At 38.3% G+C, this 144,179-nt stretch overlaps 8 protein-coding genes across 19 annotated transcripts in view; 5 read left to right on the top strand and 3 right to left on the bottom strand.

The window, feature by feature from the left end:
• The first annotated feature begins 24,265 nt into the window (after positions 1 to 24,265).
• LOC113296782 (scarecrow-like protein 9) lies at positions 24,266 to 26,862 on the top strand. The gene has a single exon (XM_026545122.1). It carries the CDS (start codon positions 24,621 to 24,623, stop codon positions 26,670 to 26,672), a length of 2,052 nt encoding a protein of 683 aa, XP_026400907.1. The 5' UTR covers positions 24,266 to 24,620; the 3' UTR covers positions 26,673 to 26,862.
• Positions 26,863 to 28,028: 1,166 nt separating this feature from the next.
• On the top strand, positions 28,029 to 28,862 carry LOC113294420 (agamous-like MADS-box protein AGL80). Its single transcript, XM_026542817.1, has one exon. It carries the CDS (start codon positions 28,029 to 28,031, stop codon positions 28,860 to 28,862), a length of 834 nt encoding a protein of 277 aa, XP_026398602.1.
• An 11,275-nt stretch (positions 28,863 to 40,137) lies between these two features.
• Positions 40,138 to 41,118, top strand: LOC113294419 (agamous-like MADS-box protein AGL86). Its single transcript, XM_026542816.1, has 3 exons — positions 40,138 to 40,525; positions 40,592 to 40,715; positions 40,884 to 41,118. Exons 1-3 carry the CDS (start codon positions 40,138 to 40,140, stop codon positions 41,116 to 41,118), a joined length of 747 nt encoding a protein of 248 aa, XP_026398601.1.
• Positions 41,119 to 49,399: 8,281 nt separating this feature from the next.
• LOC113296781 (scarecrow-like protein 14) lies at positions 49,400 to 52,181 on the top strand. Its single transcript, XM_026545121.1, has one exon. It carries the CDS (start codon positions 49,832 to 49,834, stop codon positions 51,890 to 51,892), a length of 2,061 nt encoding a protein of 686 aa, XP_026400906.1. The 5' UTR covers positions 49,400 to 49,831; the 3' UTR covers positions 51,893 to 52,181.
• Positions 52,182 to 52,738: 557 nt separating this feature from the next.
• Positions 52,739 to 64,412, bottom strand: LOC113296780 (chromosome transmission fidelity protein 18 homolog). Its single transcript, XM_026545120.1, has 23 exons — positions 63,722 to 64,412; positions 63,522 to 63,583; positions 62,498 to 62,635; positions 62,049 to 62,324; positions 61,679 to 61,765; positions 61,460 to 61,561; positions 59,987 to 60,052; positions 58,750 to 58,860; positions 58,579 to 58,640; positions 58,392 to 58,436; positions 58,165 to 58,238; positions 57,614 to 57,681; positions 57,460 to 57,525; positions 57,281 to 57,375; positions 57,107 to 57,188; positions 56,881 to 56,959; positions 56,709 to 56,796; positions 56,454 to 56,604; positions 55,248 to 55,439; positions 55,078 to 55,137; positions 53,948 to 54,276; positions 53,676 to 53,781; positions 52,739 to 53,032 (listed from the first exon to the last, which is right to left on the bottom strand). The coding sequence occupies exons 1-23, from the start codon at positions 64,305 to 64,307 to the stop codon at positions 52,982 to 52,984; spliced, it is 2,976 nt and encodes a 991-aa protein (XP_026400905.1). The 5' UTR covers positions 64,308 to 64,412; the 3' UTR covers positions 52,739 to 52,981.
• A 21,469-nt stretch (positions 64,413 to 85,881) lies between these two features.
• Positions 85,882 to 102,342, bottom strand: LOC113294418. Its single transcript, XM_026542815.1, has 6 exons — positions 102,293 to 102,342; positions 101,796 to 102,043; positions 87,376 to 87,660; positions 86,574 to 87,278; positions 86,339 to 86,460; positions 85,882 to 86,085 (listed from the first exon to the last, which is right to left on the bottom strand). Exons 1-6 carry the CDS (start codon positions 102,340 to 102,342, stop codon positions 85,882 to 85,884), a joined length of 1,614 nt encoding a protein of 537 aa, XP_026398600.1.
• Positions 102,343 to 112,226: 9,884 nt separating this feature from the next.
• LOC113296779 (selenium-binding protein 2-like) lies at positions 112,227 to 119,958 on the bottom strand. Of its 5 annotated transcripts, none has more exons than XM_026545116.1 (6): positions 119,700 to 119,958; positions 119,183 to 119,378; positions 118,644 to 118,868; positions 118,237 to 118,468; positions 117,884 to 117,991; positions 112,236 to 112,750 (listed from the first exon to the last, which is right to left on the bottom strand). In XM_026545116.1, exons 1-6 carry the CDS (start codon positions 119,842 to 119,844, stop codon positions 112,622 to 112,624), a joined length of 1,035 nt encoding a protein of 344 aa, XP_026400901.1. In that variant the 5' UTR covers positions 119,845 to 119,958; the 3' UTR covers positions 112,236 to 112,621. The 5 variants fall into 5 exon arrangements, with proteins under 5 accessions (XP_026400900.1, XP_026400901.1, XP_026400902.1 ...); XM_026545118.1 differs by lacking the exon at positions 112,236 to 112,750 and adding an exon at positions 115,526 to 116,200; XM_026545117.1 differs by lacking the exon at positions 117,884 to 117,991.
• A 20,541-nt stretch (positions 119,959 to 140,499) lies between these two features.
• The window catches only part of LOC113296778, a 6,313-nt gene continuing 2,633 nt past the window's right edge, over positions 140,500 to 144,179 (top strand). For 5 of the 8 annotated variants that reach the window (XR_003333123.1, XR_003333122.1, XM_026545111.1 and 2 more), the window contains exons 1-2: positions 140,501 to 141,452; positions 142,207 to 143,804. Coding sequence is in view for 4 of the 8 variants with exons in the window: in XM_026545111.1 (XP_026400896.1) it covers positions 140,726 to 141,452; positions 142,207 to 143,804 (2,325 nt within the window). In the remaining 4 variants the exon portion in view is untranslated. Of the gene's footprint in view, positions 141,453 to 142,206; positions 143,805 to 144,179 lie in introns of all 8 variants that reach the window. The other 3 variants (XR_003333121.1, XM_026545110.1, XR_003333124.1) reach the window with 2 other exon arrangements.

Here is a 144,179-nt window from a genome sequence, read left to right as displayed (position 1 = left end):
GAGAAAATCCAAATGTTAGAGACCCGTTTTTCGGATGAATCTGTTTGCCGAGACACTCATATGAAGCCCAAGTGGGCACCTCAGATAAATCCAGTTGTCTTGCGAGAAACTTTAGATCAGGTTGTGTTCTATCTATCTGCTCATTTTTCTGATCTTGAGCATTTGTCTTCTATTTGTGGCAGTTCTATTTGGTCTTATGGACCCACAATTATTTCGACTATTGGTATACGACTTTGGAAGGTGAAAATTCTTTTTGAGGTATTTGATGTCTAGCTAATGACTATAAATTTAGCATTTACTGGGAGGCTCCCGCGTTCATGTGATACGGTAATATCCTTCCTTATTTCTTTTCCCTCCAGTGGTAATAGTTTCTCCTTGTTCATGCTTTTATTTTCATCCTTAGAACATTGAGGACAATGTAAGATTTAAGTTTGGGGGTGGGGAAGAAACACTTTTTGTTAGCTTTTAGTTGCAATAAATAAACTCCAGAGCCTAGAAATTTATGCCTATTGAGGATTGCACTAACTAATCTAAGTGGATGGAAGCATTTTGAGTAGGAGTTTGAGGAACCAATCTGATTAGATGGAAACATCTAAGAGTCTATTCATAAAAGACAGAGCTCAGGTGTTAGAAATAACATGATAGTTTCACCATATCTCGTTGAGTCCTTTTCACTTCTATTTTTATTTTATTTGTTTTAAACTATGTTTCTCTAAGTAATAGGTGGGGCCCACGATTCAAGTTGTTACCAATGCTAGGGTGAATTAGAGTGATTGAGATACCTTCAAAACAAAAAAAAAAAAAAAGTTGAAAAAAGAAAGTTGAAAGAAGAAAGAAATTGAGACCAGACCATTTGACCAAAAGGAATAAATTCAATAAAGTCGACCACTGGTACCCTTGTATATGCCAGTTGTGTTGACCTAGAGTTAGGTTATCGACCACTGGTACCCTTGTATATGCCAATGTGTTGATATTAGTCAGACTAGTATCTCAATCCATTAGGATAGGTTCATTTTGGCGGAGGCCTTCAGACAGATATGGGAAACGTCGTTCACTTAGTAAACATCAAAACCATCTATGTTTTCTATATCCATCTTCTTGATCTATCCATGTGATTAGTTTAGACTCCGAATATGATGTCCATAGTGCAACTATCTGAGTAGAGCTCTGTCACTTTATATGAATTTTAGTATGCTTGAGTGCAAACTCGTGTACAGCAATTGGAATTTCGCATCAGGGTACTTCCTGTAGTCAATAAGTATGCCAACCAAGGAGATTCTTTAGTGCCTTCCAAGGTTCTGCGTAGATAGCTAAGGTCTGGAGTACAGGTTTTGTGGGTATACCTCTTGTAAGCCCACCCGAGACTATAACTCGACCACTAGGGCCACCTAGGGGTTTAAAGGCTTATTGCATACGCTAAATGCAATCGACGATGCCTGCGACAGTGAGTTAGGATTTTTTTGTAGTTTTGATTTGCTCGGGACTAGCAAATAATAAGTTTGGGGGCATTTGATAGACGCATTTATGTGTCTAATATAGCTCATTTGTATATATTGTTAGTACTCGATATTGTACTTATTTGATTATTTTATGTATTTGTAGGTGTTTTTTGGAAAATAATCACTTGCGGCGAATTTGGCTAAAAATGTGGCATTTGGACCTCCGTTGATAACGTACCGGAAGCGCCTCAGAAGTGTACCGGAAGTATCCCAGAAATACCCCGGAGGAACCCCGAAAAAAGTGCGGAAAATGCCCCAGAGGACACTTGCTATACGGATCCTTGATTTTGGATAAGGGGTAACCTAATTACTAAGGGGTGACCCATTTCCAGGCAGCTGCTAAAGGGACACCAGAACTGGATAGGGGGAGGTCTTCTTCAAATTTCAAATACTGGTTTTGGCGGGAAAGGCCATGCATTTCGCTGTTGATTTTTGATCCGATTGTTGGAGCTGTTTTAGGGAGATTAAACACCGGAAATTGATTGGGCTGGACGTGATATGGATATAAAATTCTAGTATGGATGATTTCATGGGCTTAATTGGGCTAGAATATCCGGGAGAAGCAATCAAAGTTAAAACAGAGAGACGTGTCCTGTTGTGCACTTTCAAAGATTTTTGAGAGATTTCTGGAGGAATTTGACGATGGATTAACATGTACATGGTCTTATTCAAGTCTAGGGAAGAGTTTGGTAGCTATTTTATAGCTAACAACACGTGAAAAAGCTCAACAGAAGGGATTATTCTCTCAACGGCGCAGAGAAGAAAAAGTCGGAATTTATACGAGTTATTGGGGATTTGAGGGCTATATAAGAGTGGTTTCAAGTCATAGAAAAGTTTAGAAACCGAGGAGAGAGAGTTTAGAGTCCAGGAGAGCCGAGGAGAAGCGATTACAGAGAGTTATTGCTGCTGCTGCTGCTGTTCGAGGAGGAAGAAGAAGACGAAGAACAGACCTGCTAAGGCAGTCGTTCTTCATCAGTCTTAAAACCAGAAACTGTGTCGTTGTTTTACAGCAACAGAAAAGTATCGTTTAATTTTCAGCACTTACCCCTTTGTAACAGTGACGCTGTAACACTTTTACAGCGTTGCTAATTCCTATTTCATATAATCATCAATAAAAACACCTATTTTAGCCATGAATTTATCTTGTGAGTGTGTTTTGGGATGAGGAGCTAAACCCATTAGCCGAGACGACGGAGGAAGCCATTGGTCCAATTTATTGGTATAATTCTAATTTTTATATTTATTTGCAATATTATTATTTGATTATTTGCACGAATTAAAATTGAATTAATAGTTTTTATTGAGTAATTGTGAATTGACTTGATGAAGCATGCTGGGTTTTAGTAACTTTTGATGTTTTATACTTTTTAATTACAATTATTACTTCAAAAACTTATTTGAGGCAAATATTAGAATTGATTTTAAAGATAAATTGCATAAGAACTATTTAGAGTTTACTATTAAAATGGTCATTGGTGGAATCCTAGTCTTGGTGTTTTTCTCAAAACTTTGAATTATTTTATTTAGTTGCCTGTTTAATTTAAATCTAAAAATTGTTTTCTTCACAAGTCTGAAAAGACCCTTTTTACCACTACTACAATCACTATTTGAAAAACCATCAAATTTTTGGCGCCGCCGACGCGGACCTGTGTTTAGTTAGCATTTTTTTTTAGATTTTTTTTTTATTATTTTGTTCTTCTTTACGTTTTTGGTTTTTTTTTGTTTCCTTGCAGATTTTTGAAGATTGGAGCGAAAGACAATTTTGCCAAAGCTTGTGGTGATTTACTTAAAGTTTGGGAGCGAAAAGCAAAGCTAAAGGAGCGAAAGAAGAAGAATTTTTTATTTATTTTGATAAAAAGAGAGAAAAAAAAAAGAGAGACATTTTTTTTTGTAATTTTTTTTTTTAGACTTTCTTTTCTTTTGTATTTTTTTTATGGACTTTGGACATTAATTTTGGGACATTTTATTTTATTTTTAAACCCTACGGAAGGGTACCCTTAAATATAAACTGTTTGCAGGGAAGGACGACGATTACGATATCGTCTCGGCCCCTCGGGTTCGCACACGGCATAGGAGTCGTGGCCCGAGTCGACTTCAGCGGTTCTTCGCCCGTCTGGTACGGGAGGTAAAATTCTAAACACCCGCGAATCTCCTGCAAGCGGGTTACTGGACTCCTTAAGGTGAATGTTGAGGACTTGAATATGGACTGTTTTTAAATTCCTAGTAAAGGGCAAGGACTGGACCATATAAGATAAGGGTTCGGATTTCATCACCGCTCCCTTCTTGCCCGCCTTAGGAAAACGAAACCTAAAGCGAACCTAAGCCTAAAATTTGGACTAGAAAGAGACCTATAGGGTATCGAGCTTAACAGGACAATCATTCGAAAAATATTGGTTACTCTTTTAAGCACACCTGAAGTTCTTGACGGTTTCTGCGAGTTGAATGCGTGACTGCGCCGCATTGGATCGGTGAGGTTTTGGGTATCAAAGCTCCACTGAGCTTCCCTCGCCTCGATTCAACTTGTTAACTCGGATTGATTCCAGAGGGGTTTGCTCAAATTGTAACGAATTCCCTTTCGAAGGATTAGAAGCTGGTCTAGAAACAATCTAAGTGGAGCCATCATGCTTGTTGTTTGCTAGAAATCTTTAGGTTTGCTGTGGTAAAGTCGAGTCAGCCTGCTGTGTGATTGCTAGAACCTTCCTGTTAGGATTTTTATTTCTTTTTGAATTCTTTTTAGTGTATGCCCGATTTTGTTAATAGGGCTTGGAAAAGAGATACTCTAGGTCGATTGATTAGCGAAAAACCTAGTAGTTCTTCTGATTTAAGCAGGGAGCTCGAAGACTCTTCTTTGGAGAGCCCTGTTTTTGGAAACTTCAGTTTTGAGAATTTATCTCTGAGTGACAAAAGTACCCCTAGTACTCAGTTGTGCCACGATGGCAACTTTGAAAGATTACATGTTCCCAACTAGGACCAACCGAGCTTCATGCATTAAATTGCCAGCCACTACGGCTAATTTGAGATAAAACCTAGTATTCTTCAATGATCCCTATATTCTTAGGAAAAGATGATGAGAACCCTTATTTTCATATTAGGGACTTTGAGGAAATCTGTGGGACAATTAGGATAAAGGACCTTACCGATGAAGTCTTGAAACTTAAGATGTTTCCCTTTTCTTTGAGAGACAAAGCCAAGACCTGGCTTAACAACCTACCGTCTGAATCCATAGAAACATGGCAGGAACTTATCGCTGCCTTCTATATGAAATTCTACCCTAAGCATAAAACTGCAGCTGTTAGGCAGAAAATTAGTGCTAGTGTGCAACAAGAGGGAGAGTCTCTTTATAGGTTTTTAGAGCGATTCAATGATCTCCTATCTCAGTGTCCTCACCATGGATTTGATAATATGAAACTTGTACAGATTATTTATGATGGTTTAGACTATTCGACCAAAGCCATGGTTGAGTCTATGTGCGCTGGTGAGTTCACTAGTAAAAATGCTGATGATGCTTTTACCTTCTTAGGAGCTATCGCTGAAAAATCCCAACAGTGGGAATCTTGTGTTGAACCCCCTAAAAGACTCTTGGTCAATAGAAGTAGCACCAATATGGTAGATACGAGTTTGGCGTCAGATGCTAAGTTTGCTGCTTTGTCCAGAAGGTTAGAAGCTTTGGAAATGGTCCAGTCTAAAAATAGGTCCCTTGTTGAACCTAATAGAGCCTCTCAAGTCTCTAGTGGAATAGAGCCCGATAATTCGTTTTGGGAAGGTCAGGTTAGTGAAGCAAGCCCATGCTGTCTATAACAACTCTAGGTTTGAGAACAGTCAGAAGTTTGACCCATACTCAGAAACCTACAACCCTGGTTGGAGAACCATCCTAATTTCTCTTGGTCTAAGGGCCAGAGTCAAGGCCAGTCTAGCAACTCTCAGCCTCCCCAGGTTTTGGTTTAAGAATTCTTCAAGTCAAACCCATTTCAGAACACTTCTGAGAAAAAGATCTCTACCTTAGAAGAAACTCTCACTATGTTAGCAAATAACCATGAAATGCTATCAAAGAACCACCTTAGCTTTCAACAAGAAACTAGGCAAGAGTTGAAGAATAATTCCCAGAGTCTTGCCAAATTAGAACTTCAAGTAGGACAAATAGCTAAGTTTTAAGTGAGAGAGAAATGGAAGGTTCCCTAGTCATACTGATCCTAACCCTAGAGGAGAGAAATCGTACAATCAGGTGAATGCTGTCACAACCCTAAGAAGTGGAAAGAAAGTTGACAACAAGGTCGCCATGCCTGATAGTGAACATGCTGTAGTTCACCCTGCTGAGCCAGAAAATGAGGAGACTGATAGAGTCTCCAAAGAGACCAATGAGGGTCCTGTTGAGCCTCACTTTGTTCCCAGAGCCCCGTTTCCCCAGCTGCTAGTTCCGACTAAGAGGGAGTCCAACTTTAATGATATATTGGAGGTTTTTAAGCAGGTTAATATCAACCTTCCATTATTAGATGCAATTAGGCAGATTCCCTCTTATGCCAAGTTCCTTAAGGACTTGTGTACGCGAAAGCGTAAGCTCAGTGTCCAGAAGAAAGCCTTCATAGCTAGTCATGTGAGTTCTATTATTCAGAATACCACTACTCCTAAGTATAAAGACCCAGGGTCCCCTACCATTCTTGTACAATAGGTAAGTACCGTGTTGAGAAAGCGTTGCTTGACTTAGGAGCCAGTGTGAACTTACTGCCATATCATGTGTACCTTAAGCTAGGACTTGGTGAGATGAAACCTACCCAGATAACACTCCAGTTAGCTGATAGGTCCGTTAAAATCCCTCGTGGTGTGATCGAGGATGTTCTTATTGAGGTCGACAAGTTTATTTATCCAGTGGATTTCGTGGTCCTAGATACCCAACCTGTCCCCGACCCAGAGAACCAAATACCTGTGATTTTAGGTCGCCCATTCTTAGCTACGTCTAATGCGATCATAAACTGTCGAAATGGTATTATGAATCTATCTTTTGGTAATATGACTATTGAGCTGAATATTTTTAATGTAAACAAGCTACATTCTGAGCTAGATAGCACATGTATTGAAGAGGTGAACATGATAGGAACCTTAGTTCAGGAGTCATTACCAAACATCGTACCGGAAAATACATTGGAGAGTTGTTTATCCCATTTTAGCCTGGATTTCGACGATTATACATTGAACAAGTAAATGCTCTGTTGGATTCTGTTCCTATGTTAGATATTGATATATGGAAAGATAGGTTCGAACCATTACTAGCTTCTGAGTCTATCTTAATACCTTATTTAAAAGAGCCTCCTGAGTTGGAGTCTAATTATACATTTTTAGGCCCACCCGAGTCTTCCCTGTGATATAGCCTCCGATTTGGATAGTGATCAGGAAAGTAGTCCAGAGACCGTGCTTCAAGAAAATAAGGAAGCCTTAGAGTGGACCATAGAAGATATGAAGCAAGCTGAGGATGAACCACCTGATTATGACTTAGAGAAAGCAATTGACCTTTTCAAGAACCCGATGGTCTAGAAATTAGGAACATTGTGACTAGTCATTGTAGAGGCACCCAAAATTATAAGTTTGGGGGTAGAGATTGTCAATTATCCCCAATAGAAGTCCCTAACTTGGGACTCAAGCCTAGTGCATCTGAGGTATCGCTTGAGTGTATTCAGACTCCACAACCTGATCCGCCTGATAATGTCCAGGAGAAAATCCAAATGTTAGAGACCCGTTTTTCGGATGAATCTGTTTGCCGAGACACTCATATGAAGCCCAAGTGGGCACCTCAGATAAATCCAGTTGTCTTGCGAGAAACTTTAGATCAGGTTGTGTTCTATCTGCTCATTTTTCTGATCTTGAGCATTTGTCTTCTATTTGTGGCAGTTCTATTTGGTCTTATGGACCCACAATTATTCGACTATTGGTATACGACTTTGGAAGGTGAAAATTCTTTTTGAGGTATTTGATGTCTAGCTAATGACTATAAATTTAGCATTTACTGGGAGGCTCCCGCGTTCATGTGATACGGTAATATCCTTCCTTATTTCTTTTCCCTCCAGTGGTAATAGTTTCTCCTTGTTCATGCTTTTATTTTCATCCTTAGAACATTGAGGACAATGTAAGATTTAAGTTGGGGGTGGGGAAGAACACTTTTGTTAGCTTTTAGTTGCAATAAATAAACTCCAGAGCCTAGAAATTTATGCCTATTGAGGATTGCACTAACTAATCTAAGTGGATGGAAGCATTTTGATTGTAGGAGTTTGAGGAACCAATCTGATTAGATGGAAACATCTAAAGAGTCTATTCATAAAAGCACAGAGCTCAGGTGTTAGAAATAACATGATAGTTTCATCACCATATCTCGTTGAGTCCTTTTCACTTCTATTTTTATTTTATTTTGTTTTAAACTATGTTTCTCTAAGTAATAGGTGGGGCCCACGATTCAAGTTGTTACCAATGCTAGGGTGAATTAGAGTGATTGAGATACCTTCAAAAACAAAAAAAAAAAAAAGTTGAAAAAAGAAAGTTGAAAGAAGAAAGAAATTGAGACCAGACCATTTGACCAAAAGGAATAAATTCAATAAAGTCGACCACTGGTACCCTTGTATATGCCAGTTGTGTTGACCTAGAGTTAGGTTATCGACCACTGGTACCCTTGTATATGCCAATGTGTTGATATTAGTCAGACTAGTATCTCAATCCATTAGGATAGGTTCATTTTGGCGGAGGCCTTCAGACAGATATGGGAAACGTCGTTCACTTAGTAAACATCAAAACCATCTATGTTTTCTATATCCATCTTCTTGATCTATCCATGTGATTAGTTTAGACTCCGAATATGATGTCCATAGTGCAACTATCTGAGTAGAGCTCTGTCACTTTATATGAATTTTAGTATGCTTGAGTGCAAACTCGTGTACAGCAATTGGAATTTCGCATCAGGGTACTTCTTCCTGTAGTCAATAAGTATGCCAACCAAGGAGATTCTTTAGTGCCTTCCAAGGTTCTGCGTAGATAGCTAAGGTCTGGAGTACAGGTTTTGTGGGTATACCTCTTGTAAGCCCACCCGAGACTATAACTCGACCACTAGGGCCACCTAGGGGTTTAAAGGCTTATTGCATACGCTAAATGCAATCGACGATGCCTGCGACAGTGAGTTAGGATTTTATTTTGTAGTTTTGATTTGCTCGGGACTAGCAAATAATAAGTTTGGGGGCATTTGATAGACGCATTTATGTGTCTAATATAGCTCATTTGTATATATTGTTAGTACTCGATATTGTACTTATTTGATTATTTTATGTATTTGTAGGTGTTTTTTGGAAAATAATCACTTGCGGCGAATTTGGCTAAAAATGTGGCATTTGGACCTCCGTTGATAACGTACCGGAAGCGCCTCAGAAGTGTACCGGAATTATCCCAGAAATACCCCGGAGGAACCCCGAAAAAAGTGCGGAAAATGCCCCAGAGGACACTTGCTATACGGATCCTTGATTTTGGATAAGGGGTAACCTAATTACTAAGGGGTGACCCATTTCCAGGCAGCTGCTAAAGGGACACCAGAACTGGATAGGGGGAGGTCTTCTTCAAATTTCAAATACTGGTTTTGGCGGGAAAGGCCATGCATTTCGCTGTTGATTTTTGATCCGATTGTTGGAGCTGTTTTAGGGAGATTAAACACCGGAAATTGATTGGGCTGGACGTGATATGGATATAAAATTCTAGTATGGATGATTTCATGGGCTTAATTGGGCTAGAATATCCGGGAGAAGCAATCAAAGTTAAAACAGAGAGACGTGTCCTGTTGTGCACTTTCAAAGATTTTTGAGAGATTTCTGGAGGAATTTGACGATGGATTAACATGTACATGGTATTATTCAAGTCTAGGGAAGAGTTTGGTAGCTATTTTATAGCTAACAACACGTGAAAAAGCTCAACAGAAGGGATTATTCTCTCAACAGCGCAGAGAAGAAAAAGTCGGAATTTATACGAGTTATTTGGGATTTGAGGGCTATATAAGAGTGGTTTCAAGTCATAGAAAAGTTTAGAAACCCTGAGGAGAGAGTTTAGAGTCCAGGAGAGCCGAGGAGAAGCGATTACAGAGAGTTATTGTTGCTGCTGCTGCTGCTGTTCGAGGAGGAAGAAGAAGACGAAGAACAGACCTGCTAAGGCAGTCGTTCCTCATCAGTCTTAAAACCAGAAACTGTGTCGTTGTTTTACAGCAACAGAAAAGTATCGTTTAATTTTCAGCACTTACCCCTTTGTAACAGTGACGCTGTAACACTTTTACAGCGTTGCTAATTCCTATTTCATCATATAATCATCAATAAAAACACCTATTTTAGCCATGAATTTATCTTGTGAGTGTGTTTTTGGGATGAGGAGCTAAACCCATTAGCCGAGACGACGGAGGAAGCCATTGGTACAAAATTTATTGGTATAATTCTAATTTTTATATTTATTTGCAATATTATTATTTGATTATTTGCACGAATTAAAATTGAATTAATAGTTTTTATTGAGTAATTGTGAATTGACTTGATGAAGCATGCTGGGTTTTAGTAACTTTTGATGTTTTATACTTTTTAATTACAATTATTACTTCAAAAACTTATTTGAGGCAAATATTAGAATTGATTTTAAAGATAAAATTGCATAAGAACTATTTAGAGTTTACTATTAAAATGGTCATTGGTGGAATCCTAGTCTTGGTGTTTTTCTCCAAAACTTTGAATTATTTTATTTAGTTGCCTGTTAATTTAAATCTAGAAATTTTGTTACCTTCACAAGTCTGAAAAGACCCCTTTTTACCACTACTACTACAATCACTATTTGAAAAACCATCATAAACACATCAAACTTTCCAGCAGCTATTCTCATCAGTTAGGATTTCATATGCGAGATTTATTCGTCTTGTGCCCATCTCCTCTCCAAGAGTATCTTTGCCTTCAAAGGAGTAACCGTTTGCCATTGCCCATTCAATGAAGTAGATAACATACATCAACGAATCAGGACTGCAAGACAAATGAATATGTAATGTCAGTTTACAGATCTAGAAAAACAATGTAATGTCGGTTCAAACTTCGTTTCAGTTTGTATGTTATAATTTCAATTCAAAGAGTTAACGACCTATTTTCGTACTGTTGTGGACAATCTGATTTCACGACGACATCAACGTTATCCGCACTATTGCTACATTCGTCCTTGCCCACTTTTCCTTATTTGATCGCCTCAATAAAGTTCCAGAATTTAGTCTTCCTTAACACAGCCTCTTGTCTTTTAGTAAATACCAGTGATTCCAGCACTTCCACTGTCGATTTCATGTTTGATCGGAACGTCTTATTTCCTTCCTTTTTCTCTGGCTTGTCTTCATCCATTTCGGCACCCACATCATCCACATTCCCTTTGCTAGACTCACCACTCACGCTCACATCATGCTTTTTCTTGGATTTTCTTTCAGCACCGGCACTCTTCTTACTCTCCTTGCTACTGCTTCCTGCAACAATTTGGATGAAACCAGTTAAGTCATATTTTAAATCTGTGGATGAAACTCAATTACATCCCATCTTTAATGCTAAATGAAAATCATTTTCTGCAGGTATCAGATGAAACCCAGTTACATCCTATATATAATAGTTAGATGAAATCAAGTTTTTGTAGGTATCAGATGAAACCCACTTACATCCTATATATTATACATGTTAACATGGTCTGAAGAAGGAAAAGAAAAGGAGTTTACGCTGTTATTAGTCCCATAATCACACCAAATTAAGACCACCAAAATATGCAAACCATCAAACACTTCCTAACACCAAATTAAGACCAACGATTAGTTCAGTTTCATCGTGTTTACCCCAGTTACATCCTAACTTAAACTGAGATGTTTAGTTTAGTTTTTCCAAAATGAATCAACTTATATTGTCTACATCCTAACTATACAGATTTAATCCATCATCCGACATTAGTCTACATCCTAAATACACCATTACAGTATGATGTTATTAGTCCCATAATCATTAAATTTAATACCACCAACAGATCAGTTACATCCTAACTTAAAGTTTAATGAAAACCATTCAAACACATGCTGATCATCACTTCGTAACCAAATGCAAACCCAATTTCATGCAATCCATCCAAAACATAACCAGATTCAATCCATAACATAGATTTTCATACAACAACCAAATTAAATCATGATATAATTTATTACCAAAATTCACAACATACAATACTATCATGCTAATAGTCTTATATTCAATATAGGATGTATCTTCAAACCTGAACTAAACTGGTTTCATCCAGTTTTAATTTGCTGAAAAAATATACACTGCAGATTAACACTGGATGAAACCAGTTCCATCCTGGTTAAACCTGCTGAAACAATTTGGATAACCAGATGACCAATTTCACTTCAACCAATTTCACAGTGGAAATACTTAAATAACCAGATGCAAACCAGTTTCATAGCCAAAAGATACTAATTGAAATGAAAATAAAACAAGCAATTCAACACATTAATCTACTGAAATGAAAATAATAACAACCAATTCAACAATTTAATCATGCAATTCTGAAATTAAGAACAAAACAGAGTTAGGGTTTGAAAACTTACGAGTTCTAGGAGACATTCTGTGGATCGATTGAAACCCTAACTCTTCCAATACACTGAAATGCTTGAAACCCTAATTCTCAGAAACCCCTCTTGTAGTGTTGATGGTGTTTAACAGACGGTGGATGAAACCAATTTCTGGTAGAGTTGATGGTGCTGAACCGGTTGATGAAATTGATTTCTGTTAGTGATGATTTGTTAGTAGACGGTGGAGGAAATAGATTTGGTATTTTCTGGTGACGATGAAGATGAACGTCGGTGGTTTGAAAACTCACAGAGTTTTGTGTTTAGAAACTCACAGAGTTTTTTGAGAAGATGAAGATGAAAGTTGGTTGTTCTGGTTTTTGTTAAAGAGTGCGATGGTTTTGATGAAGAGAAGGAGAACGTGTTGGACGAACGGTTACAAAAGGGTAGTAAGGTCCCTCCACATTAAAAGATTCTTCTGGTCATTTGATCCATGCCTAATTCCTACCTGTCCATATGGCCCAGAAAAGGTTCCCTTTTGGCTATATAGCCCATTTTATGTTTTCCCTCTGCTTTATATTTCATTTCATTTCAAAAGCTTGGTACGTTTAGTTTCAGTTCAAAAGAATTACCACATCCATTTTTTTTGAACTAACAGAATCCTACCGAAGACTCAGTGTGATATATCTTTAGCCTACTGATCATTTTTGTTGGAGCATTGCTCGGTCGAACTCGCATGCGTTGCTATCTCAAGCATGTTTATCAATGTTAGTGATCAAAACTATAAGTCTTGATTTCTAGTCTACCATAGCTAAATCTCGGATTAGGATAGAAATTGTTGTTGAGCTCAAGAACTCCATGGAAATCATCATACAAGACGAATGACTACTTAAGGAACTGGTGGAACTTCATCGATTAAAAGGTATGTGGAGACTTGAACTTATCTGTCACTCAAAATTCTATCTACTTTATCTCCTATCTTGAGACAAAAGTCGTTTTGCTATATAGACTTCCATTATACACAATTGCTACTTCGAGCCGAGTTTATCTCGCCTATCTATTTCTCGAAATATGTGTTGCTAAGCTTTCGCTTTGTCCAAGTTAATATTTACCTAGTGACGAAAGTCATGATATATTTCAATCACTTTGAAAATTACTTTGACGAAAAATGGTTTGTGAATAACAACTATATAACATCCTCTAAGAATGTTTCAATGATTTAAATGAGAGTTTATATTATATAACCAATGTTGGATATAAGCATTGTGTGGCAACACATATATGTAAAAGTCTTTTTTTTCCTTGAACCGAAGTTTGCGAACTTTTTTGATCAAGAGAACCGGAACAAGAGCCGTGAACTCGGTCTACGAACTCAGTCCGAGAACTGACGGAAGTTCTCGACCCGAGAATATCTGCTGGAGTTTGAGAACTCCTTCCGGGAACTTAAGTCCGCGAACTAAGTCTGCGAACTTAATTTGGTTATATCTAAAGACAATTGTTTGTGAACTTATTTATATTAACTAAGGAATGTTAAATGCAAACCGTGGCTATAAAGTTCATGAACCGATTCGAGTGAACCAAATCGTTTTTTCTTCGATTGTCTCTTGTGTAGTTACATAAGATTTCCTTGCAATTGAACAACTCTCTAACTAGTTCATTTGAGTCATTTGAACTAGTTATGGTGAAGAAAAATATGGTTGATATGAAAGTGCTCATATGGCTAACCATTTGGTTAACTATTGTTGAACCAACAAATGTACATGTTTGGGTACGGTTTCACAAACCTAAAATCGTGCATTTCATTTGTGTGTAACAAGCTAAGTTTTCGATCCAACGGTTGAAAGATATTAGCTTGAATCTAAATCAGGTTTTCATCTAACGGTGAATATTGAATGCTTTTTTACCAAGCTAACATTGATTGCAAACCCTGATTTGAAATACTATATAAGGGAGAACTCTAGCAACTGGGAAACCTAATCCCCACACCTCCTATGTGATACTAGGTGTATTATCTAGAGTCGATTCTCCTTTAACCTTAGGTTTCTTCTTGTAAACAAGGTTAACGACTTAAATACTTCATTGGGATTGTGAAGCAAGACCGATACTACTTTCTTGTAGTTGTGTGATCTGATCTTGCATTTTCTATCGTTTTGAGTACAATCGTAACGATTGGCTTGAGATTTATATCTCCGATAGGCATTATATAAAAGTAATGACAAACATCTTCGTCTCATCGTTTGTGATTCCACAATATCTTCTTTCGCCGCGTCGATTAAGATTATTGTGAGGTGATTGAAAATACTAGGATGTTCTTCGGGAATATAAGTCCAGTTTATCAATTGGTTCATGTTCACCTTTATTTATCAAAAGACGGAGCAAAAACTTGTAGGGATTTCTGTGGGAGACAGATTTATCTATTCTTGTAGATTTTTCTGTGTGATACAAATTTGTTTATTAAAGTCTTCGACTTTTGGTCGTAGAAACTCTTAGTTGTGGGTGAGATCATCTAAGGGAATCAAGTGCGTAGTATCCTGCTGGGATCAGAGACGTAGGAGCATAATTGTACCTTGGATCAGTGTGAGATTGATTGGGGTTCGACTACAATCCAGACCGAAGTTAGTTTGTAGTAGGCTAGTGTCTGTAGCGACTTAATACAGTGTGTGTTCAATCTGGACTAGCTCCCGGGGTTTTTCTGCATTTGCGGTTTCTTCGTTAACAAAATTCTGGTGCCTGTGTTATTTCTATTCCGCATTATTTTTTGTTACATAATTGAAATATCACAGGTTATGCGTTAGAATCAATCAATTGGAAATCCGACCTTTGGTTGTTGATTGAAATTGATTGATACTTGAACATTGGTCTTTGGTACCGTTCAAGTGATTTCTCTTGTATTCAATTAGACTCGCAGATTACCATTTGCTTGAGTAAGAATTGAATCGAGAAAGAGATATATAACTCTTTGATATACTTTATTAAGATTGAGTCTAGTTAATTCTCTTGAAAGTATATTGGAGTTTGTCCATACAGATTGTTAAGAGAAATATTGGGTGTGGTTGTTGTACCCCCACTTTTTCAATTGGTATCAGATCATCCAAACACGTTCAAGACCTTACAAGTCTGTGTCTGTAGCGATCTGACTCTATGGACAGTAAAGTCTCTAGAAACGCTTCACCAGGATTAAAACCAATCGTAGAAAAAGTTCTAATAAACTGGTTATTCTCCAGAAAAAATTGGATGAACAAATCTGAATCAACTCTGATCTCATAGCAGAAATTGCAATGCTTAAGGATTTGAAATCCATCAGAATTCCTTTGGTGGATCTGAATAACTCCAGTTGTTCCTCTCGGAAGAACATTCGTAAGTCGGATAATAAACAACGTTCAAGTGTTGTGAAAACTGATATGACTCAGAACTTCTCTGACGAATTTTAAAGTGTTGGCCCATGTTTGTTTTGTGATTCCTTCAATCAGTTACAACATACTTGTATGTCCTTCCAAAAAAAGCCTGAAAGTTACAAGTAATCTTCACATGAAAACTAAACAACTTAGTGCTTCTCTAAAAGGACGTACAAAACTATCAGGAAATCCTAAACAGGAAAGTACTAATAGTATGGGAGCTTTTACTTTAAAATCAACATCACCCTTTCAATGGTTTCTTGACAGTAGATGTAGCAGACATATGACAGGTGATCTCACTTGGTTTGTTTCTTCAAACGACTATGAAGGAGGACCAGTAACATTTGGAGATGGGAGTTGTTGCTACATAAGCAAGAAGGGGATGATCAAACTACCCGGCGTACCTGAAATCCATGATGTAATATACATAAAAGGTATGACTGCAAATCTTCTTTCTATTAGTCAAATCTGTGACAAAGGCCATCAAGTGGTCTTCAATGCAAATGGATGTGACATTGTAGACAAAACTGGGAAAGTAATTTTTCAGGGAACTCGTGGTAAAAACAACTGTTATCTTCTGGATACTCAGTTCAGCAATTGTTGCAATTTGACTAAGGTGGAATCTACACATCTTTGGCATGAGCATTTTGGTCACATCAACTATCGTCTTCTAACTAAGATCATTAACGAAGAACTTGTTATAGGCGTTCCCAAAGTCAATGCAAAGATTGAAGGTGTATGTGGTGCCTGTCAAAAGGGTAAACAAACTAAAGTTCACTATACATCATCTCGAGATATTCTCACTAAAGCTCCACTTGATTTAACTCATATGGATCTCTTCGGACCAATGCAACAACCTACTATTGCTGGTAAGAAGTATGCTTTGTTATGGTAGATGGTTACACCAGATTCACTTGGGTTGCGTTCCTATCTCATAAGAATGAAACCCTTGATGAATTCAAGATTATTGTTAAAAGAATCCAGAACGAACAAGGTCGCAAACTAAAAAAAATTAGAAGCGACCGTGGAACTGAATTCAAGGACACTAAAGTGTTTGAATTTTGTGACGAACTGGGAGTCATTCAACAATATTCTCCACCTATTACTCCTCAAGCTAATGGAGTTGCAGAAAGAAAAAACAGAAACATTCAGGAAATGGCCAGGGTAATGCTCCATAACAAAAACTTACCTTTAAGGTTTTGGGGAGAAGTTGTCTTTACAACATGTTATTTGATCAAGCTTGTCTACCTACGGTCTAAAACCCTAAACACTCCTTATGAGTTGTGGTACGGTAGAAAACCCAACTTGCACTATCTGAGAGTGTTTGCTACATCTTAAAATATCGATAACAGAGAGGGAAATTTGATACCAAAAGTGATGAATTCATCTTCCTTGGCTATGCTTCTGATAGTCGTGGTTTTCGAGTGTTTAATCTCAGAACCCAGGTCATGATGGAATCTGCAAATGTTATCATTGATGATATTTGTGATTTTCATCATGATAATCCTCCTGCTGAATTGCCTCCAGCTAAGACAATTGAGAAAGTCAAAGAAATACCAGAATCAGTTGAAGTCATCCCAACTGTCGTTGATCCTGATATTTCTAGTGACGAGGAGAAGAGCACTGATCAGGCTACTCCTGACAAACACGAACATGTCCCTCCATGACACCTCTGGGTTCAAAGGAATCATGATCACAACAGTATTATTGGGAGAAGAGATTCTACAGCTAAGACTAGAGGACAACTTCAAAATATTTGCAATTTTGGTTGTTATCTGTCACAAGTAGAACCAAGAAATATTGATGAAGCTCTTAGCGATCCCTTTTGGGTGAATGCAATGCATGAAGAGTTAAATCAATTTCAAAGACAAGACGTATGGGAACTTGTACCTTGTCCCTCCAATTTTAATATTGTTGGTACAAAATGGATATTCAAGAACAAGTTTGATGAATTTGGCACAATTGTCAGAAATAAAGACAGACTTGTCGCTCAAGGATATTCAAAAATTGAATGACTTTGACGAAATCTTTGCTCCTGTGGCACGCATTGAGTTCATTAGACTTTTATTAGCTCATGCTTGTTTTCTCAAGGTTAAGCTTTTCCAAATGGATATAAAATCTGCATTCCTAAACGGAATTTTAAAGGAGGAAGTCGATGTTGCTCAACCTAAAGGATTTGAAAACCTTGATTTCCCAGATCATGTTCTTAATCTCAAAAAGGCATTATATGGGTTAAAGCAAGCACCTAGAGCCTGGTTTGAAAAACTTACCACTTCTCTTATTAGGAAAGGTTTTTCAAGAGGCAGAGCTGATAAAACTTTGTTTACCAAGTGGAGTGGGAAAGATGTTGTCATTGCTCAAGTCTATGTAGATGATATCATATATGGTTCAACTTCTGAGAAACTTGCAAAAGATTTCAAAGTTTCACTTGCTAAAGAATTTCAAATGAGCAATGTTGGTGAATTGAAGTTCTTTTTAGGATTACAAATTCAACAACATAAGGATGGAATTTACTTATCTCAAGAAAAATATGCGAAGGATCTTGTTTCAAGATTCGGTCTGGATAAGTTAACTCTAAAACTGACACCTATGCCCACTAATGGTAAACTGCACAGAGATGAGAAAGGATTAAAAGTGGATCAAAAGTTATATCGATCTATTATTGGTATCCTTTTATATTTTACAACCACTAGACCTGATATTTCTTTTAGTGTTGGTTGTTGTGCTAGATTTCATGCTAATCCAAAGGAATCTCATCTTGCAGCTGCAAAAAGGATCATACGATATGTCAATCACACAGTCGGGTATGGTCTATCCTACACTTTTGATACTAACACTGACCTTTCTGCTTATTCAGATGCTGATTGGGTAGGATGTGTAGAAGACAGAAAAAGTACATCAGGGGGATTCTTCTATGTAGGACTGAATCTTGTGGCTTGGCATAGAAAAAACAAAATTCACAATCCCTGTCTACATGCGAAGCAGAGTATATTGTTGTTGGGTCATGTTGTATTCAACTTCTATGGATGAAACAAATGCTGGCTGATTATGGACTTGATAGTGGAATAATGAAGATCTTTTGTGATAACTTTAGCGAGATTCGAATCACTGAGAATCCTATTGAGCACTCAAGAACAAAGAACATTGATATAAGGTACCATTTTGTTCGAGATCTCTATGAAAATGGTATCATCAATATGGAATTTGTGCCTTCCGAACAACAGTTGGCTGACATTCTCACAAAACCATTAGACACTGCTACATTTCAACATTTACGACAGTCTATTGGTGTTGTTTTGGTTCATTAGTTGCTTCCATAACTCTTGCCCATGTGCTTATCTCGATCTTTTAGGCAATTGAGTTTGGAACTTCAGTGAGTGTTTACTTCAATTCTGCATTTGTTTCCGTAGGTTGATTTTCTGTCAGGTTCTATTTTAGTGTGTTATGTCCAAAGAAATCCTTCTTTTCTTTTGAAATTAAGGTCGCTCTTGTTGTTCTTTCTGGAATGACATATTATGGGGGAGATTTCTTAATTGAACTTGTTCTTAATTGCCAAATCTTTGTGGGGAGTGCGGTTGTGGAATATTATAGGGATTATCTTGTGTATTTATAAACTCCTTGATGAATGCATTTAGCTTCGGCTTTATGATTGCATCTAAACAAGTTGATATATGCTTTCTTTTGGTCATGAAATGTGTCTTTTGGAAATTTCATTAGGATCCCGTTTTCGTACCTTTGCCAATTTTATTGACAAAAAGGGGGGAAATTAATATGTAGTTCACACTACAAATATATATGGTTTTCGGATCGTTATGTAAGGGGGAGTGGTTTCCATGTGAGATGGAGTATTGACTAAGGGGGAGTGATAATATCACCATAATATTGTTGTCAAAGTTGTGATACAATTGAACTTTGATACTATGACACTGTATAACAATGACTGGGAACTCTTGTTTTCTCGTTGTTATAGCTACGGATTTTCAACAAAGATGATGCTGAACTTACAACCTTTAGGATCATTGGATTACTTGGAAGTGACGAAGATTTCGAGCAATGTTGAAGATTAGGCATGTGGAATAGGAGCTACAAAAGTCAATTCATTTATTTTTTGTATTCCATATATATTGATAGTTTTGTCACTAAAGGGGGAGATTGTTAGAGCATTGCTCGGTCGAACTCGCATGCGTTGCTATCTCAAGCATGTTTATCAATGTTAGTGATCAAAACTATAAGTCTTGATTTCTAGTCTACTATAGCTAAGTCTCGGACTATGATAAAAAGTGTAGTTGAGCTCAAGAACTCCATGGCAATCATCATACAAGACGAATGACTACTCAAGGAACTGGTGGAACTTCATCGACTAAAAGGTATGTGGATACTTGAACTTATTTGTCACTCAAAAGTCTATCTACTTTATCTCCTATCTTGAGACAAAAGTCGTTTTGCTACATAGACTTTGATTATACACATTTTCTATTTCGAGCCGAGTTTATCTCGCCTATCTATTTCTTGAAATATGTGTTGGTAAGGTTTCGCTTTAGCCAAGTTCATCTTTACCTAGTGAAGAAAGTCATGATATGTTTCAATCACTTTGAAAATTGCTTTGGCGAAAAATGGTTTGTGAATAACAACTGTATAACGTCCTCTAAGAATGTTTCAATGATTGAAATGAGAGTTTAGATTATATAACCAATGTTGGATATAAGCATTGTGTGGCAACACATATATGTATAAGTCCTTTTTTTCCTTGAACCGAAGTTTGCGAACTTTGTTGATCAAGAGAACCGGAAAAAGAGCCGTGGACTCAGTCCGCGAACCCAGTCCGCGAACTGACGGAAGTTCTCGACCCGAGAATATCTGCTGGAGTTTGAGAACTCCTTCCGGTAACTTAAGTCCGCGAACTAAGTCTGCGAACTTAAGTTGGTTATATCTAAAGACGATTGTTTGTGAATTTATTTATATTAACTAAGGAATGCTAAATGCAAACTGTGGCTATAAAGTTCATGAACCGATTCGAGTGAATCAAATCGTTTTTGCTTCGATTATGTCTTGTGTAGTTACATAAGATTTCCTTGCAATTGAACAACTCTCTAACTAGTTCATTTGAGTCATTTGAACTACTTATGGTGAAGAAAAATATGGTTGATATGAAAGTGCTCATATGGCTAACCATTTGGTTAACTATTGTTGAACCACCAAATGTACATGTTTGGGTACGGTTACACAAACCTAAAATCGTGCATTTCATTTGTGTGTAACAAGCTAAGTTTTCGATCCAACGGTTGAAAGATATTAGCTTAAATCTAAATCAGGTTTCCATCTAATGGTGAATATTGAATGCTTTGTTACCAAGCTAACATTGATTGCAAACCCTGATTTGAAAGACTATATAAGGGAGAACTCTAGCAACTGGGAAACCTGACCTCCTGTGTGATACTAGTTGTATTAGCTAGATTCGATTCTCCTTTAACCTTAGATTTCTTCTTGTAAACCAGGTTAACGACTTAAAGACTTCATTGGGATTGTGAAGCCAGACGATACTACTTTCTCGTAGTTGTGTGATCTGGTCTTGCATCTTCTATCATTTTGAGTACAATCGTAACGATTGGCTTGAGATTTATATCTCCGATAGGCAAGATACAAAAGTAATCACAAACATCTTCGTCTCATCGTTTGTGATTCCACAATATCTTCTTTCTCCACGTCGATTAAGATTATTGTGAGGTGATTGATAATACTAGGCTGTTCTTCGGGAATATAAGTCTGGTTTATCAATTGGTTCCTGTTCACCTTGATTTATCAAAAGACGGAACAAAAACTTGTAGGTATTTCTGTGGGAGACAGATTTATCTATTCCTGTATACTTTTCTGTGTGATACAGATTTGTTTATTAAAGTCTTCGATTTTGGGTTGTATCAACTCTTAGTTGTGGGTAAGATCAGCTAAAGGAATCAAGTGCGTAGTATCCTGCTGGGATCAGAGACGTAGGAGCATAATTCTACCTTGGACCAGTGTGAGATTTATTGGGGTTCAATTACAGTCCAGACCGAAATTAGTTTTGTAGTGGGCTAGTGTTTGTAGCGGTTTAATACAGTGTATGTTCAATCTGGACTAGGTCCCGGGATTTTTCTGCATTTGCGGTTTTCTCTTTAACAAAATTCTGCTGTCTGTGTTATTTCTATTCTGCATTATACTTTGTTATATAATTGAAATATCACAGGTTGTGCGTTAGAATCAATCAATTGGAAATCCGACCTTTGGTTGTTGATTGAAATTGATTTATACTTGAACATTGGTCTTTGGTACCGTTCAAGTGATTTCTCTTGTATTCAATTAGACTCGCAGATTACTATTTGCTTGAGTAAGAATTGAATCGAGAAAGAGAGATATAACTCTTTGATTCTCTTGAAAGTATATTGGAGTTTGTCCATACAGATTGCTAAGCGAAATATTGGGTGTGGTTGTTGTACCCCCACTTTTTCAATTTTGTTTGGGGTCTCATATTGGCTTGCTCACTCTTGATTTTTTAGGAATATCTTCTCCTTCGGAATTATAGAGACGTTGTAAAGACGATATTCAAGGGCCTGTTCCGTGTGTATGCCCGCATATATCATTCACATTTCCAGAAGATTAAGAGTCTTGAAGAGGAGGCTCATCTCAATACTTTCTTCAAGCATTCCATCTTGCTTACTTGTGTAAGATCTCTTTACCTACTTCCTGATACCTTCCTTTATACCAATTTAGAAATTTGATTGGCATCCAATTGAGATTCTGAGCTCTTATAGATTTGTTAAACATACCAATATTTGCTTCAGAAACTTATGTTTATATTGTATGGGTGGTTCATCTAGTTACTCTGTTGATGTATTAATCGTTCTTGATGGATTTTGATGATCAATAATTGTTCTTGATCGATTGTGATGATCAATAATTGTTCTTGATGGATTCAGGAGCAGAAATCTGCCGGAATTTGTGCCTACCGTAAAAAAAATTTACCTGAAAATTATTTTGCAACGGATATAAACGTGAGAAAATTTATCCGTTGCACACATCACCTGGAATGAACAACGGATGTAACTGCTACCAAACAAATAAAACGTCGACAGAAAATCACAATGGGATCCACAAAAATGTTATTCTATAAAAATAACCGTTGCACAAATTAAGTTGTACGTTGCACAAATAAGGAAAAAAACCGTTGCACGATCAATTGTATAACGTTTATAAACGTTGTACAAATTAATTTGTACAACGGATTATATCCGTTGCGCACCAATGCGCAACGCTGTTTTGCCAACAGTTGTTTCCGTTGCACAAATCATGCGCAACGTTTATAAACACCACAAAATGGCCGTTTTGGTGTAGTGTGTTTTAATTAGACATGTTGAAAACTCATCATCCGCAAATATCGGAATGTGAAAATTTCGTAACTACACGGCAATAAACCGACCATATTAAAAAGATACCAAGAAAACTCCTTATCCTTACACAGTACCATGATAAAATTATGTCGTAATTACTTAATAATAAACCAAATGTGAAAAGACTTGTCCTAATTACTTAATTATAAACCAACTGTGAAAAGACTTGTTGAATACGCTTTATCCTCAAGTACCAACATGGATATGTCGTAATTACCTGACATTAAACTAAATGCGTTAAAATACTGGTTTAAAACACCTTATCCGGAATTATTCACATGAGATAAAAATGATACCAGTAATACTCAAAATATTTTATTTTGTATAACCTATTTTTAGTTAGTTTTGCGAATTATGTTTAAAGTTTAGGCTTAATTAAGCCCAATACAAATAAAAATGTGAAGGGCATCTAGCTCACTCTCAATTTCTAATTCCACCACGGAATATAGTTTCATCCTTTCATGCAATGCTCGACAGAATTACCAAATTCCAAACCTTTTTGCTGCTGTGAATGTAGTTGAGCAACGCTTTTCCTTGACTGAAGTCAAAGCTGTGAATGTAATAGTAGCGCCAACCACCAAACAAATTCTCCTCATTTTCATCATCAGCATAATTCACTAGACCCTGCTAGTCGGCGGCCTAGGGCCTAGGAGTATATAGACATACATAACACCAGGAACATTGTACACACAGTTAAAATCATCGGAAAATTGGTCATTTGGCCAAATATTTTTAAAACATGGTTTTAATGGACGAGTAAAAATTAGTATGGGTGAAATGGACACCAAAAAAATAGCAAGGATGAAACTGGATTCATCCTGGCTTAAACTTAAAAAATAGCGAGGATGAAACTGGATGCATCCTGATGTGAATTAAACATAAGAAAAAGTATTTGAAAATGGGTTGGATGAAACTGTTTTCATCCTGACAATCTTACGTTCTCGTCCATTTAAACAGTATCAAACTTTATTGGGTTAATTGACCGATTTCGTGTAAAATCATGCACTGTCCGATCATTGATCCTTGAAAGCACGCCAAAATTGACTTTGACCAGAATTACCCTAAATACCTTCGAAACTGCTGCGGTGGAATAATTTTGCCTTCGCACTCAGGACGTGTATAATATAATTCTGTTTCTATTTTTTGAGCTGCCTGTGGACCCGTCGCAACCATAAAAAATACTTAATAATTTAGAGAGCACCTGGTTAGTGGTTACTGGTTCCTAGTATACAATTACAAACCATAATTTATGAGGAATCTCTGAACTTTTAATATCACTATCTACAGATATTATAGCCTGTACAAATCTAACTTTTGTGATTATTTTAACTACTCCCGTTGAGTAGTGACTCAAAACCCCACCACCACATGGTTGCTTTCCTTCCTTTCCTGAGAGAAGTTAAGCTTCTGAGTTCTGAATCACATTAAGCTTTTTAAGGTTTCTCTTTCAGTCCTTTTTAAGGTTTCTCTTCAGTCTGGAAGTACGCCTTTTCTCCTTAAATCATCTTCAAATTTCAATACTAGCTACAAGACTGCTACCACTGTTTGTAAGTTTTTTTGTTTTGACAAGCTTTGACCTGAGATTGCTTATACTTAGTTTAGTATTTTTTGTGTTGTATGCAAATACAGTATGTGTGAAATTTATTTCTTAGTATTTTGTTTGAATCTATGAGAATAAGTTTGTTCAAGGATTTGATGTGCGTTCTGATTGAGTTTTAAGGAAGTCAAGTTCATGGATCAAAATCATAATACTTTTAGTAGTAATAGTAATAGTGGTGGTAGTAGTAGTGATACATCATCATCTTCAAATGTAAGCCAAGAGGAGGAGTTTGATTTTTCCGATGTGGTTCTCAACTACATAAACCAGATACTCATGGAAGAGAACAATGAAGAGAACAATCTCATCTTCCAAAAAGACTACTTAGCTCTTCAATCTGCAGAAAAACCCTTTTATGATATCCTCGGCGAGAAGTACCCCACTGATTGCAGCCCTGAAGTTCAAATTGATGAGAACTTCACCCATAACAATAGTAGTCAGAGTGCAGTTGAAACTAGTTGGATTGATGAACTTGGTGTGTATGCAACTTTGTTAAATGCCGAAAGTGTTCCTAGTGATTATACTTTTCAGGCGGAGGCTCAGACTCCTCAATTGTCTTACAACCCTTCAAACAGTTTAAATTCTATTGTAGAAGGACAAGTGGAGTCAGGGGTGGGTAAGATTGATGTGCGTTCAGAGGCTGAACCCGTTTGGCATTCCAGAAAGGGTGTCCAGGAAGCAAATAAATTTCTTCCGGGTGATAATAACCTAAAGCGTAATGGATTTGTTTACGGAGAAAAAGAGAAAGAAGCAAGTGAAGCCGCTGATGATGTCGTTCCGTTGGACAAGGATGTGCAACAGATTTCAGCATACATGTCGAGAGGAAAGAAAAATGTGCACAGGGAAGGTATCGATTTAGAAGGGAAGAGTAATAAGCAATTGGCAGCAGTGCAGACAGCAATGTTTGATATGGTATTGATTTGTGATGGAGAAAAGGGGGAGAAGGCGGATTCAGTTCTCCGCGAATCCTTGAACATTGAAACAAGAAAGAACTTGCACCAAAATGGTGGAAGAAGGTCCCATGGTAAGAAGCAGACGGGCAAAAAGGACCTGGTGGTGGATTTGCAGACCCTACTCATTCATTCTGCACAAGCTGTTGCTGCTGGTGATAGTAGGACTGCTAGCGAACTATTGAAGCAGCTTAGGCAACATTCTTCCCCTTACGGAGATTGTTCACAAAGGGTGGCTCATTACTTTGCTGATGGTCTCGAGGCACGTTTGGCTGGATCCGGGAGCCAGATTTGCTCAACTCTCCCGCGCAAGACAGCATCAGCTGCTGATTTTCTGAAAGCTTATCAGCTCTTTATGGTCGCACTCCCGTTCCTGAAGATATCAAATTTCTTTGCTAACCAAACAATCGGTTATCTGGCTGAAAATGCTACTACTCTCCACATTATAGATTTCGGCATCCTTTATGGTTTCCAATGGCCTTGCCTTATCCAACGCCTTTCGAAAAGAAAGGGTGGTCCTCCTAAACTCAGGATTACGGGGATAGGATTACCCGAACCTGGTTTCCGTCCAGCTGAAAGAGTTGAAGAAACTGGTCGTCGCTTAAGAGATTATGCTGAAGGACTCAATGTCCCATTCGAGTACCATGGCATTGCTCAGAAATGGGAAACCATTCAACTGGAGGATCTCAAGATCAATAAAGATGAACTTCTTGTTGCCAACTGTATGTATCAAGGTAAGAACTTGCTTGATGAGAGTGTGATATTGGATAGTCCAAGGGACGCTGTTCTGAATCTGATAAGGAAGATGAATCCTAATGTTTTCGTCCACGGGATTCTGAATGGTACCTATAATTCTCCATTCTTTGTTCCACGGTTCCGGGATGCTCTCTTTCACTTTTATTCTATGTTTGATGTGCTTGACACAATTGTCCCCCGTGATAATCCTGAGAGGATATTCATTGAAAGAAATTTTTTGGCGAAGGAGGTTTTGAACATTATAGCATGCGAGGGATCTGAGAGGGTTGAGAGGCCAGAGACTTGTAAGAAATGGCAGTTAAGGAATACAAAGGCTGGGTTTATGCAACTCCCACTGAACACGCATATCATCAAGAAGGCGAAAAAACAAGCAACATCAGACTACCATAAGGATTTTGTTGTAGATGAAGATGGCCGGTGGTTGCTGCTAGGATGGAAGGGAAGAATCCTCTTTGCCGTTTCTTCTTGGAAGCCAATTTAAGACTTTTTAGTTTTGTAACTCTGTAACTACTGGTTTTAACTCCGAAACATGTGAGTTGAGCCATTTTACTTGTAAAGCCAAAACAGCTTAAAGAACAACGAGAGCAAATGAACGTGCATAAGGTTTACCTGTTATCATAGCTTGCTCATACGCCATCACATGCTAGAAATTTGTCTTGAAAAGAAATAAAGAAGACCCAATTATTCTTGGAAGCTCTCAAGGAGACATTAGGGCCTTTGGGGGACTTCTTTCGACCAGAAAATAGTGGCCTAGTAGGGGGATTTCTATATTTTGCAAGTTGATGTTAGTATTAGAATGTAATGCTTCCTACATGCCTTAGTATTGTTCGCGTTTGTACCGTTCGGAATCAAAAGCTGAAGAGCTGCTAACATCTGCCACCAACTGGTCCCTATATAATTCATCATCCCATCGTAGGTTTGAAGGAAGAGTTTTGCATCGTATTATTATACTTAGTGAGTTTGTAGACGCGACATATAAATCAAATAGTTGCAGTTTACTGGCCGGGGTTGGAGTTTAGTTATAGTCTATGCACAATTCATCTATTTTCACCCACACATTTTTCTTGGTATTTCTTTTAGGTTTTGTATCTGATAAATATATCAATTTCATTATATCAACGTGCTTTGAAGTTGCAACTGGTTGCGTACGTTTGAATTTTCCCGTAATTTATGTTGCATTTTCTATTTTTCTTTATTTGGTTACTCATAATGATAACGTTACATTTTTGATGATAGAAAGAATTTAATTAAAATTTTCTAATTATGCTCACGTTGTTAATTACAATTATAATTCATGTATTGGTCCACAAAAAACAGGTAGAACAACTAGCATTTCTTTAGGTTTAAGATCACAAAAATCTTTGTTTTAAAATAGATAATTTTCATAAATATTCATGCGTTTAAAGGAAATTTAATGAAAAATATTACCAGTGTATACCAACAAAATTTAATTTGAATTATAAGTAGGATAATCTTGGTGACTAGTATGAGAGTCAGGCTTTGCACATTTATGACTCCAATCCGAAACTAGATGCATTTTACACCACTCGGACCGATATCACGATACTAGACCCTATTTTCGGGGGAGCATTACAAGATTCTAATGATAATGATTTCATTAATTATTTTGTGAGTTGTCGAATTAAAGAAATATCCAAGAGACACGATTGTTTCAAGCCTTAGCACGCGGCTCTACCAATATTCATTCATTCTCTACAAATTCTATATAAACCCATTGTGTTTCTGACAAAATAAACATCTCTTGTTTCCAATTGTTGTGTTTTTCATCTCCTTCTCTTTAAGTTTTTTCATTCGTTTCCTTGATCAGTATATATTCATGGCAAGGATGAAGAAGGTTGCTTATATTCCTAATAGTGCTGCAAGGAGAGCAACTTTCAGAAAACGAAGAATGGACTTGTTGAAGAAAGTCAGTGAAATAAGTAATTTATGCGATGTTGATGCTTGCGCAATTGTGTATGAACCAGACAATCCCCAACCAAAAGTTTGGCCAGCAAGACCTGAAGCACATCGTGTGCTCATGAGATTCAAGAGCCTGCCAGAGGGAGATCAGTTAGAGAATGATCAAGAGAGTTCCGCAGAAAACCAGATGGGGATGACAACGGAAAATTCCATAAATCAGCAACTAGAAAATCATTATGTGGAACTCTGTCGGATGTTTAATCGTGCCTTGGATGGTGAGAGTTCTATACCTGAACCTGATATTCATCCTGTTGATTTGATTGATTTTGCCTGGTTGCTTGATGAAAAGCACAAAGAAGTTCAGCAAAAATTGTTAAATCTCCAGAAAGCTAATGCAACCAGCGCCAGTGAGGCTAATACTATTGCTATCCCTAACCCTAGTTATTCTGTTGATACTAACGTTAATGTTGGTGTGCTTGATGAAAATCATGTGTCTGGTATAAATGGTGGTACCGTGGCTGACGGTGCTATGTATGGGGGAGTCGTGAACCATCATGATCAAGGTGGTCGTGTTATGATTGATGGTATTGGTGATCAAGAAATAAGGATGGCAGCAGCAGCCATGGAAGCCTTACAAATCCAACCATTGTTCATGGATGCAAATAACCTACCTTCTGTTTCACAATCTGATGACCAAATGGTGGATTATCTTGAAGGATATCTGAACAATAACCAGATGATGCAGGGATGAGGAGTTCCATCACCAATGGTAGCACCTTCTTATAATGATGGTACCCTTGGAGATGTTCCCATCAACAATACCGATACAACCATGAATAATATGAGTTTAGATGATTAGTTCCATCCCTGGGCAGTTTTATACTGCGAGTGTTAATTTGTTTTCCTTCCGTTTATTTGTGTGGTCTTGTTCACGAAAGAGCATCTTTTCGTTGCGTGTGTCGTTAGGGTTTTCTTTTCATGTTTGTGTGGTGTGACTTTTCAAATGATAAATTTAGGTCTCATGTAATACCCTCTCTCGATCTATCAACAAATTGTATGAACGAGATATGTAGTTACAGAAAATCCCAAAACTAACACCTCTTAATGAAATCTTAATAACAACTCAAGTAATCATCTTAAAATTCATACATTCATTCATAGAATCTTCAATATGGTTACAAGATTTGAGATGAACTCTAACTTGGAGAACAAACAATCTTTCTCTCTCCTAAATTCCAAGTCTAAGCTCTCAAAAAGATCTCTCTCTTTACATGGTCGCTCGGTCCCCTTATATAGGGATTTTACATAGTGGATGACAGCTAATAAAGCCCTTTCTGGCGTGCGTCATTAACGCATGTTTACTTTGACTCTTCTCGCACGTACTCTATAACTTCGCACGATCATCACACTTTACTCGTGATTCTTCTGACGTCATCTGATGCATCATCTTAAATATACCGTACGCGATAGCCTTCGCCCATTCATCGAACCATTACTTCGCACACATAATAGACGCGCGGTATTTAGTATCTACATTCTGCCTCTTCTCATGTCGTTTCTTTATAAAGGGAGCGATATGAGAAACTCCAATTTACAATGTCGCACTCATTCACCTCTTCATATTCTTATCAGCCGACAAGTTTCCATTATTTGAGTGTAACCGTCTACACGTACGGATTTTCTCCCTTTTTACCGGCACGTTCGAATTTAACCGGTCACTTTTTTGCTCTATTTATTAACCAAATTTAAGGAGAGATAATCTTTTCTTCTCTATTTCATCATCCCTTTTTGTCTTTGTGAATTCTATGTAAATCTTTATCTTCTTCAGACATTCTTTCAAGGTTTTATCTTTAAATTTTGTTGTTGTTCCTATGGATCCTGATCAAAGGTTTGTATCTTTTGCTGGAACTGATCTGACGTTTCCTGATCTGATCTTTCTTTATGTTACCGATTTGTCGTCATATTATTCTTCATACTTGTTCTGTTTCAGCAAAAATTCTTCTTCTAGGAGTACCAAATTCACAATTCCTAACCCTAATCCTTCTTCAAGTTTGAAAGACAAAGAATCTCTCAAGAGGAAATCATCGCATAACAAAGGAGTAAGAAATATTTTCTTTTGTATAAACAATATTGTTGCCTCTATTTCTTATCTGCTTTGTTATTCGCAGGAGTCCGAATGCGAGATTGATGGTGGTAAGAAACCTAAGGCGAGAAGAATTCGCAAATCTCCTCCACTCAACAAGAGCCTCATAATTCCTGACTTCGATTTCCAGGAAGTTGATGCTACTTCTCGCGTCAATACTAACGCTCCTGCACCAGACTTGATTGCTTCTATTTCTTTGGATCCAACTACTTCTCCAAATGAGTTTATCGCTCCTAAGGAGAATGCTCCTACTGATGAAGTAGCGAAGAACATTCCCTTTTCTCCGTCCGTAACCGCACCAACCGTGGTCCACATTGTTTCTACCTTCGTCAATGTTCTTTTGTTCGCAAATATCCCCGCACCTGTGGAAAATGTCATTACTTCTGCTTCTATGGATATTCCCGCATCGATGGAGAATGTTACTGCTCCCACCTCTGCGAAGATTACTTCTCCTGAGAATGTTACTGCTCCTGCCTCTGCATTAACGAAATCTTCTTCCCTTTCTTCTATATTTACTCCCCTTTATTTAGAGTCCCTTTCTATTAATAAGGAGATTTTAGAAGGGATGAGTTCCACTTCTCAAGTTTTATCTGAGCTTATAGACTCTGCTCTCTCATCCTCTGATGAACCTTTTAAGCTTCGCATCTGTAGCGCTCTGAAGAAATTGGTGTGCGATTCTCTACCAAACAAACCAACCAGGAGCGAAATCTTCTCTGAAATCGATCCAAGCGTGCATATCGTTCTGGATGTCCTGGTAAACACTTTTTCGCACATTTTTTTATTCTCATTGTACTACTTTATACTTGCTCTTATTTTTTATTCCCCTTTTTAGGAAGCTCGTCTTCGCATGATTTTAGCTGAAGGCTATTTCGAATCTCGTAATTCCACAATGGAACTCTCTCATCAGAATACCATCCTAAGAAATGAAATTAACAAATTGAAAGGAGAGATCCATACCGCAATTCTTGAATCTGATGATCTTCGTAGGAGAAATCAAGACCTAAGTGGTTCCCTTCTTTTTACCTTTATACCTTTCTCTTAGTGTAATCTGCTTTTCCTATCTATGTTTTTTGAATTTCTTCGCATGCACGTTAAGATTTAAATCAGAAACGCGTTATGGAGTTGTATGAGTTTCAATTTGCTGCTGAAGATGCTCGCTCTGACAATGAGAAGTTACAGAATCAGATAATTCAACTAAACAATGAACACTCGTATTCGCTTGACCAGATTGAAAATATAACAAATGAGAATGTATGTTTGTCTCAACAATGCGAAACATTGGATTCCCAACTTTCTCATTTATCTTATTTGTTGGGTATTACTGACTTGAGGCATCAAACCTTATCAGATGAAAATCAGGGTCTTTCCCAAGATAAACGTTCTTTTCTGAAGAAGAAAGCGGTGTATTCGCGTCAATATCTTATTCTTCAAAAAGTTTGTGCAGACAAAGAAGAATCTCTTTGCTTATTACAGAAACAATATGATGAATCTTCAGAGAAATTAACCACTCAGAATGAAAAGATTATTCAGAGTAAGATAAATTTGACGGTGAAGATGAATCAACTTCGAGAAGAGTATACTCAATTGAAAGAATCTCATGATGCTCTTATGAAAGAGAAGACTTCCCTTTCTTTAGATGAAAAAAGAATTGGATCTCGTCTTAAAGGTCTGGTTGGTGATGATTTTGATAAGGCTATGGAGAGTGTGGAGAATATTGGTCTTGGTTTATCTCAATATCTCATTTCTCAAAGGGAAGGTAGTCACATGGAGCTGACTGCCTTAATTTACTCTTCTTCTTTTTTTAGCTATTACTTAAATTTTGTCGTTGCGAGAACTTCTCCTCTTTTATAACTCTGAATTTCTTCATGCAGATTCAGAAAAATCGCACCAGTCTACCATCTCCCAGCTAAGATCTGATCTAGCCAAGGTTCGCAAAGAGCGTGCGAAACAAACAAAAATATCCAAAGATCTTTTAGTTGTACTCAGTTCTTCTTGTGACCGAGCTGAAAGGAGGTTTTCGTTTCTTCAAGATTTCATGGAGGTTGATAAAAGAAATGCTGAGAAGGGTATCGCTCGCCAAGATCACACTAAAACTTGGACTCTTGTCAATAAGATTCTCCTGAGCAAATCACTTCCTCCGGTTATTGTTCCTCCTCTTGAGATAAGCGATGATGAAAGACTCCCTGAGCCTGATAGTGACTATGATCATGTAAGTGATGAGGAAGAAGATATTAACATTCCACATCAAGAGAATCAACTTGGGCAAGACAAATCTGGTGAAGATCTATTCAAATATCCTGAGAGTGAAGTCAACATCGAAGCTTCTGCAGGTGTTCAAGATTCGCCTTCTAATAATGCTTTGCCTTTTTATTTTCTTAGTTTCTTGTTTATTCGCAAAAGCATTTTGGGGTACTTCAAACATTCGCTTACTTTACATACTCGTTTCTTGATAAGGAAGATAATATGCCTTTTCTTTCAATCTCCATACTTGCCTCTTATTATTTTCTTGGAAATAAAGTTGAAGTAATTTTAGATATCTCTTATGCAACCTGCAAAATAATGTCAACGTGAATTTGTGTTGTCTCATGAGGTCTTATCATGCCTTTCTAAGTAAAGGTCTTATTTTGCCTAGTATATTATATTTTTTGTTATGCAACGAAATCGCAGGACGTCTTTACGCTTTCGTGCAATGATCCATTGATCTCGCCTTATCATCTTCTTGTATTATTGCCTCTTCAAGTTTTATTGTTTCCCAAATATGATAAGTCTTAATGCTCCCGTGAGTAAAAAGTCTCATCATATTTGCGTCTTTTGACACAATTCAGCTCCCTAATGGAGGGTGCCGTCCTTATATTCCCCCTGACTTCCCCTTCAAGGAGGCGTACCCCTAACGGGTTAGGGTGGGCTCCTCCCATCCAGTAATACAACAATCAGTTGTTTTCGCGGCCTCTTATCCCTCCACCGATATAGCTTATGGTTACAAGACCGCACCCTAAGTGGGGTTTCTTCGGACCGAGTGCGTCATAGTCAAGACTTGTCAAGAGCGTCCAGGTACGCTTCAGAGGCCCCAGGCACTCTTGACTCAACCGTGTACCTCGGCGCCTTGATCGAGTTTCTGCACTCCTTAGGATAGACCTTGTCACCTTAATCTTTCGATATAGGCGCCTCTCCTGGATGGACTTTTATTTCACCCCGAATCTCCATGACTCAAGCTCCAGGGTCGGTGTAGCTTTCACTTGAGCCATGCTAACTAACTTCCGAATTGTGACGCGCGTTAGGTTTTATTATTTCCTTTTGATGTATGCGAACTAGGGTGCACGCCACAATCAGATAGTTAGGCTCCTTAATTGGAGTCTTTATTTCTGATGCTTTCTATGAAGGTCTTATTATAAGGTCTTAGTTTTGCCTTTTTCTTGTATAATATCATTATAAAGAAATCTTCAAATTCATTCATTTGAATAGTACATCTTTATTGAATATTTAGAAATTCGCATCTTCATTTTCGCTCTCTTCACTTTCACATACATGTTTCTGACTCTTATATGTATACGACCATCATCGCATGATCTATGGATAATATTTCTTCAGATATAATCTATTCCATGGACGTTCCAATTTTTGACCTGTGTTCTTTCCCTCAGGATCCATCAATTCATAAGCTCCATTTACAATTATTCTCTTAATTATGTAGGGTCCATCCCATCTTTTCTCCATCTTTCCATCACTTCCTCTCTGATAAGGCGGTATTTCTCGCAGCACTAATTCTCCTGGCTGAAAGTCTCTTATTTTTACGCGCTTGTTATATTCTCGAGCTATCCTCTGATGATAATTTTCCATATGTCGCAAAGAAACTTCTCTTCTCTCTTCTAGATCATCCAGTTTTGTTAGGATTAAATCCGCACTTAAATTCTTTTCCCATGCTTCTCGCTTAGTTGTAGGAATTATAACCTCAGTTGGCAATACAGCTTCAACTCCATATGTCAGGCAAAAAGGTGATATTCCTGTAGCCTCCCTTCTAGTTGTTCTGTATTCTCATACTGCATTATGTACTTGTTCGCACCATCCTTTATTATATCCTTCCAGTTTCTTTTTCAGTATATCTGCAATTGTCTTATTGGTTGCTTCAACTTGACCATTGCTTTGTGGATACAATGGAGTGGACTTCCCGCTTTGGATTTTGAACGCATTAAGTAACATTTCTATATTATCTCCTTCAAATTGTTTTCCATTATCATAAACCAGTTGTCCTGGGATTCCAAATCTGCAAATGATATTCTCAAATATGAATGTGAAAATATCTTTATCTCGAATGTGCTGCACCGCTTTTACTTCTTCCCATTTTATAAAGTAGCTTATCGCTACTATTAAATATATTTTCTTTCCTGTTCCTGGTATGAATGGGCCCACAATGTATATCCCCCATTTTCCAAATGGTCATTCACTTGTTGATGAGTTGAGCATCGCCCCGGGTGCGTGTATTTTCTTTCCATGATGCTGACACTCTTCGCACCGTCTTGACACCTCTTTCGCGTCTTCATGCATGTATGGCCAATAATAACCTTGTATTTTCGCTCTATACGCTAATGACCTTCCTCCACTATGATTTCCCGCATTTCCATAATGTAACGCTTTCAAGATTTACATTCCTTCTTTTCTTGTTAAACATCTAAGCGATGGTCCAAGGAATGATCTTCGGTAAAGTACACCATCTCTCAACTCATAATTTGTTTCTCTTCTCTTTAACTTGTGTGCCTCCAACCTGTTTCTCAGGACTTATCCTTTTTCTAAATACGAATGGAGCTGGGTTCTCTAATATGCGGCTTTGTTCGCCTACTCTTCTTATTCATTGTATACTAGCATTACATCTACATCTTTGCATTCTTCATTATTAATAAAGGGTAAAAAAGAGTGTTTGTATCTTTATGTCCCTCGCAGTCGGATATACCATCATAGATGGAATAAAAGAAAGTGTGTATGCTAACCGATTATCTTTCCTCGAAATGTGCCTCCAATTTATTTTTGGAATTTTTGTTGATAACTCTCATACAAGCTTCTTGTATTTTTGCAAGGATGGCTCATTTGTGCTATATACCCCTTCTATTTGGCGAATAACCAACTGTGAGTCACTAGTTATTCGCGCATCTTCTATTTTCCTTTCAATGGCCAGACATAATGCATGCACAACTGCTTCATACTCAGTTTGGTGGATGCGAATTCCAATCTGAATGAATATGCCATTCTTGTTCCTGCTTGTGTGATGAAAACTATTCCAATTCCATTACCATCTCCATTTGATGATCCATCCACCAATATCTCTCATCTAGTGTTATCTACCAACAAGTCTTTAGGGTTCCCACGTTCTTCATCTATATCCATCATTTCCTCCACACTTTCATCGTCTTCTAAAGGGAATTTTGCCAAGAAATCTGCGATTACTTGCGACTTCGGGGAAGATAATCCCTATTTGTGCATTCCACCTCTCGATCCTTCCTGATCTTTTTGAATTTTTCATTACTGACTCAATTGGTATTTTTGTTAACACTTTGATTTTGTGAGCTTGAAAATATATACGAAGAGTTTGTGTTGCATATACCAGTGCGATTATTAGCTTTTCTATCTTTGAATAATTCTTCTCTGCAGCATTGTAAGTTTTGCTTATGTAATATATCGGTTTTTCCACTCTTTCATCCAGACGTAACAGTACATCACTTAATGCGTGCGGTGATGATGCTAAATATATCAGTAACTTCTCTCTTTTTTCCACCTTTTGCATGATGGACAAATTCATTAGATGGTTCTTTATATTTTGCAGTGCTTTATCGCATTCATCTGTCCACTTGAACTTAGTTCCATTTTTCAGAATATTAAAGAAATTTTTGCACATGTCTGATGATCACGAAATAAATCGCCCCCAGTGAAGCTAGCAATCCATTTAGTTTTTGGACATCTTTTACAGTCGCGGGTGATGGCATTTCTCGAATCGCTTGTACCTTCTCTGGATCAACCTCTATTCCCTTCTTTGATACAATATAGCCTAAAAACTTTCCCGATGCTACCCCGAAAATGCATTTTTTAGAATTTACCTTAATATTGAATTTTCGCATCTGCTCAAAGATTTCCCTTAAGTTGTGTACATGATCTTCATCTTTCTTACTTTTCACCAACATATCATCAACATAGACTTCTAATGTGGTATGTATCCACTGTGCGAACACCTTCTCCACCATTCTTTGATATGTCGCACCTGCGTTTTTCAAACTGAAAGGCATTTTTGTATAATAATATAATCCTCTAGGCGCGAAAAAAGCAGTATGCTCTTGGTATTCTTCAGCTAACGGAATTTGATTGTAACCTTTGTATCCATCCATCAATGATACTCGGTCATTCCCTTTTGCCGACTCAACCATTTGTGGTATGTCATGCAATGGATATCTGTCCTTCGGGCATGCTTTTTTTAAATCACTGAAGTCAATGCAAATCCTTATTCCCTTATTCTTCTTTGGCACCACCACCATGTCTGCTATCCATTCTGGATATTTCGCTGGTCTTATGATTCCTGCTTCAAGCATCTTCTGTAATTCTTCTTCTATCTGAGGATGGTACGTTGTTGCTATCTTCCTTATCCTTTGCTTGAATGGTCTTGCATTCTTGTTAATATCCAACTTATGACATGCAACGAAAGGATCTATTCCTGGCATTTCTTCCATGCTCCATGCGAAGATGTCTTTATATTCTCGTAAGAGGTTTATTGTTTTTCTTCCTCTTCTTTTTCCATCTTAGTTCCAATTTTTAATATCTTTGGTTCCTCTGTTGTTCCAACATTTATTTCTTTTATCGTCTCTACTGCGATAAAATTCGTTTTTGGTTCTCCTAGTGGTGTTGGCTCTTTTATTACATGCATTGGTTCGCCTTCTTTTTCTGGCACTTCGCTTGGTATCCCTCTTCCTTCTTGTGCTCTTATCATGTATATTCTGGACTCTTCTTCTTTCCTTAATTCTCTTGCTCTTGCCAGCGATATTTTCGCTTCTTTGGGCGACCTTCATAATTTTTTACATCTATCTGATTGAAGATCTTCGCACTCTCAATATCTCCTTTGATTTCTCCTATTTCACTTGGTATTGGGAATCGAATGCATTGGTGAAGAGTTGATGCTACGGATTTTATTGCATGTATCCATGGTCGTCCCAAGATCATATTATACGGTGATTCCACATCAACCACGCACAATGTCACTTGTGTTTCTATTTCTCCCAACATTATTCGCACTGTTATTTCTCCTTTTAGCTTTGTTGTTGCTTTAATAAAACCATGAATATTGTAACTAGAGTGATCCATATCCGTATCCTTATATTCAATTCCTTTGAACGTGCGATAAAATAAGATGTCCACCGAACTCCCTGTATCTACTAAGGTTCTATCCATCTCCCATCCATCTTGTTCTTTCGCTCTAGCATGTTTTTCTTTGTGTTCTACAGCCACTGTAACCACCAAAGGATCTATCCGCCTTAAATTCTCTTTTGGTATTTCTTCCGCCGTGAATGTTGTACTCTGTTTTTCCTAATCTTTCAGTGGAGAAAGTGTTTCTACCGTCATAATTTTCTTTCCCTCGAAATCACGCTTGTGTATTTTTCCTGTAATTCTTGCATGGAAGTCATCGATAGTAGTTATGGTTATTAAGTTGCATTGTAATTTCCTATTGCCCTCTTTTGCCTCGATGAATCTTATCATTTTTGTTTTCTTGTTTCAATTAAAAGAAGAACTTCTCTGTAAAGAACTAAAAATTTGAACAATGAAGATGAAATTTCTGAGGTTATCCTACTGAACTTTTAGGTTTGAACTTCTAAACTTTCACCACCACAGTATATCACTCCAAGTTGTTTTCTTGCGCCAAAATGTAGTTGCAGGAAATCCCACAACTAACACCCCTTAATGAAATCTTAATAACAACTCAAGTAATCATCTTAAAATTCATATATTCATTCATAGAATCTTCAATATGGTTACAAGATTTGAGATGAACTCTAACTTGGAGAACAAATAATCTTTCTCTCTCCTAAATTCTAAGTCTAAGCTCTCAAAAAGATCTCTCTCTTTACATGGTCGCTCGGTCCCCTTATATAGGGATTTTACATAGTGGATGACAGCTAATTTTGTCCATTTTCGGATCTGGCGTGCGTCATTAACGCACGCTTACTTTGACTCTTCTCGCACGTACTCTATAACTTCGCACGATCATCACACTTTACTCGTGATTCTTCTGACGTCATCTGATGAGTTATCTTAATTATACCGTACGCGATAGTCTTCGCCCGTTTATCGAACCACTGCTTCGCACACATAATAGACGTGTGGTATTTAGTATCTAAAAGATCTTATATTTATGCGCTTCATTTTCATTTAAATAATTTTTTCTTGCATATATCTACATAGATTTTATATCCGTCATTCTTTGTTGTTCTTTACTTAATTTCGTTGGAAAAATTGTAGAAATATTTATGAATCGTAGTTTTGCATAGTCACAGCCATTAAAATGGTGGCATGGAGAGTGTGAGATGAACATCGATCTTAATTTGGTGGCATTGTAAAGAGATACAAAAAGCCTAAACGTGAAAAGGAACTTGCAAGGCTTAATTGGAATGAGAAACCTAGCAATGCAAACTTAATTAGTTCGTGAGGAAAGAATCCCATCTAAGAAGAGATATTTGGTCTCTTAGTTGCTTATTGGTTTTCTTTGGCTGCCTTGTGTTGGCTTGCTTGCTTTGGCTTCTAACTTCTGAAGTCATTCTAATGCACGTGTGCGCTCTCTTCTTGTACTTCTTTTTTCATTTTTTAAATAAGATTTTAACCTTTATAGTAAAAACAAAACCATTAAAGAACCCTTGGAAGAAAGGAGAGATGTTGAGAACTAAAAATATACCAATTCACTAACATACAATGTACTTGCATCTGGTTACATACGTTTGAAAATTTCCGTATTTTATGTTGCATTCTCTATTTTTCTTTACTTGGTTACTCATAAAAACGTTATAATAATATTGATGATATAGAGAATTTAATTAAAATTTTCTATTTATGTTCATGTTGTTAATTACAATTTTAATTCATGAATTTGCCCACAAAAAACAGGTAGAACAGTATTACTAGCATTTTGTTAGCTTTAAGATCACAAAATCTTTGGTTAAAATAGATAATTTTCATAAATATTCATGCATTTTCATTTTAAAGGGAATTTAATGAAAAATATCATCAATGTATGTTGTGGTTTCTACGCATACCAACAAACTTTCGTTTGAATTATAACCTTGTTGACCTCAAGTATGGGAGTCAGGACCCTTGCAAACTGGGCTAACCCCCGTTTGTTTGAGTGTGAACCCTCATTAGTTATACATTCTTACATGCGGTGGTTGTCGTCATGTATATAATTGGGCAGAGGTAATCTTGTTGATACTTTGGTTATTTTTCTTTCAAGTATAGGTGTATATAGCATGAAATCCTAGCCACAGTGTTGCATGAAATTTGCACGTTTATGACTCCAATCCGAATTTGCACATTTATGACTCCAATCCGAAAATAGGCTCATTTAAGTCACAGTGTTCATACTAGTACTGATAATACAATACCCTATTTTTGGGAGAATAATAGTAGATTATTACAAGATTTTCATTGACTATTTTGTGAGTTGTCGAATTAAAGAAAATATCCTTGACACAATATTCATTCATTCGCACTATCTATCCTTTCTAAGAATTCTATATATACCCACCAATACCATTGTGTTTCTGACAAAAAAAAAAAAACATCTGTTGTTACCTACTCTAATTGTGTGTTATTATCTCCTTCTGTTTTTGAGTTTTTCCTTGGTTTCCTTGATCAATATATATTCATGGCAAGGAAGAAGGTGACGCTTGCTTATATTGCTAGTGCAAATGCAAGGAAAGCAACATTCAATAAACGAAGAAAGGGCTTGCTGAAGATAGTCAGAGAATTGAGCACTTTATGTGGGGTTAGTGCTTGTGCAATTGTGAATGGACCATATGATCCTCAACCAGAAGTATGGCCTGATGAACAATCGGAAGCACACCGTGTGCTGATGTGGTTCAAGAGCGTGCCCGAGATAGAATTAAGAAATGACAGGAAACAATTCAATCCAGAAAGTTTCGCTAAATACCAGATTGGGAAGATTAGCGAACAGTGTAAGAGATATCAGCAAGAAAATCATTATCTGGAAATTAATCGGATGTATAACAGTGAGTTAAGTTTGGCCTTGGATGGTAAGTGTTCCATTTCCATACATGATTTTCATTCCAGTGCTTTAACTGATTTTTCTTGGTTGCTAGAAAGAAAGGACAAAGAAGCTCAGCGTAAATTGCCAGATCTCCAGAAAGCTTCAATACCAGTAGTACAAACAATATCCGATGCTAGTGATGATGCTAATATTACTGCTATTCCTCATCTATTAAAGTCTGCGGGCATCCAACTCAAAACCAATTGGCAATAAGTGATATCAAAGTCTGCGGGCATCCAACTCAAAACCAATTGGCAATGAGTGGAAAGACCCTAATAAATTATAAACTGCGGGATCTTAAATAACCCAACCATGTGGGACTAATAATCTCAACATCATCCAAGTTATCCTACTAATGCTAATGTTAATGTTGGAGCACTTGAGAACGGACATGGACCATCTGGTATAAATGGTGGTACCGTGACTGACGGTGCTATGTATGGTGGAGTCGTGAACCATCATGATCAAGGTGGTGGTGCTATTATTGATGGTGTTGGTGATCAAGAAATAAGGATAGCAGAAGCAGCCACAGAATCAAGCCTTGCAAATCCAACCATGGTTCATGGTGGATTCTCTTGAAGGAGATCCGAACAATAACCAGATGAGGCATGAGGGATGAGGATCACCAATGGTAGCATCTTCTTATAATAATGGTATCAAGATCGATACAAAAATCCTTGCATCCGTGTCTTTGTTTACAAAAAACTTCGGATCTATCATCGAATCTATGTTTTCATGTATAAAAACCCTTGGATCTGCCTTCTTTCGTGAAGAGTTTTTATACCCATGGGTGGATTTATGTTTACGATTTTTGGATTTGCGTTCTCTTGAAAAAGTTTTTGGATCTGTGTTCGGATCCATCTTTTCCCTTGAAAATCTTTGGATTTACAACCATGCCTTTTCTGTATTGACTTCACTAATAAAACCCGTGTGGATATTTTTCTTCGACAACGTCTTGTTTTTGCAGAGAATCGAAGATGGACAAAACAAAGTATGCAGGAAAAACCAAGGCATCGTCGAAAGAAACACCGAGGACTACACCAGTTATGACACGCAGCAAACAAGAAGGTGAAAATCTTAAAACAGCCAACAAGAAGCAGGATGGAGCGGAAAACACGACGTCACTGGATGCCAGCGCAATAGCAGCAGCATCTTTGAAAAGCCGCAGCAGCCAAAGCAGGTGCCTCCAAAGTAGCAGTGATAACTCGAGCAAACGAACAACGAGAAGGGACTGAGTCAACAATGCAACAACCCCTTTATGGGATGCCGCTCACCAACGAGCATAATTAACCGCTACTAACCAATCAACCTCTTCTGATGGAAAACCAACCAGCACAACAACCTATAGAGCTTCAAGTCCCTCCCGTCGATCCACTGATCCCCTTAATACATACTGTTAAGATCATACTGTAGCCATCGGTGGACAAGCACAAGAGGTAACTCCGAATCATGGGTCGAATCGTACCATCCAACTGATAGCGGAGTTTGAAGAATTGAAAAGAAATCAAAAGATATACGCAGATGTTGTAGCATTACTTGCACAAGAAAACCGAGAACTCAAGGATAGGATCTCCCACAGTGCCGAAGTAGAGAACCAGCACGAAGAAGCCAATTCCAAGGCACCGCTGTCGAATCAAGACCGAAGGATGATAGTGGTCAACGTTCACAACCCCGAACCATTGAACCGAAGAATGACCAGAGGAAACAGGCCATCCGACCCAGATTATGTTCCTGAAGATTCAGACTATTTCGATAGTGAGAGCCGAAGATCAGGACGATCCACAATCAAAGAAGATCATTATCTCGCAATGGCCGGAGAATCTTCGTGCTGAGATGATGGATGAAATCAAGCAACTGAAGACAAGGCAAGGAGGAGGAAGATTAGAGGAAGTCATGAGAGAAGCCACTACCACACCGCTGACGGAACATCTGGCCAGAGCTCTCATCCCCCAAAAGTGCCCCATCCCAACATTCGAGTGCTACGACTAATCTAGCGACCCCACAGCCCACTTTCGGTACTACAACCGAACTTTGTCCCTATGGGATCGTCCTCTGCAGATATTTCCCTTCAAGCCTGAAAGGATCGGCGATGTCATGGTTCGACAACTTACCCCCTAACTCCATCGACTCCTACAGCCAGCTCACTGAGAAATTCTTGAGAACGTACATGTGCAACTAGACCGTCAATATAGGGATGGAAAAACTCTTCTCGCTAGCAATCGCCTATAAGGAAACGATCAGGGAGTATATTGATAAGTGGCACAAGATCTGTCAAGCAATAGGAAATGTAGATCTGGTGGTTAGCATCAGGTGCTACAAGTGGGGGTTGGACAGGATGAGCCCATTGTTCGTTGAGATTCACGGAAGTATCCCCACATCTGAAGGAGATCTACGAGTAATCATCGAAAAGAACGCCAGGTTGGTGGAGATATAGCGTGACAACCCCAGGGCACAAGTGCAAAAGTCTCATCGAGCCAATTCGGTAGAGCAAGCCAGCGGACCAATTCGACCGAACATTTCAACGAAGATAAAAGAGGACGAAGAGATGATCATCGACGTAGTGATAAGAAGTTCGAAGATCAAGTCTACACGAAGCTTAACACCATCTACGCTCGCATCCTGAGAGAAATCAAATATCGAACTAACCTCGAGTGGCCATGGTCCAAGGGAAAGCAACCACCAAGAACATAGAAATTCATGGATTACTGCGAGTACCATTGCTTCAATGGACACCAGACAGAGAAGTGTAAGAATCTCAAGATAATGATCCAGAAATCGATTGATGCGGGTGACCTCAAGCAATATATTCAGAAGGCGGAAACCGATGATAGGGCCAAACGAAGCAAGCAAGTCCAACTGCCTGAGGGAAATCGAACGCTCAATATTATTTCATGTTCGGAACCCAACGGTCCCTGACTAACTGCCTAGATAGGAAAAAGATTGAGAAAACAATTTGAGGACTACTGCGAGCTGTACAAGATCGATGGAGTCGAAGTTGATGAACGTGAACAATGGATGAACGCACCAATGACATTTGATGTTGAAGATGTCGATGGAAAAACAGAGTGAGTCACCTGTTCAGCACGCTTTCCTTAAGACATTAACGCCCGGCTACACTCAAGAGTGATTCTATATCCCTCACAGGACAGATATCTCTAGGATAAAACACCCTACTACACCTACTACTAGCATATGTAGTAGATGCTCAACTTGAGCTTGGCAACTCCAAAAAATCCTTAAGGAAAATTGTGAACGCTAATGAAAACAATATAAAATATTTTTCCCTTGGGGGTCTCTATAAATTATAGAGAAACCCCTTTCCCATTAATTTTATAAAAGTAAAGAGTTTGTTTATATAATGGAATAATACAACTTAAGAAGAGCAACTCCCCGATGTGGGACTAAAAATTTATATAGTCTCTTAAAACAGTTAAAGAGTGGAAACTCCACAATGTGGGACTAATAAGTTTTTTCATTCACAAAAGAAACTATTAATTATAAGTCTTATTAAAAACTTTTAAAAAATCAAATTAATTAATCGTTTTCCAACACTCCTTTCCACAGATCCAACTGAAATACCAAAAACAAAACTCTTGAGAATTCTTATGTTCTCATGATATTCAAGATGAATTGAAAGTAATCAAAGATGAACACAAGACAAGGAAGAAGAATTGTATTGCATGAAAACAATGTGTCCCAAAACAGACAGCATTCAGACATATTTATTACAAAACATTTAAGTTGTCTGAAAACAGAACAACTAACTTAGATAACAAGACTGACTCAACTAATCTAAGTCAAGTCAAACTTATTTGACTTGACTATCCTATTATCCCCGTCAAACTGATAGGAGCTAACTCTATACAGTTTGAACAATGAATAAGAATTCAAAAACATCTAACAGCAGCAAAGCAGTCAAATAGAAACATGTCTTGTATGATATGGAGCACAGTCCAAAGAAGGAGTAGAGTAGTAGATATAGCAGCAATAAAGTCTTCATCAGTAGCAGAAGTAGGCAGTAGTTGATGAAGCAGTTGTACCTAATTGTTGTTGCAACAGAGAACTGAAAACTGGTGCACAAAGTCCCTTAGTAAAAAGATCAGCTAACTGGTTTTCTGAAGCAATGTGTTGGACTGATAAGAAACCACTAGTGATCAATTCGCTGACAACATGGTAATGTATCTTTATATGTTTGGCCCTGGAATGAGATACAGGGTTAGCTGATAAATAAATAGTACCTGTATTGTCACAATACAAAGTAATTGGTTGAGATAATGGAATATGTAATTCAGAAAGAACTGATGAAAGCCATTCCAACTCTGCAGTAGTAACTGACAGACATTTATACTCTGCCTCAGCTATAAACCTAGAAACAGTTGGTTGCTTTTTGCTAGACCAAGAAACCAAACAAGAACCCAGAAAAATAGCATAACCACAAGTAGATCTTGTTGTTTCAGAGCAGTTACCCCAATCTGAATCTGTGTATGCTGTCAATGAACTAACATCACCTTTTCTCATTGTTATACCAACACCAGTAGAACCCTTCAGATATCTCAATATTCTTTTAACTAGTAGCATGTGAACATCTGTAGGAGCATGCATGTACTGACTCACATAATTAACCCCAAAACATATTTGAGGTCTTGTCAAACACAAATATTGAAGCATACCAACTATAGTTCTATATTCAGATGCATTAGATAATAAAACACCATCAGAAATAGAAACTCTAGGACCCTTAGAAACTGGTGTGCTACAAGGATTACATTCTAGCATTTTTTCTTTTTCCAACAATTCCAAAGTATACTTTTTTGTGTAAGTAAAATACTGTTAGAGTGTCTAGTAGCTTTTATGCCCAAGAAAAAATGTAAATCCCCTAATTCCTTCATTTCAAAAGAAGCACTAAGATGTTTAATCAAATGAGCAAGTAATGCTTCAAAAGAACCAGTAAGTATAATATCATCAACATAAAGAAGTAGAATCATCATTTCTGAACCAGCACTATAAACAAACATAGAGTAGTCAGAGACAGTTCTCACAAATCCATAATAGAGCAAGGAAGCACTAAACTTTTCAAACCAAGCCCTTGGATCTTGTTTTAATCCATAAAGACTCTTTTTCAATTTGAAAACTTTGTGTGGAAATTCAACACTCTCAAATCCAGGTGGTTGTTTCATATAAACATCCCCAACTAAATCTCCATGCAAAAAAGCATTGGGAACATCCAATTGCTTTATGATCCAACCTCTAGTAACAGTTATAGTCAAAACCACTCTAACTGTAGTTTCTTTGACAACAGGACTAAAAGTTTCTCCATAATCTATTCCATCTTGTTGATTGTATCCTAGAGCAACCAATCTTGACTTGAGTCTATCCACAGTTCAGGACTAAATGTTCGTATGCGGTTCAGGGTCAACTAAATCCATGTATCATTCCTAAGTAATGCAGTATTTTCATCTCCCATAGACATTTTCCAGTCAGGATTTTGCATAGCAGTTTTAGAAGATTTTGGCTTAGTAGGAATTGACAACAAATAAGAAAAAGCAGATGAAATAGGATGTTTAACATAGTGATGTAAAAGATGATCATGAAAAACTTTTGGTTTTGTAACACCAGTTTTTGATCTAGTGACTATAGTAGAAGAAGGAACTGAAGATTGTTCAGTAACAGAAGGAACTTCAGTGATAGTAGATAATTCGGGACAAGAAGAAGCTGAAAAATAAAATTCCTTTTCTGAGAAAATAACATGTCTTGAAATATAAGTTTTCTTTAAAATTGGACTTTAGCATTTATAGCCTTTATGTAAAGAATTATAACCTACGAAAACATATTTGACAGATTTGGGTGATAACTTGTCAGGTCTTGAATGACCCAAAAAGGGTAACAAATGCAGCCAAAAATTCTTAGTAAAGAATAATCAGGATGCTCATTGTACAGTACTTGAAAAGGATACCTATTATTAAGAACCGGAGTTGGAGTTCTGTTTATAAGAAAAGTAACTGTTAAAAAAACATCATATCAATATTCTTTTGGACAAGAAGCATTAAAAAGAAGGGTGTTACCCATTTCTGTAATATGTCTATGTTTTCTTTCAGCCATACCATTTTGCTCTGGTGTTGTAGGACAAGAAATTCTCAATTTAATACCACAAGACTCCAAAAACAGCTTAAAAGTAACCTTTAACCAACTCACTAGCACCATCAGTTTGAAAGTAAAGAATTTTGGCATTAAATAATTTTTCAGTAAGAGTTTTGAAATGCTGAAAACATTGTAAGGCTTCTGATTTAGCTTGCATTGGATAAATCGAATGAAATCTACTAAAATCAATAACAAACAAAACATAATGTCTATGTCCAGATAAAGAAGACACAAGAGCAGGATCCCATTCATCACAATGAATTAAAGCAAGTGGAGAAGTTGTATGTGAAGTAGAAGCATGAAATGGAAGTCTTTTACTTTTAGCTAGTTGACAAGAATGGCAAAGAGTATCTTTTTGAGCAGAAATTAACACAATCAGTTTATCAGTATGCAGTTGACGAACTATTTTTGATGAAGGATGGCCTAACCTACTATGACATAAATCAGAAGATGCAACTAGAGATGAAAAGGCATACTGCATTTTAAGTGTAGATATTGGATATAAATTGTTGACCATCTGTCCCTTAGCTAACAACACATGATTATACAAGCCTCTTATCTCATAGCCAAAAGGATCAAATGTGATATAACAAATATTATCCTTAGTAAACTTAGCTACTGACAGTAAGTTATGTTGCATATCAGGCACATGTAAAACTTTATCTAACACAAAACTAGTTGTTGGTGTCTGAATGTTTGAACTGCCAGTAAGTGAGATGGATAGAATCTTACCATTTCCAATAACCACATGCGCATTTCCTTTGAAGTTGGAAGTATTAGTAAGAATGGATCTATCACCAGTCATATGTGCTGAAGAAGCTCCACTATCAGTAATCCACACAGTACTTGAAGAAGGATCATCATTAACTGCAGAGCTATTAACATTCAAACTTGTAAAGGCTTGATGAGTACCAGAAGAAGATGTTAATGGTTGCTGATAATTTTGCTGAACATCTGAAGCTGCATAATGAGCTTGTGACTAAAGAAACACCTAGATGTCATATGACCATTCTTCTTACATATATGACAGAATACCTTTGAGAAATCCATGTAAGGTCTTATATCACCATTTCCATTTGAAGTAGTTCCATTTTGATATGAAGTATTTGAAGAACCTGAGCTAGACCCATGTTGATATTGGTTGTTCTTATAAGGTCCACCAGTTCTATTTTTGTTATTTCCACCATTTCTTCTATTGTTATTATTATAAGTAGATTGTCCATTTCTGGCATAAAATGCTGAATTTTGATCATCATAAACATTGGAGTTATTCTGATGTCTCTCAGCAAGAAATTGCTCATGAGAAAGTAAACTAGCCTTGACTTCTCCAAAGGAATAAGGTTTCTCTCTGTTTTGTGATGAAATAAAAAAGACATCATATTCACTTCCTAACCCATTCAACACAAACATCATAAGATCTTCATCACTAACTTTCTCACCAATAGCTGCAAAATAATCTGTTATAGACTTGATCTTTTGTAGATATTGAACAATAGACATGTTCCCCTTCTTAAGACTATTCAATTGAGATCTTAACATGCTTTTTCTAGCAATAAATTGTGTTTTAAAACTTTGTTCAAGAAAATCCCTAATTTCTTTAGCAGTAGACAATCCAAGAACATCACCACTAACTGTTGGAGTAAAGGTTGCTTTTAAACAAGTTGACACAAATCTATCCAATCTTCTCCAAGAAACCCACTCAGGATTAACTGTTTCAACACCATCTACTATAACTTTTTGTGGTGGTTCAATGATATCACCATTAACATATCCATAAAGATCACAGGAGAACAAAACTCCCACAAATTGATCTCGCCAAAGCAGAAAATTGGTCGAGTCAAGCTTCATTGAAACAAAGTTTGAAATATTTGTAAAAGGTAGAGTACAAGAATTACCAGCAGAAGCCATTGTATTAGAATTTTGACTTGATTGAAGAATTTCCAGATCTGAAGACAAGAAATTGTTTGTATTGTTGTTGTTGATGTTACTGCTTCTGTTGTTGTTGACGTTTGTGTATTTAGATCTTCGAGTTGTTACCATATAAATTTTGTAAGAACCCTAAAAAAAATGATTTGTGGAAAAAATTGTTGTACTGATGTTACCCTGAATTGATCGAATAACCCAAAAATTGTTGAGAAAAATTATTAAGGTTTGAAAGAGGATCGAAAAACTAGTCTGATACCACGAGAATTCTTATGTTCTCATGATAATCAAGATGAACTGAAAGTAATCAAAGATGAACACAAGACAAGAAAGAAGAATTTTATTGCAGAGAAAACAATGTGTCCCAAAACAGACAGTATTCAGACATATTTATTACAGAACATTTAAGTTGTCTGAAAACGGAACAACTGACTCAGATAACAAGACTGACTCAACTGATCTAAGTCAAGTCAAACTTATTTGACTTGACTTCACCATCCTATTAACTCTTTCGCTGTTTTGAATATTGGTACTTATTGTGGTGACATTATCAGAGAAGCCTGTCAACGACCTCAACATGGTTCCCAGTACGCCAAGAATGACTTTGACCAGAATTACTTACGACATGAAGACATTTTCTTCGTAGTCAACTCCAACTCCACCAAGAAAATATCATCATGGAGGAATGAAATGCCAAAAATGATTTGTGACTGCTCGGCATGTCTCATCTAGATGATCTCATGGTCCGTAAGATAAGTTTTGTGTTCTCTAAAGTTTAAAGAGAAGCAAAGTTTAGAGAATCTTTTGAGTATCATCACTAATCTCCAGATCTATAAAGGCTGTGTAGCAGGTCATTGTTACTGATTGTTTTATATTCCTTCCCTTTGGTTATTTATTTATTATAGTGGTGCGGGCTTGGTGACACTAACGTTAATTCTTAGTATATTATTATGAAACTTGAAACCCCACCGTTTGCTTGATTCTCCTTCCTTCCCAAAATATTCTGAAATAAGTCAAAACTTCTGAAGGACAATAACTTATTCAGGCTTTCTCTTTTAGTCTGGAGGTACGCTTTTCTTTCCTTAATTATCTTCATTCAAATTTCATTACCACCTACTGTAACTATTGATCGGTTAAGTAATTCTTATGTTGCGTCTTTCATGAATCTATGAGTATAAGTTTGTTTGATTTAGAATTTGATGTCTGTTTTGATTGAGTGTTAAGGAAGCTAATGGATCAAACCCATCATAGATTTAATACCAGTGGTAATAGTAGTGGTAGTAGTAGTACTGATACATCATCATCTTCAAATGTAAGCCAAGAGGAGGAATTTGATTTTTCTGATGCGGTTCTCAACTACATAAGCCAGATGCTTATGGAAGAGAACAATGAAGACAAAATTTTCATGTCCCAGAAAGACTACTTAGCTCTTCAATCTGCAGAAAAACCATTCTATGATATCCTCGGTCAGAAGTATCCCATTGATTGTAATCCTGTAGATCAAATTGAGAACTTCACTCATTACAATGGTAGTGAAAATGCAGTTGAAACTAGTTGGATAGGTGGTCTGAATGCCTATGAATCTTTGTTCAACACCGAAAATGTTCCTAGTCATTTTACTATTCGGGGAGAGGCGACTCCTCGATTGTCTTACAACAACCCACCAAACAATTTCATTTCTGTTGTAGAAGGATTAGGGGAGTCGGGGGTGGGTAAGGTTCAGGTTCCAGATGTGCATTCAGAGAGTGAACCCATTTGGCAGTTCAGAAAAGGTGTTGAAGAAGCAAATAAATTTCTTCCAGATGATAATAACCTGATTATTAACCTAGAGCGCAACAGATTCTCTTATGGTAGAAGAAATAAAGAAGCTAGTGAAGCCAGGGATTCTGTAGTTCACTTGGAGAAGGATGTGCTACAGAATTCACCATACCGGTCAAGAGAAAAGAAAAATGTGCACAGGGAAGATGTAGATTTAGAAGGGAAGAGCAATAAGCAATTGGCTGCAGTACAGAAAGCAATGTTTGATATGGTGTTGATTAGTAATGATGAAAATGCGGAGAAGGCGGATTCAATTCTCCGTGAATCATTGAAAATTCAAAGACGCAAGAACTTGCACCGAAATGATGGAAGAGTGTCCCGTGGGAAGAAACAGTCCGGCAAAAGGGACCTGGATACCTTACTTATCCAATGTGCCGAAGCTGTTGCTGCTGGTAATCATAGGACTGCCAGCGAACATTTGAATCAGCTTAGACAACATTCTTCCCCTTATGGAGATGCTTCACAGAGGTTAGCTCATTACTTTGCTGATGGTCTTGAGGCACGTTTGGCTGGATCCGGGAGCCAGATTTACTCAACTCTCCAGCACGAGATGCCATCAGTTCCTGAAATGCTGAAAGCTTATCAGCTCTTTATGGTTGCACTCCCCTTCCTGACGATATCGAATTTCTTTGCTAACCAAACAATTGGTTATCTGGCTGAAAGTGTTGCTTCTCTCCACATTATAGATTTCGGCATACTTTATGGATTCCAATGGCCTTGCCTTATCCGATGCCTTTCGAAGAGAAAGGGTGGTCCTCCTAAACTCAGGATTACAGGGATAGAATTACCCTTACCTGGTCTCCGTCCAGCTGAAAGGGTTGAAGAAACAGGTCGTCGTTTAAGAGATTATGCCAAAGAACTCAATGTCCCATTCGAGTACCATGGCATTGCTCAGAAATGGGAAACCATTCAACTGGAGGATCTCAAGATTAATAAAGGTGAGCTTCTTATTGCCAACTGTATCAATCAAGGTAAGAACTTACCTGATGAGAGTGTGATAATGGACAGTGCAAGGGATTCTGTTCTGAAGCTGATAAGGAAGATGAATCCTAATATTTTCATCCACGGGGTTGTGAATGGTACCTATAATTCCCCATTCTTTATTTCTCGGTTCCGGGATGCTCTCTTTCACTTTTCTTCCATCTTTGATGTGCTTGAAACAGTTGTCCCCCGTGAAAGTTCAGAGAGGATAAACATTGAAAGATATTTGTTTGGGAAGGAGGCTTTCAACATCATAGCATGCGAGGGATCAGAGAGGATTGAGAGGCCAGAGACTTATAAGCAGTGGCAGTCAAGGAATATAAAGGCTGGATTCATGCAACTCCCACTGAATACGCACATCATGAAGAAGGCAAAAGAGCAAGCAATAACAGACTACCATAAGGATTTTGTTATAGATGAAGATAGCCGGTGGTTGCTTCTAGGATGGAAGGGGAAAATTATGTTTGCAGTTTCTTCTTGGAGGCCAATGTAAGACTTCTTAGTTCTGTAACTAACAGCTTCTGGTATTTCTGTAACTACTGGTCAAAACCACCGTTTTAACGGTTGTTGTCCATTCAAGAGCTGCAAAGTTTAATTTGTACAAATCATACCAGCAGTGTACCACAGATAGATGTAATACAAATTGCATTATTCCAGTTAGTTACTACTCATGGATGTAATGTTGTTGTATCTAAGGGCTGCAAACAATGTCTGTCTGGTTCAGCTGCATTACCAGTGTAAAACCTCTTGGCTGCTATGAATATTGGTTGATTGTGGTGACATTATCATGGCTTGGCTAACTGACGCTGCACATTTGAGAGGAATACTAATTACTTTGGCTACAATGTGGAGATATAACCCAGAGAATCCTACCATATTGCTTGCTTTTAACGGATGGAACCACTACTAATTTTCAAAGCCACAAAACCAGACTCGAACGAAACCGCGAATTTTCCTGTTTGGATAAATATAGTTGAGCTCATACACCTCTATTCACCGGCTATCACACGGACATGGGATGTCTGGTAAGCGTGGAGAGCATGGGATGTTGTCCAATTTTTGGTCTTCTCTCATCATCTCAATAGTACTATGTTCTAGGTTTTGACGGTGATATTGAAGTTCTCAAGAAAAAATCATTGACTCGTACTTGCACCAGTATGGTGACTGCATTTATGCATATGAATGATTTTAGTTTGGCGTGAATGCGTGATACATACCAAATTCTTCTCCTTATTTTTGTTGCATTAACATCCTAATTGATTTAAACAGACAGACCACCCTATTTGAACACTCATTATTGTTGGCTGTTCTTTACCAGCTGCTTATTGTGCATGAGCTGTTGCCACCCACAAAATATTTCAGCAATTTTACTAAATCTAATGGAATCTAAGGATATTTTAGTCATTTTACTATATGAAATTTTGGTCCCCTTTTAACAGCCATCAATACAATACTTCGATTACCGGGACAAAATTACATCGAAACAGAATGAAACTTGTACATCCACAGGCGCCAGTTATGCACCGTGCATGTCCGCCAGCTAGTGACAAAGGAAACAGAAATTTACTTGTGTTTTGTAATCTCAAAGCAATTCGGAAATTCTTACAGGCCTTTTTACTGCATTTGTAAATCCCTGTCACAGCAAAAGCAACTTTATGTTAGTCTATGGAAGTATGGAAGTACACTACGAAACATTTTGATTTCCATGCAGGTTTCATAAGATCTATAGAGCTACAATGTCATTTTGGAAGCATATGTTTACAAAATATACCAAAAAGATTTGACCAAAATATCATTAAGTACAAGGTTTTGGGGCTTCATTATATTGTATTTAAGAATTTTGTGTAATTGATAAGACAATGATTCTATAATCTATACTAATTCTATTGCAGTAACGGCTTCATCTACACAAAAAAAGGAGCAGAAAAACGACTGCAATATTTTGTCCTATGTTTAAATTCCATAAACCAAGCCACTTTCAGGAACTAATTAAGCCTTCTGTCTTGATGTAGAATAAAGCATTTTGACGAAAATAACAATCTTGATAAACAGCATTCTTCAAACCTTCAACATGGCGAGAGCATTCAAAAGATTTATGTCACTATCATAGATCTTTTTCATGACCATAGTGTGTATGCAGCTCTATTAGAGGTAGTAATGCAAACAACGCAAACCATGCAGCATATTTCAGAAACAAAACAACCCAAAACAGAAGCAAGGGTGTGCTTACGTATGCGGCTCAATATATACCGGTTATCAAAAAACTAAGGGCATACCTCATTGAACTTGAATATTAAAGGGCGGGAATCCCTCTCTATGGTAGCTGACTTCTGCAAGGCATTCCCAGCATTTGCAGAATTTTTGCCACCACCTTTTCTGAACCTGATTCGTGAAAGATAGTAAAATGAGAGAGGGAGAGAGAGGATATAGATATGGAACTGGAACAATGCGGCGTAAAAATGATACCGACTCTCTGAAGGAAGAGAATAGGAAAATAGCAGACTCTGTAAGGAAAAAAAAAATGTGAGTCATAAGAACAAGATCTAACCTGTCAAAGAAGTTAGAGGCACCACAATGCTTCTTTTTCGCAACACTCTGAGAGGCCTTAACTTCAATGTTCCCAGCTGCTACGCTTGTATTGGAACCTGATGTTGATGGTGTCATGTTTCTAGCGATGTTAATATTCTCTTCATCACATTGATGCCCTGGAATCAACTGGCCTTTTGGAACTTCTGCGCTCTGCACCCCATTTGAAGTCTTGTTTTTTACTTTAGTGGAGAAGGCATTGCCATCACCTTCTATGGTGTTACTTTCCCCATCATTTGAATGATTAGATCTAGAGTTGATACTTCCAGATAGAATCTTTTGCTTTTCAACCTGCAAAAGAGTAAACTATATTTAAAAATCATTGTGTCTTTTAGCTTGTATTCAAGGAAGCAGCTTTAGAAGACATGTAGCCAACAAGCCAAAAGCACTGGCATCTTTATGATGTTTATCAGAAATATAGATAAACTAACAGCAGTGCTTCATGTTGCAATAAAGTGATAAATATATCTAGTTATATCTAACCGCAGAGAGACCAAATATGATTTAAGTTTATAGCAATAACTTCTGTTAATCAGAAGGAAGACGTGTAAACAGGCCAAAATCCATAACGTACTTAACATTCTTTATTTTATTATAAATATTTTTAACAAACAACTGAGCACCAAAAGCGGGTAAATATCAGCCACAATAATCTGACTCCAAAACATGGCAGAGTAAGCGACGAAACATTTTAAGCAGGGGGGACAAAACTGGACACCGAACATACAGCATTAAAAAGAAGCAAACATACATCAAACCTCAACTGAACATTGACTGTCACATGCTGACAAAAGCATGATGAGATTGCTGTATTTAGCGAAGGGAAAACCATTCACATAACCATTCTTACAAACACACATCAATAGATCACAGATATATATCCACTGCGGAAACTGCTTTCTTTGTCAACATACATCAGTACTGTAAACTTCGAGAGATTAATGTTGGCATGCATGCGATCATGAGGAATCCACCTGGAAGTGACCTAACTAATATCTGGCTTTGTGCTGGACCTATAACCAACTCCTGCATAAAGGATGTACGATATAGCCAATAAGAGCAAAATATATTTAAATGAGAGACATCACCCACCTCGTGCACCAAAAGCTGCTTCACAGCTAAAGAGAGTCCGAAATGGTCAGATACATAGTCCTGATTAAACATCACAAACAGATTTGTTGTTCTTAGGATATGAAACTAAACGATAAAATTCTATAATATATGGTGGCAAAATTAAGGAGAAACAAAACAGAAATCCCAACCTTGAAGTTAATAAAGTTTCCAATTGGGGGATCCAATGAAAGTGTTGGTGCATCTAAAGCTGCTCCATATCTCGACGTATTTGCTGGTGTTTGTGGATTCATATTCTTATACGATATGGAAAATGACACCATAGTATTGACTAACTGAGACATATCGTTCTTCTCTCTTTCAGATAGCAAGTGCAATGCAACCTGAGAGTACAAATACACCAGTGAACACCAAATATTTCATCAAATTTCAAGCAAATTACACTACAATCATACAAACTGAACCTGAGATATGTGTCAGCATACTAGCATGTGAAAAAACATAAAAAACTGAAAAGCTGAAAATGTTTTAAACATAACTGCAGTAAGGATAGGTTAATTTCATATAATGCAAAAGATCTCAAAAAGCTAACAGATCCAAACTCAGTGTTCCATTTTCTCCAAACCATGTGAGTTTCATCACCAATCATAGATACGCAATGTAAAAATCATTTGAAATCTTTAATCTTAGTCCCACCTACAGTTTCCTAAGATATACTACAACTAGATTTCCACCTTTCCCCAGCCAGGTTTTTCCACCACAGCGAACCACAGTGAGAGCTGGGCATGCTACACTTTTAAGAGAACCCAGGTACTCTCATTCCGGTCCAAGAAACAACTCTCAGAAATCTTTTTACCCTCTTGGAGGATAGTGGAGAGAAACAATCAACCTATTGATATTAACATTGGAAGCCTCCAGTGTATCACTTCTAGGTTTAATAGAACTGATAGGTATAGTGGCTAAGCACCAAGGGGACCAATAGTATGCCTATTAATCTTCTTATTAGGTCCTCAAGTTTGCTTAAAGGATGAAACAACTGGTTGGAGAAACACCTCCAATTTATTATTCTTTTGTCCATTCTGGAAGCTTCCGAATAAATTCTTAAAAACACGTTTTGTTTTTGTTTTTTGCAAGACACTAGTACTTGGGAAAACCCGAATCAAGTAAGACTTATTAATATAAAAAAACACTGGAAGGAACCACGATATATAAACCAGCAAAGTATAAGGTTGGATACAGGGTCATCTACTTATGTTTTCTCTCATCTCATTTGAAAATCCTAACTGTAGTATCTCGTCAGATTGATAAAGTGCAAATCCTGATAGGAAGCAAGCGAAGATAATAGCTAAGCTGAAAGCATACACAGGAGCAAAAATGCTGTGTGATCTATTACTTACAGGTCGTAAAGTAGGTGGGGATAGTATATACAATAACAGAGACACAGCATCTCCCACAAAAGATTCAGTTGACAGATGCCTTGAAATCGATGGCGGTATTTTGCTGCACCAGCACTTTAAAAGGTCTTTCTTTTCTACGAGCAAACGATATCTGACAAGTGAATTGACATCAATATTCATGTGTTTACTTAATTAACAATGGTATGATATTCAGCAATTGAGAAAAGCATTGTTCACATTAGTCAGAAAAGAGACCTTTGTGAAGACTTTGGCCATTCAATATTTGGCTTTTGTATCTGGGCTATTACACGGCCAATAGATATCGCGGAAGAAGGCTGATAAGCTGATAAGATGCAAATAAAGAGGCATCAGAAACAGCACTATTTTAACCCTTTAGCAAAAGATGGGATAGAAAGTGTGAATGTACCAAGAAGTGACATCTGTTGAGTTCGCATGATATACTGATGCAAATGATCAGAAACTCCAAGCGTGTTTATGCATTTGACCTCCAAGTAAAAATGATTTTAGCAAATCAGCACATGTTTCAATTTAACACTATCATGATAAAAATGTTGGATCAAATGTAAGCAAATAATCAAGGTAAAAACAGTAAGTCAACAGTTGTAAGAGAGAGAAATGCGATAAAGACTTACTGTTTTTTGCATCATGGGATCATGATAGTGGAGCTGCAAAATGTTCTCATGAATACCATCCATTGTCAAGTCATAGTCGCCACTGTAAAAAAAAATTGAATATGGGAGGATAAGCATAAGACATATCACCAGAAACTTTGGCACAGAACAAGTTTTGGCTTTCTCTTCTCTTACCAGTTAGTTATGAGGGAGTGTAGAAAGTCAAAATCACTAGACACAGCACTGGCCATGGGATTCAGTTCTCCTTTTGGTTTTCTCTTATGGAAGACCTTCACAAACAGAAATGTCAAGAAAGTGATTAAAATAGGTTATAGTTAATAAAGAACATCGCTATAGCATCACCATAGCATTACCTCTTTCCAAACATCAAACACGCTTTTTGACATGTCCTTGTGACCAACTTGAGAGCTGATATCTGCCTGAATAAATACCAGAAGATGCAGAGAAAAATTAATCTTTTAAGAGAGAAAAATTCTTTCAAAATAGGAAATATCTTCAGCAGCTTACCGCATTAAGGGTTTCTCTCTTCTTGTTAAGAAATTGAAGCGTATTCAGGCATGATCGTATGTCACATTCTAGATGAAAAAAGAAACAGTCAAAGAGTAAGATGCAAGACGATTGAGAAAATGGATCAGAAGCCAGAAAATCATGTCAAGATTTTAGCAACTGGAGCGCGCACATAAAATGGTTTTTGAGTGATATAATTATAACAACAGACATTTTTCTTTTTCTTCTCTTTTTGTGTTTCCACATGAGAACAGCAGGTCCTTGTCTAAGGGAGACGTTTTGAGGCAAAAGTCTATCATAGTTTCCCTGCTTCAAGCATTTAGATGTCTAGTGTTACACCTACGGGAGGATATCTTATCTGCTTCAGTTAATAAACTCTCATGCTTAGGTCTATGGTAGTTACTTATTGGTATGTGGTTCTGCTTCAAGTTTCCGTAACAATCATCTTTGCATCTCTGTAAGTGTTTTTATCATGGACTGAGTTCAGCTTTTCAAGCCTGCTTTCAATCAGTAACTGAACTAGCCACGCCAAATGTGAAATTTTCACTTACCAGTATGCGCAGCAAGTGCAGTAAGTGCGGTGGAACTTGTCCTGAATCCTTCCATATTGCAGATATACTTTAGCCTAACACATATTCATATTCGGATGAAGTAGAATCCCATTTAGCACAGCGTTGAGCATTTTAAACAGGCAGAATACATGAATAACAATAGGTTGTACACTAACAAATTGCATTCGAAACTAATAAAGAAGTTCACTATGTAGCTCATAATTTACCTGCTCACCACACGATTGACTGTTGGCTTAACAAACATATGCACCCTACAATACATAAACAAATAATTGCAGTTTTAATCACAAGATTCAGAAAACCCTCCTGTGTAATCACTTCATATAAAACAGAGAGCATGAAAGCAATTCACGGAATGGTAAAACCCCAAGTAACGTACAAACAGAGGCTTACTTTGCCACTTGTCGCAGTGGTCGCAGTGCTGGCGCAAAAAGATCGTTACATATGCAGATAACCTTCATTTGAAACAATCATACTTGTTAAATCACAACCAAATAACCTGAAACAAAATAGATAAACACTTACAAATACACAAAAAAAAGTCTGCCCAATACTAAGTCTTACAGGCCTTGATAATGTTGCAGATTTTTTTCCTCTTTTTGATGAAACCTTCCCATGTTGCTCCTTTTGAGCAACATTTTCCTTTCCAGCTTCGTACTTTTTTTCAGCTGCAATCTGCATTCACATCAAGTGATAATTGTTAGCTGGTGAGTTAAGTAAGGGCTTTCACAGTTTAGTCTGCAGTTAAACATTATAGAACATAACTACTTCACTATAATGGTCCTGATTTGACGTTAACCTCTACAGTATTATGTGCTAGTGCAGCATTCATTAAAAGCATATACACATGAACATCTCTTCATCAGGTCCATCTGAAAAGTGATTGGTTGACTTTGTCGAGCAAAAGATAAGAAATTTGATCGTGTCGCACAGCAAGCACCATTCTGGTGCAAGATTTATGAATGAGTGTACATAAGCAGGCTTCTGTTGGTTGTTATTTGCTAATTGCCTCATTCAACAGAAATTCAATTCAGGATCAGTTTATTTCTTGATTTAACGAGGAAAACAGCTAAACTGGTAAACTACAATCATATGGGCCATTTATAATACAGGTTCAAACGGCTGTTCGCAAAAACTCACAGATCCAACAGGAATAATCCAGGACTCAGTTAATCAAACGAATGTGAATACCAATGCTTCGAAAGACAAAGTTCCCCCGGGTAACTCATATGTTCAGATCACAATTCCTGGTCAGTTCAAAGCTCATTTTGGCAAATTCTGTCTGAGTTTCATCTCACCCTCTAGATCAAAATATGAAATTCAAAATACCTGCTGATTATGCAAGTTTTATTATGGATCACAATCCCTGTATAGGTTCTACAATCATGGAGCACAATCTCAGTATAAACGCTACAGATATGTACACGAAGCAGAGCTTAATTTCAAAGGCAGCAGTATTGTGGGGATTAAGTTGGGAGAAACCTATCTTGGAAATCATTGAGATGATAGCAAAAGCTGTTCTCCGGAGACAATGCTGATTTCTTTCTGTTGATACCATGGTGCTCTGGCGAAGTCTGCTCAAGATTTAGGTCTACTCAAAAGAGTTTATTTTAATTTTTTGGACTGTCTACTCAAAAGATCGATCGCATAATTGTTCTGAATATAATATCCAGTTCTATAAAGATGTAAGCATAGGTTTCTACCGTTACAAAAGTAGTAGTTCATGGAAAGTGGAACGAGTAAATGTACAAAAGGAAGGAATTTATCCTTGTATGACTTGCAAAAGATATGTGTTGCTTACCATTTTCATAATCACCTCCACAGCACCCTTTCCTTCACCAAGAGCTCCATCAATCTCGTCAATTATCTGTTAATGATGCAAACATAAGAAAAATTACAGTGGCTTACAGTAAATAAATTACATAATTATGAAACTTCTTTGTCTACATGCAAAGAATCTGCTTGTTCAATAAATTACAGTGGCTTGGGTGGAGCCACATGGAAACTCAAAGGCTGATCTCGGTGAGAATGTGTTACTCATAAAGCAGATCATCCTCATCAACAGTTACACAGGTTAATCACGGTCTGTTTTCGACTTCCATGGGGCCCTACCCATCCCAAATCAAACTTGTTATTGCGATTTCTTGATGAGATCAACCTCTTCCAACCAACCCCGGAACCATTCCAGTGTACGCCCTATTGAAGATCTTTCTTATTTCGCCACAGTTGCACCACTTTCTATAGTCTACGAAGATAAAGCTAAATTTTGGTGCAGATGTTCTCCTTGCCATGTAGATAATCATAATATCCAAACTCGGCATTTTCCAAAAAATATTAACACCCTCTACAATAAGCTTATAAAACTTTAAAAGAATGATGTATCCTTCCTTTATCATGGATGAATGAGCTATTTATGGGACTAGCAGTTATAAAAGAGCTAATTTTTTAAAAAAAATGATTAATCTCCAAGTGGCAGCACACTGCTGGAAAGATTTAGATGTAGCACTGGTACATCATCAACGACATAACATAGTCGACGACCATCTAGCAAATATGAATGTCATCTGACTAATCTAATTTTCTCAGTACTTTTTCACTGTGTTGCAACGATACGGATACTGTATCGGATACAAGATACCAATACACTACTATGATACACCAACTTGAAAAACTAAAATATGGCGATACGGCATACTCAATATTGATCAGTAGTTTAACATAAAAATATTATATATAAGATAGAAACTTAACAAAATACATACATGTGTTTGCATGATTAAAATATAATCTTTATGATTAACCTCACTGAAGAGAAAAAAAGTCTGGATAAGAAGGAAGAAAGTCTAGAGCAAGATCTGTGGACAGATTCGGAACTAATATTTTGTCACTATAGTTCAAACTTCTCATAGAATCTAGTAAAATATCTAAATTTTCTAATATTTAGTCAAAGTTTTCTAACTGAGTTGTATCTTGAAGTATTGGGAGTATTAGTACGCGTATCCGTGTAAATATGTATCGATACGGCTGATTATTATTTTTAGGTGTATCGTTGTAACACAGCTTTTTCATTTTGCATGTATTATCACAACAATGGTTGGTTGTGGCACTGCCACAATTGCGCTACATTTAAATTTTTCCCACATTGCCCCAAGGAAAAGTGGTAAAGGGGTGGGGCAATATTTCAAGTGACATTTCCTAATCGGCCCCAAAATTCACTGTGTCAGTGTGTGTGCGTGTACACATATTTTAGGTAGCATTTTCAAAGAATACAAACCAGGCACTTAGGCTTTGCATCAGCCATGACGGAATTCATTTGCACAACATCAAGAATTTTCGCTTCAATCGATGATGATGACCTATCATCACTGGCATTTATCTGCAAAGGGATATAATATCAAGCGCATTAAGTACTTTTGAGCATGCTGAGACCAGCAAAGTAGGCAAAAAAAGAAGAGAGAAAACATAATTGAAAACATAAAATGAATGCACAAACCTCCACAACGCGGTAACCACAATGCTTAGCAGCTACATGTGCAAGAGTCGTCTTTCCAAGCCCTGGTGGACCACAGAGCAACAAAACCTACGAAGTCGAATTGTTAGGGGCTTAACTACAATAAGTATACAAAATACAATCACGGGGACTTGTGAAGCTCAAGAATCACAACAGAAAGAGAACTGCTCTGAACTATCAAGATCATCACCGAAAGTATGATATTCTATGACAGTACAAGAATTTGAATGAAATATCACATGCTTTAACTTACAACTTACGAGTTAACAGATACTAGCTGTAGAGTATCGTGTTGTTACACATATAAATCTCATTAACCATAAAAAAAAGTAGAAACATAAATACAACTCACCTTATGATCTGGCGGACTGGTAACTGTTAACCTATTGTTCCATGACTCTTGGATGCTTTTTATGTTTTGTTCTTCTCCGTACGAACTGTCTGGACGTTTGTAAGATTTGTTCGTCGAATATGGTGTTCTGTTCTTTCCATTTGGATTGGTACCAGAGAGCTTTTGGTGGTGAGCAAGTGATGAATGCCGTCTCAAAGCAGTCAAAACATCATCTGTTGTACTCCTAATTTCAGATCCAAATACGCAAGAATCCCACTGTTTCAACCATAAGAGGACCTGAAACCAGCTGAAGTTAGCATCAGTTATTGAAGTTAATTAAGCCTGAAACAGAAGCAACAAGTAATAACTATAATAAATGTCCCAAGATAAGAAAGTACAGAAAAAAGAAAAGTAAATGAAAAAATCAGGAGTCTGTGCTAAACATTTGCAATATTTAATTACTTTCCTACCTCACGATTTGTATGTTCATCGCTCAAAAGATCTGTAAATGAATTTGGAGCGTATTTATTCACCCAAAGCTGTTCAGTGACCACTGAACTTGGGGTATCGATCAAATTAGTGGATGATCCAGATGAGTCCTGCAAAGCCTTCAATGCAACAAAGCCACCAACCATGGGTGATTAGTAGAAGAAAAATTCTCAGGCCTCAATATTATAAGCATCTAAGATAATAGACAGCTCTTCAGGAAGTACTAACAATTAAATCTTTTCATATAACAAGGAGCATGTTAATATAGCTTCATTTCACATGAAAGGCAACATGACTTGGTGCAAAAAAAAAAGTAAATTGGTTTCAAAGAAGCTAGCTCGAGTATAAATGAGATAAACAGACCTGAATCTACAATTGGAGTGGACTCACTAGAGACAGAATTAATGGCTTCAGAGGAAATGCATGCATCATTAGCCTCGCAGTAAGACCTAAGCTCAGCATTTATTAAAAAAAAATTCTTCTCTCATTATGAGTACACTGTCACACACAGTTACCTACTGCATTTTCCTGTCTTAACAAAACTACTCTACTAACAGCACATCTTATATGACCAAAAGTCTCAGCCTCCCAGATCCAACCTCAACAAAACTCAGCTGTTGATGCACCCATCCATATTCCAGCATTGGAAATTGAGGAGGAAGAAATAAAATCCCATGAATGACATATAACTGGAACAACAACGAGATAGAAGATAACCACTAAGTAGAAGCTCACTAAGTAGAAGCTCACTAAGAATTGTCGAACCTTCACCAATAGGACATGTTCCTATACAAATGCCTGGACAGTAACTTACCCCAAGATCATATTTACTCAGGAAATGTTTGCATACCATTTCTCAAAACCATCTCGAAAAATGCAATGTCAAGATAACTTCAGGAGTGTAAAAAAAAATAATGCCTTCTTCAATACTAAGAAGAAATTCACAAAAACCACACAAGGTTTCCAATCACGCAAACAATTTCCAGAAGTAAGGAAGATGTATACCTTTGCTAGAGCATCTTGTTCCAATCTTTCCATAAGAACAGTGACAGGGACTGAAATTAAACCTGTGGTACAAAAATTTCAAATACTGATGTCAATGAACAGTCCACAACTATAATATTGCATATCTGAAAGAGATTAGCCATCAACAGAGAATAACTATGAACAAATTCTAAATAAATGAGAAATCCCTAGAAGTTTACCTTTGGTACTAGTAGTTAATTTTTTGAGATCATTGTTGAGCATTTCATTCTGTTGGTACGAAATAATCTTAGTATAAACTCGATCCCCACTAGGTCCAGTAACTGGAATGCAATTCCCATCAATCTCTGAGGCAAATCGATAAACAAATTTCTCCTGTACTGCCGCTTTAATTGGTGATGGTGGCTGCGGAGGTGGTGAATAACGAAGCCAATCCTCCTCCTCCTCCACATGCTCATCCATATCAACATCTCCTCCAACCTTTCCCTCTTCTCTACTGGGTGGTGGAGGAGGAGGGATAACTTTATTCCGCTTCGCATCCAAAGAATCAACATTATTATCAGTATTATTAGGGTTTTCCTTCAAATTTGACCATGACCTCTTCTTATTATTCTCGTTATTGTTGCTGATCTGGTTCTGCGATGAAGATGTACTACCAGTTTCTCGAGATGAAGACGATGGATTTTGATGAGGAACCACAACTTCTAATTCTTCCTCGTATTCTTCGTATATTTCTTCTTCTTCTTCTGGGAGTAGACTGTTGGATTCGAGCCATTCGAGTTCTTCTGGAAGAGGAATATCATCCATGACTGAGATTTTACCCTTCTGCTAATTTCGGAGTTAGGGTTTTTAGGGAGGGGGGAAATGAAATAAGAGCGGGAAAATGAGAAGACCAGACAAAATAGGGTACGACTTGAGCCTCTGAAGATGACAACCTAAAGGCAGGATCATCCGACTGGCTAAAACACCAAGTGCGAACCGATGGAGGGACCAAATGCAATCTTTTTTTTTTTTTTTTTTTTTTTTTTTTTTTTTTTTTTGGAAATGGGGAATTTTATTTAGAAGACTATTATTGAGGCGTCACCATCCAATACAGGGGCTTTACTTGAATATTTAGTGACCAAAAATCTGGTTATGGGGTACTTTTGATTCAATAGCGACTGTCCAAACTACCCTTCAATTAAAATTAAAACTTAAAAACATAAACAAAACATAATTTCTATTCTTCATTCTTCACATTTCAATTGATCTTCTTCTTCCTCTCCTCTTTCTCTTCATCCTTTTCATTGTAAATCCATTTGAATTCATTTCATCGAACAAACTCATGGTGTATGTAAGGTAATAATCGAACATACCCATCCTTGTTTACTTGTTTTTGTGCTTAAAATAGGTTAGATTGAATGAAATCGAAGTAAAATTAGGGTTTTAGTTACTTTTTGCTAGTGTTACGTCTGGGTACGTTACTAGATTTTTCAACCGTAATTTAGTTTTTGAAGAACTTACGTTTAGGTTTAGTTCAATTCAACCGTAAACTTTGATTTGCATGTTGTATTATGTCTAGGTTTAGTTGAATTCCAACCGTAATTTTCAATTTTACGTCTAGTTTAGTTTACTGAATTTTCCTTTCGTCAACCTAGCCGTAAATTTCAATTTTACGTTCAGGTTCCTTTTAATTCCAACCGTAGAAATTGATTTTACGTCCAGGTTTGGGTTGATTCCAACCGTAGAAATTGGTTTTACGTCCAGGTTTGGATTGATTCCAACCGTAGAAATTAATTATTATCTAATAAAATTGAATTAAATTAAAATTAACTAAAGGGTTGTTCGGTCATTACAAAATTATTTGAGATAAGGGGTTTTTGATATTACTTCTGGGTGACCCGTTTTTGTCCTATTAGGTGACGCCCCTCTAATGAAATGTGACGCCCCAATAATAGCCTTCTTTATTTAATGGAGGACATTACATTTTACAGTTGGGACAACATTTTGGTCATTTGAAACAATTCTAGTAAGGAAAGTTGGACAAGCGTGGTCCCAGATGTGAGTTGTAGCTGTTGTCGGGTTTTTATCATTTTCCATACCGCCTCATTTGCTAATTGGTCTGCTGCTTTGTTAGCTTATTTGTATGCATGCGTAATTTTGTTATGGGGGGTTTGCTAGAGTAGTTGGTGGATTTATTGTAGCATTCCCCTTTCGTACCAAGGCGATGTTTGCCGGTGTTGTAGTAGTATAGTCAGTGCCTGCCTGAGAGTCAATCTCAAACCATACTTTTGGCCATAGTTGCGAGTCTGGCTGCCAGGAGGAGACCACATGTTTCTGCATGGATTGTTGTTGTGATTCCTATCGGAGCTGCTATAGCCTGTATGATTTGTCGCATGTGATTGCGACAAATTATTCCTGCTCCTGTCGGGCCCGGATATCCTTTTATTGTCGCATCCGTGTTGATTTTGAGCCAATCTTGTGGTGGTTGCCTATAAACCAAAATGGTGTTGTGAGATGTGGGTGTAGGGTGTTTAGGTATCAGTGGGGTGTTGGGTATCAGTGGGACTATCCCCACTGGTATTCTTTGCACATTAGGATTGTTATTTGTGTGGTTTGGTTTGGAGTTTGAGTGGTGTTTTTATAGACCTTCATGTTTGTAGCTAACTAAATGTGTCAAATAGTGAATGTGAGTAGAGATTTGGAAGTACTAATTTGGTAGTTTCATGTTTATTACCTCATTGATATCTTTAGGTGGTTGGGGGTGGAGGTGGTGTAGTTGGTTTTGTTGGGTATTGACGTTTGATGTTGTTGTGGTTGATGAGGGGGATAATGGTGTTGTTGTGGTTGTGGTTGCCTCGGTAGTAGTTGTTGTTGTAGATGTTGACGTTGTTTTACTCTGGAGTTAGGGCTCCTTGCAAGATGATAAAAGATTAGATGCCAAACATGTATTGAGTGGGTGCATTCAAACAAGGTGTGGGTCGTTGTTTCCGGATGAGTTGTGCATCTTGGGGATATTTTCGTGTTGCTGATGTTGAACATGTGGAGGAATTTGAGTGTTGATAGTCCTTTCATGGCGACTTTCCACAAGAAAAGACGGATTTTTGGGAGGGGGTATTGAGATTCCATATGTGGTTGTAGTTGATTGGATTTGGTTGTTGAGGGTTGCTTGGTGGAGTTTTCGTGAAATTTTGGGCTGAAATTAGCTTTTGGTTTCCTGTTTTTGCATTGTATTGCCCATTTTTTGTAAAAGGCCAAATGTTTGCATCTGGAATTGGATGAGTGGGTAGGTGGATGATGGTGATTTGTTTGTGCCAGTTGTCGAGGAAAGGTATTAAATATGAGTTCATGATTCCACGAGTTGGTATGGGGATGGGTTAGTGTGGATACCTTTGAATCTTGGAGGATGTTAGGTGTGATATGGTTGGGGTTGTGAGGGATCCAGTTGGATGATAAGGGTGTGTTTGGCCATCACCAATTAAGTGGCTACAATATTCCTGCAAAAAAAAGGAGAGAGGTTAGCTAAATGCTTCCAGGTTGGGCTGGCATTGTGCGGGGGTTTTGGAATGATTGGTAATGAAGTTATTGCATTATTGTGAATATACTTGTGATCGGTCACACCAATCACTAGGATCGGTTACACCAGTTACAAGGATCGGTTTCATATTCCCATGGTATTGCTTGTGATCCGTCACGTCAGTTACCAGGACCGGTTACACCATTTACCAGGACCGATTACCAATTACAAGGATCGATTACACAACACTTGTGACCGGTCACACCAATTACTAGGATCGGTCACACCAACTACAATGATAGATCATACCATCACATGGTGATTACTTATGATCGGTTACACCAATTAATAAAAACCAGTCATACTTAATCATAAGTCAAGCATTGTGATTAGTTATACCAAGATACATAACCAAGGTTAAGATTGGTTCTACCATCTCACACATATTGGTCATCCAAAGATTTGCAATGAATAGTCGGACCAATAAGCCTAATGATTTCCCTTTTGATTCACGAAACAAGTTCATGAATGTACTTCCTTTAAACGAATGTAAACCATTGTTTCCTAGGCTGAAATCTTCACCATTACACGTTCACATAATTATAATAGTATATACAAGATTATGTTGATGTCATATCTACGGAGTTCAAAAGATAAGATTTATACTTCGTAGTCTAATTCCCTAACACTATGATCATACAATTATGACCATGTCACATCACTAGAGTATTATACAATATGTACAGCATATACAGCTTTGCAGTTATGTTTTCAATATAGCACGACTTGAAAGATACGTTAGGAATGAAACGGTTCAAGTCAATACTACTAATCTCAAGTGAAATGATGATGTCGTCGTTGTAGTTCGTTACTTCTTCACATTCTTCAGGTCTTCGGAGTAATACTTGTATGTCTTAACATTCCTAGAATTTCTAGTCTAACCTAAACGAAGTTGACTCTAGTATTTAATCAAGAGACTTTAGATGAGTTTTGACACACTAAAATCTGACAACCAAACTTGACATACCAACGCTTGATGAGTTCAACCGAGCTATGCTCTAACACCGAGGTTTTTGCTGCAAGTGCAGTTTTCCTTGCTAACAAAACTTCTGTGTTTTCCTTTTGTTAGAGCACTGCTCGATTGATCCCGCTAACCTTTGGTATGTAAAGGTTTATTATCATATTTTAGTATTGAAAATCATAAGTCGCTTGATTGGGTTACTAAAGTCCACTTCGTTAAGTTAGATTAGGAAGTCTAAAAATGTTATGACATACAAGTATTACTCTGAAGACCTGAAGAATCTGCAGACGTATCAACATCAACGAAGACATCATCCTTCTACTTGAGGTTAGTAATACATGATTTGACTTGTTACTATTTATATATTGTAAGCTTTCAAGTTGTTTCTGATTGAAAACATAACTTGTGAAGTATATACATGAAACTCTAGTATTAGAGACTTGATCATCTTATTATGATTAAAGTGTCAATGAAGAATATATCAATAGTTGTGAATGCTTTATATTGGTATATTATATTACCAAGTATAATGCTTATCTTTCGATTTTCGTAATTGCGTTATCAATATAATCTTTGTAACTCGTTACTAGATTGTGTGGTAAACATAGGTCTGATTCCATGCCTAGAAAATTATATTTAATTACATGCGAGTTTAAGGAAGTGGACTTACGAACTTGTTTCGTAGTTGAAATAAATCATTAGGATTGAATGTCCACTTTTCATTGAAAATCTAAGGTTAGACCGATCCTAACCTATATAGGAAATCAAGGTAAAACCGATCCTAACTTACGTTGAGAGTCAAGGTACAACAAATCCATACATATATTTGGAGTCAAGGTAGAACCGATCCTAACCTATGTTGGGAGTTGAGGTAATATCGGTTCAAATAGACAAAACTGATTTCCTTAGTCACTTACACTTTAGGGTTTGTGAAATTTGGAAATTGGGAAAGTTAAAGATGTCGACATAATGAGTAAGTTAAACATGAGCACAAATCTTATATTTTATTTTTAAAAGATATTCCTTGATACTCAAGGTGAGATCCCAAACCGAAATGTTTGATAATCTTTTGAGATTTTTGACTATATATGTTTTTTTTACTAGAAAACAAAACATATGTCTCGAAAGATATATTAGTTAAGTGCTAGACAATGTTGAGCTGTCCAACAAGGATTTCAGTTATAGAGTTGGATATTGGTTACGATTAGACAAAACCGAATTTAGGTGCTTTATTCCATATCTAAAGAATTTTTTCGGTTATGGAAATTCCTTGGTATCCAAATTACCTTGTTTTATAAATAACGAAGTTTGTTCTTCTTACAAACTTATCCTGATGCAGGCACTTCGTTTCGTAGTCACTGCTATCGCTGACTAATAGTATTACTTGTAATACTATCTTGGAAAGGAGAGTAACCTAGTTAGGCGAAATTTCTTATGTATGCTAGTTTAAAGATTTCTTTGGGATCAACAAGTGTCTACTAGTACCGTTGGTGGGAAACTAGAATCTACATTGTTATTTAGTTTTCGATTTGTGATTTGATTGGCTAACGGTTGTTAATTCTTGATTGCACCTAGTTTGATTATTTTTGAGAGCCTTCTATTCTGACATAAGGTCACCCAAACTAGATCAAGAGATTAGAGATAGTTCATATCTTATTTTAGATCTGACATTTACTTGTGATCATCCATTGTTAATAGACTCAGTTCTGTGTGTGATCAATCATAAGTTGGAATCAAGTTTGTCATTATGCAGATACGGAAGACTATTGAAGATTTAAAGACAAAAAGATTTTCTTATTGGTTTCATATCTTTGTGATTTGTTTCGTGCACAAACCTAATCGGACAGGATCCGACTAGACCTCATTTATCTATGATAGGAAATTGATTGAATAATCGTATTTATATCGACAAGCTATCATTTTGTGGTACTCTTCAGTAGATGAATCTGGTAGTTTTGTTTGACTTGATATGGTTAACTTGTTAATCCAGATCTTGGAAAATCTAACCCAACAAAGGAGTTTAATTTATTATAAACTGAAAAGCCTTTGTTAAGCTCAACTATAATATCTCTGATTAACTTCTTGAGATAATAAGATTGGTTACCAAACAGATTAGTCCTTTACTGTTTGGAAGACGATCTAAAGGGTTGAGTGCTTAAAGTCTCCAGAGAGACTGAAGCAACTTGAGATAGTGGACTCTATCTTAAGATTCACGTGGATTGACCAGATTGGTTGTAGATGCATGGATACTGAGGAAACTAGGTAACTAGGGGTAGTTTACTGGGTCACAACTATACGAAGTTAGTAGTGGTTTTTGTATAGCGTCTTAATTATGAGAGTATCCAAAACTGGACTAGGTCCCAGTATTTTTCTGCATTTGCGGTTTCCTCTTTAGCAAAATCTTTTGTGTCTTTACTTTTAATTTTCATAATTACAATTATTGTTTTAGTTATAATTAAAAATAAATACATTGTACGTTGATCCCGAACACTTAGGTTGATCCCTATAGTTTAAGGTTCGTTTTCAGACTTATAATATATACCAAGTGTATACCTTGTGATTGCTATCTTCTTGACAGTTCCTCTCTATATTAGATCACGCAAGGTATCAGACTTATAGGTTGATATCGAAAAGGTTGTGGTGTACTTGGTAACCTTGTCATTTCACCTTTTCTGTATTATATTATTTTATATTTATAATAGAAATATCACAAGTAGTACGTAATCAATTCTAGTAGATAAGTCCATATTAATTGTGATCGATTACGAGACTCGTTCTTGTAAAATTCGTATCTTGAAAGATAGATAACAAGTTTCATACTTGGCAGAATTCAGATTCAATTATTTGGATGCGACTAGATTGATCTTGGATATTGGATTTTGAGATTGTCCATACAGGTTGTCGAACGAAAACCTTGTTGTACCCTCTTGTTTGTGGGTGAGAAACGAATCTAAACCCTAAACAATGCACTGCACGTGAGTACTTTTGATTCGAGAGATCAATCTGTACAATCCTGGCCTAAACGAAGAAATGGTTGTTCCAGGCTTGCTTCGGTCACAAAGGAAAGGAGAAGGGTTGGTCTTAGGGAGGGAAGCGAAGAGAGTGTTGAGACCAGAATCGTTGATTCTGAAGGTGTGGTTGTTTAAGACTTGTATCTGAGAGTAAAACTGGCTAGCAGAATGGAAAGCTACCAGGTGATTTCTAGATACTGTATTGTTGCCGACCAAAACTTGTTATTTGGTGAAAATAGGTGAAGCCTATTTATACAAGTCATATTGAAACGTACCCTGGTCTCGTAGGAAGTTGAAACGATTGAGTGGTGGAAGAATAGAGTAACGTGTAACCGTCTGTCATTAAGCTTCCATGATGAAGGTAATGAATTGCTTACACCGTTACTTTTCACCACCACTAATTGTCCTACTTCATGACACTTTCTTGTAACGGGCACATTGCACGCCGCACGTTGTAAACTGCCAGACCAATACCCTGATGAGTATCCCCCAGTTTGTGACATGTTTGATGTCTCGAGTGTTTTCGTGGAAAACGTGTAGCAGGTTGCTATGTGTGGCAAGTCAAAGTCAAGAGACTTTTCCATAGGAAAATAGCATGTGATGCTATTAGGCTTGCCTTGGTCGGCCGCCTAAAACTTGCCACAAGTTCGTCAGTTTGGTGGCGAACTTGAATGGATGAGATTACATCTCATGAGGAAGGGTAGTCGTTGATTATGGCCACATCTTTGTTGTGTAGCAAAGTGGCGCCATTAGCATAGTGGTGCCTGGCGTAGCAGGTTGCCTGGGGCTTGCCGCAAGTCCGTCAGTTCAGTGGCGAACTTGGATGACTGAGATTGCACCTCAAGAGGAAGAGTGGCCATTGATTATGGACGCATCTTGTTGTATGGCGAAGTGACGCTATTGGCATAGTAGCGCCTGGTGGAGCCATGGCATAGCAGCATGCTAGTGGCATGCCAGTGGGGTAGCCATAGCATAGTGGCATGCCAATGGCGTAGCCGCGACATAGCGGCATGCTAGTAGTCGTGGCATAACGACATGCTAGTAGACGTGGCATAGCGGCATACTAGTAGTCGTGGCATGGCGGCATGCCAGTGGCGTTGTGGCATGGCCACGCCTGTGGCGTTGTAACATGGCCAAAGCTAAGATTTGGCTCTGTGGCCAAAATTAAGGCTTGGCGGCGTGGCCAAGGCTAGAATTCGGCGCCGTGGTAAAATTAGGGCTTGGCGGCGTGGCCAAGGATAGGATTTGGCGTCGTGGTAAGAATTAGGGCTTGGCGGCGTGGCCAAGGCTAGGATTTGGCGTCGTGGTAAGAATTAGGGCTTGGCGGCGTGGCCAAGGCTAGGATTTGGCGCCGTGGTAAGAATTAGGGCTTGGCGGCGTGGCCAAGGCTAGGATTTGGCGCCATGGTAAGAATTAGGGTTTGGCGGCGTGGCCAAGGCTAAAGTGGCATGCTACCGCGGCAGAGTGGCATGTTGGCATGCCGATCAATATATTGTTGTGCCAAGGCACGTTTGGCTTTCCAGTATGGTGGCGCGAAAGGGTGCGTTTGGCCTTTAATGTATGGCGGCAAGTTCAGAGTGACTTGATTGGCCAAGGAAAGGGGCCGGCCAAACATAAGGTGCGGCTACACTTCTGGTGAAAGTGTGGCGGCTTTAGAGCGACCTGATTGGTCGATTAAAAGAGGTCCGTCCAAGCATGGGTGTGGCTACACTTCTGGTGAGAGTGTGGCGGCTTTAGAGAGACCTGATTGGTCGATGGGAAGTGGGGTCGGCAAGTATGGGCCCAACCACAACTTATGTGCGCGTGGCTAATTTGAGGCGACACGATTGGTCGGGAGAAATAAGGCCGGTTTAGGAAGGGGCTTGGCCAATGGAAAGTGGCACCAATTGGCCCAAGGCATGGCCACACCTCCTTTGTTGCTGCAGCTCCCTGTTTTCTGATTCTGAGCAAGGTTTTGCACCTGCTAATCCATGGCGGATTACTTACCTAGTTTGCATAGGTTTAATTTCGACGAGCAAGGTCTGATATACTGCGCGAGGCGCAAAACCCTAACTTTTGCAAGTTAGTCAGGCAATTGATTGAATTCTATGTGTTTACACAGATTTCTTTTAAGTCCATTGCTCGAGAGCAACATGCTTTTTATGATTGAATATCTTATGCAAAGACCCTATCCTTGATATTTGGAAATTCGTGCTACTCTGCTGCGAGTGAACACAAATTGTCATGTCATATAAACATTAAGGGTTCAACCGGAGAACACAGCATAGAAGGCATTCAAAGGAACTTATATTAAGTGAATATAGGAGAGGCGCCGAAATTTACAGAACATCTGGGATGGTTGCTACATTCGCCAGTCTGGATAAATTTCATGTAAGTATATTGAACGGCTCAATAAATATGCGGTGGAGAGGTTAGCACTCACGGCACCGTTTTCTTACATAGTGACGTCACATCAGATGCAAGGTTTTACGATTTCAACCCTAAGCTAAAAACCACCATCAACACCTCTCATTTTCAAAAAGTGTTAACATAATTCACAATATAACAACACTTCATTTATTGGAGCTGAAAATCAATCTTCATATACATTTTTCTTCCCTCACAAACATTAAAAAAATGCATTATGAGGAGCAGTCGAACGGGAAATGGCTATCAACTTTGACTTATCAGCTGAAGATGATGACGTGACAATATGCGAGAATTTTGAAATTTCCAAATGAACAATTATTATAGAATTAATACACATATTCCCTAGAAACCCAAAAAGAAAAATTTAAACAAAACAAAAATAAAAATAAAAACTTATAGAGAAAGAAAAAACTAGACTACAGACAACAGAAAAATTTAAATCAGTGCATTTTGCTTGCAAAGAAAAGGTTGGAAAAAAACCAAAAAATTAAACATGATCCATGAGTATAATACTGCACACAAAAACATGTTTTAAATGTTAAATTCAACTAAAAAGATCATTTAAGACAACTCTATGACACAACTCGAAATCGCTTCACAAAAAATAAAAACATGCATTTGAAATTGAAAATGAGTATATTAAAAATGAAAAGCAAAACAAAAAGATAAAAATGATTAAATTATATGTGATCAATAATGTTAGAGCATAGATCGGTCGACCTCGCATGCGTTGCTATATCAAGCATGTTTGTCAATGTTAGTGATCAAAACTATGAGTCTTGATTTCTAGTCTATTATAGCTAAGTCTCGGACTAGGATATAAAAGTGTAGTTGAGCTCAAGGATTTCATGGAGATTCATCATACAACGACGAAAATCTACTCAAGGAACCGTGGAACTTTATCAACAAAAAGGTATATGGAGACTTGAACTTATCTATCACTCAAAAGTCTATCTATTCTATCTCCTACTTCTTATGAGACAAAAAGGCGTATGCTATATAGACTGGATCATACACATTTGACATTTCGAGCTGGGTATTCACTACTTATCTTTTTCTCGAAATCGTCTGTTGGTAAAGCGTTTCGCTTTGATCAAGTTTATTTTCACCTAGTGACGAAAGTCATGAAAAGTTTCAATTACTTTGAAGAATTTATCTGACGTGAAACGGTCTGTGAATAACGGCTATATAACGTCCTATGAGAATGTCTCAATCATTGGAATGAGAGTTTAGATTACATAACCATGTATTCCTTAATCCGAAGTTTTCGAACTTTGTTGATTAAGAGAAACCGGAGGAATTGGCTTTGCCAAGTCCGCGAACTCAGTTTGCAAACTCAGTCCGCGAACTGACGGAAGATCTTGTACCGAGAATTTCTGCTGGGATTTTCCAAAGCTCGTTTGCGTGTTTAGTCCGCGAACTGGCGGAAGTCTCTTTGCCGAGATTTTCTGCTGAGTTTGGAAAACTCTGCCGGTTGCCTTAAGTCCGCGAACTTGTTAGTGAGCTTAAGTGGTTATGATCTAAAGATGTGCTCTGAACATGAAACTTAAATTACTAAGGAATGCTTTATGCAAACCGTGGCTATAAAGTTCACGAGCCGATTCAATCGAATCGAATCATCTTTGTTTCAATTGTGTCTTGTATAGTTACATAATATCTCATGGCAATTGAACAACTTTCTAACTAGTTCATTTGAGTCAATTGAACTAGTTATGGTGAAGAAGAACTAGGTTAATATGAATTGTTCATATGGTTAACCTTTTAGGTTACTATGTTGAACCAACATACACGTACACATTTGGTCATGGTTTTCACCAACCCAGTAAACGTCTACCCAAGTGTGTGTGACAAGCTAAGTTTTCGATCTAACAGTTGAGAAATATTAGCTTGAATCTAAATCAGGTTTTCATCTAACGGTGAATATGGATTGCTTTGTAACTAAGGCAAAACCCTGATTTGAAGGCTATATAAAGGAGACATTTAGCATTGTGCAAAACTAATCCCCACACGTCTGTGTGATACTAGTGCGCTCGCTAGAGTCAATTTTCCTTTAACCTTTGGTTTTCTTCTCTAAAACCAGGTTAATGACTTAAAAACTTCATTGGGATTGTGAAGCCAGACCGATACTAATTTTATCGTAGTTGTGTGATCTGATCTTGCATCTTTTATCATACGAGTACAATCTATTGATTGGCTTGAGATCGTGAGAGTTCTCCGATAGCCAAGATAAAGAAGTCACAAACATCTTCGTCTCACTGTTTGTGACTCCTCGACAAACCGCTTGTGTAGTCAAGAAGGATTGTTGAGAGGTGATTTATTAATCTAGGTTGTTCTTCGGGAATATAAGACCGGATTATCAATTGGTTCATGTTCACCTTAATTTTATATCTTAAGACGGAACAAAACCTAGGGTTTTTCTGTGAGAGACAAATTTATTCTTTGATAGACATTTCTGTGTGAGATAGATTTGTTTATTATCAAGTCTGCGATTTTGGGTTGCAGCAACTCTTAGTTGTGGGTGAGATCATCTAAGGGAATCAAGTCCGCAGTTTCCTACTGGGATCAGAGGCGTAGGAGTACAACTGTACCTTGAATAGGTGGGAGACTGATTGGGGTTCAACTATAGTCCAGTCCGAAATTAGCTTGTAGTAGGCTAGTGTCTGTACCGGCTTAATACAGTGTGTATTCAATCTGGACTAGGTCCTGGGGTTTTTATGCATTTGCGGTTTCCTCGTTAACAAAACTTCTGGTGTCTGTGTTATTTCTTTTTCACATTATATTTTATATAATTGAAATAATACATGTTGTGTGTTAAGATCATCAATTGGAAATCCAACCTTTGGTTGTTGATTGATATTGATTGATCCTTGGATATTGGTCTTTGGTACCGTCCAAGTTATTCCTTGTGTTTGATTAAAGACTCGCTATTGTTTTAGCTTGAGTAAATCAAAACAAGTGAGAGATATTGACTCCTTGAGATACTTTAATCTAGATTGAGTCTAACTATCTAGTCGATTCTCTAGCAAAGTATTTCAGAGTTTGTCCATACAGATTGCTAATCGAATTATTGGGTGGTGTTGTTAGACCCCCGCTTTTTCAAATAACAATACCAATCATGAAATATCATAAATGATTCAAAGAAAAAAACTCAGATACGAACGATAAAATTTTGGAAAAACCAAGCACAATGCTCATGAATCTAATCTATTCTTTATTGATCAAATCAAAACAAAAATTCAATAGACATATCAAAAGCAAATGGAAAATGAATCGATACCATTATAAGACAGAAGGAATAATAGAAAATGAAATCAATACATAAATGAAGAAGATAAACCACTCATTAAAACTTCACTAGTTCTTCGTTTATAGAGTTGATAATCTTCTCTCAATTTTTTGGTTTCTCACAATAAAAAAAACTGCAATTTTCTCTCCCGACCGATTAGTAATACAACAGAAACCGGAAATTATTTCTGTTGTAATGGGTATTTTGAGCATATCGCTTCTTAAAAAATGCGACGTTACAAATTATTACTAAAATAGACCTATCAAGTGGGATCAAAATTTTTAAAGCATTTTCACACCACAAGTCTTTTTTTTTAATAAGAAAAACGGAAGCTAGTCAAAACTTCAACTGTAACATGGTGTGACTTTGGTTCTCATACATGTTATATTGATGACCTTCCGTCCTAGTAGTTAATTCCCCTTCCCTTACTTCAACTTCCCCCGTGATTTGTTGTAGTAAGTTTTGGATCTCTGATCCCGCCATTGTCTATTAATTTTACAACTAGAAATTAAGTTTGCTAAATTTAAAGCTAGATAGTTTTGTGTGAAGTTTGTAGTGCTCCAAGTTGTTATCTCAAAATAATTAACTGTTTATTCCTTCAGTTGATATCTCATTTTTATCTGCTCAACATGTATTTTCCTGGTCAGCTTTATTAGATTGCAAGAGTTTGATTCAATTTATATCCTGCTCTCCAGCTCTTCTTCCCAATTGAAATATTTCTGAGCAGATCTTTGTTATGCCTCTAGAATGATCCTTTAGAGATGCCAGATGCCTCTGACCCCTATGCACTGTAAAGTCAAATAATGTTAGTCCAATTCCATAGCAATTTAGGGATATATTAAAATGAACTTCAAATCGATTTTCACAGTAAATATAGGGGGTGTCAGCCAATGCATTCTAAACTCAATTTTTTTAGTTTCAGCATCTTGTTTAGTATATCCAACATGCATGAAGTTTTTCTTGTTTTTGGCTTCAGTAGCTTGCCTAATGTTCATGAAGTGGCTAACAGATTTTGATGTGTTGTGGGCAGAGGCTTTAGCTTTGTTAAAGTTTACATTACACCTTTCTTTCCAAACATGTCAGAGAACTGTTATACATAGTTCAACCCATTCTTTGTTGTGATGTTTGTTTCTTTTTTCATCTAGCAGGTTAGATAGCCAAACATGAAAGTCTACATATCTTCCATAGACAGTTATTGGGTCAATTTTTAACTCTAACCAAACCTGAATGACAAGAGGACAATGCATAAACAAGTCGGTTAAAGACTCCCTTTGATAATTGCAGATTTTTCAGATGTCTTCAATATAATTCAGAATACCCCCTATCTTTTCTCCAGTTGGTAGGATGTTGTGTGCAGCCTTCCAGAGGAAAAGTTTAATTGAAGGACTTGTATTCAATCTCCATATAACCTTCCAATTTTTGTTTCCTCCTGGTTGAATGCTTCTGCTTGTTGTGATATCCTTGTATAAGGTTTTGAAAGAGAAGTTACCATCGTTGGGTAGTGGCCAAATGACTCTATCTTCCTGGTCCCTATGGATTTCAGTATTTTTTATTTGGTATGCAGTAAAAGTAATGAAGATCTCTGATATTAGATCTTCATTCCAATGAGTGTGATTTACTATTAGATCACAAACTCTTTGGATGTTTTCAGGGCATTGTGGAGGGTTTACTAGGGTAATGGTCTGGTTGTTTATCCAATTGTCAGACTAGATATGAATTTTATCACCATTTCCAACCTCCCATTTCCTATTTTTTGAATATTTTCAATTCCACATAGAATACCTTTCCATACCCACGAGTTAGTGGGTTTAGGTTTGGAGGATTAAAACTAATATATCATTCAGTTATAATTAAATTATAAAACACGTTCATTAACGTCCTCATTCTACAGCTTGGTGGTGGAGCATCTAGGAAGCAGAAGGGTTAAACATGTGGAGCTCTCTAATAAGGCTAAGTCCTATGGGCTAGATTGAGTTTCTAGATTGGCAGTTAAGTGTTGCAATTCGGAAAAAAGTATGGCCTAAAAGTTAACACTAGTTCTCTCTCCTAGCATGTGCTTGCAGTTCAACTAGCAGCGAGATTGAAGCGTTGAATGGTTCAGCGTTGAAACAATGACCTTATCACAAAAATCACACGGATCACAAAAATCACAAAATTTGATCTGACGTCTGAAACTTAAAGCGCTGAACCAAACAACGCTGGGCGGTGGTCCCAGCTGACGTGGACTGCTAATCTAGCTGCTATATTAGAACTCCCATAGGACTTAGGAGGTTTCCCTAGCTGACGTGGACTGCTAATCTAGCTGCTAGATTAGAAGACCATAGGACTTAGCCTAAGAATGTTAAAACAAGCTTCGTAAGCGAAAGGCTTTTCGTTAAATAGCTGTCATGTCGCTAAAGTTCCTTGTATCAGTTCAACTTCATTTTCACTGGTTGTGGTGCATTACCAATCCTAGGAACTAATTAACACCTTGGCTTAGTACTTGAAAACGAGCCGACAAGGATTAAGCATCACACCCATCGGATTGCCTGTTTCTTCTTCGTGTTGTACACCATTACACCACACACTATGAACCGACATATTTTGATAACACTTTCTCTTATTTTAACAACATAAGCTCTACAAAGAGCTAAATCCTCTTCTTAAACATACCTACGAGGACGGATTCTGGTAGGCATTGGTATTGATTAGAGTGAAATCATCCATAATGTAGAAGGTGTGATTTTAGATTTGAGAATTGTTGAATTTATAGAAGATGAGATTATATTCTTAGATGAACCTAGTATCGGTTCAATGAGGCTCGAGCGTCTCAGTTTAAGATGAGTTGCATCTCAAAACGAGCCAATACTCAGCCATACCGAGGCCAAGCGTTCAATTTGACTCGGTCGTCTCACATTAAAAGCTTGGCTCAATCTAAGACGGGATGGGCTAACTCCTAAATTGGGCTTTACCCACCTATTTTCCAATCCCACTGTGGGCAAATGAGAAGTCTTTGCCCTTATGCGCCATTTATCACTCTTACAGCAGCTACAATTTCGCGAGGATATTAATGGATATATATTTTCAAAAACCAAACTCTGACTTGTTTTTCTGTGGGTCGTATTGGTGAATAGTCGTAGGTTTTCTTTTTCTTTTTCTTTTTTAGCTATAGAGAGAGATCGGGGGTTGGGGTTCTTGTATTAGCTGCTGATTGAGAGAAAAAGAGATGGCGGCAAGAGCAATGGTGAAAAAGTTTTTTATGAATCATCTAGCATCGTCGAAGTTTTGTGTTTTTGCACCCCTTGGAATAGATACAACAACTGCTGAAACCAACACAACTAAAGATAGTGAGAAGAAACTTATGAAACTAAAACAACTAAAGATACGGTCGAAGAAGATGTTAACAAGGAACAAGTTGCAGTACTTTCTGATAATGCGTGGAAGTTACAAAAACTTGAAGAGATTAAGGAAATTGGTCTCGACCTGCTCCAAATTTTTTGCAAAAATGGTGAAAAAGAGGATAAGTTGAGTGACTCAACTGATAAATTGATCCTTTATTTAGAAATCATAAACGGGTGTTGGAATGAAAAGATCGAAGAAGAGCACCAGAGATTCCTACAAAGGGGATGGACACACTTGAGAGATATATTACGTGTTGCAGGACTGGAAACTTGTCATAAAAGATTACTATTATCTATCAAGTTACTAGAACCTCATAAAACTGCTTATGCAAGCCACCTCCACCATAGATCAGGGGAAGGAGAAGAAGGAATTTTTGAATTTTCAACTGCTTCACCTGAAAGAGGAGTATCAAGTAATGTGAAGAAGAAAAGGTCTGCTCCTGAAACCGAAGGAAATGAGTTTCTGGTAGCGGAGGTCTTCACTGTTCGGGATAAGACATGGAATGTATTGGATGCTGGTATATTTGAATGGAGAAGACTGGAGGGTGATGGAGTTCCATCAGCCTCCAAGGAGGGAGAGATGTTTTCGTTTGTAAATGGTCCTGTGTTATCTGGATGGTCAGATACATTGGCAGTTCAGTTATTCGAGAAAAAATGAATATATACTTGTGTTTCATGTTGAACGTGAAGACTTCAAATTAATTCCAATTCCTGAATTTCCCATTCAAAAAATTCATGGGTTATCCACGACCGATTCGGTCGATGCTAATTGAAGTCGATGGGGAAGTAGTTATACTGAAGAGTGCGGATGATGAGGAAACTTCTTCTTTATGGATATGTCATAGTTTATCTAAAGGTGGCAAAGATCAAATGGACGGAAGAGAAGGTCTCGATACCTTCCTCTTATGTATGCCAACTTATTATTGGGAAAATTGGCACCCCGAGCGCAACGGAATCACAAGATCACAAAGGGAAATTGGTGATTTAGACCAAATATGGGAGAAATAATAAGAGAGACAGAAGATAAAGAAGCATACACAACCACAACACAAGATATACGTGGTTCACCTTTAACAGGCTATGTCCACGGCCAACACCACCAAAAAAACTTCCATTAAAGCAAAGACCATTACATGTTCTTTCCGCAACCCAAAACAAGACCCAAAGAGTTAACAAGACATACCCGAGAACGCCATCGAAGAAACCATAGAAATCAATTCTCTAACCATTCCTCAAACCAACCTTGTGTCTTCTCTTCTACACCGTCTTCATAGCTGCTACTAACAGAGGAGAAACATGTGAAAAAACGGAGGTCTAACAACACCACCCAATATTTCGCTTAACAATTTGTATGGACTAACTCCGAAATACTTTGCTAGAGAATCAACTAGATAGTCAGACTCAATCTAGATTAAAGTATCTCAAGAAGTCAATATCTCTCACTTGTTTTGATTTACTCAAGCTAAAACAATAGCGAGTCTTTAATCAAACACAAGGAATAACTTGGACGGTACCAAAGACCAATATCCAAGGATCAATCAACAACCAAAGGTTGGATTTCCAACGCACAACCTGTATTATTTCAATTATATAAAATATAATGCGGAAAAAAAATAACATAGACACCAGAATTTTTGTTAACGAGGAAACCGCAAATGCAGAAAAACCCCGGGACCTAGTCCAGATTGAATACACACTGTATTAAGCCTCTACAGACACTAGCCTACTACAGGCTAACTTCAGACTGGACTATAGTTGAACCCCAATCAGTCTCCCATCGATCCAAGGTACAGTTGTACTCCTACGCCTCTGATCCCAGCAGGACACTGCGCACTTGATTCCCTTAGCTGATCTCACCCACAACTAAGAGTTGCTGCAACCCAAAATCGCAGACTTGATAATAGACAAATCTGTCTCACATAGAAAAGTCTATCAAAGGATAAATCTGTCTCCCACAGAAAAACCCTAGGTTTTGTTACGTCTTAAGATATAAAATCAAGGTGGACAGGAACCAATTGATAATCCGGTCTTATATTCCCGAAGAACAGCCTAGATTAATCAATCACCTCTCAACAATCCCTCTTGACTACACAAGCGGTTTTTCGAGGAATCACAAACAGTGAGACGAAGATGTTTGTGACTTCTTTATCTTTCCTATCGGAGAACTCTCACGATCTCAAGCCAATCAAAGATTGTACTCGTACGATAGAAGATGCAAGATCAGATCACACAACTACGATAAAAGTAGTATCGGTCTGGGTTCATAATCCCAATGAAGTTTTTAAGTCGTTAACCTGGTTTTAGAGAAGAAAACCAAAGGTTAAAGGAGAATCGCCTCTAGCGAGCGCACTAGTATCACACAGACGTGTGGGGATTAGTTTTGCACAATGCTAAATGTGTCCTTTATATAGCCTTCAAATCAGGGTTTTGCCTTAGTTACAAAGCAATCCATATTCACCGTTAGATGAAAACCTGATTTAGATTCAAGCTAATATTTCTCAACTGTTAGATCGAAAACTTAGCTTGTCACACACACTTGGGTAGACGTTTACTGGGTTTGTGAAAACCATGCCCAAACATGTACGTGTATGTTGGTTCAACATAGTAACCCAAAAGGTTAACCATATGAGCATTTCATATTAACCTAGTTCTTCTTCACCATAACTAGTTGAATTGACTCAAATGAACTAGTTAGAGAGTTGTTCAATTGCTATTAGATCTTATGTAACTACACAAAACACAATTGAAACAAAGATGATTCGATTCGATGAATCAGCTCATGAACTTTATAGCCACGGTTTGCATAAAGAATTCCTTAGTAATTTAAGTTTCATGTTCAGAGCACATCTTTAGATCACAACCACTTAAGCTCACAAACAAGTTCGCGGACTTAAGGCAACCGGCAGAGTTTTCCAAACTCAGCAGAAAATCTCGGCAAAGAGACTTCCGCCAGTTCGCGGACTAAACACGCAAACGAGTTTTTGGAAAATCCCAGCAGAAATTCTCGGCAAGAGAACTTCCGTCAGTTCGCGGACTGGGTTCGCGGACTTGGCAAAGGAAATTCCTCCGGTTTCTCTCAATCAACAAAGTTCGAAAACTTCGGATTAAGGAATACATGGTTATGTAATCTAAATTCTCATTCCAATAATTGAGACATTCTCAGAGGACGTTATATAGTCGTTATTCACAGACCGTTTCACGTCAGAGCAATTCTCAAAGTAATTGAAACTTTTCATAACTTTCGTCACTAGGTGAAGATAAACTTGATCAAAGTGAAACGCTTTACCAACACACGATTTCGAGAAAAAGATAAGTAGTGAATACTCAGCTCGAAATGTCAAATGTGTATGATCCAGTCTATATAGCATATGACTTTTTGTCTCATAAGAAGTAGGAGATAAAATGGATAGACTTTTGAGTGATTGATAAGTTCAAGTCTCCACATACCTTTTTGTTGATGAAGTTACACGGTTCCTTTAGTAGATCTTCGTCGATGTATGATGAATCGCCATGAAGTCCTTGAGCTCAACTACACTTTTCTATCCTAGTCCGAGAATTAGCTATGTAGATTAGAAATCAAGACTCATAGTTTTGATCACTAACATTGACAAACATGCTTGATATAGCAACGCATGCGAGGTCGACCGAGCTATGCTCTAACAACATGGAAACACTAGAAACTTGGTTTAGGGCAAAGCCCCAAACCCTAAACACTAGAACACCAAAATCCTTTCTCTACAAGTTTTTCTCTCACACCGATATTGACCTTCACGGTAGGACACGATCCTCCCAACAAAGAGACCAAAATCCTAAGTACAAGGATTTACCACTCTTCTAGGTTGGATTGTTACTACACCTCTAATTCTAATCCTTTATATAGAGAACACAAACTTGGCAACAAGTTTTCCTAATTTGGCCCCTAAGCTTCTAAACTTTAGGAAAAAGCTTTGCTTAAGACAAAGTTTGACAAAAGGTCAAACTTTAAACCGCCGAATTAATCCCACACTTATTCTATTGAAGCTCTTACAGGGACAGATCTCCTCTTCATACAATCAGATCGTTAGATTTCCTATTATAATCAGAAGTCGGAGGAATCATTATCCTAATGGATTCCAACTTACAAACAAAAAATTTCGCTCATCCTTGACCCCTTTGATTGGGGAAGGATAATACAACATCGCTCATCCATAGGGTATCAACTCGACGGCCTTGAAGCTGAAACACATGACTAGCAGGCCAAGAAAAACTTATGAAATTCAGTGCTTTGCAGCTGAGAAGTAGCTCTCTAGACTAAAATGGCATGGTGATGATGTGAATGAAAAATTAGGTAGAGGGAAAAGAACCCTGTCAGCAAATGCTGCTAATTTCTTACGTTGCTACTTTGGCTAAGTCCTATGGGCTAGATATCTAGCTGCTAGATTGTCCATCCACGTCAACATGGGCAACCTCCTAAGTCCTATGGGATGGCGAATCTAGCAGCAAAACACTGAATGAAACAGCGTTGAGCGCTGAACGGTAACGCACAAAACACAAACACTGAACCAAACAGCGTTAACGAATTTCATTATTTTCATTTCCATCTTCTCTCTCTCCCCCATATCCTATCACACCCTACCACGTCACTCTCTCTCTCCACCATACTCTCTTCCACGTGCTTTCTCTTTTCCTTTCAATTCCAAATATATAAACATTCAGCAAAAAAAGAAAAACTCTCTCCATCACATCTCTCTCTCTCCATCACATTCTCTCTCTCTCTCCATCAGAAATTCATAACTAACAGAAATGAAAACATCAAGCGCTGAATGGTTCAGCGTTGGGACAACTTTTTGAGCGCTGGATTGTTTAGCGTTTCAATCCCGCTGATAGTTGGACTGCGAGCAACTGCTAGGAGAGAGAAGTATCCAGAAGTAGTGTTAACTTTTTTCCCACACTTTTTTCTTGATTTGCAACACTTTTTGGCCAATCTAGCAGTTCAATCTAGCCCATAGGGGTTAGCCTTAGGCCTCTTTGTCTAGTGTACTTTGTTTAGCTCTTGATTTGTTGCTTGCAAGGTAGTCAATATCGTGTATCGGTATCGTACAGGTCGGGTCCTATACACCTATACAAAAGATAATATCTGTTTTTACAGGCGATACACCATTAATATATATTTTTTTAATATTTATTATTTATCAAACAAAAAAATATATTGATATAACTATAGTAGAAGATAATATAACCATCATAGAAAATAATAATTGTTGTAAACTTACTTCAATCTTACACAATAAGAGGTGATTAGAGGCTTATACTGTTAACAACAAAACCAAGCACTGGCAGAAATGTCTATTAGGCCATTAACATCACATTTATAGTAATTACATCCACCATAATCATATACCGAAGTTACCAAAATTAGTGGAGTTACTTTCTTGAATTAACAGTTCAAGAAATCATACCAAAAGACAAAAAACATTAGTGATATACCAAGTCTGACATTAGTTACATTTTTGGAAATCAGAGTCAGAGGAAAAAAACATGGGTGTCATACTACAATTAGTTAGATTTCTAAAGTAGATCATCCATAATAGCGTTTGCAGGATCAGCCAAAGGACGTCCAACACCATATAACCCCTCGCTGGCAGGTACTCGAGCTTCACAGTTAAAATCAAAATAAAATTCATCGTCCACGGCATCAATTGGAGAGTGGACCCTAGGAACTCGTCGGCTACTTCTTGTAACTGGTCATGAAATGATACCCATAACATGGTTTGCTTGAGCACCTGTAAACTCATCATCTTAATGAAGCAAATCACTCAAGTTCTCAGGGTCCAACCAGTTATCTTCTTCATCAAGTGCATCCAAAAAAATAGGGATTCCAGGGCCCCCAGAATTATGTCTTTGTATTTCTTCATATTTGCGCTGCAATTTCTTGTTGTATTGAATATAAACACAGTCATTCAACTTCTGTTGTAAGAAACGATTGCGCCTCTTTGTATGCATCTGATGGGAGAAAAACGATACATCAATGCACATAAGAAGAAGTTACAAATAGAACAGTACTACTGTCAATTGAAAAGTCTAATAGTTATCTAAGAAGAGAATAAGAATGTTTTTGTTTGTTTGACATGAAAACATATTGCTTTACTTATCTTGTTACTACTAGTCTACCACTCTTTGTCTATCGACATTCAAGTCTAATAATTTCATTGCCTAATTCTCATATATGAACAATTATAAAGGATTGAGTACTTACATTGCCGAATGTGCTCCAATTTCGCTCACACGATGAAGCACTACAAGTTTGGCTCAAGACCTTTATCGCAAATTTTTGGAGTTCTGGAACATCCATCCCGCCGTAAGTGATCCACCAATCATCTGTAATAAATACCAAGCAAATAAGGAAAAGCTTACAAGCTGTAGTATCCCTGAACTATAATACATTAATTGTAGTTTTTTATTATCTATGTTTTAAATAAGAAAAAGCTTACAAGGTGTTGTAGTATCCCTGCTTCTGACTTCAGCTCGCGTTCCTAACGCTCCATATGCATCACTGTACAATCTCAACTGCTTTATAGCCTTATCATGTTCGTTGTTGTCAGTTTTGAGATTTTCCATTGCATTTAAAAGTCCCCTCTTTAGCTTCGCATACTTTGAGATATTGTCCATTTCTTCTTGCGAAATCTTGTAAAATATAAAAGGGTTCAAGTACCAAGTTGCTGCATGGAGAGGGTGATCTAACTGGTCCTCCCATCTTTCATTAATAATAGCCATTATCTTGTCCAAAGTCCCTTTATCTTCTCTAAATTTTATCTGTAGCTTTTCCCTTGCCAATCTCATTACTTCATATATAACACCTATGGTTGGCTTCAGCTCGATATCCACCATTCTTACAACATCTACTAAAGGTTTTAACACCTTACAAGAGAAATCACAATGTGCCCAAAATGCACCGCTAGCAACAATCTTAACAATCATTTTCCCCACAACTTCTTTAGCTACACTAGACTGCGTCCACTTCTCATTGACAAACATCATTTGCAATGCATTTTTATGCTCAAGAAGGCTATCAAGTGTATAATATTGGGTTCCAAATCTAGTCTTTGCAGACCGATGCAACTCTTTCTTCCCTGTCATTTCTCTAATCAAATCTAACACTTGGAAATGAGCATAATTGTATGTAACAAATCTCTTACCTAGAGTGACATCTCTTGTTATCGGTGATCAATCACTAAAAGCTTCCCAGTAGCCTTAAAATTAGAACCATTATCACTAATAAATGTACAATATTACCAATCCCAACATCTTCAATCAACTCATTAACAAGTTCAGCTATGTAAAATTGATCATTCGTTCGTGATGATGCATCCACCGACTTCAAGAAGACTGATCCTTTTGGACAATTTACCACGAAGTTAATAAGATGACGCCCCTTTCCATTTGTCCAACCATCAGACATAATAGAACAACCAAATCTCTTCCAATGTGGTCTAAACGTCTCAACAAACTTCTTCATTTCTTCAAGTTGCATATTGAAGAGAGTTGAACGGATATGATAGTAAAATGGCGTCGGCAGAGCTAACAACAAAGATACAGAAAATGGATGCCATCAGTGTAAGACAATATACATAGCAGATGCATACAGTTAAGTATATTGAAACATACAACAGTGATAAACATAACGTAAGCACCATTTAAGATCCTAACACCTCGCTTGTAGTACTACATCTTATTAAGAATAAACATACAACAATGATGAACACTTGTAGTCTCTGACTATACTCGAAAACAAAACACATATCCTGAATGAACTTGGAAGGAGGATATAAGAGTTAAGAAATTGTTTTGAAATTCTTAACATTTAACAGTTCATGGAAATATTAGCAGAGATGAACTGAGTACTAATTGTTCGAGTATTCAGTAGTTTCATTTAGATGTTTCCCATGAAAATACAACATTTCATTACATGAATACCAGCAGAGATGTTAACATTTAACATTTCATAAAAATATTGGCATTGAGACAAAACAAAAATACAAAAACGAAATTGAAAAAGATAACATTGGCATTATATGACATACCTTTTCCATAATCTCCAATAAAATTGATCATCACTTGGAAACTAGGGGAACGTACATTATTAAAAGGTATAGCATTTTCGGTCATCCAAGCCGATATACTATCCCGGGCTATATCCTTCAGCTTCTTTTTGGTATAACTTTGTGTAGATGGTGGATTTTCGACAAGGGCTAAAATCGTAAACTCATAATTATACGAAGCTCTGATACAACAATCAGACGTGAGTATGGAGACACGGGTCTCTCATCGAATTCTCAACGAAGAGTACTTTCTCTCAGAGTACATGTAGATATGTAGTCTCACGATTGGACAACGACATATCTCATGAATACTGAACATTTTCAGTGATTATTTCTATATAGTATCACGAGATGGACGGCTCCTAGACAGCTTGCTCTGATAGTATAGAGCGATAACGTCTTCAGGAACAAACAACGAGTTTACCCTGACTATATAAAGGATATGACTTACCGACAAGCTCATATCGGGATAATTAATGCTCCTAGACAGCTTGCTCTGCTAGTATAGAGCCACAAAGTTAATTATTCCTAATTAAGATTAATTATGTCGTGACATTCACTACTGAATTCCCAGAATAATCTATTATTGCTCCTATTCCATGGTCGAATCCACGACTGGTCCTATGGAATGGCAGTAAAAATTGCTCCTATTACATGGTCAAATCCACGACTGGTCCCATGGAATGGCAATAAACAATTGTTCTGATCCTATGATCGAATCCACGGCTTGATCTCGTATAATAGCAATAACTATATTATCTCATTACTCCGATTTCATGATCGAATCCACAACTGGTCTCATAAATGGTAATAGATAAATCTTAATTACTCCGATTCTATGGTCGAATCTACGATCCCATGGAATGGTAATGCTCACTTTATTATTCTGAATTCGTAGTCGAATCCTCAGATGATCTTATGAATTAATAATAGACATCTTATTACTCAGTTTTGTGAATTATTCTCCACCGAATTCCATAATTAGTAATAAATAATCAACAACCGGGCGTCTGAGCTACCTCTAAGTAAGCCCCGATTAAAATGGTGAAGGTGTATTCAACGACGATACACTAACAGTCACTGCACGAACGAGTATTTGAAAATACAACGAAACGATGAACCTATGCAAAATAGGGAAGAAAATAATGAATAATTAAAAATATTGACCAGGGTGCTGGGAGCGCGAACACACGACCGACCGACCATGTCGTGGTCAATCCCATGCCAGTTTTATATTTTTAATGCATTTTTATTATTTTCCATGATTTGATGAAAATTCTCTCATTTTATCAAATCTCCTTCGTCTCGAGGAAACTCCTCGGTTTCATGGTATTTTCATAAATTCGTAAAAAATAATATAAAATTAAGGAAAGAAGTGTGGAGCGTGACCGTAGGCCAACCGGCCATGCCTTGGTCCCAGCCGTCCCCACACGTCACGATTCCTCATTATTTTATTATTATTATTATTTCTCTAATTTCATGAAAAAACTCCTTGATTTCATGGTATTTTGCACAAATCATCAAATAATAAATAAAATTATGAAAACTTGTGGGACCGGGCCACTATCCGGCCGGCCATTCCCTAGCCGGTCCCACACACCCCTTTTTTTATTATTTTATTTTATTTTTCCTTGAATTCATCAAATTCCTTGATTTCATGGTATTTCTCTCAAATTAGGAAAAATTCCCTCAAATCATGAAAAATACTTAAAAAATATAAAAAATTATGAAAACTCGTGGGACCGGGCCCTAGCCGGCCGGCCACGCCCCCACGGTCCCACATGCCCGTGTTTTTATTATTTTAATATTTTTTGCTTCCTTGAACTCATGAAAATTCCTTCAATTCATGGAAACTCCCTAAATTCATCAAATTTCTTAAAATTCATGAATTCTTCATAAAATCATCAAAAATATTACAAAATTAAGGAAAATGGCACCACGAGACCGTGGTCACGATCGGCCGACCATGCCTTGGCCTCGGCAGTCCCACACCTCCTTATTCCTTATTTTATAATTATTTTCCATCATCTCATGGTGTTTTCCTCAGTTTCGTCGAAACCCTAATTTTGGCATATTTTCTCGAATGGATGCTCAATTGCACGCTAGAAAATATCAAAATTCTCAGGACTGAGACGCGGACGCCTTGGGGACACAAGCACGCTATCTTGACCGACCAAGATTGGCTCTTTGGCTTACAGAAGCCGGTCCCATCAAGTTTCACAATTTTGACCTAATTTCCACAATTGCACGTATTAGGTCCAAGACTCTTCCAAACACTTTGGATTTTCATGAAGTGATCATCAGGCGGTAACGTGACTACCCAGGACCGGTTTCATGACCCCATGGTCGGTCCCTCACTCCGTCATAATTAATTAGGTTTTCTCACCTAAGGCTCAGACGAGCATTTTCGAATAAATGATTAAACCATCATTTAATCATTCTTTCACCAAAAAATCGTCAACTCTTCAGGAGTTATTTGTATTTGCTCACGTGATTATATGGACACTACATGGTTGATTCACGGTCCCATGTAGTCGCTCCCTCCTTCGTCCCATGGTTAAACTTCTGACGAACCATGAATTGATCATCAATTGATCAAATTAGGGTTTTTGAATCCAAGGATCATCATTCCAGATTCCAACCTTAATAATTTTACGACGACCTCATGGTTATTAATTTTATTAATTATGCTCGGTTCAACGATCAGTATTCTAATTAATATTTTTGGTACGCTGCCAATAATCCATCAGATGAGCAACACATGCTCAGACGATCAAATATTCAACAATTCATCACATGAGCAACACTTTCTCAGATGATAAACATTTTCTCAAACCAAGGAATATTGGTTCAACAATCAATATTCAACGATCCATCGAATGAGCAATACTTGCTCACTTTATCGTAAGAACTATACCTCTGTCTCATGACATGTTCAATTCATGAGTTTCAGAACATCATGTTCAACTCAGCAACTACATGGACTCATCGTCCCATCAAACCACGAAGTCATCAATTGACTAACATACCACGAGACGTCAATCGTGTCACTTTGGGGGGATATCACTTAGGGTTTTGGTCTGGCGGTCTACGGCACGTGTGTTCAAACACACGATGAAATGTGAGCAAGTCGTGCAATCAATTGAAGGAATTCACGAGGTAGTGGGTGGAAAATCGACCAAGTCTCCACACGTTGAGCAACTGGTTTCAAACACGATCTCCACTTCCCCACTCCTTGATTCCATCAACTGTCACACTTCATGGGGTCATTGTGTCTAAAATTCCAGCAAGATAAATAAGTCTCTGAATCATGATTGAGGGATCAGCATCAAAAGTATCATCAATCTCACGTCTCATCGACAACACGAGATCATCAACTCATCAATTGAGCAACTACTCTAAATTGAGCAATTTCAATCATTCAGAGCTTATCATATTCAGAATTCACACACCCACAATCATTGATTACCATTGATTCCACACATTTCCCAGCTTCCCTCCTACAGATCAACCCATCCTCTCTTGTGACCGAATTTACTCTGGAACGATCATTTTATTGATTTAGGCCGGAGTACTACAGATTGATCTCTCGAATCTAAAGCACCCCCTTTGCAGCGGTGCATCTGTGTGAGGTTTAACATTTCACTCGGTTCGAGGAGTCTCCTCTGTATGGTCGTCTCCTCAATTCCTTAAAAACCAGCAAATCGTTTTTCCTCATCTACATATTGGAGACCACAGTGGGAGATTAATCTCTCGGTTGCAATCTCAAGCTTTCACAAGATGGTTGATCTTAGGTCACACACGATCGAAGATCCTAACGTAAATGATGCTAACACTATCAATGACACTAATGATGATATTCCAGAAACCATTTCTGCTTCCAACAATGGCGGTGGCGTCACTCCTCATCAGACTGGAGCTCATCCCCTGTTCGGTCGTTCCCCTGAGGAAATCAGAGAAAACCCACCTACGATTGCTGATCTCATCAAATTGCAAGAGACTCTTGCAAAGAATCAAACCGCTATGGCTACATCACAAAAGAAGATATTTAATCAACTGAAGGCTCTCACTGATACAATGTCAGGGAAGACCCAAGGAAAAGGAAAAGAGAAGGAAAAATCCTCAGACGTTGATCCTGAGGTAATTTCGATTCATACAGTAGATGATGATGAAGTCCGCAAAACTGCAGACGATCCATCGGCTAAGGAGTCATCAAACTTCATCACTCGGGAGGATTTGGAACGCCTTCTGGAGAACCGTGGAAAGGACAAGACCCCACATGTCCATCGTCACCAGCCTCCATACCCTGTTGCTATGCAGAGGATTCCTCTTCCAAAAGGTTATATCTCTCCAACCTTTACTTTGTACGACGGAACCGACAATGCTTGGGAACATGTTTCTCGGTTCCTGAAAGCTTTGGGTGAACATGAGCATAACCATGTTGTTCGCCTCAAAGAATTTTCAAAATCCTTGAAAGGGAGAGCATACACCTGGTACAACAACATCGCACCAGGAACTATCAACGGTTGGGGAGAAATGGTTAATGCTTTCTATAGGAAGTATTTCTTCGTTTCAGAGCAAATTACCCTCTCTGATCTCGGAAGGATGTTTCAAAGGAACAACGAACATCCTAACGATTATGTGAAAAGGTTCAGAGTTCAAGCGTTGGATTGCCATGATCCAGACGTCATGGAGCAGCAACTGGTATACTTGTGTATCAACGGCATGATCCCAGTCTACAGAGATTTATTGGAAAATATCCGTTTCCAGTCCTTCTCAGAGCTTCATGAAGCGGCGAAGAGATCGGCAACTACTGCACCCGCTTTACTGGAAAGAACAAAAGCTACAAAGGCTGAAGAACCGCGAGACACTCGAGGTAGCAGACGTCTGATCAAGAAGCAGTAAAACCTCCAGCCTTCCATAAACACTGTTGCATAAGGGAGAAAACGGAAATCCAAACCGCCGCGCAAGCATACCTCAGCTCCTTCAAAAGCACAAAGGAAGGATAAGCAAGATGCACAAGCCTCTGACCAACGCACAAGAGTTCCTGATCAAGAAGCACCTAACTTTCCTTTTTCCATTAAAGAGGTGATCGAACTCCTGGATGTCTGGGTCCAAGATGGTGCAATCAAGTTGCGATATGTCAAGAAAGAACCATGAAGAAGACATGGAAAGTCCTCGTTACTGCCGCTTCCACAGGTTCGTCAATCATCCCACAAGCGATTGCGGAGTTTTGAAGCACATTTTCAAAGAGAAGGTTGATCCACAATAGCTTCAACTGGGGACTGAAGGAGTACACATGAATCCTCTCCCAGTCAAAACCTTACACTCTCTGAACAACCTATCAAAGAGGCAGTTCAATCCTTGGTCGAACATGAATTGCGTTATCTGTCAAATGCACAAAGGAGAGACATGTTCACAGTACTGAACCACATCGTGTCAAGAAGTCCATTCCGAAAATACTTCTTGAGCCTCCAACCACAGACCAAGATATGCACTACTGGGGACTGCTTACCACAGTCAATCTCAGAAGAAACGGATTTGGAAGAACGTTGATCGATGCTGACACCTCCATCAACAAAATTCCACTGAAAACCATCGGATCCACATGCATCACTCGACAAGAAGATACTCATGCTCCATCTCAATCAGAGACCTGGAAGGAGCGCTCGGAAATACTTATGGCTACATCATTCTCAAAGTGAACATAAGTTCAACCTGGACAGAAACCAAGTTTCACATAATCAATCAAGAAGATCCAGGATATGACATATCCTTCAGACGAGCGTGGATCCATGCTGAAAAGATGAGTACTTACAAAGCGCCTTTGGTTACACATCTCTCCAACGAAGAAAGTTCTAATCCAGAAGATTTGACGGACATTCCTTCATCAGAGTACTTTGAGTAATTTCGACGAGGTTGAAGCAAGAACCTGCAAAATATGCATAGACATTCATCAAGAGGTTCCGCGCTCAGGCAAGTCTCATTCCATGTCTATGTCATTTATTTCCCCACATGCTATCCTAGCATGGGGACTTAATTATGCTAGCAACTCTACAAGACGTTATGAATGGTAGCTTCACCGCATTAGTATTTTACCAAGTGGTTGAATCTGACGTTTCTCCGAATCAAGCACTGAAATATTCATTATTGACGTCCAAACATGGCAAAGAACACTTTGGGCGTTTCTCCTGCAAGTCCATGTGTTCCACAAAATCAGAAAGCTCTGATGTCTGCACAAGTGTCGAATCCCACTACTGCAACGAAAGGGATGCTGAATCAACAGAAGATACTCCAGGGCCGAGACGATCAAACCCCTAAGACATTCGATGCTTAAGGAATATACGTTTCAACGCTCAAGCATCTAAAAAAGCCATCAAATTGTACTCCCAATCAAAGAGTACAGCTTCAGCACAAATATCTCGACGATGACACATTGATTCAACACCAGCACGATCAAAGTGTAACTAAACGATAAGTCTTCATTATCCCATGATAAGACTTCTGAAGCATATGCAACATCATGGATGGCGCTAACTCCTTCAATATACACCGGGGGCAACCTGAGGTGATTCCGTGAAACTTCATCAACGGGTTTTCGCTATGTCACAAGCCCCTGCATGATTGAGGAACTTTCTCTCTTCACCAATCACATCCAGTATGAAAACTCTTGATGCCATCTACCGCAACAATGTCGACTCACTGACAAAGCCAGTTCGTGGTAAAGTTATGCTTTCAGGAGCATTCAGGTTGAACTCTCAGTACACCTTCATCTTACGGACGCTCAACTCATCAACTAGTTCGTGAATGTAAAAGGCTCACTGGATGAAGTAGCAAAGATTATATCTATAATCATGGTTCTAGCCTTTTCGGTCTTTGGAGAAACTTCATCCATCTTCTTCAACACGGCATCACTGGTGGTGAAAGGAGTGTCACCTTCCACTGCTTTCCTGATAGCATCAATCTTTTGACGAAGCCATTTCAGATTGAAGCCAAGTTCTTCAGCTTTCTTCAAGTTGTACTCCCAATCAAAGAGTACATCCCGGGTGACAGTATTTCCAGCTGTGATGCGGATATCATTTATAACACGCAAGATGGCTTCTACTTGCCTCGTCAAGAAATAACTATGCTCCGGATCCTTGGTAACGACGATGTGCCCATACGTCTTCCACGGTTTCTTGTACATAGCAGCATATCTAATGGGAACGCTAAATCCACCAACAAACCTGCGATATGGGAGTATCTCACCAAATGAAGGAGTAAAAGCAGTCCCTGCGGGATACTCATGCACTATTATCCGGTTCTCAGTCGCTGGAGCAGCGTCAGCAATCATAGGAACAACTTCGGTTGAAGCAGCTTCTTCCATTCTCGATTCGGGTTCCACCATCCCACGCAAAATTGGAGTTTCAGTCACCTCCACGGCATCAACAACAAGCTTTCCATGACCTTGAGGTACAGGGATGGAGGTCTCATTATCAACGGCTCCATAGTTGCTCAAGTCATCATTGTTGGATCCATTATTCCCAACTTCAGCATTTGGCACCTAATGTGAAGATTACATGGGATTAGAATGATTCAAGCGTGGAAACCCAACACAACCATAAAATTCAGAATGTAAGTGAACTAACATCATCTAAGTTCCTTATTATGCACCCAAGACATGCGCAAATAGTGTAGAAGTCATGAAACACGTTTTCAAACAAGCTCAGCTGAAGAGATTTTACATGCCATGTATTCAACGGAAACTGGGAGCAAAATTGATAAAATTTAAGGTTGGGTCATATACCATTATCTTCGTATGGATGTTGACTACAACATATCAAAATTTCATAGCAATCGGATGAACGAGCTAACAGATGTGGCCAAAACATCGGACAACATGCAATCTGGAAAAGTTCTGAAGGTCTCCTGGAAGTTCACTATTTCGCCTTTTTCAGGCCCTAAACATGCTCAAACTTCAAAGAGCTTCTTTAAAGCTTGGAAATTTCCTGGGCTTGAAGATACATATGCAAACCGAGAAAATCTGACTTCGGACGAGGATTCTACAGCGTTTCTAGTAAAATCTGAAGTCTGAAATTTTCTGGTGACGTATTTCGGCAAAGTTATCCATAAATTCACATGGATTTTCATTCATTCATTCACGAATCAGCGATATCATATCTTTGAAGAAATTACAGGAGATATACTTACTAAGGGAGTCTCTAAATCATTTGAAGCCTCGACAATGCCAGAATCTCCGTTGACAACACCACTATCTCCATTCGATTCGGGATTTCGGGAATTCTCCATATTCCCATGTCCCAAAGAAGAGTGCGCTTCATCAACATGCTTCTTATCTACAATGGTTTCTTCCTGGATTCATCAAAAAAATTATTATTATTTCATTCAAGGAGATGCCGTGATCACCTGCACGAAAGAGATATTTACATCGACTTCTTCATCAGTACTGGATTCCTGAATTGTTCGCCTGGGAACAAGTTGAAGACCGTCAATCGATGGAGAAAAGGTCTGAAAAGAAATAACAAAACCTTGGTCTCGTGATCCTAATTGCACGGGCAGGAAAAAGTCATGACACAAGGAGCGCTAACAACTCACCAAAGAAACGGCTGGGGACTGCACGTCATTTGCTAACATCCTGTAGTCCTTACTTCTGGGTGCTCCGCCCCGAAGACTTTCTTCCATTTCCGAGGAGTCAAAAACAAACAAAAAAACAAACGACAAACAAACGATCATCCTGTGGTATAGTTGATGAAATAACCAGGAGTACAACTCAGTATGAAGGATCTCTCACCATCACTCAGAGGTCCCAGAAGTACCATTTCTTGAAGTTGCACCCGCGGAGATGTCATCCCTGGAAACATCGTCTTTGAAAGTGTCATCATGGGAGTCAGTCATTCTTGCAAAGTGGCTGTGACAGATGCATAACATTCAGCGCATCATTCAAAGCGCAGATTCAACAAAACAACGAATCATGGAATAAAGATGCTCACATCAGCGTCTGCAAAAATGGTAACTTTCAACTCTTACCTGTTTACGATTCCACTAACAGTACATGAGTTAATACTTCAAATCTTGCTCGTTCCTTCAAACCTGCTAAGACGAGCAAAATTCTGACATGATTTTCATAAAACCGTGAACAACCCACGTAAATTTTACAATGTGAACATTCACTGGTTTCTCAAAATCTGGACAGACGTCCATTCTACGATTGTGAAAACTCACATATAGACATTATTTTACCATGTATAATGGTCTACATTCAACAGTTGTTCAAAATCAAAACATGATTTTACAAACTATATAAATATTTAACGTGAAACTCACGTAAATTTGGAAAATATATCTATATATTTTTGCTCCCTCGCACGAGCATCTGTCTCTGAAGCGAGAGTATATTCTCAAAGATTTCTGAAAGCTCGAGATAAAAAATTTCATGAAAGCTCATAAACAAAATTTTATTACTAACAGACGCACGTCTATTTAAAAAAAAAAACTTTTCTCTCGTACGAGCATCCACCTTTGAAACGAGAGTTTATTCCACTTTGTGAAATCTCACATATTTAAAAATAAAATTTTGTTTTTCGTGAAAGCTCATAGACAAAATTTTTATCATTAGACTCAGGTCTATTTTGTTGTTTCTTAAACTAACGAACGAACGAGCGTCCGTGCTAAAACGGATTCCTTTCTTGGGCCCGGCCCGCGAATCCTAAACGACCAAGGTTCCATCACCAAATCAGCGGTGCTACCACTTTATGCTCATCAAACGATGCTCCAATCATGACATTGAAGCCTTCATCAAGTCGTGGTTTGCTCATGCTCTCTAAATCCGGTAACGTCTCAACTTACGACTAAGTTCAATTACTGGTATTATTATTTATGGCCGGAAAATCACCATTTAATGCTGACTGAGGAACACAGCTTTCCTCAGTAAGCAGGGGACTTAATGTAGATGGTGGATTTTCGACAAGGGCTAAAATCGTAAACTCATAATTATACGAAGCTCTGATCCAGCAATCAGACGTGAGTATTGAGACACGGGTCTCTCATCGAATTCTCAACGGAGAGTACTTTCTCTCAGAGTACATGTAGATATGTAGTCTCACGACTGGACAACGGCATATCTCATGAATACTGAACACTTTCAGTGATTATTTATATAGTATCACGAGATGGACGGCTCCTAGACAGCTTGCTCTGCTAGTATAGAGCGATAACGTCTTCAGGAACAAACAACGAGTTTACCCTGACTATATAAAGGATATGACTTACCGACAAGCTCATATCGGGATAATTAATGCTCCTAGACAGCTTGCTCTGCTAGTATAGAGCCACAAAGTTAATTATTCCTAATTAAGATTAATTCTGCCGTGACATTCACTACTGAATTCCCAGAATAATCTATTATTGCTCCTATTCCATGGTCGAATCCACGACTGGTCCCATGGAATGGCAATAACAATTGCTCCTATTCCATGGTCGAATCCACGACTGGTCCCATGGAATGGCAATAAACAATTGTTCTGATTCTATGATCGAATCCACGGCTTGATCTCATAGAATAGCAATAACTATATTATCATCTCTTACTCCGATTTCATGATCGAATCCACAACTGGTCTCATAAATGGTAATAGATAAATCTTAATTACTCTGATTCTATGGTCGAATCTACGATCCCATGGAATGGTAATGCTCACTTTATTATTCTGAATTCGTAGTCGAATCCTCAGCTGATCTTATGAATTAATAATAAACATCTTATTACTCAGTTTTGTGAATTATTCTCCACCGAATTCCACAATTAGTAATAAATAATCAACAACCGGGCGTCTGAGCTACCTCTAAGTAAGCCCCGATTCAAATGGTGAAGGTGTATTCAACGACGATACACTAACAGTCACCGCACGAACGAGTATTTCAAAATACAACGAAACGATGAACCTATGCAAAATAGGGAAGAAAATAATAAATAATTAAAAATATTGACCAGGGTGCTGGGAGCACGGACACACGACCGACCGACCGTGTCGTGGTCAATCCCACGCCAGTTTTATATTTTTAATGCATTTTTATTATTTTCCATGATTTGATGAAAATTCTCTCATTTTATCAAATCTCCTTCGTCTCGAGGAAACTCCTCGGTTTCATGGTATTTTCATAAATTCGTAAAAAATAATATAAAATTAAGGAAAGAAGTGTGGGGGTGACCGTTGGCCAACCGGCCATGCCTTGGTCCCAGCCGGCCCCACACCTCACGGTTCCTCATTATTTATTATTATTATTTCTCTAATTTCATGAAAAAACTCCTTGATTTCATGGTATTTTGCACAAATCATCAAATAATAAATAAAATTATGAAAACTTGTGGGACCGGGCCACTAGCCGGCCGGCCATGCCCTAGCCGTCCCACACGCCCCTTGTTTTATTATTTTATTTTATTTTTCCTTGAATTCATCAAATTCCTTGATTTCATGGTATTTCTCTCAAATTAGGAAAAATTCCCTCAAATCATGAAAAATACTTAAAAATATAAAAAATTATGAAAACTCGTGGCACCCCCTAGCCCCCCACCCCCCACGGTCCCCACGCCCTGTTTTTATTATTTTATATTTTTTTGCTTCCTTGAACTCATGAAAACTCCTTCAATTCATGGAAACTCCCTAAATTCATCAAATTTATGAATTCTTCATAAAATCATCAAAAATATTATAAAATTAAGGAAAATGGCACCACGGGGGACCGTGGTCACGACGGGCGACCATATGCCTGGCTTCGGCGGTCCCCACGCCTCCTTATTCCTTATTTATAATTATTTTCCATCATCTCATGGTGTTTTCCTCAGTTTCGTCGGAAACCCTAATTTTGGCATATTTTCTCGAATGGATGCTCAATTGCACGCAGAAAATATCAAAATTCTCAGGACTGAGACGCGGACGCCTTGGGGACACGAGCATGTTATCTTGACCGACCAAGATTGGCTCTTTGGCTTACAGAAGCCGTTCCCATCAAGTTTCACAGTTTTGACCTAATTTGCACAATTGCACGTATTAGGTCCAAGTCTCTTCCAAACACTTTGGATTTTCATGAAGTGATCATCAGGCGGTCACGTGACTACCCAGGGAAGGTTTCATGACCCCATGGTCGGTCCCTCACTCCGTCATAATTAATTAGGTTTTCTCACCTAAGGCTCAGACGAGCATTTTCGAATAAATGATTAAACCAGCATTTAATCATTCTTTCACCAACAAATCGTCAACTCTTCATGAGTTCTTTGTATTTGCTCACGTGAGCATATGGGCATTACATGGTTGATCCACAATCCCATGTATTCGCTCCCTCCTTCATCCCATGGTTAAACTTCTGACGAACCATGAATTGGTCATCAATTGATCAAATTAGGGTTTTTGAATCCAATGATCATCATTCCAGATTCCAACCTTAATAATTTTACGACGACCTCATGGTCATTAATTTTATTAATTATGCTCGGTTCAACGATCAGTATTCTAATTAATATTTTTGGTACGCTGCCAATAATCCATCAGATGAGCAACACATGCTCAGACGATCAAATATTCTAGAATTCATCACATGAGCAACACTTGCTCAGATGATAAACATTTGCTCAAACCAAGGAATATTGGTTCAACAATCAATATTCAACGATCCATCGAATGAGCAATACTTGCTCACTTCGTCGTAAGAACTATACCTCTGTCTCATGACATGTTCAATTCATGAGTTTTAGAACATCATGTTCAACTCAGCAACTACATGGACTCATCGTCCCATCAAACCACGAAGTAATCAATTGACGAACATACCACGAGACATCAATCGTTTCACTTTGGGGGGGGGGGGGGGGGGGGGGAGTATCACTTAAGGTTTTGGTCTGGCGGTCTACGACACATGTGTTCAAACACACGATGGAATGTGAGCAAGTCATGCAATCAGTTGAAGGAATTCACGAGGTAGTGGGTGGAAAATCGACCAAGTCTCCACACGTCGAGCAACTGGTTTCAAACACGATCTCCACTTCCCCATTCCTTGATTCCATCAACTGTCACACTTCATGGGGTCATGGTGTCTGAAATTCCAGCAATATAAATAAGTCTCTAAATCATGATTGAGGGATCAGCATCAACGGTATCATCAATCTCACGTCTCATCGACAACACGAGATCATCAACTCATCAATTGAGCAACTACTCTCAATTGAGCAATTTCAATCATTGAGAGCTTATCATATTCAGAATTCACACACCCACAATCTTTGATTATCATTGATTCCACACATTTCCCAGCTTCCCTCCTACAGATCAACCCATCCTCTCTTGTGACCGAATTTACTCTGGAACGGTCATTGTCTTGATTTAGGCCGGAGTACTACAGATTGACCTCTCGAATATAAAGCACCCCCTTTGCAGCGGTGCATCTATGTGAGGTTTAACATTTTGCTCGGTTCGAAGAGTATCCTCCGTACGGTCGTCTCCTCAATTCCTTAAAAACCAGCAAATCGTTTTTCCCTATCTACACTTTGTCTCTCGAGTGTTGTTTGCTTCACTTTTGAGAAATTAGTTTTCATGAATTTTTCAATAGGACCTCTTACATTACTTATGCCTTTAAATTTTCTTTTAGATGGAACAATGACATCAGCTTCAACCTCATGTACCTCAATATCTTCGTCGCCTCCAGATTCTCCATCAAAATCAGCAGCTGCATACATCAGATCAATCTGACCCCTGTGAACCTTTTCTTTCTTCTTTACTATATCAACATCTCTAATCTTGGCAATAACTTCTCTAGTTGCATTAGGACATCCTGTAACTTCCCCTCTCTTACTCAATATATGCAACTTGAACCTAGTGATTCCCCCAGATATTATTTTCTTACATAACTTACAAATAAGGGTGTTTTTTTAGAAGTGCTTTCAGCTCATTCCCAAGCAATATCTTTCTTTGGATCTTGAGCGGAAGTCTGAGCTTCAGTGGCAGTCTGAGATTGAGAAGCAATATCCAGTGGTAATGGATCACTTTCCATATTTATCCTGAAATTGAAAACCACACACTCCAATTAGAAATTATTTTAGAAGAAGTGAAAGGAACTCAAACCTGAACTTAACAGCAATAAGTGAAAGGAACTCAACGTTTACAATTGTCATTTCAGTTCAGCAATAAGTGATTTTGCCTAAACTAACTGGATGTTATTTGAGTGAGTATGCAGTCAAAAATCAAGATGAAAGATAACTAATACGAATTGGGTTCATAGAATTATGACTGATACATGAGTTATGATACAGATTTAGGAAAGATTGGTTAAATCCAATATTTAAGTCAAAAATCACAGAAATATAACTAATATAGTAAAATTACCAGTTGAGTATAGTTCTAATATCACAGAATCAATTTGAATGACAATAAAATATGACGAATATATCAGTTGAACTAGATTGTACCGATTTAGGAAGGTATTTCGCAGCTTCTCGGCTGCAGAGAGAGAAACATGGCTGTGCAAGAGATGGGAATAAAACACTATGAGATTAGGGTATTTAAGACTTGGCAATTGAATTACGTAAATACCCTCCCCCTATATTATAGGTGTACAAGTGAAACTGGTATATCGGGCTGTACAGGATGATACACATGTTTTTATCGTTCCTCCTTCGTATCGCCGATATTTAATGTATCGTACAGATTTTTTCCGATATCCTATAAAATCCGTTAATATCGGCATGTACAACCGAGATTAACTACCTTGGTTGCTTGGTTGCTTTTGTGGTTTGTTTGAAGTCTAGGCTGGTTTTGGGTGCTCGTATTGGTTGTTAGGCCTCCTTTGTTGCATTGAATGGTGTTTTCTCTCAAAGGCCTTTCCAAATTAAGGGGGTTTACCCAGGATCATAAACTGCTTTGTAAAAGGTGGTTTAGTTACAAAAAAAAGGTTGTTTCATCAATAATTTTTCCAGTACTGGTAAATGCCATTTCTATACATTTGCTTAGAAGTAAGTAAATATTATTAGGTTAATGCAGTCCTATCTATCCCTTGGAACTTGATGAATATTTGCAGTTCGCCACTTGTTTTCTAAAGCAGTGTTCCAGATTAGATTTATCCAGAACAGCTTTCCAAGATACAATATTCCACTTGCCAGCAGAACAGTATATATACAGAGCTACAGATCTTAATAATGTTAACAAATTGATCTTGTACAGATGCTTTTACTGACCATTGACTAAGTTGATCTCAGTCCTTTATTTTTCATTATGAGAAGTTCATTAGTTTAGACCCAGATATCCGAAGTGCAGTCACCACCAGGATGTCGCATTTCATGAGCCAATGAAGGACCATCAGGTTCAGATTCAAAATCCACAAAGAAGTTTGGGTTTATCGCCAAACCTCCTTTCTCAATGTCGACATCAATTTGTATCATGTGAGAACCTTTCTGCACGAGCTCCGGATAAAATTGTTTGTCCCAGCTGCTGAAGAGAGAATTTGTCACATACATCGTTTTTCCATCTAAACTTAACTGGAGCATTTGAGGGCCTCCCCTCAGTTGCTTACCTTGAAAAATTAGTGCACCATTAGGCACCGAACATGTACGGTATTATGGAGCATAACAAATCATTGTGAAGAAAACGATGGACACGATTATGTATGTGTCATGTGCGAAACGCTGATTGATTCCTTACATAGACACTTGGCTTATTTGCAGCAAATCAGAGTCTATGTAGATACATGTAAAGAGAAAGGCTTTACTGTTATAGACATACCTGGACCTCTGGAACATCACACTGCCAGTCGTTCCCATTCTCATCTTCTGCCACAACAGGGCTTCCCTTTTTGAGCAGTGTACCAACCCAAATTTGCCCCTTCAAAACAGGATTCTTGGGGTCCTCTATGTTATATTGTCTAACATCTCCATGAAACCAATTAACAAAGTACAGGTAACGATAATCAACAGAGATAAGTAAATCAGTGATAAATCCTGCCATTTCAGGAGGAATCTAGTTTTTGACCTTCAATGGTTTCACTGAGATGGCAACCTGCATACATAATAAAGGTCCAAGTCAGTTGTGAATACCAATATTCAGTGGAGCACGTGTCACGATCTTAGTGGCCGCATATATACCTAACTGTGTAGCCTTCGCGAAACAGAGAGTCCTGAGTAACAAGGGATACCTCCGCAGATCTACTTTATCTCATCCCAAGAAAGAAGACGTGAACGGTCAAGATAAGGAAGGAAAAATCCTAGTCTATATAGAGTCAGCTGGGGAGGGGACAGAGGTAGATGACGCATCCAATCAGCATTAAATGCTCAAATCTCTTATCTACACGCATGAATCTAGGCACGTGGAAAGAGAAAGCGTGGCAGAACCCGATTGGCGGAAGCTGGCAGTGAACGAAGGTACAACCTGTACTAAGGTTGGGTAGTTCCCGGAGGAACGTGGGCCAGCTGAGGTGGCGAAATATAACTGGAGAAAGTACGCGGTGGACGAAGGTACCATTGGTACGAAAGGTATATCGGCAGATGATGGACCCAGAGGCAGCAAAGATATACCTGGAGCAAGAGGGGCTATAAATATCAAGCTTCACCAACAAACTAAGGGCATTCAATATCTAGGAGAGAAGATCTAGTCTTAAGCTTATACCTCTTTAATGTTTAGAACTTAAGTATTTACTTCCACTTGAGTTCTCTCTATTACTTTGGGAAGCATTTAAGATCTTTGTAACCACCACAACTTAATACAAAAACAAGCACTCATTACCCCTTGGATGTAGACAAATGTCGAACCACGTAAATCTCTTGTGTCTCATGATAACTTAGAAGCTTTTACATTATACTTGTGTTCTTCGTTGTTATTGTGATCTTAGATATCATTTATTACTTGGCAATATCGGTTCAACAGAGGTATCAATACTACTTAGTATCAGATCCTCTGAGCTTTATATATTATGTAGACTACGGGAAAACAAGTAGTCACAGTTTGGCGCCCACCGTGTTTTGCTCACGAACCTGAGTTTAGACACAGTTTTACATTTTACTTATACATCTTCTGAAACGAAGGGATTTGTGTTTCACCGATAAATCTCACTCTTTAGTGATTCGTTCATCCATTATTTGTGTATGTTTTTGAGTTCATAGTCTCTAAAAACGTGCCTTATTACAAATCCACAACAAATCTTTCAAAAAACATACTCACAAAACGCAAAATTGTTTGTTTTATACTAAAACAACCTTTCTTAAACAAAGCGCATCTTAGATCTGAGAACCTTTGACTGACAGAGGAATCTCAGTAAAATTTTAAGGATAAAAGATCTTCCAACGCATTTAATAGCCTTGTTTTTCGCAAGATCTGACACCCCCCTTTTCATTGGTTTTCGACATTTTAAGGTTGCATTTTCCAAGGATGTCATAAGCATTTAATACCCGTCTGTCAAAAACATTATTTCAGTCCTTTTTCTGAAAAAGCTGCTTAACAGTCTTCTGTGTCAGAGCATTAATAGCTACTTTTAACGAAGGTACCCAAGTAGCAGACTTCTTCGATTTTTCTGTAACCGCAGGATAACCAAAGCCGAAGGCATGCAGAAACCAACTGATGTACCAACAAGCTCACGACCAGCTATCACAAGAGGGAGATCCCAAAAGCCGTCTCAAGCAAACCAAAGGAATGAAGCGGAGGACGGACAAAGCGAAATAGCAAGAAGAACAGTTGCTAACAAATCGCCTATTCCTGCTGAAGGGATGGGGCAAACATCAGGAGCTCAACCAATCTACGACATGCCATTACCGGAGCATGCTACAGCTACGAAGCCACCTGCGGCCAACGCAGGGTTACCCAGAACCTTAGCTCCTACGGGGCGAGGGTTGGGAAACCTAACTCCAATTCAGATAGATCCAGACGCGCCAATTATAGAGGAAGGAGTGGAAAACTCTGAAGATCCAGCAGACACACTCCTCAGGGGGTGGAACCCACAACGAAGACCAAATGGCGGCACAAATAGCAGCTTTGTTACTCCGTAACAAGAAAAACGAAGATGCAATGCACGAGATGGCCCAAGAGAACCAGAACCTCAAAGGTATGTTAGACATACAAGTCGAAGGTTCCCAAACTCACCCTCCACAACCGAGGCGTGAAAATGGGGCTATCTCAGGAAGACGAAGGGTGGATCTCAACCCACCAAAGGCGAATCAGCCTAAGGAGCAAGGGAGCGCACCATGATCCAGATGAAACGGATTCAACATACAAGCCCTCTCAAACCTACTACGACGAAGCATTTTCCAAAGATGCTCACAATGTGAACATGGTCATGGAGCAAATGGAGAAAATGCGGAAGGAGATCCAAGGCCTAAAAACTGGCCACGCAGGCGCAAGACTAGAAGAAGTACTACAGGAGGCAACCACGTCACCACTATCCTTTCGCATTTTGAGGGAAACCATCCCTCCGAAATGCCCGGTACCTACGTTCCAAGCATACAACGGTACCTCAGATCCCGCACCACCTACGGTATTACACTCGTGTCCTTGCCCATTGGGAAAGAAACGAGGTGGTACTTTGTAGGTACTTCCCAGCAAGCTTGACGGGATCAGCACTGGCCTGGTATGACAACTTACCAGCAAACTCAATTGACTCCTTCGAGCAATTATCTACGGTGTTTTTGGAGACATACATGTACAACAAATCAACAAAGGCGGGGTTAGATAGGCTATTTGCTTTAGCTATCGGTCCCGGGAGACACTGATGCAGTACACAGACAGGTGGAAAAAGACATGCCAAGCAATTGGAAAAGTCAATCCAGAAATTAGCATAAATTGCTATAAGTACGGACTTGATAGAACCTCAGCCATCTTCGTGGAGCTTCACAACAGAGCCCTCGATTCCGAAGGCGAGCTCAGGGTTGTCCAGGACCGTTACATCAGACTCGAAGAAATCCAGAAGGACAACCCCAGGGCACAAGCAAAGGCAACAACGGCTCCGCAACGAACTAACTCTCTGGAACCAATTCCGGAGGTATCTAAGCGACAAAACGAAGCCGGGGGAGAACCAATTCTCGAGACAAGCGATCCAAGCACGGAGATGGAAAACGAGGCAGGAAGAAGAAAGAATTTATGGATAAGGTCTACACAAGTTAAACACAACTTTCTCTCACATCCTAAGCAAGGAGGGAGCAAAGCCAGGCTTTCCTTACCCTAATACTAGGGGAAAGCATCCAGAAAAGACAAAGGAGTCTAAGGAGTACTGTGTACCACCAATACTACGGACATACTACTGATACATGCTACCACCTGCGCAACGTGATCCAAAGATTCATCGACGAAGGCAAATTCATGGAGTACGTACAACTGCAGCCAGCGGAGACTGAGGAGATCCCAAAGAAAAGGGTAGAACTACCTCAGGATGGATCAACATGATCACCTTCTCCAGCGGAGGTCAAGAAGAAATGCTCGAAGATATCCTCGAGTTAGCTCGAAACAGAAAGAAGATTGAATCCCATGAAGTGTTCAAGCTAAGTGGACCACCCACTAGCACTTGGGAGGACTGGATGGCCACGCCATTAACCTTTTCAACAAAGGACGTCAACCAGGAGGTTGAAATGCACAACGATCCACTAGTGATCACTCTTCCAATACATGGATGGAACGTTACGAAGGTCCTTGTGGATGGGGGCAGTTCGTTAAATGTGTATTTTACGAACCCTACCTACGCATGGGTTTGACATCAAACAAATGGATTCTTCCACTTGCACAATATATGGTTTTAATGGAGCAGTCTCAAGACCGAAGGGAGAAATCGTCTTGCAGGTACACGCAGGACCCTTAGTAACCAGTACACGCTTCTGTGGTGGACGCACCTTCGCCCTACAACGTAATCATGGGCAGACTATGGGTCCATCGACTGCGAGGAAAACTTTATCACCAGTACCTACGCTTTCCTACACCTATGGGTGAAATGGAAATCAAAGGCGACCAGCAAGACGCAAGGCTATGCAATCTAGCGGAAATCAGACTCAACGAAGAAAGAACTGCTAACAGAACTGCTACTCAACAACATGAAAGAAGTAAGGCAAATACCAAGGAAGTACAGGACGCAGCCTCCTCAGTACCCAAAGCCGTCTCAGACCCGGAGACAAGCACCTCCGCCACTCCAGGCGCAGATGTCTCCGCCAAATGACAATTACAAGAAAAGCACTCCTCAAATCTGCTCACCGGTAGAACCAACAAAGAAAATCAACATCGGGACGGAGGCAGAACCAAAGATGCTCAACATCGGAACTTTGCTTGATGAAGAAGAGGAGATGCAACTACAAAGGCTACTAAAAGAATACCAGATGTCTTCGCATGGTCAATGGAAGACATGCCGGGAATCGATCCGAATTTGGTCTCACACCACCTTCGGCTCAGACCGGAGATACCACCGTTCAAACAACGCATACGTAAAGTGGCAGACATCTACCACGAAGGGGTGGAAAAAGAGTTGCAAAAGTTACTTGCAGCTGGATTCATACGAGAAGTCAAATATCCCACTTGGATATCAAACATGGTCATTGTTCCTAAGAAGAACGGAGGTGTACGCATTTGCATCGACTTTAGCAATCTCAACAAGGCGTGCCCCAAGGACAGCTACCCACTGCCAAATATTGACCAGCTGGTCAATGCAACCGAAGGCCACCAAAGGCTATCCTTCATGGATGGATACTCAGGCTATAACCAAATAGCCCTTGCGGAAGAAGATCAGGAGCATACTGCGTTCTTTACCCCACGAGGCCTGTATTGCTATACAAGGATGCCTTTTGGACTAAAAAACGCGGGGGCAACATACCAACGATTAGTAGACAAAATCTTCAAGCCATGGATAGAAAAATACTGGAGGTCTACGTAGACGACATGCTCGTGAGCAAAGAAGCAAAAAAACCATCTCTCGGACCTAAGGGAGATATTTGAAGCCATGAGGAGCTACCACATGAAGGTGAACCCGGACAAATGTACGTTCGGAGTTACCTCAGGAAAATTCTTGGGTTACTTGGTCACCAAGCGAGGAATCGAAGTAGACCCTGAAAGGGTCAGAGCAATAATGGAGATGCCATCTCCGCAAACCCTAAAAGGAGTGCAAAAGCTAAATGGAATTTTAGCTTCCATGGGAAGATTCATATCAAGATCATCAGATAAATGCAAAGCATTTTTTGACACACTAAGGAAAGGAAGCAGGTTCACATGGACCGAAGAGTGCGAACAAGCTTTTCGCAAGATCAAAGAGTACTTAGTATCAGTACCCATCTTGCAGAAACCGGAGCCAGGAGAAATACTCACACTATACCTAGCAGCAACAAGCTACGCTGTGAGCGCAGTGTTGGTACGAGACCAAGGGCAAGAGAAAAGCCCGTATACTACATCAGCAAGACACTCAGTGCAGCGGAGCGTAACTACACCAAGGTGGAACAACTCATATATGCCTTAGTAGTGGCAACACAAAAGCTAAGAATATATTTCGATGCACACACCATCCGAGTTTTCACGAAGGCTCAAATAAGTCAAATCCTCGAACACGGAGAAGATTGGAAGAGTGGCAAAATGGAATGCCATGATCAAACAATTTCACATAATCTTCGAAACCAGGAAAGCGGAGAAATCACAAATCTTAGCAGACTTCTTGGCAGACCTACCTCTGAATGACGAAGCTGAGATAGACGACATCCCAGGAATGGAGGAAGACAAGCCGGAACCAGAGGATCTCTTGGAACCACGGAACTCACGAAGGTGGGAGATATTCGTAGATGGCTCCTCCAACGGAGAAGGCGCAGGTATAGGGATCGTGATAACAACCCCTACTGGAGACCGACTCATCTATGCATTCAGGTTAGAATTCGAACAATACACTAACAACATCACGGAGTATGAGGCAGTCATACACGGCCTACGCTTAGCACAGGAGCTGGGCTTATCAGATGTCCGTTTGACTAGTGATTCGCAATTGGTCATTACAAATAGAGCTCAAATACCAAACTCTGGATCCGATACTATCTTCGTATCTAAAGCTACAGGAGCATGCGTCAAAGATCAACAAGGTCACATTCAGACATGTCTGCCGAAAAGATAACAGACACGCAGATGCCTTGGCATTTATATCATCAATGCTGAGAGACAGAAACACTACCTCAGTCCAAATTGGGAGAATTTATGAACCTTCGATAGAAGGACTAACCTCCGACACTGAAGAAACCTTAGCCGTCCAAACAAGGGCCATGAGGGAAGCAGAAAAGAAAAAGAAGATGAAGCGATGGGAGAGCCAGATAACGAAGCTGGTGAGTCTGATAAAGATCAACCCACGTCAGATGAAAGCAACGAAGACGAAGCTGAGGACGATTGGAGAATCCCAATTCACCAGTACCTTGATAAAGGTACCTTACCCGCAGACGTCAAAGAAGCTCGAAAACTCGAATCAAAGGCAAGTAAACACTACGAGACGGGATACTGTATAGAAGGTCATTTCTTGGACCTTTGATGCGATGTCTCTCACAAACCGAAGGTAAAAGGATACTGCATGATATACACAGCGGAGAAGCTGGCAATCATAGCGGAAGAAGGTCTTTGGCAATCAAAGCCAAAATGCAAGGATACTATTGGCTAAGCATGGACGAAGATGCGAAGAATGTAGCAAGGCGTTGTGAAAGATGCCAACGCTATGCTAGGAAGATTAAAGCGCCAGCGACGGAGCTTAACTCGGTCATCAGCCCGTGGCCATTCGCCAAATGGGGAGTTGACATTGTTGGACCCTTGATAGAGGGGACATCAAAAAGAAGATACCTTATCGTAGCTACGGATTATTTCACCAAATGGGTGGAAGCAAGGGCTTTGGCAAGGATTAGGGACACAGATGTCTTTAAATTCTTGTTCGAGCAAATCATCTGCAGGTTCGGGATACCAGCCGCCATAGTCTCTGACAATGGCAAACAGTTGGAAGGAAAGAACATAGACATGCTCTTCAACACCTTCAATATTCAGAAAAACAAGTCTACTCTGATATATCCTAAGAGCAATGGACAAGCGGAGGCCACTAATAAGACGATAGCAATGAACTTAAAAAAGAAGCTGGGGGCATACAAGAAAAGATGGTGCGAGCAGCTGCACAATGTCCTTTGGGCCTACCGTACTACTAGAAGGGCAGCCACGGGAGAAACTCCGTTCTTACTAACCTACGGAGCCGAAGCAGTCATCCCAACGGAGATAATACTGCCAACAACGAAGACAGAGGCATGGGAAAAGAATCTGACAACAGATCTTATGCTGGAAAAGCTTGATGACCTTGAAGAAAGGCGGGAAGTAGCTCTGCAAAGGATGGTAAACTACCAACGAAGTCTGGCTCGTGAATACAACAAACGGGTAATTCCTAGAAACTTTGTGGTCGAAGAATACGTACTACGTCAAATACCACCATATCAAAGGAAGAAAGAGTGCGGGAAGCTAGCTCCGACATGGTATGGACCCTACATTATACACGATATTGCGGGAAAGGGTTCATACTACTTAAGAAATCTCAAAGGGGAAGTATTGCAATACCCTTGGAATGCAATGTACCTAAAGAAGTATTACCCGTAAGAGAATGGTTATCACTCAGGAGAAGAAGGGAAGGGGTAATAGCCCGCCATGTTCTATCCATGATCAAAGGTATTACAAACCAAATTAATCAATGAAATAAACTTTTTGCTAAGAAAGAGTGCATGTTTATTAAATACAAATTGGGTTAGAAAAGACACCCTCCGTCAGAATTGACGATGAGGCAAGGCGCGACATAACTGCGCATATGTCAATCTCGGATCCTAAGGGAAAATGAATCCCACTGAAAGGCAAATAATAAGCAATATATCCCACAAAGAGAGATACCTTGTCGAAGTAAAGCAGCAATCACGCTGAACGCGTAGGGTTACAGGAAAATTATTACCCACGTAAGAGCCCTCGCCACCACGGTACCTTCTAGCCAAAGGATACTTGGGTAGGATGATGAATGTTCCACCAAAGGTTAAAAACACCTTAGCACCTTGTGATGACTCGAATGTGCAAACAATTAGACATAATATGTTTATATATATATAATAAAAGTACTAAAATAAGTACTACCAAAATAAAACTAACACATCTCAAAGTTACAGATGACGAAGGTTCAGAAAATAACGAAGCATTGTTTCAAGGAAAGGAGACAACAAAGCCCCCTCAGCTGGGGCACAATACATCAAAGGAGTTCGGTTGAAAACAAGGTCAGCATAGCACAATCAAGGGTAAGGAAGGCGAGGGAAGACAACACCCTCAGCTTGGAGCTCAGCCTCCGCAAAAGCATTGTTAATATAGTCAATGGAAGAACGCTTGAACTGCGCCTCCATTTGGGAAGCTTGCGCCGCTAGGTCCGAACCCGATTTCTGACGAAGCTCCCTAATCTGAGCGCTAAGCTGATCATTAACTTGTTGAGCGCCTCAGCTTTAAACTTAGCAGCATCATCAAACTGGCGAGATATCTCCAGCTGAGATATCTGGCCCTCAAGGCGGTTAATCTTGGCGTTAGCACCCACCAACTGCTCTTGGAGGCCTGCAAACACAAAGGGTATCATCAACAAGAAGAAGGAGCTAAAGATACAAAGGATGCTACGGAAAAAATAATTGTCCTAAGCTACCTTCGGCATGACTAAGTGACTCTTCTAAACTATGTTGAGCCTCAGCAAGGTCTGCCTCAGCCGCATCAAGGTCTTCCACAAGGGTATCCCTCTCCGTCCGAAGATCATCAACATCTATCCGGAGCGAAGCATTCTCAGAGGATAAAACTTGGTACACATTCTCTAACTCTTCAAACCTCTTTATTAAGGATGCATGAGACATGGAAGAAGGCACGGAGCTGGCATCAATAAGTTTGTTCTTAAGAGAACAGACCTCAGAAGTTAAAACATTACGCTCTGCAGTAACCTTAGCTAAAGAAGCACAAGCAGCTTCAAAATCGGCATGATATTTCTTGCGAATAATTTCTTGGGCAGAGAGACGCTTCTCGACTAAGGCAATATCCTCCTTTTGCTTTAAAATGAGACTCTCCTTCCAGCAAAGGGTTCGTCACACTCCTCACGAAGCGAAGCCATCTGCTTCACTAAGTCTGCATTATGAGCAGGCTCAAGGGAAAGTTGGGCCTCATAATGAACAGTTACGTTCATTAGCCTATCAGACTTCTTTTGATAATACCAAACATCGGAGGTTAACTTGGCCACTTGATCTCGAAGACATCTAAGTTCACTAGAGCTGTCGGCTGGCAGACGAAGGTTGTCTTAGGACTATGCAACCAGAAAGTAAATAAAAAAGCTAAGGAGAAGAAGAAACAAACCTATGGCTTTAAAAGACTCGGCAGCTAAGACAACATCAACAGATTTGCGACCATCCTCGACAACCTTAGCAACATTATTAGCTCTCTCAAGAGCCAATAAACAAGCTTCTAGAGATCTGTGGTTTTTCCTCAGATCATCCTCCAACGAAGATATCTTAGCAGCAGAAGTAGCATCACTCGACGAAGGCTGCTGAGCAACGGCAAGAGCATACTCTTGACGAGCATGTTCCAGCAGGGCACTCAAATGAGTGCATTTAGCCCTATAAACCTTGAATAAGGTATAACCAACATCGATATGCTTGCAAAGATGCAAACAAAGGAGTATAAGGATGGAAGAAGGATCAGATTAAGAAGAAAAATGATAAGGTAAGAATCACTTACTGAGAACGCTGAAAGACGGGGGAGGAAGTTAGCGTAGGTATCCATGAAAGCCTCCATCTCTTGGATGCTACCCTTACGGATCTCACCAAACCTCTGACTGGAGCAGAGACAATCAGGGTCAAAGAACAAATCTTTGGCGGCACGATACTGGGAAGGTAACACGTCCAGCTGTGAAGCTATCTCGAAAGAACTACCAAGATGATGATGATCAACTCCAACAGAAAAGGGACCCTTGGAATCCCGCAGGATGGCCTCAAGAATAGCGTCATCGGAACTACCCAAGCTCAAGCTCTCCGGCAACCTACCTTGGATAGATTCAGCGACAATTCCCTCGTTTGTTTGAACACGAACAAGGGGCACGACTGCTGAACCCTCACCACGACGAAAAGATGGCATGGTGGAAGAGCTAGGAACAGAAAGAGGAGCTTGAGAGCCGCCCAAATCCATGTCACCGGCAGAAGGAAGATTACCCAGTCCGGTCCAATCTGGTGACGAAGGTGGGGGTCCAACAGCTTTGCTAGCGGGGGCAGTAGAAACAGACTGAGTACTCCCTAGTGAAGCAGGAACATCATTGAAGGAGAAGTTGTCTAGTGAAATCACAACCTTCTTCTTCTGCTGAGAATCTGAGCTACCATCCCTCACCGTGGGGGTAACAACCTTAGAAAACGAACCACTTGATTGAATGGAGGTAGCAGGATACGAAGGGAGACTCTTAGAAGCCACAACAGCAACAAGAATAGCGGGCAAAGCTTTGCTAGGAGCAGACAACGAAGGCATCTTCAAGGATAACGTAGGTGCAGGGGCTTGAACGCTAACAAGCTCTACTAGATGAGCACCAGTACCAACAAGAAGGTTCTCACCCTCAACTGAAGCAGCTCGGACGGGGCTAGGGATATCTTTGGCAAAATCCTCCTCAATATCATCCAAATAAGGACTAAGGCCAGTATCCTCGATATCCTCCATGTTTTCTTCACCGGGTCCCTCGCCAGCAGCCTTGGGATCATCATAAAAAGCATCAAGATCAATCACGGTATTCAACTTACCCTTCCCTGGGAAGACTGTAAAGAAACACATGCGTCAGCTAAGAATCGGGGGCAAGGTACTAAGGAACTTACAAGCAAAAAGGTATGATAATGATCCTTACCTCCGCAGGCGTTTCAACCAAAGCCTTTCTCTTCCTAATCCTTGTGGCCACAGAATTACCAGCAGAGCCTGGAGCAGTCCCAGCAGAAGAAGCAGGGACAGACTGCAAAAGAAGACCATCAGAACAAAGATATCAAAGCAGATAAAGATATCTAAGCAGACGAAGATATTAACAACAAAGGTACCTCGTGAGAAGCAGCAGGATTAAAAATCCAAGGCTGATACCCATCATACTTCTCAGGCAAAAAACGAGCTGAACGAGGGACTGAGGGGTCCGCAGTGGTGAAACCATAATCCCAAGGACCAACCACACGAAGAGGAGTACGATCCCAACGATCATCATGATCAAGACGAATGCGGTCATACTTTGGCAAAGGCAGCCTAGCAGAATAAGGTAGTCAAACCAGTCTTATCAATCTCCTCCAGCAAGCGAAGGTTATTACCCTCCCTAATCTGCCTAGCAGTAACATGAATACGACGAGGACCAACACTCCAAGGAAGAAGGTTGCTTTTTTGAATAGCATCAGCATACGTAGCATTGAAGTTGGCAGGGGTATAGTCCTCATGCTTAGGTCTCCCTTCAGCAAAGGGGTCATAAGAATTCAGAGTAGTCTTTCCCTTGATACGATACCAGCTTTCGCGAAGGGCACGCCAGTAATTACCAGTATACTGGTAAATTCCTCGGACCTGGGTCTTGTTTGCCGGGTCATCCCTGGTGGACAAGACGTCATAATAGAAAGGATCCATTCTACTATACAGAGTAAGAAGCATACCTGCGGCCAATTGGCCAACGCTAATCAAAAGATTATTCTCATCATAAGGGAAATCCCGAATGTGAGACTCAGTGAGAACATCAGGGCCATTAACGAAGAAAATCTCGAATTTATGAAGGCGAAAAGACTTGGTAATCCCATCAATAGACAAATGAGCAAAGTTGTCCTTGTCACGCAGTTGGAGCCTCTGAAGCTCATAGCGAGGAGGAGGAGGTGGAAGATCCTCGACAACAAATTCCTCCTTAGCGACCGTAGCCACCTCAGAATCCTCAGGAGGAGGAGATGGCGTAGCATCAGGATGATCGCGGAGGAGGATCAGTCGACGCAGATATCTTTGGACCCTTACGCATAGGTTTCTTTGAAAGCCTCATGATGCCTAACACCAGCAGGAAGAACATCTCCATCAACAATGGCAGAAGAAGATTGCAATTCATTCAAAAGTGAATTGGGGGCAAAAAACCGACGAACTTTGGGCATGGGTTTCACTTAACCAACCAAAGGGGACAGTCTAAACATATCATGGGGGAAAATCAAAAACCTTTGATCACATGATCAAAGTTGCAGGCGAAGAACTATCATACCGAAACCATCATCAAAAATCAAAATGGAACAAAACCCAAGTTCCCATACAGCGTAAACAAGCAAAAGAAAGCAGGAATTCTCACATGCAAGCATAATAAGCAACATCAATAAATCTCATAGTCCGAAAACGATACAACAGGGGCAAGCATGGAGAAAATCAAGACCAAATACGGGTATCATTTACTTGTATGATCGACATAGTGGAGCCAAAGCACGCGGAGAATCGAAGGAAAAAGGGGAGCAGTTAGCAGCAAAAGAGTATCTCAATAAAAGGGATAGAGAGCGACAGTTCGAAGAAGAAGAGGAAAGGGAGTTAATAAAATTCCCTTCTCTTTGTTCCCCTCTTATAGGCGGCTGGAAAATCCAAAAAATTTGGATGTCCCGGAATTCAAGGGGAAGTTATTGCATTAAAGGACATGTAGGGACCACCCAATCGGTACGTGCAAAATTGGCGGCGTAACGGAAGTTTTCTTCCACTTCTACCAAACGGTAGAAGATGAAAGAAAAGGGGCAAACTGTGAATACCAATATTCTGTGGAGCACGTGTCACGATCTTAGTGGCCGCATATATACCTAACTGTGTAGCCTTCGCTAAACGGAGAAGCCTGAGTAACAAGGGATACCTCCGCAGATCTACTTTATCTCATCCCAAGAAAGAAGACGTGAACGGTCAAGATAAGGAAGGAAAAATCCTAGTCTATATAGAGTCAGCTGGGGAGGGGACAGAGGTAGATGACGCATCCAATCAGCATTAAATGCTCAAATCTCTTATCTACACGCATGAATCTAGGCACGTGGAGAGAGAAAGCGTGGCAGAACCCGATTGGCGGAAGCTGGCGGTGAACGAAGGTACAACCTGTACTAAGGTTGGGTAGTTCCCGAAGGAACGTGGGCCAGCTGAGGTGGCGAAATATAACTGGAGAAAGTACGCGGTGGACGAAGGTACTATTGGTACGAAAGGTACATCAGCAGATGATGGACCCAGAGGCAGCAAAGATATACCTGGAGCAAGAGGGGCTACTAATATCAAGCTTCACCAACAAACTAAGGACATTCAATATCTAGGAGAGAAGATCTAGTCTTAAGCTTATACCTCTTTAATGTTTAGAACTTAAGTATTTACTTCCACTTGAGTTATCTCTATTGCTTTGGGAAGCATTTAAGATCTTTGTAACCACCACAACTTAATACAAAAACAAGCACTCATTACCCTGTGGATGTAGACAAATGTCGAACCACGTAAATCTCTTGTGTCTCATGATAACTTAGAAGCTTTTACATTATACTTGTGTTCTTCGTTGTTATTGTGATCTTAGATATCATTTATTACTTGGCAATATCGGTTCAACGGAGGTATCAATACTACTTAGTATCAGATCCTCTAAGTTGTATACATTACCTAGACTACGAGAAAACGAGTAGTCACATCAGGGATATCACTGAAATTTTCTGCGCAAAGATGAGACTATATACGCACCTCATGGCTCCATGAATCATCGGGATTCTTAAAAAACCTCACCATGGTGCTGGAGAGTGCACACCCAACATACCCTATATCTCCTAAAGGTTCATGAAGGAACCTAATCTGTCATGCGCACACGTTTATTTCAGGCACCTTCATGGCAAGATGATACCAAATATAAAGAAATAACAGAAGGAAAGAAGTTTTAGCAAGTGGGTATATGAAACCCAAAAAAAAAATTGGTGGGAGAATTCAAATGATCGACAATAGTCAACCTTAACATTTGAATCTATACGATGGTTGGATGGTGCGGTTTTGTTGAACTAATTAATTAGTGGGTCAACAAGATTGGATTCTCCAAAGTGTACCTCTAAGGGAACCATCCCCGTATTGCCGAGATCAAGTGTTTGTTTAAGTTCACCTCTAGGCCAGCTGTAGACATATATTTGTCTTCCATACAGACCATCAGATACGTGTTGAGGGTTGAATCCCTTTATAAATGTGAATGGAGCTCCCAAAGATGTACTGATCATGGTGTTATGTCGTGGTTGATACCAGTAGTCATAACCAAAAAGTGGACTGTGTCCTGGTTTTTCCCACCTGAGCAGAATTAGAAAGCCGGACTGAAGTTAAAAGGCCATAAGTCGAAAAACGTGAAGAACTTGAACAAAATACAGATATCGGGACACAAATACAAACATAATATGAGTGCAGAATGAGAACCCATTTGGCTCTAATGTGGTTCAGCTTCTCCATTTCCAAGAAGAACACTGACCTTCCCTTAACATTGAATTCTGAATCAAGAAGAAGAAACCCATTTCCCTCAGCATTTCCATCTTTATCCCCAATGCATGATATCATGATGTCACCAGATGCAAGGCAGTGGGAAGTATGTGGATATGCTAATCCAGTCTTTTGGACAATTTCTTCTGACTGAACAACCTTGTGCAAACGAGGAGCCTTCGGATCTTTTGTGTCAACCACATATATACGACCAGACCTAATAGAAGAAAAAAATAGTTACTGAATTGTCAATGTGACCTATCTACGCCTATATCATGATCTTCTGCTGGAATTCGATTATAAACTATCTAACCAAGAGCATGGTCAAGGGAAGGAAAATGTGATGCTTTTGTCATACTTATTCAAGTTAGATGAATTTTGATATTCATTTGATATACTTATGCCTAAAATTGTCGTTAGTTGCACAAACAAAACTCAAGTGTCGTGTTAGCGCAAGAAAGAAGAGACAAAAAGAATATTGGTATTCCAAGAATGAGCTGCTGTACTGCAATATAAGATCGTGAATCTTACACAAATGATGGCAAAATGAGGAAGCGACGGTTGGCGGATTGATCCCCATGGCAAGAGCTACATGAATTCCACCCAGAATGATGCAAATCATCACCCAAATAAGGAACATGCATCATATGGATAACTTTTGAATAGGTTGGTGAGCTTGGATCAACATCTATTGTAGCCAAGTAATCAGGATTCTCTATTCCTGTTCCTGCAAAGATAACACTGTAGCACACTATGAGCACTGCTATTTGCACAATTTACTCCTGAAAATCAGATAAAACTTGTTCAGCTTCATGAATTTAAGTCTTACAAAAGCCTTTAAATTTGTACAAGTAAAATGATAGCAATCTGAACAATTTCTAATTTTGTGTTAATCAATTATGTGCAAAAATCACCAAAACCCCAGAATAGGAACCAAATTTCAGGGTTCTATAACTAATCAACAAAAACCCACAAAACCATAATGCAGAGAAGATGACTCTGTAACTAATCAAACTTCAAAAACATAGTAAATTAAAATAATGGGTACCTGAGTAAACACAGGTAACATAAATCACTGATTCTTTAGGACCAGACATAGCTTCAATTGGAGTTGCATAACCAGGACCTTTCTTACTGCAACAACTATTACTCTTAGTACTCATTTCTGCGTGTTCTACTATAACAGTATCCATCTCATCTCAATCTTTCTTCTTCTTCTTCTAACGAAGTTCAGTTTACTGCAAAATACTCAAAATAGTGTTTTCTATCACTTACTTTTTTCTACGATCTCACACAAGAATGGACTCTATCCCAATTCCCAACAAGATTGGTCTAGGACCCTAGGTGTATTTTACTACAGCTTGTCACACACGTGTCTTTTGATAATTCGATTGCTCGTAGCATGATCTGTCCGAGAGCATCTCCAATGCAAGGGGTGGAGGTCATAAAAAACCGTGTCACCCAAGATTTAAGACTTTTTTCTACCAAAATTCCATCTCCAATGCAAGGGTTAAGGTTCTTGGGAATTGTGACATCATTATGTGGGATGGAAGAGAAAGTCTAAATAAGACCTTCTCAATGACCTTGGGTCAAAGTCCACATCATCAATTCATCTCTATGTTAATTTGAAAATTGTTAAATAAAACCTTGAGGATTTGAGATGATTTTTTGGGTTGAAAGGTGTTAACTTTATTTGTTTTGTCCATATGTGAATGACCTTCATAGAAAATGTGATATTTAGACCTCCACATAGGATCACCTCCACCCCTAGCATTGTTGATGCTCTGAGTAGGCGCGGGTCCAACCCCTACATGCATTTAGAACATCTGAACATGGCTCTAATGGGCCTTCCCCTCCAGCCCAACACAAGGGGAAGGGTTCGAGTCTTTTCCAATCTCATTCTCATATGTAGGAGAGAACCCGGTTTTAGGGCATACATGAAAATTTCCGAGCATACATAATTGTTTTCCCATCTATGGTGACTTTATAAGGGGGGTTTAAATGGTAGTGAAATTACCTAATATACCCTTAAATAATTAAATTACTAATTCATTCTTACCTTAATATAAAAAACTTAAAATCTAAAATCAAAATCAGTTTCTATCCTAAATATCTCTTCTTCTTCCTTCCGCCCAACCCTCGCGAACCGTCTGACAATGTTTTTTTCATCTCCACAATTAGTCGTCGATTGGTAAAAAATGATCATCGATTAAATTCAACTCGCATAATGCAAATAGTAGGAAGTGTGCGTTCTGAATCCTCTTCTAATCCATCAATTGAAGAACAAATAAAAGATGAAGGTGCAGAAACCGAAATTGAACCGACTGAAGATAGGTTCGGCTTATAAGTTCATATCAATTATCAGCTGAACCTGACACCATTTCTCCAGGTTCTATTAATAAGATAGGTACGGCTGATTCGATAGTTTGTTTATAAGCCGAACTTGTAATTTAAATTGGTTCAGTTAATTCTTTATTTGGTTTATAGGTCGAACCTCTAACTTGATTTTTCTTCTCAAAATTGATGTTTGTCGTTTTAGGCTTTGGATGTCTTCTTTATGATGCGGAAGATAATATAAATGATAGAATGTGGTGTAGAGAGATGATAAAGATTGAAAGATCTCTTCTTAGGGATTTGGATGTCTTCTTATGTAAAGCTCTCAAATTTAGGCTTTATAATCCTTCCGGGATCGTATTTTCTTGAGATAAAAGTCAATTTGGTACCAAATATGTCCCAAAACAGTGTCAGGTTCGGCTAATACCTCGCTAGCCTTTCCCGGCCGAACATGAGAAGTGAAATTTACCCCGGGTGGTTGTCAGGTTCGGCTGAATCGATTAGATCACTTTCAAGCCGAATATCTCTCTGTAAACACTTCGAAAATATTGATTTGCAGGCTTTATGTTCGGCTAGCTCGTGCTGATGAGTTATCAGTCGAACCTTCCCTCTGCAGACTTAAGTCTTTCGATCTTGTTTTGGCCATAACTTTTTCGTCCGATGTCGGAATAACCTCATTCTTTTTGCCATGTGTTTGTCTTTTCATTCTCTTGAATTTGAAGATAAGATCTCCTTAATTTTAATGAGTTTAATTTGGACTTTGGTATTCTCCATCATTAGACTTCACTTTCGTACCACTTTTAGTAATTTCCACTTTTTTTGTTTGATTCATCCTATGAAAAGGTTGCACAATAAAAAACATATGTAATAAAAATCCTAACCCCTAAATGTGGATGAATTTAAGTTTTTTATGGAAAATCAGTGACATGTTCAGCTGATATGATTTTTTGAATACGAGCGGAACTTGGAAAAATATATGGTTCGGCTGATACGATATTTAGAGTGAAAACCGAACCTAACTCTCAGGGGAAGTTTCGGCTTGTAATGAAAATTTCTTATTAGCCGAACATTTAACTAATAACTAGGCCGAAAGTTACAAACTATAAATTCCGCCAATAACTATTGTATTTCTAGTAAGCCGAACTGTTCATCTTCTGTAATATACAAGTTAGGTTCGGTTGATAATTTCAAGCCGAGCCTATCTGTGGTTCGCCGAACTTGTGTAAATATCAATTTCTTGATGATTTCAACCTACATAAATGAAACTAAACATAATCTGGAAGTATGTATTGTTAACATTGGGTTTCTCATCATTGTATTCATCTTCTGGATTTGGCTCATAAAAATACGAGTTTTTCCTCTCTTCCCCTTCTTCTTCTTCTCCAAAAAACCTAACATTTTTTTCTTCCCCAAAAATTATCATCAACACAAACTTTTATAACTTAATTATCTTAATCACTAATCATTTACATTAAACACTAATCAAAATTATTCATTATTATTAACACTAGTACAGAAAGGGTAAATTTGACATTACCAAAAATGTTTGGTTAAGGGGATATTGGATTTACTATTTCCAACCCGTTTTTGTCTTTATTCAGTGTGCCTTGAAATTTTCTTGTATGCCCTAAAACATGGTTCATAGGAGAAGGGGTGAGTATTTTTCCCGAAATTCGCGGATCCGATCCATCCGCAGAAAGGGTCCAAACCTTTTTACTCATGGACTGAATGCAAATGCTATATTTGAGATCCGACGTATTTTTAAATGGGTGTGGTTATAGTCTAAAAAATCCGTTGAACATCCCTACCCATTAGATTATGAGTATATAAGACATTTTTCAAAAAATATGGTTATTTTAATAGGAAAGGTAAATGGATTGATAAAACTATGGAGTTATATAAAGTTTATCTCTAACTAGAAATTGAACCCAATCAGGTAGACCTTGCGACCAAATTACAATATTCCGGTTGTCCCTAGCATCCTTTGCTAAAAGATCAGTTGCTCCATTAGTTTCTCTAGGAACATACTTGCAAACCAAACTACCAAAATAACTAGTAAATTGCGACAATCACTAAACTGTTGGTAGTCCAACTGACAGATCCTATGCTACCATTTATAACAATTATTACATTAAAGCAGTCCCCTTCTAAGTAAAGCTTAATAGTCCATTGTACAGTAAACTAATCTCCTCATCATTTTCTTCGATCAAACTTTTATGGCTTAAGGCAGAGGCAAATTCAAGTCATTTATTTTTTAGTTTTTCTTGATTGGTCATTATTCAAGTCGTTTTTATTAGTTTTTTCTCCAATTTAAAGTTTCCATTTAAAAGAAATCCATTGGGTCATTCTCATTGAGTCCATCAATTTGTGCATCCGTTGGATATTGAATTGGACGCGGATGACAATTTTTTATGTATCATATTGAAGTGTAAATTGTTTTAATCGAATCAATTCGATCGATTTAGCAAACAATTAAGAACACAATTTTGTTTATTTCGAACAAAATAAAAGTACACATTGATGTACTTCGATGAAATCAGTAGAATCCGAAGTCAAATTGGAATAAAGTTGTTGCTAATTTAGAAGAATCTGGAAAAAAAAATGAAGAAAATCGATTGAGATTTGAAGAATTTGAAGAAATTGATATGAAGAAAAATGAAAACAATGTGACCATGAAAGTGTGACGGACAAAGTCCAATGCAGTCCCCATATAATCCTTACAGTCGGGCGATGCAGACCGTCCGTCCCTTATATAAGAGTTACAACATCTACACGGTGTAGACCATGGAGGAAGCAAGAAAAAAACAAAAATTACATTAGTAAAACAATATCAATCTAAACAATTTTGAATCTTGGATAAATTAATTTTGTACCAAAATCCCCAACTAGAAATCAAAATTCACGATTTTATTCTTATCCACAAAACCATAACAATGAAGAACTCTGTAACTAATCAAACTTAAAAGAAAAAACAGAGAAAATTAAAATAATTGATACCTGAGTAAAACATGTAACATAAATCAATGATTTTTTAGGAGTAGACATAATTGGAGTTGCATAACCATGGCCTTTCTTACCACTACAACAACCATTAGTTTTAGTACTAAAATTTGCATGTTTTATATCTCGTCTGAATCTTTCTTCTTCTTCTAAATAAAGTTTCGTTTACTGCACATCACTCAAAAACAGTTTTTTCAGTCACTTCCCTTTTCTATGTAAAATCACAAAATGGACTCTATCCCAACCTGATTGGTCGACGATAGAGCTCCCAGTGGCAGTAGTCCTATTAATTTTGTAAGTTAAAAGTTTTCTTGGTGAAGTTCTTCACTTTTGCTCAAGAATTTAATAATCATACTGATCTGACTCATCTTTTGGATCAAGATTGGAACCCACAGCTGTTTCTGTGAAAGCTGAATTTTCTGTGCAGTCTTCAAATGTGTGATCATCAGGCATGTCATCAAGAGAAACAATAAGGACCATTATTTTCTTGATAAAATTCCTCACTAGGACATTCTTTTTGCATGTGTACGAAGCCAAGGTATTTGAAGCACTGAAGGATATTCCCAGCTTGAGAAGCATTTCTTTCATCCTAGTATTGAGGTTTATAATAGAACTTCATTTCATAGCATCATTCTCTTTGCTTCTTGTGAAGTTCTCTGACTTATTGTGTGATCATAAATATGTTGTTGTCTAATTCATCATGATCATCACAACACTCGTTATCTCAAGATGAGCCAACCTTAGGATGGAGACTCGGTTTGGTAACGACTTCGAGAACGAAATCTTTCTCTTTCGACGTACGTTGTTCATGATAAAACATCATTAGCTTTCCAACGAGGATGCTTCTAGAAAGAGTTGAAATATCATTTCCTTTTGTGATGCATGTTTCTTAGACTCATATAGATCTGGCAAAGATCTCAAATTTTTTATCACAATATCCCTTTGAAAAATAGTCTTACCTAACGCATGTGAGGCATTCACTATTTCCGAAACTTGTGATTAGATTGCTTAAACAATCCTCGTTAGCCATACAAAGGTTTTCCCAGTTAGAAGTTAGATTTTGAAGTATTGCTTCTTTCACTGAGATATTCTCTACAAATACAGTCTCTAAGATATCCCAAGCTTCCTTCGACGTTTCACATGTAGACACATGATGTTGAAGATCTTGTCATGTGGTTCGGAAAATAATATTCAATCCATCAGAATCATGCTTTGCATCACTGATTTCATTTGTGCTATATTATATTATATCCTTGCCAGAAGTTACACCGACTGCAGGAACTATTGGACGAGTATAACCTTTGACAACTCTCACCCATGTACCGAAATCACAGGCTTCCAAGAAGCAACACATAACCATTTTTCACCATAAGTAATTTGTGCTATCGAAAGCTGGTGGTATGTTAATCGAGATATATAGAAATCTTGTATATATATTCAGATCGCCACAAACACATACTTGTTAGATCTAACGGTGTTTGCCTGCTCTGATACCAATTGAAAAAGGAAAGGGTACCAAGTAGGTCAATAGAAAGACCCTTGAATAAGATCGTATAAAGATTTTCTCTCTTTCTTTTCATAATCAATATATATATATCCTTTGAATAAGATTGTATATGAAGATCTGTGTATCTGATTATGTAAAATAGTTCCTGGACGATCTCAAAAATCAATATCCAAGATGAACCAAGTATGTACCCTAATTATACAAGATCTGAATTCTAACAAGTATGAGACTTGTTATCTATCTTTCAAGATATGAATTCAACAAGAACGAGTGTTGGATGATCTTAATCAATGAGGGCTTAGATTGTCTAGATTGATTACGTATTACTTGTGATATTCCTATTATAATGATAAAAAATATGTTTCAGAAAAGAAAATAACACAAGACATCAGAATTTTATTAACGAGGAAAACTTCATTGGAAGGAAAAATCAGGGACCTCGACTAGTTTGAACACCGTGCTATATTAAACCGCTACAGACACTATCCAACTATCAGAGCTCGGACTTGACTATAGTTGAGATCGAATTCACCCTTCAAGCAATTCAACTCCAGTCGTGCTCATTTACGTCTCTGAACCCAATGTGGTTCTACGTACTTGATTCCCTTAGCTGACGACCTTTACAGCCTAAGAGTTGTTTCAATCAAGGTTTGAAAATATGTTTGCAATAGACAAGTATAGAAAGCCGCACGGATTCAGAACACTTATAATGGTGAGAGAATAAAGTACACAACAATATTTTCGTATCAACCTACTATAGACACACCTTGTATAATCTTGTAGATGCAGTAAATGTCAAAATATTATTTCAATAAGATGTATACTCGGTAAATGGCTTGAGTTCGTAACTGAACCAATCTATGGGATCACACCAAGTGTTTGACTAACATACAATATTATTACTTTAATTTCAATTATAATAGTATTATAAAGCGGAAAGTAAAATAAAGGCACACACAAGATTTTTCTAACAAGGAAAACTGTTAGGCAAAAAATCCACATGACCTAGTACAGTTTTGAATATTCTCAAAATTAAGACGTTATACGAATTGACTTGATTTCATTGACTTGGATATTTTTTTTGAGAGAAGGTGAACTGTTGAGCCGAAGTCATCTTCATATCCATAAGTATCAAAAAAATGCTCAAGTAAGTTTTGTTTGATTTCATTGGATATTGTGGAATCGATCTTTATGAATCAAACCTCGTTTTTTTAATCTTTATGAATCAGTTTTTTGTTTTTAATCCTGTTTGATTGACTTCTTTAGATTCTGTAAAATCTATATGAACCAATATTTGTTTTTAAATCTTATTTGGTTGACTTCATTAGATATTATGGAATAAATCTTTATGAATCAATCCTTTCTATTAATCTTGCTTTGATTGACTTCATCAGATATTGTGGAATAAATCTATATGAACCAGTCATTTATATTTAATCTTCTATTGACTTCATTAGATATTGTGGAATCATCTTGTGAATCGGTTATCTTCTTTCTAGTTAATAGCTTTTTTGATCTAAAGTTTTTTATTTGTTCTAATTTTATCCTCTTTTCTCATCCTTTATTTTGTTTTTCTAATCTTTTGCTATGAAGTGGTAATCTCTCTGTGTGCAGTTTCCTCCAAAAAATATTTTGTGGTACACTGTAGTGGAGTTTCAGAAAATGCATTCTTCTGAAATAGTAACAGTGGTGTGGAAAGCAGTTGTGCAAATCATCATCCTGGCCGTGATGATACTTACTAGTAGACTAGAGTCATATCTTACCCATACAAGCTTCAGTAGATCTGGTTCCGATGATAATCATGATCATCAACACATTCAATAAGTTAGATTTCCTTTCAGGAAAATTCAAACATCCAATCTCCCTCCTAAAATCATGCCTAGTAATTGCCGAAACTTCAGTAACCGTCCACAATTTGGGGACAATAATTACTTTATTGACAAAATATTCCCATGCATAAATACTTCCAAAAATAAAAAATCACACACCCGGGAAAATATTGTCAAAAGAATAAGTTTATATCAAGCATTGATTACGGATCATTTCCATATCAATGACCATTACCAAAAAAAGCACATCCAATATCCTCAACATCTTCAAAATATTTTCACACTGTGTTTAGAAGATGATTCTTCATTTCAAAAGATTCTGTGGAAGAATATTTATACCCAAAGCTTTGACAAACATTCCATTGAGATCCATTTTCCTAAACACATCCTTTTCCCTTACACCAGAAACACCCAAAACATGGCTAGCAGTTCGAATAATCGTGCTAATGGAATCAATTTACTCTCTAGGAAACTGAGGAATGCTTCCTTAGAGATTCCAGCTGAAAGAAGAAGAGTTATTGGTTCTAGTTCCAACAACATCGAAGCTACTGATTCATGGACTTTCGCCATCCTAGGAAAACTCATGTTTAAGGAAAAAATTAAACTGAGTATCATCAAAGAAGAAATCAACTCGTTGTGGAAAAAATACAAGAACAAGAAGATTCGGGTAATGGGTCACAACCTCATGCTTGTGATATTAAATAATGAAGATGAGAGAGATGAAGTTATGAAAAATGGTCCCTGGATTATTGATGAAGCTCTATTTGCAGTCCAAAAATTTGTTGCTGGAACTAGAGCAACATATTATGTTTTTTCACTTCAAGAGTTTAACCTTCAATTCAAATATCTTAAACTTGAATATCTAAATGTTAAGGTTATTGATGAGGCAATCAGTTTCATAGGAAGGAAGATCTCCACCACACCAGAGAATTGCAGGCCAAGGCGAGGAAACACGATCAAAACCAGGATTGAGATTGAGCTTAAAAAACCATTACATCGTGGAGGTTGGTGGAAAACTATTGAAGGAGAGGATGTTTGGATCCGTTACCACTGGGAGCTACAGCCCAAAAAAATCTGTGATAAATATTTTGTCATAGATCATCAAGATGATAAGTGTGCTGAAACAACATATCTGCTTTATTTGGGTAGCTTAACAACAGCTGAATACGAGACACTGCTCCGAGAGGAAGGTGATGTTTACGAAGGAAATGATGAAAGAGGAACTTATGATCCTAATATGGAGATTCCATTGGAGGATCCTAATAATGATGCTGAAAGACGGTCAAAGAGGATACAGAATTCTGCCCTTAACCAGGAACCATCCATGAACCGCATAATATCCATGTCAATCCACCCGATACAATTGAGATGACCATGTCTACTAGTGTTGATAACATTGCAGTTCAAGGAACGGTATACAATAATCCTATCGCAATGCAATCTGAGGCCACAAAAGATTCTCATGGTGAAACTGCACAGGTATACCATTTCTGCACTTTTTTAAATTATTTTATTCTGCTCCATTACTCTATTTTCTTTAAAATTCTCAATAATCTCTCCAACATGAGAATAATTGCCTGGAACTATAATGGTTACGCTTCAAAATATACTAGAAACTATATAGGTAACATAAACAAGAGGCTGCACCCTGATATAGTCTTCTTGCAAGAAACTAAAATATATTCTGATAAGATCTTATTCCTTACTAGACCATTGAACTTCCCAAACACCTTTTATGTCCCCTCCATTGGTAGGACTAGGGGTATTTGTCTCCTCTGGAATTACGGTTTTAGCTTAGATATCATTTATCATGATAGAAATATGATACACTGCTTAGTTAAAAGTGATCTTGCTAAGCCACATTGGCTGTTGTCCTGTGTTTATGGTAGCCCATGCCCACAAGAAAGGAAAACTCAACGAAGTTTCATCAGCAATGTCTGTGAAAACTATGATATTAATGCCCCATGGGTCTTAATAGGAGACTTAAACATAACCATACATGCTAATGAAAGAGCTAGCTCTTCTGGCAGCTCTTTTAAAACCTCAAAAATAGTTAAGCTAATATGCAATACTGGCTTAAGTGATTTAGGTTTGCATGACACTCAATACACTTGGACTAGTAACAAACATGGAACTGGCCCTATTAAATCTAGATTGGATAGAGCCCTCACAAATCCTGACTGGTTAATACAATTTCCAGATTCATGCTTGAAACATTTACCTTTCTTAGGTTCTGACCATTGTCCTATCTTTTTAGACTTCTTCCCAAATGAGTTTAAAAGCTCTAGGAACTGGAAATTCTTTGAGTTGCTGGTTAAGAGACTCCACTTGTAATGACCAAATCAAAAACTCATGGTCTACTCATTTTAATGGCTCTGCAGGTTTTAGTTTAGATAAAAAACTTGAAACCACTAGGAGAGATTTGTCCAAATGGAACAAAACCAATTTTGGAGATATACATGATAATCTTAAGTCTCTTCAGCAAAAACTAACAATTATGCAGCAAGCAAACAGTTCTACCAATGAAGATATTATAGCTGAAGTTGTCAAAGTGGAACAAGAAATAAGTGAATGGCATGCAAGGGAAGAAGTCTTCTACAGACAAAAATCAAGAGAAATCATGTTCCATGAAGTAGATCAAAACACAAAGCATTTCCATGTCCAAGCCAATAAAAGAAGATCCAGAAATAAAATAGAATCTCTTCTAAGACCAAATTTGAAGCTGGTGTACAGGCAAAGATGATTTGGAGCAACTACTTACTTCTCATTTTTTGAATATCATGAGCTATTCTCAGCCACAACTGAATGACGAGTTATTGAACCTAATACCAGTTTGCATCACAAAAGCTGACAACATGGCACTCACCAGGATACCGTCTGAAACTGAAATATATACATCATTACACAACATGCAACCATGGAAAGCTCCAGGTCCGGACGACTTTCCACCTGGATTCTTTCAGACACAATGGGGGACAGTAAAGGAAGACGTCATCAAGATGGTTCAAAGCTTTTTCATCTCAGAAAGAATATTGAAGAAAATGAATAAAACAAATCTTTGTTTAATTCCAAAAACTCGATTACCTCAAGCACCAGGGGATTACAGGCCCATTGCTTTGTGCAATTCAACATACAAGTTGATAACAAAAATCATCTCCTTAAGACTCGAGCCAATGATGGAGAAGCTGATATCACCCATGCAAGCTGCATACGTCCCGGGAAGACATATTACAGATAATATAACTCTTGCACATGAGTTAATTCACTGTATGAAAAGGAAGAAAACAAAGAAGGTATATATGGCCTTAAAGCTAGACATGTCAAAGGCGTTCGATCGAGTTGAATGGACTTTCCTAGAGGCAATTATGAAGAGATTTGGTTTCTGGGAAAAATTCTGCTCTTTGATACATGAATGTATTAGTACTTCTGAGATCCAAGTTTTTCTAATGGATTTCCCTGCAATCCCTTCAAACCAACAAGGGGAATAAGGCAAGGAGATCCAATTTCTCCTTACATTTTTCTTCTTACTATGGAAGTTTTTACAAGAGCATTAGCTCAAGCTGAACATGATGGGAAAATACAAGGTATAAAGATCCACAAGTAACTCATCTACTATTCGCTGATGACTTCCTTCTTTCCGCTAAAGCATACCTACATAATGTTAACAACTTACTGCAAGTTATTAACAATTTCAGTGAAGCTTCAGACCAATAGATTAACTTCCAAAAATTTGTCGTTTTCTTCTCTAAACATATACATTCAAGACACTGCAGGATCCTATTGAGAAGATTAAAGATGAAGCGCATGGAGTTAGATGAAAGATACCTTGGAATCCCCTTGTTTCTCAACATGCGAAGATCAACGTCTTTTTCTAGCCTTGTTGACAACATGACAAAAAGACTTGTTAAGTGGGATGGGAAATACATGAATCAATCCGGCAGAACTGTAATGGTTAAGCATGTCTTGAATGCCATGCCTTCTCATCAGATGTCAGTATTCAAAATACCAAAAGCAACAATAAAAGAGATGGAAAAAGTTGAAAGAAGATTTTGGTGGAAAAAGAAGCAAGGGAGAGGTCTTTACTTAATATCATGGCCAAGAATAGAATGTCACATAACTCTCGGAGGTTTGGGTTTTCGAGATTTGGAATGTTTCAACATGGATTTACTGGCAAGGGAAGCTTGGAGGTTATGCAATAATTAGCACCAGATGTGGGCACAAGCACTGATAGGAAGATACTTCCCAGATACACCAGTCTTACATACAGAGAAAAAGAAAAATTAAACATGGGCTTGGCAGAGTATTTATGGTATGATGTCCTTCATCAGAACTCATAGTTTCTGGATTATAGGAAATGGTAAAAATATCCTCACTTGGAAGGATAATTGGGTACAAGGAAGAGAATCTCCACCAACCTCAATAGCCTCTTTTGAAGTTGCTGTTAATTACTGCACAGTTTCTGACCTAATTGATACAGATACTCGTTCTTGGAAGCATAATATTATCCACCAGCTTTTCTCGGAGGAGGATGCACACAAAATTCTATCCATGAGAATACCTTATTCCTGCACAGACAGACTAATCTGGAAGCTGACAAGGAATGGAAGCTTCAGTGTCAAATCTGCTTATTATAAGCTAGTTGAGACTAAGCACAACAACCAACCTAGAGATATAACAACGGAATGTTTCTGGAAGAAGTTATGGAATCTGAATACTCTGCAAGGGTAAAATTATTTTTTTGGAAGTGTGTGAATGATGCAGTACCTTCGTATGAAAGAATGGCGAGAATTCAGAACTATGGAGGGGATATATGCAAAGTCTGTAACCAGGTGGCAGAAACAACTAAGCATTTACTTTGGGAGCGCTATTTCGTAAGAGCTGTTTGGATGTAGTTCCAGGTGCAAGACAAAGTATGATATCAACACAAACATTCATAAAAGATTGGATTACAAGATGGTTTTCGATGGATCTGTCTATTCTAGGAGATGATTGGATCGAAAGAATGGAAAATACATGCTGGAAAATATGGAAAACAAGATGTGAATGTTTTTTTGATGACCTCAAACCAAATCCAGTAAAAGTCATTAGAAATCTACAACACCTCAATAGTATGACAGGCAAAATCTCATAGACGCATTGTGTCTGCTAACACATCCAGTGTTTCCCTCACAAATTGGATACCACCTCCTTTAAACTCTTTCTCTATATGCTGTGATGCTTCTTTTAAAGAAATCTTAACTGTCAAACACACATGAATTGGACTAATATTGCGTGATTCTGCAGGACAATTTGTGCGAGGAAGGAGCAGCTACTCAGATGGAAACCTGACTGCAGAACATGCAGAGGTTATGGGACTGCTAGAAGCTACACAGTGGGCAGAAGATCTTGGATTACAACAAGTTTGTTTCGAGTTGGATGCACAGAAGGTAGTCAAGGCAACAAATGGAGATTTCCAGCAAGTCAGTTGGGAGAACCAATCTATTATCCTAGATATAATTAGCTTGTTTAGCAACCATCCATTATGGAGTTGCAAATTTCTTAAGAGATGTTTTAATAAACCAGCAGACGAACTAGCAAAACATGCTAGAACATATAAAGCTCTAGAAATATGGATTGATAATCCACCAGTCTTTATTATTCCAGCTCTAGAAGCTGACAAGAATGTTGTAACCATTCATTAATCAATATAATTTCTTCTTTGTATAAAAAAAAAAAACAAAAAACGAATTGACTATCAAAATTTTGTATAGTTGAGACCAAGTAACAATGCTTTGTTACTCAGCTGCTTCAGTATCCCTGCCCCTATAACCAATCTGGTCTACGCACGTGAATCCTAAGATAGAGTCCGCTATCTCAGGTCGTTTCACTTACTGTGAAGACTTCGGTAACTCAACTCCTTTGGATAATAATCCGAAATATTAAAGGACTAACATGTTTCACTAACCACTCCATCAACCTCAAGAATTAAATCAAAGATATTGTTGAAGAAAAAGGATCTTCCATTTAATCAATATAAACTCCTTTTGGTCAAAGATCAATTAAGACAAAGATTGCCGAAATAACCAATCTTAGTTTACAAACTATCAAAGCAATTATCTAAATATAAAAAACTAGATAAATTGTCGATCTATACAATAAGTATAATGTCTATCGAAATAAACAACTTATTTGGATCCCAGTCAATCAAATATGCAAGAAGTATCAATGGCAAAAAGAAGGTCTTCTAGTCTTGAATCTTCAAAGTACCTGCACAAACAAATTGATTCCCACCAATGATCGATCGTACACAACATGAAGTCTGTTAACAATAGATGATCACTGGTCTTATCTTCAGATCGTGAATCAATAAAGTAGATCTGAAATCGTAAATCCTTGAACTAGTCTGAGTGACCTTATACATCATAAGAGAAGGATCACATAATAAACAACTAGATATTTTAAGGTTCAACTTTGCCGTTATTCAATCAAATAAATAATCGAAAAACTAAAATAAAAATACAATTTAGTTTCCCACCAACGGTACTACTAAAAACTTCTTGATCGCAAAGAAGACTTTAAATGAAGGTCATGCAAGAGATTTCGCCTAATTGAGATATTCTACTCTATCAGCGAGTATGTAAAATACTACGATTAGGCTTCCCACACAAACGGTTAGGCAGTATGTCACAAGATGGGTTTGTATGAATACAACACCAATGTTTATTTGGACAACAATGAATTTCCAAATTCGAAAATCATAAAAATATTTAATAATAAGATATTTTCGGTTTTGTCAAAATTTCCAACTGTAATCCAACTCATGTGCCTAAGTCTCTCTTGGATGACAACTAATATTAGTGATAGGTGTCATAAACACCTAGATTATTATCTATTGATTATGCTTTCTTTGCTAAGTTTTCTTGTAAATTATGTATCTTATGTTTGTTTTTGAGTATTTAGGTACTTTGGAGTCATTTGGAACAAAAGAAGAGGAAACGTCGCTTAAAAGGTGAAAAGGTGCAAATACTGTTGGAGGCAGATTATTTCTCATTCTTTGCTTTTATTTCTTCATCTCTGTCTGAAAAGTATGTCAGCTTTAGTGATGCATATTCATTTGTCTGAAAAGTATGACAACTTTGGTGATGAAGAGATATTGAAGAGAATAAGTGAATCTGAGAAATAAGAGACGGATGATGTTGGTGGAAGAACTCGAAAGAAGGAAAAATCATTCAATTAGAGCTAAAAGGAGCAAAGTCGTCACTTCGCATGCGACTGATATTTGGAGCCCGCCGAGGATAAGGGGTAACCTGCTGACAGAATTGCAGGCTACAGTTCGTTAAGGGGCACCCACTCCTTTATAACTAAGAGCTAGGTCGAGGGTTTTATTTAGGGTTGAACATGGTGTCGGTTAACCGTTGGAAACCGACCGAACCAGACCAATAAACAAGAAACCGAACCAAACCATTTAGATTTGGATTGGTTTGGTAAAAAATGTTGAAAAACCGACATTACTGGTTTGGTTTTGGTTTGACCTGAAAACCGAACCAAAAACCATTGGGGAACCGATTAATTGTTAAACTTAATTTCTACCGTCGATTTAAAAGTATTAGATTCTACCCATTAATTTAGAGGATAAATAGAAACCCTAAATCTAATATTTCATTATGATACGCTCCCTCTTTCTCTTTCTCCTTCTCTCAGCCGCCTCCCTTCTCCACCCCCAACTACAGCTGCTGCTACTCGACTTTTTTCTTCCCGTCTTCCTTCTTTTTTATTTGTCAATATCTAAATTAAGATATATTATATATCTTCATTTGATCTCTAGAATTAGAGTAAGCTTTAACTATTCTTGATTATTTTTTTTTGTCTGTATATTTGTGTAAACCAATACTATCGGCAACTACGATTTTTTTATCTGTAAATTTGTGTATTTTTTTTTGGTTTGACATAATTATTGGTTAACCAAAAACCACTGGGACAAACCGAAACCAACTGGAACCATTTGGAAACCGAACCAATGGTTAATGGATTGGTTTGGTTTTAGATTTTTAGAAACCAATAATATTGGTTTCGGTTTTGGTTTGGCTAGAAACCGAACCAAAACCGACCATGAACAACCCTAGTTTTATTTCACAAGTTCATCTTCCTCTCTTCGAGCAGAAACTTAGCTGCACCAATAACGTTGCCGGCTAGAGATTTGGGTCCATTGGGTATTGCCGATGAGCTCTGTGGCCGGAAAAGGAGGATTAATGGGTTTGTGCTCCATGGGTCTGATAGCTGAGACCATGGGTTCAAGGGTGAGAAGAATAATGAGCAGATGATCGAGTTTCATCTATTTAAGCCGTTGTTCAAGCCAAGAAATCAGAGAAGAAACAAGTTTGCAGTCGATTGATTGAAGTATTAATGGAGATTCAGGCCTATTTGTGTGTTTCAGTTGCATTGAGAATATGGTTTGTGTGCATGACTGTAGGGAAGGAGATTGAAAGAGCTTAAAATCAACAACAACTGCCAAATGTTCATCACCAGCAAATTGCACTAGAAGTGCTCGTAAAAAGGCCTGGATGAAGCTGCAGTCGACTGCACTATTGTTGCTGTGGATTGCCATGGGTTTTGATGATATTTGAAGCTGCAGAGAAGTTTGAGTGATTGTTGTGTTAATGGATTTGATGGTGGCACTGAGATGGGAAGGAGAAGAATGATTATGAATCTTGTAGAGAGTTAGGTTGTTCTTGGTGCTGAGAATGGAATGGAGTATGAGAAGCTGCTGCAATGAGGTTGTGAAACTGGAGCTCAAATGGAATGAGGAGATGAGTCTGGTTATGGTAGTTGGTTGCAGTTGCAACTGGTGATGCTGCCATTGAGAATTGAAATTGGTGCTGGTAACTGGAGTTGTTTCTACTGTCAGTTAGAGAGGAATTTAAGTTAGCTGAGAAGAGGTTTGTGAGATCGAGATTCACAGGGAAGAATTGGAAGGTGTGAGTTAATGTCACAGAAAATGAGCTTGACTGAGAAATGTCTAGAAGCAGCTGATAGTTGAGTTGAAGTTGGTGTTACAGGTGCCAGCAGGACAATGAGCTACAAATGGTGCTGAGGTTGTGGAGATGCAACTGATACAGTTGGAACTGGTACTTTGCTATGGTGGTCTGAAGCCACATAATTGCAGTTACGGCTAGAGGAGTTGGCGCTGCTGCAATGCAAGAGAAGGTCTGCAGAGATTGAATGAGTTTCTTCAGAGCCTGAGATAAAATGATTGCAGGTGAAGGAAGTGCAGTTGTAAGAAGTTGCAGGGAAGCTCATAAAGAATGGGTATTCGAATTTGGAGGAATTCTGGAGCTGATATTGGAGATGGTAATACTGTAGTGCAAGTGATGTTGTTGCCATGGTGTTTTCTGGTTGTGTCAGAGTGATGAAGATATGGATCTCGAGCTGGTGCAGGTAATGGCTTGAGGTATCAGAGATTGAGACTGTTGGTGCTGCCAGTGGTTTTGATGGAATTCAGGCAAAAAAAATGTAGTTGCAGTTATGCTGCTGGGTGTGGGCTCAAGGGAGTGAGGCTGAATGCAGTTGGATGAGCTGCGAGGAATGTTGAATGATTTACTTGGTTTAGATGAGATGAATTGTGGCAGTGGCTAGGGCTGTGTTGGTGTTCTTGCAGATGAAGAATACAAGGGTTGCTGGTCTGTGTGCTGGACTACATGAACTGCAGGAACCGGAATTGGTGGTTCATTGTTAGCTTGGTGTTAAATAATGAATGCCTGTGCCAGTTTGAAATTCCGCAGAAACAATGCAAACATAGAGAATGGTCAGCTGGCGTTACTAGTTCTAGTTGCTGGATTTCTGAACCAAGAGTGGGGATTGTAAAGCTTCAGTCAATCATGAACGGGGTACGAGTTGGATGCAAGAGTTTGCCGCAGGAAGTATGAGCCAGGAGTTGCGCTTTTGGGCGCATTTTCGCAAGGATGGTTCACTTAGGATGTATGCCTCTGAATTGTGTATGTATGAACTATAGAGGAGGAGGGATGAGTTGCTGGAACAATACAATTGCCTGGTGACAGTTTTAGATATCTCAGGTGGCATGAGTAGTTTTTCCGATGACCGGAAACCGGCGACGGTGAACGGGTTCCGGCGATGACGTCAGCAATCCGGCGACCAGTTTTGGACCCAAAATTCCAGAGACATATTTCTCACACATGGGCTTGGTGGACCACTTGGAGATGGGTTTCGGAGAAGACCTAATATTGAAAAGAGTATCCTTTTGGAAGGGGAGAAGCATATAAATAGAAAAACTCTTTCTCTAAACCTAATATATCTCCAGGAGGGATTTTCTTCTACCTTTGCCTAGGGCTTACAACATGATGAGTTTTCTTTTTCTTCTTGTGATCCTATACCATGAGTACCTAGATTTTATTATTGGTTAAGGAATAAGTTGGATTTCCAAATATGGGTTTTCATTTAATAAATTAGTTTTGTCTCCATGTTTTGTCGATTATGATTCGCTAGAAATATCGCCATGTATGATTGATTGTTAGTTTTGTCAAGTTGCAAATTGGTAGAACTCGTAATCATATTTATTGCTAGTTTAGGGTTTATTATACGTAAACGTGATACACCTTGAATACACGTAGCATAATTGTGATTATTGCTTGTAGTGATACATCCTAGTAGTCACATGTGGATCATAACCTTTGTTAAAACGGATTAGTGCTTTTACACGTTCGTTTGCATTGATTAGTCTTATTTCATAGAACTTAGTGCTCTTAGGGAGTTAAACTTAATTGTGCTTTTACACTTTAGGTTGCTTTCTAGGAAGAATTCACTTTCGCATCTTTTAATGTGTTTGTTGATGATAAGAGGAAATTAGCGGGATATTCTCGCGATCAAGGTATCCTAGGGCTTTTGATAAAAGTTGAGATTAAAATATCAATTCTAGTTATTGTTACAAATTCATGTTTGTGAATGAAAACTAATCCTTGACCAATATCTTCATCTTATTGATTTGCTTGTTTATTTCATTATTTGCTTTTAGTTTATTTTCCTTTACATAAAAATCAGAAATCCCCCTTGTTTATATAGGAAACCGAAACAACTTGACAACCTAGATCCTCTATGTGGGAACGATCCTTTCTTACCCTTGCTATATTATATATTTTAAGTTGTGAGAATGTAATATTATTTTTGACGCATACGACAGCGATCAATTAGCTATCATACAATATATACTTTACTAATACAACAACAAGAGATATGCAATCCTCTAGAATATGAAAAACATTTAACTCTGAATATCTAAAAGCTATCACAATATTTCGGTTCGGGATCTCACCATGAGTATTAAGGAAAATACTTGAACATTAGTAATGAGAATTTATCACATGTTCAAATACTATATATGTCGACATCTTATGAACTTTCCATTTTAATGAAACCACATTTTCATTATCTACATAAACTATAAAGTTGTACACACACTGAAAATGCTTTATTTGTTATATAAGATCGGTCCTACAAGAGATCCATGTTAAGGGACTGGTCCTACTAAAGATCCTACCTATTTGAACTACAAAACAAGTTTCACAAATTTACTTCCTTAATCTATGCAGTTCAACATAATTCCAAGGTATGGATTCAACTGAAGGTTCAACACACTAAATAAGTTACCGATTACAGTCATGTCGATTATACGAACTCAAAATAGCCAAACTATACTTCGTAACCCAATATACCAACGTCGTATAATGCAAATAGTATATCTTTCCTTGACGCATGGATCATCGAATGACCAAGTCATCAATTCAAGAGACAAATAAACAAACTATACTTCGCATGTGATGTTTTGAACATAAACTAACTTGAAAGAAATGTTCATTTACATGATGAAGAACCAAAATGCACTAATTATGAATCGAGAAGATGAATTCGATAAAGACCGACATACACACTAAAGTGGTCCCACTAGTTTGGGGGAAGGGGACGAGACCCATCAATCAAATTTGCTGGAGTCCTTTTTGGTCGAGGCCAACTATGTCGACCTGTTTAGAACTTCTCTACAATTAAACAACTCATTATCTTTTAAGTACCACTTTATGGACAAATAACTTGTGCTGAAAAAAGAATCAATTTTCTATCTTTTCTCTCTCACTCCTTCTTCAACAACAAAACCATCAACAACAACAATTCTCTGCTCAGATCTAGTCCATTTTGGACCGGATCTGAGCAGATTTCTTAAGTATTTCTTGATTTCTAAGTTAGTTAGTAGTTTTGACTTAGTTTTTATTATGTTTTTTTACTTATCTACACCATTACGGTGGTTCTGTCTACTGTTTTGAGGTTTATCTTCGCTTTAGTGACAGTTCTTAGTTATTGGGTTGGGCTTTAAGATCAATAATGATGCTCTCCAACGACGAAATCTTCATCTTTGTTGTCTCCGACGAAATCTTTATTAGTGATTTCTTTTTCGGCGGAAGCTTTATCACTAGTTAAAAGAGATTTGAGCAAATCACTCATATTTTGAGAGGACATCTTTCTAAAGAAGAAAAACAAACGAAATCATTGGAATTTAAAAACTATTCTTCCTCTAATTTAATCAGATCTTATTCATATTTGTATTTATCTTACTCCAGTATTCTTTCTCTTTCTCTTGTCGGATATCTCGGTATTGTACATTTACGGTATGTTCTTGTTACCTTGAATTCTCTTATTTTCAATTTTAATTCGAATTTACATTAATAAAAAGTTTGATTGTTTATTAAAAAAAAAGAAATTTGTGCTGAAAATTTAGCTGCACTTTAAAGTCGCTCCACCCGTTAAAATATGCTAAAGAATTTCAAAGACGATAAAAAGTGTAACTTTTAGTGTCAAATTTGTAAAGGTAACCAATTTTGAAGTAATCGTAATCGCAACTAAACTTTATTAAGCTGAAAGTCTTTGAACATCAACCGCCAAGGAGTGAACCAGGCACTTAATCGAACATGGATAAGACCTAAATGCCTAGATGGTGTTCATTTCTATTCTGTCACTACGTCCAGCTAACTTTGTTTGTAGGTTCCAAAAATATAAACCAGACAAAAACAGAAAAAACTTTACCGAAACTTTAATTAAAAAATCATAATATTAGAAAGAAAAAAAAAGACAAGACAGCGTCTCCCTCGGGGCCGAAACACCCGAGCTGACTACTCTATCTGGCTCTCCTGGTCCTGCACCTCCTGCTCAGACATCCCACCTAAGATTCGGTACTTTCCATCACATAATAAACATGTAGCAGTTCTCTGTCTTCGTCAACTTCAAACTCTCAAATTAATCATTTCTTTTCAACTTAAAACTCCCACCCACGATACTTATTACTCCTTCCTTCTTTGAAAAATCAAAATTAGGGTTTCAATTTTTCATTTTCATCTTCATTTCTACTTCTCTTCTTAAAAAATCTCTATGGCATCACATCCGATTCATTCATGGACATTTTCTTCACTAGTAGGAGCTTTTCTAGATCTTTCATTAGCTTATCTCCTCTTATGTGGATCAACTCTAGTTTTCATCACTTGTAAATTCTTATCAATATTTGGTTTATATTTACCATGTCCTTGTAATGGATTTTTCTTTAATGATCGAACTAAATGTGTTAATAGATTCTTAACGGATGCTCCTTCTGGTAAGATCTCTTCTGTTCATATGTCTGTTATTAGTAAATTTCCGTTTGATTCGATTTTGATGAAAGATCAACAAGGTAGACAGTTGAATTTGAAATTAGTTAGAGATCATAATAGAGATCGGTTTGATGGTAGTGGGTTTGTGGAATTGGATAGCGGTGGTGGAGGAGGAGAATATGGTGATGGTTCTTGTAGTTCTGTTTCTGATGCTAGGGCACCAATTAGAAGTGAAGTTGTTGGATTACTTAATTCTAGTGAAAATGGATTGGTTAAGGGTAAGACTGTTTTGAATCAGAAAACTAGGGTTATTCGAAGACGGAAAAGAGCTTCTGCTGTTGAACATAGCCAATTCTCATCTGTTTCTGATAATCTTCAACAGTCGAGTAAGCGAGATGTTTCGCCTTCGAATTATGGTGGTGATCAAACAAGGAGGAGAGTGTTTTCTGATGATGATGATATAGAAGAGGAGAATCAGGTGGCTGTGAATCCAGCAATAAATGCAAGCCAAGGTAATTGGTTTGCTATCCTTAAATGAATGCCTTAACCTTTTGTTTTATTTTGCTTATTTATTTAATTGTGTAGGTTCCGCTTAAAATTGAATTTTAGCTTTTCATATTCAATTGTCCAGAGAATGATTTAGGTTTTATTTTAATCCTCTTAATAGAGCATACCTATATGCAACGTTAAAATGGGTACGTGTCTTGGTGTTGAACAGTATTGGTATGTGGTGTTCGACAGGGAGAGCTAGAAAAGACTGACACAATGACACTGGCATCTGCATAGCTATTGTCACATTTATTATGTGCTTAGTTTAATTGGTTTGTTGGATTGGAAACTGCTGTACAGGATAACATGCAAGACATTAATTCAGATCTGAAGATCATGTTTGAAGTACAATTTTGTGCAGCTACACACATAATACCCTCAACATTTAAAAGTATTCGTCACCGAGTGTCGGACAAAATTTAGATACTGGACTGTTTTGCTGCATAGATCCTTTAGATTATTTTACCTTCCGAGATGATTAAACGAATTATGTGAGTATTGCTCACAGTTTGAGGTTCAGAAGCATGTGATGTATAGGCTTCGAGCATTGGTTGGGGAAGCAAGTAAAACTTGCTCTTAAATTTTTGTTGTTCTTTTATCTGAAGTGAGTTTGTTGTAGGGTGACTTCATTTAAACTTTTGCAGCTTTGTGAAAATGATAAGCTTTCATTGATCCTCACTTCTGAGTCCTGACCTTTTATATATTATGGCATTTTAGAGGTAAAGGAAGTACCAGCCGACATCAACTCAAATCAAGGAGTCCAGAGTGGTTTTCAGATGACGGAGTCGCTGGATGAAGATAAGAATACAGAGAAGGGTGCATCTTCTGCTGGGGAATCTGTGTATGATGTTAAGCGAGAGCTAGGATTAGATGGAAACGATGCACATTCAGTTAGAATCTTGGAAAATGCACTTGAAGAAGAGCATGCTGCTCGAATTGCTCTTTACAGGGAGTTGGAGGAGGAGAGAAGTGCTGCTGCATCAGCAGCCGATGAGGCTATGGCAATGATATTGCGTCTGCAGGAGGAGAAAGCATCTATAGAAATGGAAGCACGGCAATATCAGAGAATGATAGAAGAAAAACATGCTTACGATGCTGAAGAGATGACCATTCTTAAGGAGATCCTTGTGAGAAGAGAAAGGGAGAAACACTTTTTGGAGAAGGAAGTTGAAGCTTATAGGAAGAACATGGGTCTTAGGAATGAGCACTCAGAAGGTGACCTTCTTTCAATGGAGGACATGATTGGGGAAGGCCATGCTTCCTTCAATTCGAGCGAAGACCCGATGCTTATGCTGCTAAAGCTTAGTGAGTCCATGAGCAACAAGGAGACAGTAGACAATGTGGACAAATCAGTTGAGTTTGATGTTAAGAAACAGGATCCTGTGTTCGCTGTTGGGGAGAGATTACCTTCATCAGACAGTCTTGAAGATGGTGATTCTCTAAGACGAGTGAATATTCAGAGAGCCTTAGACGCTGAAAAACAGCATCGAGTTGTATCTGAGTGCATGGATGAACTTGAGCAGAAGTTGCTGGAGAAAAGGATAGTATCATCTGACAAACAACCATCTGCTCCGCAACATCCGGGGTTGGCACTAGAGGCAGGCTGTAGGTCTGAAAAATCGTTCGAGGAGGTACATGGACCTGATTTGCATGAAAAAACAATTATTTTACTGGATGAAGATGAAAAGCGTAAGGATAACTGTAGCCTATTCCAAGGGGTTGCTTCCGAGACAGGCCAAATGCGTAGTGATACTGAAATTAGTTTTCCATTTGATGTTACGGATCTGAAGAAGCAAGGGAAAGATACTGATCACGGGGTCAGGGATCTATCTTTTGAAAGTGTTTACGATGTCCATGTCATTGATGATGATTCGAAGACTAATAACCAGGAATTTAGTACATCATCTTTTCCGCTTCATACTTCTGGTTTCAGGAGTCATGATCGCCCTAGTGCAAGCAGTGCTGAAGCCCATCCTGACATCCACAGAAGCTATTCTGACATCACAAATGTGTTGCTACCAGTAGATAAATCAGTGGGCAAAGACATACATTTTGACTTACTAAAGAGGAGTTCCACATCTGGGGTTGATAGTGAAAGGATGAAACTTGAAACTGAGGTTGAGCGACTCAGAGAAAGGCTAAGGGTTGTTCAAGAAGGAAGAGAGAAGCTTCATATTTCTGTTGAACCCCGAGAAAGAGAACAAATCCAATTGCAACTATTGGAGGACATAGCCAGTCAGCTTCGGGAGATCCGGCAGTTAAACGAACCTGGAAAGGCTGCACGGCAAGCTTCTTTACCTCCTCCATCTGCTAAGGTACTTAATAAGAATTCCATCCACCTCCATACACAGGTCTATGAAAAATGAAATTAGTGTTATTCGTATACTCTTGCTTTTAGTTAGTGTGGTCATAATATCTCATACTTCTGTTGCTGGAAGTTTCTTGTAAATACTAAGCTGTATATAATAATAATAATAATAATAATAATTAACTGAGCGTGTTGGTGTTTGATATGTCTGACAATTTAGCTTAATAGTTGTAATGTGTAATATAAGAAAACAGCTGTATAACACAAGTCATTACTCATTATCCTATGGGATGATTCAGCACATTCAAGTATGCCTTGAAGATGTAACACTTAAGTTGCTTAGTGAAGTAAAGTAAAGTAATTCGGAAGGTCTATTGAGGTA

Source organism: Papaver somniferum, chromosome 7, assembly GCF_003573695.1.
Source record: "Papaver somniferum cultivar HN1 chromosome 7, ASM357369v1, whole genome shotgun sequence".
NCBI lineage: Eukaryota > Viridiplantae > Streptophyta > Magnoliopsida > Ranunculales > Papaveraceae > Papaver > Papaver somniferum.
Note: the sequence above shows the minus strand (reverse complement) of the source record. Positions and strands in the feature narration are given on the sequence as shown.

What these genes read in the sequence shown, in the direction of transcription:
- LOC113296782 (XM_026545122.1), top strand. Translation starts at nt 24,621, where the DNA reads ATGGATCAAAATCATAATACTTTTAGTAGTAATAGTAATAGTGGTGGT.
- LOC113294418 (XM_026542815.1), bottom strand. Translation starts at nt 102,342, where the DNA reads ATGACAATTGTAAACGTTGAGTTCCTTTCACTTATTGCTGTTAAGTTC. An exon ending in GATTGAAGATGTTGGGATTG is followed by an intron (nt 87,279 to 87,375) that starts GTAATATTGTAC and finishes ATGTCACTCTAG; the next exon opens with GTAAGAGATTTGTTACATAC. An exon ending in ATTGGAGCACATTCGGCAAT is followed by an intron (nt 86,086 to 86,338) that starts GTAAGTACTCAA and finishes TTCTCCCATCAG; the next exon opens with ATGCATACAAAGAGGCGCAA.
- LOC113296779 (XM_026545115.1), bottom strand. Translation starts at nt 114,871, where the DNA reads ATGGAGGATATCGAGGATACTGGCCTTAGTCCTTATTTGGATGATATT. An exon ending in CCCGTCTTTCAGCGTTCTCA is followed by an intron (nt 112,751 to 113,908) that starts GTAAGTGATTCT and finishes TTGTGTTTGCAG; the next exon opens with GCCTCCAAGAGCAGTTGGTG.
- LOC113296780 (XM_026545120.1), bottom strand. Translation starts at nt 64,307, where the DNA reads ATGGATGATATTCCTCTTCCAGAAGAACTCGAATGGCTCGAATCCAAC. An exon ending in GTGGTTACCGCGTTGTGGAG is followed by an intron (nt 61,562 to 61,678) that starts GTTTGTGCATTC and finishes ATCCCTTTGCAG; the next exon opens with ATAAATGCCAGTGATGATAG. An exon ending in TCAACAGATGTCACTTCTTG is followed by an intron (nt 56,797 to 56,880) that starts GTACATTCACAC and finishes GCATCTTATCAG; the next exon opens with CTTATCAGCCTTCTTCCGCG.
- LOC113294419 (XM_026542816.1), top strand. Translation starts at nt 40,138, where the DNA reads ATGGCAAGGAAGAAGGTGACGCTTGCTTATATTGCTAGTGCAAATGCA. An exon ending in GTTAAGTTTGGCCTTGGATG is followed by an intron (nt 40,526 to 40,591) that starts GTAAGTGTTCCA and finishes CTTGGTTGCTAG; the next exon opens with AAAGAAAGGACAAAGAAGCT. An exon ending in GCTATTCCTCATCTATTAAA is followed by an intron (nt 40,716 to 40,883) that starts GTCTGCGGGCAT and finishes ACATCATCCAAG; the next exon opens with TTATCCTACTAATGCTAATG.
- LOC113294420 (XM_026542817.1), top strand. Translation starts at nt 28,029, where the DNA reads ATGGCAAGGATGAAGAAGGTTGCTTATATTCCTAATAGTGCTGCAAGG.
- LOC113296781 (XM_026545121.1), top strand. Translation starts at nt 49,832, where the DNA reads ATGGATCAAACCCATCATAGATTTAATACCAGTGGTAATAGTAGTGGT.